This window comes from Cololabis saira, chromosome 14 (assembly GCF_033807715.1).
Source record: "Cololabis saira isolate AMF1-May2022 chromosome 14, fColSai1.1, whole genome shotgun sequence".
Taxonomy (NCBI): Eukaryota; Metazoa; Chordata; class Actinopteri; order Beloniformes; family Belonidae; genus Cololabis; species Cololabis saira.
Window position 1 is genome coordinate 23,921,593 of NC_084600.1, and position 115,093 is coordinate 24,036,685.

Here is a 115,093-nt window from a genome sequence, read left to right on the forward strand (position 1 = left end):
CTTTTTTGTTTCTCTCTCTGCTTCACTATAGTCATCACCATTTTTCTTTAAGTTTGCAGTCACGCCAGACAAACATGCTCTCAAGTATATCACCATTTATTTCACAACTAATTTCAGTTAAAATGGGGCGGCAGTGGCTCAGGCGGTAGAGAGGGTCGTCCAAAATTGAAGGTTTGAACCCCAGTCCCCCCCAGTCATCTGTCGTTGTGTCCTTGGGCGAGACACCTCACCGTCCTTGCCTCCAGTGAGGGCATCGCTGGTGTGTGAATGTGTATGAACGTTCCGGTCGGAGAGCTGGTTAGGCGGAGATCGGCTGCCAGTCTTCCGTCAGTCTGCCCCAGGGCAGCTGTGGCTACACATGTAGTTTACCATCATGAGGTGTGAATGGATAATGGAACCATTGTGAGCACTTTGAGTGTCCAGAAAAGCACGATATAAATGTAATCCATTAGTAAAAATATGTTCAAACATGTGTACCATAAAAGGCATCTCTGGCATGCTTTGGTCTCTCCTGCAATAGCAGCAACGGAAATTAAAACAAGCTAAATGTCGCCATCTAGTGGACAATAATCGAACTGTATCACCCACACCAAAATAAGTTTCACCTTTAACCCACACCGACAGGTGACAAGACAGTTTTCATGAAAAACTATTTATTCAACCACATCAAGTTAAATATTAATATTTTTTTCTATCAAAGAAAGGAGTGTATGGTACACAGCATTCAAGTCAGAAAAGTTGAGGAGTTGCCTGAAAACAGGCTGGAGAGTTAAGGACCGCTGGCAGAAGTGGCAACATTCATTCGCTATAGTTATGAGTGTACAGAAGTCTTAACTATTTAGAACAGAGTCTGTCACAGCAAAATGTAACAAAGAGTGCATCAGAGAACAAGTGTGCTTCTCTCTGCTTTGCTTAAAACTTCTGGATCAGGATAGAGGAGGCTCCACCGCCTCCGTTGCAGATGCCTGCCAGCCCGTACTGACCTGCCTTCAGGTTGTGAACCATGTGACCCACAATTCTCGCCCCAGACATCCTGAAAAAAGAAATATATTTCAACATAATTTTCTGAAAATATATTTTTTGTGAATTCTTCACATGTAGAGAAAAAACATTGTTTGGTTCAGAACCCAAAAGCTGAACAATTTGGTCGTCAGTTACCCAAAAATCAATTTCTTCACTTTAACAGACATGTGTGATTTCAATGACAATCCTTATATAATTAATTGACGTGATTTACAGAATGAATGTGTTGAAACTTCCTACTCTTCTGTCAAAAATGAAAACTCTTGTACGAGCCAAGAAAAAAAGTCCTGACCCTGTCACAGAAACCCAGTATGCATATTCATGACCACTTCAAAGACCTACAAAGCAGTCACATCTGGAAAATAATCAAACTAAGGTGAACTATCAAACGGCAGACCAACTATGTCCCCATAATTGTGATAGAAATGTGGAGTTCTGACAATGAACTGTATTTAATATAAACTATACATACAGTTTAATCCTATTATATCTTCAGAGTCTTAGCTCTGTCATTTTTGGTTCTCTATCCAGCTGTAAGACAATGTACAGATGTCTGCTGCTTACCCAATAGGGTGTCCCAGAGACACAGCCCCCCCGTTGACGTTGACCTTCGCAGGGTCAATATGGAGCATCTTGATGTTGGCCAGCACGACCACGCTGAAGGCCTCGTTGATCTCCCACATATCAATATCTTCCTTCTTCAAGCCCGCTGCACTCAGCACCTGACACACACACACACACACTCTTAGGACCTTGTGATAGACCTTCAGCCATATGCAGTTTTATGTAGCAGAGCTAAATAATTCTCAATCTTTGCATTAGAAGATGAGACAAAAATTCCACCTAACTACGCCCTCATCCCCACCTTTGGCACAGCATATGCAGGAGCGATGGGGAAATCAATGGGTGCAACCGCAGCATCAGCAAAAGCTGTGTGAGAGGGGAGAATAAAAAAAAGTCACAGTACTGAGAAAAACCCATAATTGATAATATGCAGTGTATTCTGACAAAGACAGGGAAAGGGGTATTTTGGCTAAATGTTACAAATAAGCAGTGGGTTTATGTGACGCTTACAGACAACCCTGGCCAGTGGAGTGACGTTGAGTCTCTTCGCAGCATCTGCTGTCATTAAAACGACAGCTGCAGCTCCGTCGTTCAGAGTGCTGGCGTTGGCCGCCGTCACCGTGCCTTCAGAGAGGACGGGGGTAAATTACAGTAAAGAAAGTAGCAGCAGCATCACATGATGGCTTTCTTAAATCAGTTACTAGTGTTTAGAATGCAGAGAAGAAGTTAATGATTTACAGAGAACTAAACACAGACATCTCATAAAACGTAGTGTATTTCTGCAAATGTAGAATCAAATCACTTTTAAACAGAAACAAGGACAGAAAAACTGAACTATTGCATTTCTTGTAGGGGTGTGCAAACAAGGGTACCTCACGATTCGATTTCGATTATTGGAGCTTCGATTCTTCGATTCTTCGATTATAACGATTGTCGATTCGATTATTGGTGCCACGATTCTTCGATTATTGTGATTTTTAATGCTTTTTTCCATACAAGATTGATTTTGTCTTCATCTGTGGCTACATTTGTAAATAAATAGCCAATCAATTAACTCAGTTCCTCTAACAACACTCATTAAGTAAATAACAAGGTTGTTTGAACATTTGACATGTATTTTTCAAAGACACAAAATAATGTATTTTATGACTATGTAAACATTTGCTCTTTGACTTACTTAACTTTGACCAGGGAAAGCTGCACTTGCATGAGAGCGCCCTCTATTGGCGGAAAACACTGAAAACGGTCAAGCCCTGGATTTAATAAGTTCATTAATTCAAGTAAACAAGATATGTACTTCCATCAAATGTATTTAGTGTAAACATATCTGCCATATTTTAAGTGAATAATAAGAAATGTGCATTCTTGAAAATGAAATGATTCCACAGCTTATTCAGTCTGGAATCTGGATAGGATAAAAAAAAAAAAAAAATTTTTTTTTTTTTACTGGACCATAATCGATTACAAATCGTCAGATGACGCATCGCGATGCATCGACACATCGATGAATTGCACCCACCTCTAATTTCTTGCATTCTGTTTTGATTCACACACAAAAAAAAGGGGTTATGAAGTTACTCGTGAGTTCATTGTCTCTTTACCGTTCTCTTTCTGGAAGACGGCCTTCAGTTTCGGGACTTTGCTGAAGTCGACCCGCCTCCACTCCTCATCCTCAGACACCACAACATCAGGTTTGCCTTCAAAACAAACACCAGTGATGCAGTCACATGGTCAGTTGCCATTAAAACAGGACACTTGGAGCTCCTCGTACCTCTCTGGGGAATGGAAACGGGTACGATCTCCTTGGCCAGCAGGCCGGCCTCGAACGCTGCTTTGCTGCGGGTGTATGAGCTGATGGCGTAGGCATCCTGCTCTTCTCTGCTGATACTGCAGGTCTTTGCAGTGTTCTCTGCACAGTTGCCCTGTCAAAGACAAAAACAAAGTATGAGGTGTAACATGCAAGAAATTGTAATTAATATTCTACACACAAAGTTGATATTCACCATGTGGAATTTGTTGTAGACATCAGTGAGTCCATCCTTGACGATGAGGTCTTCCATCTTCACTCCTCCATAGGATGGGGTGTCTCTGGTCATCACATAAGGAACGTTGGACATGCTCTCCATGCCTCCTGCCACCATTACATCCTAAAAGAAAAGACACTTGGTGTAAACAGCCACATTTTCCAAGTTAGAAGGAAAAAAAGAAAAGTAATCTCAGCTCCGGAGATGTCCAGGAGCTGATTTCAGAAAGCAGGTTCCGGTAAACTGAGCATGTTGAGCCTAAAACGAGGTAAACTCTGGGTTTTCCGGTTCAGATAGCGAGGCCGTTTGACCCTGAGAAGGAACATTAACTCAAGCCATTTCCAGAAACTCAGATAACCTATACTCAGAGCCTGTTACCAAGGTAACGTACTCTGGACATAACTTGATTGAGAGAAGGTTTTGTTCCCCAAACCCAGAATTGTTTCTCTGTCTCTTCATCAAGCAATAAAGTTATAACAAACATGTGGGGATGTCTGAACAACATCACGCCCTTTCTTGAGAAAAGTATGGAGCTAGAACATTCTCATAATTCACAAATGCACACGCCGATCTACAAATGCACAGAACAATTCACACGTGCGTAGAACAAGATACACAAATTTATTTTTGATGCACAAAAAAATATAACCTGATTTACAAACAAAGTTTTTTTGTCTGTGAGCTGCGCTGGATTTGCGTGACTTTTGAGACTCCCCTGACGTGACTCGATCCACAAATACTTTTTTTTTTTTTTAAAACACGGAAGGATCTGCAACCAATCAGATATCTTTCTTTGTTTCAGCTAATGAAATGAGCGCACCGCACGTGGGGGACGAAACCCAATCAGATTAAAGGGGCGGATACACCTGCTGTTTGAACTGCGTTCGCGTCATTCGCTTAGAAAAGTGATTCAATATTTCGAGTTGGTGGAGTAAAGATAAATAACAAGACAGCAACACAGGATGGAGAGGAGATCACTGCTCTACTTTTCTTGTGATCTCGGTAAAGAAAAGAGGTTAGAATGGAGATGTGTGTGTCAGGGAAGTATATTAAGTATCTCAATAAAAGCATTACAGTTCAGCTATTTAGACATGTCATCTGTCTTTGCAGCAGAAATATCACCCACTATACTGAACACCAAATACTTTGGGTTGTTGGTTTTGTTTTAAACTATGTATTTATTTTCTTAGATGATTTTTCTTCACAAATGGGATGTGCATTCATGTGCTGTGCAGTTTCTCCCGCATTAACCCTCTTCCCTTCACCGCTGCAGACATGTTACTCTTAAAACACAAAGATGTGCTCAGATTCCCTTTATACTGTAATTGAAGCTCTTATTCTAAGGACGAAAGGTCAGATAATCTCTTCTGTTTACTTAGCGTTGCCATGGTAGTTATGGAGATCCACTGATGATGTCTCTTGTTATCGTAGTGGTGCATGTGCTTAACTCAGTTTGTTGAATCTCCTTCCTGAATCAGACCTCAGCGTCGAGGGATCAGTTTGTGTGATGTTTTCACAACAATATCACTATTTGTATCATAAACAATGTTCATGATGACGGTGTGAAACCTTCTCTTAAGACTACACGTGGAGTGTGGCGTCTAGAGAGGAGGAAAAATGTCTCTGTAATTTCTCAAAATGTGTGTTTAGTCACCAGACATCATCTAATCATCTCAAATCTTAAGTGTCACAGAGAGAGATGTTACATGTGGGAAGAATCTGCTCTCCTCGTTTTTAATTACTTGAGGCCTGAGTAATTAAAAACTAATTAGCATTACCTGATGTCCACACATTAGACTCTGAGCTGCCAGCATGATGGACTTCATCCCAGAAGCACACACTTTGTTGACGGTTGTTGCTGGAGTGCTGAGGGTCAAACCTGGTAGTGCGATCAAAAAGGTACAAAAAGTTTATTAAAGGAAACAAAACAAAACTGCAATGATATGACGTGTTTTACTACTTTAGAGCTTTTCAGTGACTGTAACATGGGTAAAATGCAACACATGTCCATACCTGCTCCAAGCAAGGCCTGCCGCGTGGGAGCCTGTCCTTCTCCTGCCTGAAGCACGTTGCCCATGTAAACTTCCTTCACCTCCTCAGGACTAATTCCTAAACTCAAATATTGATTTAAGGACAAAACCCATCAGGTCTTAGCTTATCCATGTTTGCACACATCACCTGACAGTAGTGACCTGCTGATATCAGACCAAACTCAGGAAAACACATGAGAAGTGTCGGTCTGAACACACCTGCTCTCTCGATGGCTCCTTTGATGGCGATGGAGCCCAGTTTGGTTGCTGGAACGGCTGCCAGGCTGCTTCTGAAGGAGCCCATTGGCGTGCGGACTGCACTGACAATGACGACTTCCTGCAAGCACGACCAAACTTTAATCCTAATGCGTAAACATCCTGACTATGATGACAGTCTGCACTTCCAGCTGGTGTACTTACATTAAGTGAAGGGCGAGATGTGTAGGTTCTTGAAAGGCACTTGTGAGCCTACAATGGCAGGCGAAAAATTGGAAAAAAAAAAAGGATAATGTAAACTGATGTGTCTTTCAGCTGCAGAAATTCTTACTGACGTCTGTCAAAGCTCGAGTTGTAACAAGCTCTGGGACAGTTTTCAAAAAAGTGAATCATGGTATTAGATTGGGCTAAAAGCATACCCTTTTTTTTCTTGTGTAAAAAAAACAACCAAACTTTTAAGGATCATAACATAACAAAAACAGTTTAAAAATGCATATTATATTAGCAGGTCATAAAATTAAACATAATGTACCTTAGATGAAGAACATCATTACAATTTACACTGCATCCTTGTTTATTTAATGAAACTGTGACAAAAATGCAAAAACACACACACACCAGGTCAACAGTGTGCCTTGTTGCTCATTTAATACTAAAAACTGGTGAGGACCAAATGATGTTTATGTCCCGATGTGTACAACCCCACTGAAATGGGATTTAAAAAGTTCTTAATTCATGACTGTTAATATTAGTTATGTTTATTGTGGAGGAAAGGACAATGCTCAGACTTTCGATATGTTCAAGTCAAAGTTAAAAACAGTTTTATTTTCCTTGCCTTTAAATTCAGAGTGGAGTACATGCAGACAGATATAAGACTGTACTGCTATTTTGATTGTATTGTTTCTTAAATGCTTTTAATTATATTTTCCTACTTTTAAATTATTTTTGTTTTATTGTTGTCCGATTGATTGTTAAGCATTTTGGTCGACCTTGTTGTTTTTAAAAGAGCTATAATTAATACATTTGACCTTGAGACAATAGCAGCGACTTAAAGGTAAAGGAAACTTAAAAAAAAACAACTACTTTTGGGGTTTTTAATGTTGATGGCAAATTCGAAGGCGGTGAAGTTAGTTTTAGGTTGGACATTCGAAGGACATTCACGACGGAGCCGAAACGGTTTCTATTAGGGACCATCAACAAATGACCGACAGTGAAATAAAATACAATTTATTTTCAATATCTTTCATACCAACTGTTCAATTCACATCAAAACTAAACCAAATTACTGTACTAAAGGAGTTTAATAAACACACTTCTTTATATCATATTTAAAGTCTTTTAATCTGGTGATTTTTGTTTTGAGGAAAAAAAAATCTTGTAGTTTTCCTGTTGTTTTTATTTTTAAATACATTGTACAAACTGTGATATCAGGACTCCAAATCTATCCCGAATTATGGCACCCAAATACCAACATGATACACACTTCTTTATTTTGCATTTATAAACGATATATATATATATATATATATATATATATATATATATATACACACACATTTTATATCCAAAAAGTCACTGCTTGCATTGGTAGTCGTTTTTCCCCCCAAATATTTGTCAAACCACGTGACCTAAAGACTCCAAATCTATCCGGATTGTGATCAAATACCAATATGAGACACACCTCTTAACTTTGCATTTGTACATTTTAATATACATTTTTATGTGTATAAATGCAAAATAAAGAGAGGTCCCATGTTGCTATTTGAGTGCAACAATTTGGGATAGATTTGGGATAGAAAACTTGAAAAAAAAATTAAATGTGTACAGTGACTTCAGATATTTAAAAAAAATGATATAAGACATATAAATGCATTATGAGTGCCATAATTTTGAATAGATTTGGAGTCCTTAGATCGCATTTTTGTAAAGGCTATTGAAAAGAAGGAAAAACCTAATGTCGTTTTCCTGGACTTTTTCTCATAAAATACTAAATTGTAAAAAAATGACTCGTTAAACATGATGTGAAGAAGTGTGTTTATTAAAATCCTTTGGTATAATAATTTGGTTTAGTTTTGAAGTGAATTTGGACAGATGGTAGGAAGGACATTGAAAATCTTCAAACCTTATTGTTTATATATAAAGCACATCATAATCTCCCAAGATGTTCTCAGAGGCCGTTCCAAATCCAAAAGAGTAAATATAAACTAAGGCACACAGGTATGTTTAAAACGGCATGGGGAAGAACCAAAAGTAAAGAAAACTGTGTTTCCGTGAAAGGTGTGCAATTGTGGAATTGCTGTGATAAGGATTTAAGAATGTGTACCTCAATTTATGTTTTCAAAAAAATGTTTAAATATAAAACGATAAACAGTTATAAAGAAATGTGTTAATTATGTTGGTATAGCCTATTATAGATTAACATGAAAATAGCACCACTATATACCCCTTTTTGCATTATTGGTTTTACTATTTTTATATAATATAATGCAATGACAGTTTCTCTTTGTTTTCTTTTTATATATTTTTTTTCTTATTTGTGTATTATCATCCACCGAATGATATACACTGCACAGGATAGGCTATAATAAGCCCTTGGCTTCAGCCTACTCCTTTTTCGGACATTTCTATTTACCTGTTATTTTATTTGTGAAACGAACATGTAAATGTTTCAATGTATTCTGTCCGAAATAAACCATTCATTCATTCATAAAATTAAAACGTGCTTTATTTCTTTGTCGGAAATTTATTGACGGTCCCTAAAGGCAGTTTCTCTCCTTTGCTAGTGAATGTCGAACAACCAACCTATAATTAACTTCACCGCTGCTTTTGTTGGGGTTTTGTTGTTAACGGCAAGGTTGTGCTACGTGACCTGGAAAAACATAGCGAGTTTTTAAATGTATTAGTATATGAAGCAAGCTTCACCACAGCAAACAGTTCCAGCTGCTCAGCTTTCTGGCTGTTTTCAGGTTGTTGCACGAGTTTAGTCAAGGACGCTGCAGAGACAGAGCAGTTAGCAGAGCCTGGCCCGGGGACCGCAGCAAAAAGGACTGGTTTATCAAACAATGTATCTCATACACCGAAACGTTTAATTTATACACTATCACTTACCAGGCGTTTACAGATTTGAGCGTGCATAGTTAAACGTCCACAGGATGACATTTTGGACTGGACGACGGGGCTCACGGCCACACTAGCTTCTCCTTCAAGCAGCTGGTGAATCCAGCAGCCAATCACAGGGAAGGGTTATTGTGACGTCACCATTAACCGAGCATTATGGTTGTTGTAGTTTCATCTATTAAACCTGGCAGCGCCACAAAAAAAGTTAGGAAAATCAATCTACACTTGCTTCTCCATTGTTATTCGGTTCAGGATTTTGCTCCCATTATCACTGAGTGAGAGGTAGAGAAAAGTTATTTATTTTTTCAAACTTCAAATATGATTACAATCTTTTTAAATGCAAATTCCCTTATAGGCTAGTGACAAACTGTCAAAAAGGGCTTTAGTTTTCGAGATACCCCTACCGGGGGTAGAACAAAACCTAACAATGTTTTTCCTCATCTCTAAGGTGTCCCATATATGAAATGGATTCTTAGGTTAAAATATTTTACTGCAAACATTGTTAAATTGATACATATTGTTATGCATCCCAAACCTAAAAAAGAACCAAAATACAGTCTGGCCGTATGGGAGTTAAGATATATAAACTCATGTAGATTAATAACAGAAGCTCTGACAGCTTTGAAACTTGGCATAATTGTGGTCAGGAAGTTGCTTTACCTATTAGAAAAACCTGGATGTGAATATATTGATGTGTGTTACATATAAAGACCTTTGAACACTTTTCCAAAATAAGCGGACATGCAAAAAAAGAATATCTATGCAGAATGTTCTCATTTACTTTTTAGTTGCCTGGCCAGGAATTGTCATAGAAACACATATCATGGCTTGTTGGAAAGACGGGGTTGTGCTGAATCCAGTGATACCAAATATGTAAAGATACCATGCATAGGCAATGTGGTACATCAATAAATGTATGAGGTGTCCCAAATTAAAGAAAGTGAAAGATTGAAATAATCAAGCCTCCACAGCTGACCAATTCAATATTGCTGCAAACTAAGCAGGTAACTTGCAGATATATATATGATGCATTAAATTAATTATACACTCATATGACACCTTTTTATCCATACTTGAGATAACACTTTAATTATGGATACATGTACTGTCATATATGATGGAATATGTGGTTATGCTGAATCCAGTAATACCAAATATGTAAATAGCATGCATAATCATCAATCACTAAATATAAAACTGTCCCAAATAAAGGAATATGTTGCATTAAATAGCAATGCAACATATTCTGTACTGTACTGTACTACACTGTACTGTACTGTGTGACATCACCGGGGGATGAGTCTAGCTAAGACTTACGGCTCAGCAATAACACACACAGGAGACAAGGTGACAGGATTGTAGTTTGGCCTTGATGATCATTTTAATAAAACTAATAAAACTAATTATATATAATTAATAAAACTAAACTTCACACAGTACAAATAAAATTACTGTCTCAAATTAAACAAATGTTCATCAAACAAAACACTCTGAGGAGGAATGAGCCCTCTCCTCACGCTGAACTCCCCAGCTCTTTGGCTGGTGTTTTTCATGGGCTGCTTTTGGTAGCCATCACTGTCACTCATCCACATTATCATCAGTGACAAAGTGGGTCTTATTTGGGCAGTCTTGGAAAGAGCAAGAGCAAAACTCAGTGCAAGTCAAGCCCACTGAAAGACACTGGCATTTGCTGGTATTATTGCAGTTTCCATCTTTACACTACAGGTGGGTGATGTCTCAAACCTCTTTAGGTGCTGGTGCATTCTGGCACATGACGGGTTCAATGGACCCATCTTGTCTGAGCCTCCATTCTCTACCAACTGGGTTCCAGAGACGAGGCTTGGCCAGGTGGTTGTTACGCCACACTGCTGTTTGATATAAGGCTCTTAATACATGTTGCTGGAAGGCATCTTCTGTTGGGGGTAGATTTGCTGCTGAAGAATCTGTGGTAGATGCCAGTATGTACCTCAGCTCATCTAGGTTGGTGCAAGGACGGCCATTCTCCTTTTTTCTTTTGGCCATACAGTAGGAGGGCATACTTTCTTGCCAAAGGCAAAGCTTCCTCTAGGCTTCCAGACAGTCCAAACTTGGCCATTTCCTTTAATTCAGTCAGATGGGTCTTCAGTCTTGTGAAGGCAGTGGTCTTTCCAATTCTGTACAAGCTGCTTGTGGTATCACACAACCTCCTGGTCAATGTAAAGATATGTCAAGCAGTCAACACCTGATTTGCTAACCCTCTTGACCTCCTCACCATTTTCAAAGCCACCTACCAATATGACTGTGTTCTCTGAAAAGATTATCTGTTGCCCAGTACGAGTGATGTAATTGCTGACAAATCTACATAGAGCAGCCTTGTTCCCACTGATCCTCAGGTATGTGAAACACTAAGGGCCTGATTTACTAAGATCCTAAATAAAGAGTACTAAATTGCGTGTGCACTGAAAAAGTTTGCACGTGCTGTTGTTGTGTGTTTTGCGGGTGATCAACTAAGAATGCTTGCGCAATTGATAACAGGCGCAAACCGCAGTATTTAAATGAGGTGTTGCGTGTCTTACGGTTTGCGCCATGGAGAGTTTGGATGGAAAGCAGGATATTTGCAAACGCAAAATGAAATTAGACGAGTTGGAGTTAGAGATATTAGTGGTGTTGTGCCGTATTCAGCACTCCTGCCGTGAAAAGCACCCCCTCGTCGACATATATTACCCACAGATCTCTTATTCACGAGTAAATGTAAAAAAGGACTAAATGCTCATGTTTCATTTACTACAAATGACAACGTACACACAATGACAAAAATTATATTCTCATTCCGTGTCACGTTCTGTTTAGCGTCCAGTTTTGTGTTAATGATTCATGTTTAAATGCGCTCATGGATTCCACAATAGTCATACTTTCCCACAATCACAGTCACACAACAAAAATCGGGTAAATGGTTATTGATGTAATTAATTAATAGCCTGCTTACTGTGTTGTCTTCCATAATATTTGTGTAAATATATTATATAAACTCCTAAGTATGTGTTTGTGTGAGTGTGTATGAGGGGGTGCTTTTCACGGCAGGGGGGCTGAATACGGCACAACAGCACAATAACAGCAGCCATCGGTGCGTAATGCTGGGCAGATTAGCACCTTCCTTTCGAACGTATTAAATACAGACGCAATCACAATCCCCGCAAAAACTTTCAGGCTTGGTAAATCTCATTGCGCGTGGTAAATGAACCTATTTGCATTTTCCCCTCCCAGTATTTAGGATTTCTGGGGGGTACGCCCCATATTGATTATTCATCAGGGCAAAAGTACTAAATGAATAGCGTGTGCTATTTTGCTCATTTGAGAGGCGCAGTCCTCTTTGCACGCTGTTAGTAGATCAGCTTGCACATTGGTTTGCGGGTGATGTCAAGTTTGCACACGTTTTTACGCACGCAAACCTTTAGTAAATCCGGCCCTAAAACAACACAGCTGATTCCTTCCTTTCCCATTAACATTGTGATCTTATTCCAGATACACTCACCCACGTCATTGAATTTCTGAAAGCCTGAATCATGGAGACTCTGCAGAAGAGCCATACCATTGATGAGATATCCTGAAGGTTCTTTAACACTGGGCAGTTGTTGCGTCTCTCCAACAACTGACTCCAGTTTCTTAGTAAGGTCAGCTTTTGTTGTCTTCCTCATGCTTCCATCATCATAAAACAAAGAGGGTGGGACAGCAGCGAGTTCATGAGACATCACAGTCTCCATGGACACCTCTCTTTGGAGACAGCGAGTAACCCTCGAAAGAGCACATCTGAATCCATGTGAATCTGTCTAGATACACTAACTCCTGCTGATGTTTTCATATCCTTGAAGGTTGCAAACTGGTGCCTTTTCTCTGGATACATGAAGACAATGATGTAGATAGCTATAGCTGGATCCACCAAGTAGCCTAACTAGCTAGCTAGCTCACTACAGACTACAACACTTTAATCAAAGATCACACTCAGGGGAGTTAAGTAAGCAGTACAGGCTTTACTGCCCTCTGCTAGTTTAGAGAAAAGACATAATTATTTTCCATTATGCAGTAATGACTTGACCAAAAATAAATTCAAGTGGATTTAAATATTTTAATAAAGGTGTTCTATTTCAATTTAACCTAAGTCTACTGGATATTTGTTTCCATAATGAAATATACAATTTTTTTATGTATCATAAATAAAGAGTAGTGCTTACCTCAGGTGACTTATGTTGCAGTAACATTGAATTGGTCCGCATTCTCACCATTGATTATGGGCTTGGGACTGGACACTGAATATGTCAATGTTTCGGTATTCTTTCATTTTGGACACTTCATACATTTATTGATGTACCACATTGCCTATGCATGGTATCTTTACATATTTGGTATCACTGGATTCAGCACAACCCCATCTTTCCAACAAGCCATGATATGTGTTTCTATGATAATTCCTGGCCAGGCAACTATAATGTAAATGAGAACATTCTGCATAGATATTCTTTTTTTGCATTAGCTAGACTCATCCCCCGGTGATGTCACACAGTACAGTACAGTGTAGTACAGTACAGTACAGAATATGTTGCATTGCTATTTAATGCAACATATTCCTTTATTTGGGACAGTTTTATATTTAGTGATTGATGATTATGCATGCTATTTACATATTTGGTATTGCTGGATTCAGCATAACCACATATTCCATCATATATGACAGTACATGTATCCATAATTAAAGTGTTATCTCAAGTATGGATAAAAAGGTGTCATATGAGTGTATAATTAATTTAATGCATCATATATATATCTGCAAGTTACCTGCTTAGTTTGCAGCAATATTGAATTGGTCAGCTGTGGAGGCTTGATTATTTCAATCTTTCACTTTCTTTAATTTGGGACACCTCATACATTTATTGATGTACCACATTGCCTATGCATGGTATCTTTACATATTTGGTATCACTGGATTCAGCACAACCCCGTCTTTCCAACAAGCCATGATATGTGTTTCTATGACAATTCCTGGCCAGGCAACTAAAAAGTAAATGAGAACATTCTGCATAGATATTCTTTTTTTGCATGTCCGCTTATTTTGGAAAAGTGTTCAAAGGTCTTTATATGTAACACACATCAATATATTCACATCCAGGTTTTTCTAATAGGTAAAGTAACTTCCTGACCACAATTATGCCAAGTTTCAAAGCTGTCAGAGCTTCTGTTATTAATCTACATGAGTTTATATATCTTAACTCCCATACGGCCAGACTGTATTTTGGTTCTTTTTTAGGTTTGGGATGCATAACAATATGTATCAATTTAACAATGTTTGCAGTAAAATATTTTAACCTAAGAATCCATTTCATATATGGGACACCTTAGAGATGAGGAAAAACATTGTTAGGTTTTGTTCTACCCCCGGTAGGGGTATGTCAAATTTTTTGGGGCATTGTCACTAGCCTATTAGAAGTTTACAGTGTTTCAGCTTTGTTTTCCTGAGATGCAAGAAGGACATTTTGGACAACCATCAAGAGTCTGCTAAAATGTTTCAGGTTATATTTAACCATGAACTATGTGAGAACCTGTTCAATTTGACCTTGATTCATATATTTTGGGTCCTCTATCCATCCACAAGAGAACTTACTTTTTAACATGTGATTTTGAAAGCATCAACCTATTTTTGTAAAAACCCATTTCAGATCATACTGCTAAGATGAATAGCATCTTTGATCTATTTTAAAATGCAGCTAAAAATGCATATTTTTAAACATGCTTTTGCTTAGTTTTTATATTTAACGATTTGTCCTGTGTTTTATTGTGAAGCACTTTGGGATTTTTATCTTGAAATGTGCTATATACTGTAAATAACATTTTACATACTTACTTGTTTCATCTTTCTCCACGTGTTGGGAGTCAAATTAGATCCAAATGAACAGTGTTCCATTAGCAAGCCAGAAACCCAGCAGCATTTTTTCACTGCCCAGAGTAGCATTAATAGCAAAAACAAGCAGATGAAAATACATTACCTGTTGTCATTTTTTTATTACATGCAAACAGTATAGCAATATATTCTCTGACAGAAATTGGGCAAAGAACTGGATTGCTTACAATATTTACAAGTGGGGCAGCCATGTCGGGTTTTGAAGTCAGGTGACGTAAAGTTCCTCTGACATTTGGAGTCAGAAATCCATCTTTATGGGGAAATCTAAAAATGATGGCCACGCCATGCATATGAAATGATTATTGCTACAATAATAAGATGTTTTGTCAGCACTTAAATCAGTGTAACACACATCACATAAAGAATATATATTTTACTGTGTTTTTATTTATTTCCGTGTTTTCACGACCATACGGCGCACCGTACGAAAAGGCGCAGTCTCAGTTATGTGTGCCATTACTGTATTTAACACACACATACGGCTCACCGTACAAAAAGGTGCAGTCTACACAGACATATGGCGCACCGCCTTACAACAACACATACACAAGCATACAAGTGTGCGTATTTAAAAATAGAGCGGGAGCAAAACTGAGTTTGATTGTGCTTTATTTAAGTCTTTATTACACAGTACTAACATTTTGTAAATCACCAATGAATAATCAAAAATTAAAACAAGCGTCATTAATCAAACCCATCGAAGTCCTCAGCCTCCGTTTCTGAATTAAACAGCTGCGCTAAATCAAATATGCCAGTTCCACTTTCTTCGCTGTCAGAGTCACTTTCCGTGCCGTGCGGCCCGTCGTAATTGATGCTTTTGCAAAAGTTCGAACAACAATGCCAGCAGACACGTTAGCCCACGCATCTACAATCCATCCGCAAACTGTGGCGTAACTTGCCCGGCGCTGCCTTCCACTCTTTGTGAAACTTTGGTCTCCATCCATCGCTCCCACGCTGCTCGCAGCCTCACTTTGAACAGCCGGTTCACACCGATGTCCAGCGGTTGGAGTTCCTTTGTCAGACCTCCCGGAATAACAGCAAGTGCAGCGTTCATTTGTTTCACTTCTTTTTTCACATCGGCTGTGAGATGGGCACGCATAGAGTCACAGATCAACAATGATGGTGATGCGTGGAAAAAATCACCTGGTCGCCTTACATACACCTGCTTCAGCCACTCTTTCATCATCTCTTCATCCATCCAGCCTTTTTCATTTGCCTTAATAATAACACACACAGGGCGCACTACGCTATTGGGCCCGCCGCACACAATAACACCCATAATGGTCAGGGCGGCACTGAACCTGTTGATTCATTTAAAAAAGGTTGTATCTTAATTCAAGTCAGTGATTTTCAACCACCGTGCCCTGCCATGCTAGTGTGCTGTGGGAGATCAAGTGTACCACGAAAAATACTCCTACTCACTGACTCCTGCATGTGCCTCAAGTTTAGTGCTGAGCAGAGTAATGACATTTGATCTATTTCAATATGAGCCAATAGTGCATAAAATACTGCAAGAGCTGGGGGTAAAAAAAACAAAACATGAATCTTTTGGAAATGGTGATCTGCAGGATTTTTTTATCCTACAAAAAGTTCCATCCCTCTAAAAAGGTTGAGAAACACTGATGCAAGAAACATAGTCAGGTATGATAAAGTAATTAAGCTTGTTACCAAATTAAAATGTATAAATATTGTGAAACTAGAACACTATGGTGTTTACTTATACAATTTCAAACAATTCAAACAATTGTAATCTACAGCATATATATAAAAGTTATTCTAACGAATCTAAGAGAATTTCCTTTGGTCTCCTTTGAGAGGCAAATGGCAAAATTATATTTACTACTGCTGCATGACGTGTATATTGCTGTGTGTATGACACTAGAACACGATGGGTAAAGTGTCCCCTTTTTACAATAGAATAAAAGGAAAAGAGCACATTTTAGCATTTACATGGATGTTACTTGGACAGTGGCCACCCAACTAAACAATTTAAAGACCGGTCCAAGGTTTTAAACTGCACTCTAAACTGCTGTAACCATCCGATTGAATCTGAGTGCATCTGCTTGAAGCGCTGCTGTGAAAGACCCCACCCATAACCCACAGGACCCAAAGCATCTATTATGAACATCTCGGTACCAGACGTTCCAAGACATGTTCAGATGTTCTTCATCCACACTCTGACCCGTCAGAGCTCTTTTAGAGGCACAGGAAGGACCTACGCTGTGAGTATAGGTCCGCAAACATACTTTTGTCATTTATTTTCTTTAGCAATCCATCCACGCGTAGTTCCACAGACTATGCAGCGCTCGTCTGCGTGGGTAGGAGTACTCTGTCTGTCTGGATCCATATGAAAAGTACAGATAGCCTATAAAGGACAGATGTCACATTGATTTGTCAAACAGAAGCATGATTGAACTGCTGATGGACTAACCTTTGACTTAGCCCTCACCTCTGTTCTCAAAAGCAGCATCCACTCTGTAACCAATCCCAGGGAATTCTCTGTGAATGAATTTTGGGTACCCACCATCCATTCTGCCCCTTCTTTCATCATAGCTATAAGGATGATATTAGGAGATATAGTAATCACAGTGAAATGTCTATTTTTATATCTGTTTTCAGTCTGTATATTCAATGTGTCTGTATAACGCACCTCCAGACTTTGTAGTTGATGAAGAAGAGGGTTCTGTGTGTACGTGACACATGAACAGCAGCATCTACCTTGATGACTGATGGAGGGAAACCGAGGTGACTGAGAGGCCTTGGATAACCAGGCAGGACAGTGTTACCTCTCAGTTTCCAGTAACGGTTCCCTGTGATACATCAGAGTTACTGTAAGTTTCTTATAGGTTTATGAAAAAGTGTTTTTGATTATGGACAAAGCTAAGTTCTTACCTTCAAAGAAAATCACAGCATTCTGGCTCTTATACTCATAGGCTGCATCGACTTTGCTGATTCCAGGCCAGAAAGACTGAATTTTGTACGTACTGATGCCATCCCAGGAGCTTCTCCTCCTCCAGAAATGTCTTACAAAGAAAAAAATGCAATAAGTGGTTAAAAAACAGAAAATAAATATTGCTCATGTTTAACTTTCCTTTGTTATTTAATAATACGATAAATATGGTGGCACAGTGGCTTCGTGGTTAGCACTGCTGCCTCACACCAAGTAGGTTCCTGGTTTGAATACTGGTAAGGGTTTTTCTGTGTGGAGTGTGCATGTTCTCCCTGTCCTTGTGTTGGTTTTATCCAGGTACTTATGCTCCCTCACACAGTCCAGACTTAGGTCAGGTTACCTGGGATCATAAAGTGTGCATAGGCCTGAATGTGAGAGCATGTGGTTGTTTGTCTGTGGTCCTGTGAGGGACTGGCAACCTGTCTTGGGTTTACCCCTGCCTTTTACCAGAAGAGAGCTGGGATAGGCTCAGGCAGACCTCTGTAACCCTGAATTATAATAAGTAAATGGAGGGGTGGATGGATGTGTTAAATAAAATAGTGCAAAAGACACACCCGTCTTTGAAGAAATAAAGAGTTCCTCTAATCGAGGTCACAGCATCAAAGATCAGGTTCCTGCTGCACCTCTCAGGTATGGGTTCAGGTCGGGGCCTTTCGGTTGGCTGTGGATTTAGGTCAGGTTTAGTTGCTCTGACGCCTTCAAGAGACAAAAACAGAAATGCCAGGAGAGCCTAGTCATTGGAGTTTTTCACTGCATCTATTTCTGAAATCCAACAGTAACGTTATCAGGGCCTTCAGTGGTAAAGTTCTCACCATAAAGAGCTTGCACTCCCTCTCTATCGTCATCCGGAAGCTGGTACCCTGCTGTGTTCACATACTTGTAGGTGGGATGCATTAGAGCCGTCTGGACCTGTGAGTGACCTAAGCCCAGTGCGTGGCCAAACTCATGGGCTGCTACCAAAAACAGGTTGGCTCCTGCATGGACCGGGGGATAAAGTGAGTTTGGGTGCACAACCAGGTAATACAGTAACATTACGTTAAGAACTTGTTTTTAATTAACTCTTATAATTTCTTAAAGACTAAAATTCCCCCATGTTCATAAAAAAAGATTTTTCATTAAATAATCACTTCATGCCAAGGCTCATAGTTGTGTAACCCTGGTTTGAGGCAGATGTGGCCTATGTGGTGATGTTGTACTGATAGCTACCAGGTGGTGCCTCCAAAACACTGCCAACTCAGTCAGAGTCACCTCCAGCAATAAGTGATAGTGTATTTTGTTAAAAATCCACTCATTTTTTAAAATCAAAGTCATGTATTTAATATAGTTACATCACTGAAAGATATTACAAAGATATTTCACTTCTCACTGGATGAAGTATTTCCTACCTGTGGAAGTGAGAGTCCAGTTTTCATCTTCATCAAAGTGTGTGTCTCCTCCATGGCCTTCTCCGGGGGAAAATGCATGTGCCAAGACGCCATTCTCTCCATCAAATGGAGCAAAATCCCCATGTTCTGTTTTTGAAAGTCAGAGAGTTAGCTGAACGCTAGAGCCCACACACACGTACACTTACAGTTGAAGAGCAGCGTCACCTCCAGTCTTGAACAGAATCATGATGTCAGCTGTGCCACTCTCAATCTGTTTGAAATCCAGAGGAATGACGTCACTGTAGAGTTTGAAAGCGTTGGCCACGGTGGCATCTACCTCGCTTCGACTCAAATCTGGTGTATAATCTGTTATCCTGTCGCAGGATGAGAGTGCAAAGGGTTTACAAATATTCCAACAACTGCTGTGTTGTGTTTTACATTTAATTATAATAAAGTTATAGTCATGTGCAGAAATGTGTAACCTGTGTACAATTAAACTAATCTATTGTTATCATAGGTGGTAATGGGTTTGTGTTAGGCAAGTACAGCCTCAGATGAGCAACAATTTGTACCTCAGAGGCATTATTTTATTTTATGTTTTAACAAAGGAGTAATTTGAAGAACCCCCATGTTTCATAACTAGTAGATCTGCTTTTAACAGCAATGACTTGAAGTAGTTTCTGGTAGGATGTCACCAGACTCTCCCACTAGTGTGGATACATTATGGCTCAGACTTTTTTTGTAATGTTGCTTCAGTTCATTTATTTTTTTGTATATAATTTGTTCATCTACAACTCTCTTAAGGTCCTACGCAGCAATTCATAAACCTTTCATTGGCGTTTTTCCAGCCATGCTGATGTGGATTTGCCCTGGACCGTTGTCCTGTAATGTGGCTAAATCTTGACCAAGGTTTAGCTGGTTGACAAATTTATTCAGATTTGTCTCCAGAGTACAATGATGTACAGAGGAGTTGGAATCAATGACTGCCAGGTGCCCAGGTCCTATGACTGCAAAACTAGCCGAATTCAGCACCCACCCCCCAACCGCAGCCGTGCTTGATAGTCGGCAAGAGGTGTTTGCACTCAAATGTTGTGTCTGGTTTCTGCCAAACATGACATTTAAGGCTTTACAATTCCACTTAAGATTTTATCCAAGAAAATGTGTGATTTGTTCAGATGTAGTTTTACAAATCACAAATTTGTTGAGAAATCTGAATTAAAATGTGTCCTAAACCAAAACTAGCTGTCCATCACCTCATGACGACATACAGTACCATCCTTGCAGCTTTTATTACAACATAACTGTGAATATCTGTCTCACTGACGCTTCGCTGCATTCATATAGTGTCAGAAATGCCTCAGCGGTAGTCTGTCCTGCATGATGCAGGGAACACTATATAGTGAGTGACTGAGTGAGAGAACAAGTGATCAGCCGGATCAGCCGTGTGTAACCTGTATGTCACGACAGTCTTGTCCCATTTCGGTCTCCCGTCAAAGTGACCGTATCTAGTCACATCTGTGAAACCACAGCGGGGGCGAGCCATCACGTCCAGGGTGTTGGAGTCCAACTGTCCCGTCACTTCCAGCCCAAAAAACTCCTGCATGTTTCTCAGAGTGTCTTCAAAGGAGTCCAGAGAGCTTCGCTGGATGGAGGTGGGAGCACTGACCCCCACTTCAGAGAAAAACTGAGACAGGTAGTTCTGGACACAGGAGACAAGTTCAAACCTGGATTTGATTTGACACATGAGTAATTTAGCTGTTTCTCTTTAATTGCAAAAGATTGATAAGACAAATGTTTACTTTCAGTATACAGTAGTGGTTTTTACACTCCTTCCCACTGAGGACATTGGGGGTCAATGTGGGGTGTATTGTCCTGCCCACAGACACTTGAATGCCTAAACCACCGTTGCCCCTCAAGCTATGCACATCGAACAAAATAGCAGCATTGTTTATCTTCTTTATGAAAACGGTATGAAGCAGTTCACACGTTATCGGCTCATGTGCTTCTGACATAAATATTCAACCGTTCTTCCTTTTGTTGCCTCTCGAATTCGGGAACGTGGACAGTTTTAGACAAGTTCGTTGTTACACCACAGGTATCGACATATCTGAATCTGGGCTCCGGGATCCCCTTAGTAAGTAATAAAATCCCCCTACAGTGTACATGTTATTTGAACTGCTTTCCTTGCAATCAGTCTTTTCAATGTAAGGCCAGCATATACAAGAACAAATCTTCAGGATTTCAAGAATATTCCATATTTTATTTTGAAAAATGCAATTGAATGTTAAGGCTTAGAAAAATATGTCATCTGTTCCATTAACCCTTTACAGACATATCAAGAGAGATTATTTAAGATGTCCCTTAGTTAGTTTCGACCACAGTCTCAGCTGTTTAGCGCAGCCCTGCCAGGCAAACCTCCACACTAGCTACTGATGTTACGCACAGGAGGATACCTTTAGTAATTTACTAATATTATAGACTAATAGTATATACAATATACTGATAACATGTAATATTAGTATATATATTATGTTGCATGCTTTTTGAAGCAAAACTGAACTTTATAAAGCTGATTCGAATGATAGTAGAGCTATAACTCCAAATAGGAAAAGACATGTTAGATTATGTCTATTATAAGTAGGGAAAGTCATAATGTTTATTGCTCCTTAAATATATGCAGCTAAAAAGCATAAACAATATCCATATTTACCTGGGCCTTTGAGAGGTCCTCTTGGCTGGGGGAAGTAGTGGGAAAAGCTCCACAGCGTGTGATAATCACCAGCATCACTGCTGTTTTGACAGCCAGCACAGAGTCCATTATTCGTTTTCTCAAAAAAAGTTTACGTACTTCATTTATCAGATGCTCAGCTAAGGAACTACAGTGATCTTGTTGGTCGTTTCCTGAAGATGTTTTGATTGTGAGGAATAAAACATTCCTGTAAGTGTTTGAACAGGCCCGTTTAGATCAGCGGGAAAGACTGAGAGGGCTCATGGGTGGTGTCAGAGCCATGATGAAATAAATCCTGCCACATATATGGGCATACGGACATATTTCAATAGGCATCTAATAGACATTGTTTAAAGGGAAATGGAAAAAAAGTCAACAGATTTAACATCTGTAGAAAAGGCTGAGCTCATATACATTTTACCTATGTTGCTTTTTCTCTTCACATATTACAATTCTGCTAAATAGCTTTCTCCGCTTCATTTATGCAGATTATACTGCAGCAAATCTCACTGGGGCGGTGCTGTGGGCTGGCAAGCTGTCCGATGCACACAGTCTCCCACTTAGTGATCGCTGGGAACGGCTCCATCAGGCCCTCATCGCCCTGAGTTTAGATTTTAGATTTTAGATGGAAGCATATCATTTGTTTCATTATTTGGCAACGCTCACCTGTGGAGTGAAATTAAGTACTTGTTTATTTTCTGAAATTCTTGTATTAATTATCTGGGTGTTGGATGTGACCCAGAACAAAGATGCATGACTGGGCAATGCAACATTCCTGTAAGTGTTTGAACAGGCTCGTTTGAACGATGGGAGACATAACTGAAGTGGGGAGGGGCTGAGTGGGTCAGGGCTGGGAGCTAAGGGGTGAAATGAAGGCTATAGTGGCTGGAACTGAGGGGTTTTGTACAGATCGGTGAAGTACAACAACATTGCAATAGCAAGGAGGAGCCTTGACAACTGGTCAGGAGGATCAGTCATCACTTGCTGCCATTCAAGGATGGGCCCCGATAACCTGACCAAAAGGGCAGCCAACCTTAGATGGGAGATCATCACAAAGTGGAAACCTTTAGCCTCTGGGATGCCTGAGCAATACTAGGAGACAAAGTACTAAGGGTATCTTTTAAATGTACGGCCCTGAGCAACAGCAACATCAACAGGGAGGTGAATAGTTTGCGGGAATACGCAGAATGCAAATAAAGAATGCACGGTTCGTTACACTTAGATGAACACAGGTAACCAACATAGTTATTATTTTTTTTAATTTAAAGTTCATTGTTTTATAAATACATCAGAGCGTGCCACAAACACAGTCGCTCTGTGGGACAAATGATCGGCGGACTGGAGCTGATGTCATCAGACAGTGCCAAGTCTTCATTGGCTGTTTCGACTCCTAACTTCCACTTCGATCCAGCTGGTTCATCCGCAGTGGAAACCAGATCCCTGCCCATCAGCTTCAGGCCTCAAGTGCTCTTCCTGCCTTTTATGTCAAAGTCAAGAAGACATTCTTTCTATTTCTTCTACAATCCTCCGCACTGCTCTTCCACTTTTTACCATTAACCCCAGCACAGAGTAGAGTCTTTTATCCTCCTTATCACCAAATTCTGTGAAAGAATAAGGAAAACAAATTCTGGACCCTGTTAAACCTTCAGAGTTATCGTTTCTATCTTCATTGACCTTTAGTGTCAACGCTACAAAAATGCCTTTTTCCATCGACAAAACCAGCAGTTTTTAAGAAGATTTATCCCATACACATCTCTTTTATAATGTTTACTGTCGTCTAAGAGAACAAGTGTCTATATTTCAGGTGCAGATGGCCACAGTGTCGTTTGAATGACCTGTCAGTTCCTGTCTTTCATCTAAGCAGCTTCCGATGCAGCATGTTGACTATCCTGTTGCGCTTCAGATAAAATAAACTTTGTTAATCTTGAGCTCAATGATGTATATTTTTTTAACGATCTGTAACTTTACTCTGTGCAATTTATAAAAATTGCTTCTACTTGGAAACACTTTCTGCCTAGTAGGATGACCAGCTATCCTTCTCTAGCCGGTTTGGCTCTGTCACGCAGTTATGTCAATTTGCATTGTACAGCATGAGGAAAATCAGACCATACCTAACTAACTATGCTACCCAGGTCCTTGGTTACAGGCCATGGTTATCAGCTAACTCAACTACTGTAATGCCCTCCTGGCTGGTCCTTGGGCTTGTTTTCTGATTGTCTTTCCAGCATCACCAATCAATCCATCTTTATCTATATAACACTTTCAAACAACCACTGTTGACCAAAGTGCTTTACAGATAAATTAAAAATGAAAACATGGACTACAAAAATATTCATAAAACACGTAGAGACTTAGAACAATAAAAACCTTCCAGAAAAGAAATCCCATGAGAATGAAATAAAAGAATAAAATAAATAAATATATATAAAAAATGCTATTATGAGCCAAATGCCAATCAGAAACAATACAATACCAATCATCCTTGGTTGCCAATGAACCTTTTGTGGATATTATTGGTTATCCAGGATATACTTATTTAATACAACTGAAGATGCCACAAACGGAGTCTCTCCCTGGAGCAACTGTAGTCATTTGACTTCAGCTGATGTCGCCTGATGGTGCGAAACCTTCACTGGGGATTCTGACACGTATCCACAACACGGTCTATTTAGTGGATCAGCAGTTGCCAAATCACGGCCCATTAGTTCCAGGACTTTGGTGCTCCTCCTTCCTTTATGCCAAAGTTAACAAGACGCTCTTTCTATTTCTCCAATTTCATGCACATTTTTCTGCTCTATTACTTTGCCAATGTTAATGTTTATATATGTACTTTTTTTATTTCAAGCCTGCAAATTTTATATTTTATAAAACGAAAAGATGTTGAACATATGAATTTCAAATAGTTATTGTGAGCAGATGGTTGTCATAATAGCTTAGTACTAAAATATTTTAAATATTTTTTATTGAGAGGAGCAAGTGAGGAGTATGCCATTTTTATATGTACTGGATGCATTTAAGTATGAAAACCTGCCAAGTAAAACAATCTTTAAGGGTGCAGTTTATGAATCAGACAGGAGAGGGAAGAAGACGCACTGTTGACAAGATGCACTGGCAACATATCTGTAGCTTCACCCTGTTCTCCTTTCTGCTAAATACTATTAATATGTGATTTACAAAATGTTTATCATTTAATGGAGAGTACTAAATCCTTTTGCCCTGACATAACATAACTATTTATTGTGCTTACTTACATACATATCTCTTAATTCCCTCATAGGTTTATTGTATATTTAAAAAAATATCATATAGTTGGATGTTCATCCTTTTTGTACAGGGTATATTGTATATTTTGCTTTTCTTAAATCTTTTGACTGGTGTAACAAGGAAATGTCGGGGGATTAATACACTCTAATCTAATATGTTCACATCAGTCTTTGATCAAAATAAAATGTATACAAGTGTAAAATATGTAGTTCTTTATTCATACATACATTACAATAATAATGTGTGCACTTTAATATGTACACACACACGCACGTATGCACGCACGCACGCACGCACGCACGCACGCACGCACGCACGCACGCACGCACGCACGCACATATGCCAGGGAGAAGACATAATGATATTAAAATGATTATAATCAGATCAACAGAAACATTTATCATTTATGCAGAAAATAATTTCCTTTTTCAACTAGAATGTTTTATGTATTAGGACATAAAAAAAGAAAAGATCCTCACCAGGTCTTAAAATTAATTAACGCCTCTGATGTAAAATAACACATGACATATACAATGTCATTACGATTGAACAAAACCTAGAACAACCTGTAAAAGTAAAGTAAACGAAGTAAGAAAGTAAAAGTACCTTCTTTCTGCTAACTCAGAAAGGTACGTTGCAACCAGGTGCTGCTGATCAAGTGCACTTGATTGATTAATTCTTAAAAGGAACCCTGGCTATTAAGACATGTAGTCCCTAATTAGCCACAATTGTTCTCTTATACTAAAATATGTTGTTAGAAACACATAAAATAATCTAATTGCTTTAAAAATCTACAATGTTTATCACATATTTTGACCTGCGGGAGGCGCCATGTTTTACCTGCGCAATGCATTCTGGGGGCGATGACGTAGAGCGGGAAAGATAAGCCGCGTTAGTTTAACTGGGACAGGTATCCAAAACATAGATGAGCAGCACTCTCCCGGCCGTGGAGGCTGACGAGGGAGCCCATAAGACGTCTCGGTTCAGGCAAACTGGATCAAAGTTCTGTGATGCACGGGAGATCTGCAAAAATGATCAATGTCGTGCGCATCTTACCAGTGCATTAGGCTCCTGCGTAGACGGCGTGGCCTACGGCGTAGACGGCGTAGCCGGGGCTTTAGAGCCTGCAGCGCACCGCCATCCGCTCTCCGCTCTCGCCGCCGGGATGGAGAAGCCGGTGGGCAATATGCACGTTTGGGTGGGCCTAGCCCACCCCTCTCCCCCCCTAAAACCGGCCTCGGTTCTGGGTGATGACAGACCAGAGGCTGAGGGGACTGGCCCGGGACTTTGACGAAACGGGAGGCGCAGACTTCGCTATCAAATAGGCAAGAACATCTTTATTTAATTTAATGACACCAGATCTGGCTGGGGTTTTTATTGTAGCATTGGCTATCTGCTGGTTGAAACGTGTGGTCGGTTAGTCTATCTGAGTTTTATGGTGTTTTTATAGTTCATGCTTTATGCTGCAGCACTTTTTTTTTTTTTTTTTTTTACTTTTTTGTAGGTGCTTCGTCACCTTAATGTTTGGCTGTGTTTTGATCTGTGTTTCTGGTGCGCCGTCACCTGTTTAGCTGTGTTTTCATCTGTTTCTGGGTGTCAAAACAGTGGACGGGGGTTAGCAGGTGCCACCGTCTGACGTCACTACCCAGAATGTAAACAACAATGGCGACCTACGAGTTAAATTATATTTTCAAATTTTATAAAAACGAAGACATCAACAAGGTTTTTTATATCACATTGTTATAATTGATACCATTTATCTTTTAAGACCTACATGTCTTAATAGCCAGGGTTCCTTTTAAAGGTTGGTGTTTTATAAATACAGAAATGTTGACTGTTTGACAATAGCATTAAATATAAAGTTGGACTTGTGTATTTGATAGTTCATAATTCATATAAGATGATTTGATTGTATTTTGGAGGACGAAAGGACTGGAAATGTATTTTAAAATAGGGGTATTATTTTAAAATCAACCACCAATTTGAAGTTAGAAGATTAATTTCCACATTTAAACATCTTAAAACTACAATCCTCAACAGAGCAACAGTATGAGATAAATTGGCCTAGAAGTTATTGCAAGGCAAGAAGTAGCTGTTCCTCAGCACACGGTACAGCCTCCCGGTCCTGAGGTCGTACTCAAACATGTGAGATCCACTGTAAATGTAAGTCACACCTGAAACACAGACAAGTCAGGTTAGTGTCTGTGCTACTTATAAAATACAAGTATTAACAAATAAACAAACAAATTCAATAAAAAAATGCTTTATTAATCCCTGGAAAAAAAAAAAAAAAACTAAATAATTAATGTAATAAAGACTTAGGCTGATGTGAAACAAAGACGATAAGATGATAATATTAGCTCAGCATAAAGACAATAGATCTGTCAAACAGAAACCATCCGCTTATTTTTCTAATCAAATTATAAGAGTTGTATGTGGGACTATTTAAATGCTGTGATTTGTCAGTATTTTAAACGTCAAGAGGTCCCAGAGGACCTTGTACATGCCCTTAAACTTTTAATCCTGTCACACTTGAGCATCGTCTATTGTGCGATTTCAAGGAGGATGTAGATTCATTTTTGGTCTTAAATTACTGTTAAAAATAAAAGTAAATAACTGCATTTGCCAAAATGTATACTGTATACTGTATACTAACAAATAAAGATGACTTACTTTACTTTACAAAAGTACGTTTCAAATGGGATGAATCCTTTATTAAGAGGTTTAAAATGTTCATGACAATCCTCTCACTTTGTTGGTTTGTCATGGAGACTTGGATCAGTGCTCGTTACCACTCACCTCTATACTGGAAGGCTGCCGTCACCTTGCTGGAAATGTTGGGAAATGTCTGATCCACCCTTCTAAAACCCCAGTCCATAGTCTTCCTGGCCTCATCATAACTGAAGATGACAAATGATATTAAATATAGGCTCACACTGAGGAATAAAAAGTGCAATTAGAAATGAATTGGACCCACCTGAAGAAATACTTCCCAACAAAGAAGAGCGTTTTGCCAGATGCCACATCATGCAGAGCAGCGTCGATCTTCTTCACCATTCTCGGAAGGCCGAAATGTGAAAGCTTTTTTGGATAGCCCTGTACAGGCTGATAACCAGAGAAAGCCCACACGCTATGTCCTGTTGCCAGATGATTGAAATACAAGCTTAGGGTAACTCTAAAATGGATTTCATTCTACGCAAATTAAGAGAGGTTATTGACCTTTGAAGAGAAAGACTCTGTCCAACTGTGGGCTTTCATAAGCAGCATCGATGTTGACGGGGGCGCTGGGCCAGACGTTTGTGATGACACTTTGCTGAGGGGTCCTGCTCTGAGGTAAGCTGCGCCAGAAGAAGCTGGGAATAAACAGGAACACAACTATTCATTACATGTGCTAAGAAACAGTCCTTTTACGAAATTGGATTTAGATTTTCCCGCTTAGTAGTAATATGCCTGATACCTGTCCTTGAAGAAAAGCATTTCTCCTCGCAAGGTGGTGACAGCATCCAGCACCATTGTTGAATCACAAGCATCGGGAGTAGTAGGTGGCTGAGGTTCACCAATAGAGGGATCTTTAGTAGGGTTTGAGCCTAAAAGGTGAAGCATAATCCACATCAGGAACACCCTGGATTACAGATTAACAAAGCCCCAAACAGCTGAGTGCAATGCCACAAATTTTGCAAGAGAGTTCATCAAGAAACAGATGCTTGCTCCTTACCATACAGGGACTGGATGCCTTTGACATCGTCCCGGGGCAGAACGAAGGAGTCAGGGCTCCTGTATGAGTACAGAGGATACATGAGGGCACCAGGGTCATCGGAGTGAGACAAGCCCAGAGAGTGGCCGAACTCATGGGCAGCGACCATGAAGAGGACGTAGCCTGAAGCAGAAACACACATCAGTTACACGATTTTGGTGCCAAAATATGCAGGAAATATTTGTAATTAATTCAATATAATTCTTTCAAAGCGTCAATTTCAAACTCACCTCTGCTTGAATGCAAGGTGAAAGTTTCATCATCATCAAAATGAGCGTCTCCTCCAATGCCAGAGGAAGGAGCAAAGGCATGGGCTAGTGTGCCATCAGGGCCGTCGAAGGGATAATAATCACCATGTGCTGCGTGGAAAATCATCTTAATGTCACGTTTTTATACTGTAAATGGTCTTTCCATATTGTTCTTGTATTTTTTAAACACTAAATCAGAGCAAGGATTTTAGAGCGCATCACTTAACCGTTTCTACGTCATCACAGTAAGAGGCAAGTTTTGTTGTCACTTGCACAAAGTGACAGGAGGAAACAGCCAGAGACGCAAGCACAGGCTTGCCATCAGTGAAAAATGTCTCTGTAGGGAGGCCTTACTTATTATGTAACTTCACAACAACAAATGGTCTATTGTTACTAAGAGATAACTGACACTCAGATATGCACCGAGGGACATGTATGTAGGTAAGATGACAAGAAGCTGTCATGAAGGAAATACAGCACTTACATAAAGTTAAGCCTGGATTTAGGATGTCAACAGAAAGAATCCAACTTTTACAAAGTACTCCTATCCTATCATTTTGTGTTCTATGTACTGCATAGAACAGTACTTAAAACTTTGTCCTTTTGCATGATGGGCACATGAAGCATTTACCAGTAAATACATGTAAGGTTAGCTGAGTCATTGAGACTGCAGTACAATTAGAGATTCCTGAGTATTTCAAGGACGTGTTCCATCCAGCTCTAATTATTACTTTCTACTCACCCCGACGACCAAAGGAGACCATGATGTCAGCTGTGCCGCTGTATATTCTTGTGAATCTTAGAGGAGTGACCCTGGCCCAAACCTGGAGAGCTTTATCCATGGACCAGTCCACCTCAGACACAGACATGTCGGGTGTGTAGTTCTCTATCCTGTATGACAGAGGGATGATGTGATTTATCATTCAATGGACTTACTACAATAACCTGTTTCCCTCATATATATTGTCTTTAGTTGATCTACCTGTATGTGAGGTCATTTTTCTGCCATTTCAAATTGTTTCCAAAAGTTGAGAAACGAGCAATGTTTTCATCTGGAACCCCACAGCGAGGCTTCTTCATCAGCTCCAGGGTTTCAGCATCCAGATTCCCAGTAATCTGGAGACCAAAGAACCTCTGCATCTCCCCCAGCTTCCTGCTCACAGGGCTGATTCCCCTGCGGGTCGACAGACCTCGCTCCTCTGTCAGGTTGAAGAATTTCTTTAGGTAGCTCTGTGGAAGAAGACAAGGAGCGACACTAAGTCATAAGCTTTTGGAGTTAAATAGCAGGACAAAGTTTAAGAAAACAAAACAAAAACTTGTTACCTCTGCAAAACTTTCATCTTGCAGTGTAATCTGTGATACAGGCACACCGCAAACTACAAGTGCCAGGTTTAGTAAAATGCACACGTTCAGAGATCTCATCCTTCTCGCTGAATTGGACTTGTGCATGTGCCTCGGAGTCAGCTGTTATATAGGCTGCGGGGTGGCTGTGTGGATGTGTTGAGGAATGGGCGTATTGAGCAATTTTCTTGAACTAGTGCCTCAAGGGCTTAGATAGGGTTGCCACCTTTCAGAAATAGAAATAAGGGACGCCCTGATTTCAGCAGCGCAGGAGCCAAAAAAAAAGCCCCAAAACTAAACTGAATAAAAATGTGTTTATTTTATATGAAAAAACAAAATGCTTTGATTTAAAGTTTAAAGTGCTTTAATAGCATTGAACTTGCATGACTGTAGAGATAGACAACCATACTAGCAACTGAAATAGCCTCCTATGCTATGTATGTCCACATCAGCCCAGATGTAGAATATAGTTACAGGTGAAGAATATGGTGTAAAAGTTAATTTATTTCAATAATTCAACTAGAATATGGTGTAAAAGTTAATTTATTTCAATAATTCAACTAGAATATGGTGTAAAAGTTAATTTATTTCAATAATTCAACTAGAATATGGTGTAAAAGTTAATTTATTTCAATAATTCAACTAGAATATGGTGTAAAAGTTAATTTATTTCAATAATTCAACTAGAATATGGTGTAAAAGTTAACTTATTTCAATAATTCAACTAGAATATGGTCTAAAAGTTAACTTATTTCAATAATTCAACTAGAATATGGTGTAAAAGTTAATGAAAATACGGTACAAATCGTGTCCCGTATTAGTTAAATACGGGACGCAACATTTTTTTCTCAAATAAAGGACAATTCCGTATTTTACGGGACGGGTGGCAACCCTAGGCTTAGATGAGAGAAGACCAGTGGGGAAAAAATGTATATATCATACTATGTCTCTAGTTTTGATGATGTACCACATGATGTTTCATCATGGGAAGTACAGATTTTTGAAATCATGCTTTTGCTAAGATACTAGATCAATTAAATAATGATAATAATTAAATTAAAAAAAAACAGCAATAAGATGTCTGTGCTTCTTATTGCTGCATAATTGCCATAATTTTCTTTTTTCATTTGACACAGATTTCTTTGTACTGTCCTAGCATCTTTACAAAAGAAGTGGAAATCTGTGTTACTTTGGTTATGTTTTCTGATCCTTTACCTATTAGTTAAGGTATATACTACGATAAATGGCATTTTTTCCCTCCTAAAACACTAATCCAGTTTGGGGAATCCCGGCATGTTTACTCATAGATTGTCTGCTCCCGCCCTGTGGCCACTGGCTTTACTGATAAAACACCAATGTAGTTTGTGAGGTCATCCGAACAAGCTGAGTCACGCTCGAAACAAAGGTCTTACCTCTCATTTTGGACCAGCGATCAGCTAATCTTCCGTAAGATTTACACACAGATTTACTAACCAAAACCTACAGCAGACTGTTTCTGTCAAATCACATTTCTACGTTATACTTGTTTATTTAAAGCACCTGCACACCTCAATGGAAAGGACTTGCTGATGAAGTCATCCTTAATTACTTCCTCGTGTCAGCAGAAGACAGTAATTGAGTTTTAATAAAGTATGTGCATCCATAACAGTTGTTGTGTATTTTTTCTGGTAAACAAAAATGTTTCCTAAAGCTGGATGCTGGGAGGAGCACGACTGTCTTCATTGTGCAACAGATGTCTCAGGTAAATTGATCAACACAAGGTAACACAAGCACAGACGTTTTGAAATTAAATCTCTATCTATTTCCAAGCCAGTTAATGTTCAAGTGTAAAGTTGTGTTTTTCACTTTTGGCACATCTTTAATAATTTTATGAAACCATGTTTTGATTGAAAATATTGACATTTCTGTGGTGTGTCAGCCCGATGACATGTGTGTATATCTATTTTAGGTAGAATAATTAAGAGGAAGTCATTTAGATCATTGTCACAACACTATATTACGCAATACTAAATACTCATGTTAACCCTCTGATATTTTATGTAACACAGTTTTTTTGTCATTTTTTCTTTTTAGTCATCTTCGATTACTAAACATGTGATCAAAATGCCAGACAATGAGAGCACACAAAAGGAAAATGCCGCGCTATCATGACAATTATTGTTCCATACTAAATATACAGAAATGTATACAATCATTTCATCAAGTCAAATTGTTTTGTGATAATGTTTAAGTAAAAAGAAAAAAATCCAATACTACTGCTTTACATCACATTTTAACTTCTATATAAAGACCTTAAACTGAAAAACATTGAGTGATTCTGAAAAATAGTTGTTCTGTAAGAAATAATTTATATTCTGCTATATTTTATTTGGAAAAAAGAATGAGAGCCACAAGCCTAAAAATGCAGTTATGGACAAGTAGGTTTTGTATTTAAGAAGCTTTATTCCAACACAATTTTCTACAAAAAAGATATAAAATGAACTGTTGTTTATGAAAGCAAACGCCTTTTAATCCAGAACAACTTAGAAAAATAGGAACATGATCAAACCAAAACGTAGTATGCCAAAGCACAATTTCTAAAAGGAAAAAGGTAATGCCAAGGTGCGAGCAGAAAACACAATCAAAAATCCACATAGACTGAGGCCTGACCTGTGGCTTTAGCTGCTCTCAAGGACTCTGTCACAGACAGCTCAGCCATTTCATTGGACTGACCGCTGTTGAAGCCCAATTGGTAAGGATGTACTGTAGCAGGTTGTTCAGAGACAGGAACGCAGACCTCTTTGGAAACAACTCTTTCAATGACCTCAGACAGGAAAGGAATAACAGGGCTGGCTAGTAGGTCTCAACCTGGGCTGGATTGAGTAGAGGCTTTACCCATGTCTGTTTGAAGGCACTGGGAACGGTCCCCGAACCCAAAGAAGCATTAAATATATACTGTACATTCCAGAAAATTCAGATAATGCAGTAAATCCCAGATGACAGAAATGCAAAATATGACATCATCACAACACCATTAAAGTTAGTCAGACAGAAGCTACACATGTTTTCATGACTTCAGCCCACTTCCCTCTGACACAAAGATAAATCAATCACCAGTGTTATTTTGTGTGCCACAGCTTGATGAGTCACCATTGCTGGAAATCCCCAAACACCTCAGCAACTCAAACACCTACTTGATTTGGGAGTTAAAATAACATAAAAACCTGCTTCAGACCGTCTCTAAAGCTTTAAAACCTGAAATATCACCCAAAAATATCTCAACTGTTAATTAGGGCCCAAGCACTTACAGTGCGAAGGCCCTATTATATCGGTAGGAATTCTTTCTTTCTTTCTTCTGACGAAAGAAGGGCCTTTTTGCCTCCCTAAACGTGTCCCAAAAGTCACCAAATTTTGCACGCAAGCAAAATTTGATATTTAATGGTTTGCATTAATGGGCGTGGCAAAATGGCTCAACACCGCCCCCTAGAAAACTTTGTGCCTCAAGCCCCACAATACAGTTTGACGTACATGCACGAAAATCGCTACATACCTGTATCATGTCGCAACTTAAAGAAAAGTCTCTCAAAACCGAACAGGAAGTTGGCCATTTTGACTTAATCATATAATGCTGCAGTTGCTGCAATTTATGCCATTCCTTGCGTCTCAATCCTGCGCCGACACGCATTACTTTTCTCTTTCAAAAGCGTTACCGTAGTGACGCTAGACGCCAAAAAGCGCGCCCCCCCTTCATCTCATTGGTCCATATTTGATAGTTCCCCAAAAGTCACCAAATTTTGCCTGCAAGCCAGGCCTGGTGATAAATTTGATATTTCATGGTTTGCATTAATGGGCGTGGCAAGATGGCTCAACAGTGCCCCCTTGAATACTTTTCTCTGCCATAACTTTTGAATGGTTTGACATAAAGACTCGTGGGTGGTGTCATGGGACTCGGTATTGAGTACTTGACCTTCATTGGCCTGAATTAGCCCCACCCCTTCTTCTGATTGCTCAATATTTGATAGTCCCTATTTTCTGGCATAACTTTTGAATGGTTTGACATAGAGAGTCGTGGGTGGTGTCATCTGACCCGGTTTTGAGTACTTGACCGTCATTGGCACGTATTAGCCCCACCCCTTCTTCTGATTGATCGATATTTCATAGTTCCTATTTTCTGCCATAACTTTTGAATGGTTTGACATAGAAAGTCGTGAGTGGTGTCATTTCTGATATCTTTATGGGGGGCGGTGGCCATGAGTGCAAGGGCCCGTTTATCGCTGCTTGCAGCTTTAATTATATATTGGAATCAAAAACCCTTCAATTATTGCCTTAAAATAATAATAATAATAATAATAAACTTTATTTATATAGCACCTTTCCTGTCATAGAATGCAACTCAAAGTGCTTTACATGTCAAGAGAAGATAAGCAAGCAAGCAAAATAAAAACAAAGCAGTTTTAAGACAGTGAAAAAAACAATATCGCAAACAGAATAAAACCAGCAATAAAAGCAATAGCAAAGAGCAAAAAGAGTAAAAGAGTAAAACAGGCACGGCAGTAAGCATAAATGGGGTCACACACAGGTAAGAACAAACCTTTAAAATTCAGCTAAAAGCAAGAGTAAAAAGGTGGGTCTTGAGCTGTGCTTTAAATATGTCAACTGAGGATGCCTGTCTAAGGTGCACTGGAAGTTTATTCCAGGCTGTCGGGCCGTAGAAGCAGAAAGCTGCCTCGCCATGTCTTTTAGTTGCCATCCTCTTAGGCACTTGGAGCAAACCAGCGGTTGTGGACCTGAGATGGCGGCCTGGGACATATCTAGGTAGGCAGTCGAGGAGGTAGGAAGGTGCTAGTCCATTTAAGGCTTTATAAACCAGTAAGAGAATTTTAAAATCAATCCTAAAAACTACTGGAAGCCAATGTAGTGAGGCTAAAACAGGGGTAATGTGTTCTCTCATTTTGGTTCTGGTTAAAATTCTTGCTGCTGCATTCTGGACTATTTGAAGCCGGTTTGACGTTTTTTTTGGTAAGCCACAAAATAGTGCATTGCAGTAATCAATGCGGGAGAAAACAAATGCATGGACCAGTGTTTTTGCATCAACCAGAGACAGATATGATCTAATGCGTGCAATATTTCTAAGGTGAAAGAATGCGGTTTTGGTAATGAAATTCATATGCGCATTGAAATTTAGGTCAGAGTCAATGATAACCCCCAGGTTCCTTACTGTATGGTTATTTGCTACAGTAAGGTTATCAAGTCTGTTTTTAATTAATTCTTTCTGCTCATTGGAGCCAACTATGAGAACTTCAGTTTTGTCCTCATTTAATTTGAGGAAATTTTCACTCATCCAGCATTTAATGGTAGAGAGACAGGTCAACAATGGATCAAGGGCAGAGGGGTCATCCGGAGCTACGGAGAGATAAAGCTGAGTATCGTCAGCATAAAAATGAAAGTTCACTCCATGAGCACTAACAAGCTCTCCCAGGGGCAGTATATACAGAGAGAACAAAAGAGGGCCCAGAATTGAGCCCTGTGGAATACCACAGCTAATTATGTGAGTGTCTGAGACAGAGTCAGCTAGATTGACAAAATATCTTCTTCCCGACAGGTATGAGGAGAACCAGGATAGGGCTGTGCCTGATAGACCTACCCAGTAGTTCAGACGTTGTATGAGAATTGAGTGGTCAATAGTATCAAACGCAGCTGTTAGGTCTAGGAGTAGAAGAACAGACACATGTTTCTTATCTGCGGATACTCTAAGGTCATTGAGTACTTTTAGAAGCGCCGTTTCGGTGCTATGTCCCTTCCTAAATCCAGATTGCAGTTTGTTATGAACCATATTTTCCTGAAGGAAGACATCAAGTTGATGGTAGATTATTTTTTCCAGAACCTTGCCTAAGAAGGGCAAATTAGAAATGGGTCTGTAATTGCCAAGCACAGTGGGATCAAGGTTGTGTTTTTTGAGGAGGGGTTTAACCACAGCTGTTTTCAGAGAATCTGGAAAAACACCTGAATGAATGGAACTGTTTACAATTCTGAGGATGTCACCAATAATACTGTCTAAAACTGTTTTGAGAAAGTGTGTTGGAATAGTATCGAGTGAACATGAGGATGATGTCATCTGTGAAATTGTATTTCGAACTTCCTCCTCATCAACTGCAGAAAAAGATGCAAGGCTTCCCCTTGGGGGATCAGTAGGCCTGCTTGCACTCATGGCAGCGTGAGCTCCATTCACAATGCCAGCTCTGATGTTAATAATTTTGTTATCAAAGAATGATGCAAACTCATTGCATTTGGCTACAGAGGCAGGTAGTGACTGTTTGTAGGACTGAGGTGGGTTGAGAATATGTTCAATGGTGGAGAATAGGACCCTGGGATTGTTCTTGTTCTCATTGATAATGGCAGAGAAGTGTGCCTGTCTTGCCGAGCGCCGGGCTTTGTTATATGCAGCTGTTGATGACCTGAGAATTTCTAAGTTAACAGTGAGTTTGTTTTTTCTCCAAGCCACACTCTTTCTTGAGTGAGCACGTATGCTCATTTACCCAGGGTGTTACTCTGGAGTGATGTTTCTTTTTAGTTTTTAGAGGAGCCACTATGTTGATAGCAGATTCTATTTTTAGATTAAAATGTTGTACCAAAACGTTCACTAAGGGGGTAGAGGGCAGGGGAGTGGCGCATGCGAGATGACGAGAAAAGTCATCAGCAGCAGATGGACTAAAATAGCGTTTTTTGATAGTAATTTCTGTGTTATTTTTCTCTAAAGCAGTGGCAGTCATGTTAAAACACACCAAGTAGTGGTCTGATAGCTCTGGCCTATAGATGGTTTGGTCAATGCAAATATTCAGACCTCTAGAAATGATCACATCCAGTGTGTGGCCGTGGTTATGAGTCGGACCCACAGTGTGCTGAATAAAATCGAAAGAGTGCAGGAGCTGAATAAAATCGATAGCCATGGTATCTGTGGCATTGTCCAAATGCAGATTAGCATCACCTGTGATCAAAGTTCTGTCATAATCCATGCAGCAGGTTGATAAAAGTTCTGACATTTCTGTTAAAAATAGTGCTTTACTTGAGTTTGGAGGACGATAAATATTAATCATTGGCACAGAGTTTTGTGAAGCCAGTATGGTGGCCTGGTACTCAAATGATGTGAAATTTCTAAACAACAGAGGCTTGAATTTTAAACTGTCCGAAAAGATGTTGGCTAGGCCTCCTCCTTTCTTGACCTTGCGTTCTTTATGGATAAAATTAAAGTTTGGGGGACAGGCTGCGGCTAATATAACAGCACTGTCCGAGCTAAGCCATGTCTCTGTCAAGAAAATTATGTCTAGCTTCTCTTTAATAATTAAATCATTTACAGAGGAAACCTTGTTGGTCAGTGATCTTATGTTAAATAAGGCAAGGTTTAGCTTGACAGGTGATGGGTTAATTGTGGTGGGTGGGATCAAGATGTGTGTTAAATTAGTGGCTACAACAGAGCGTTTTGAGTGCTGGGTGTGTCTGGCAGAGATTATAGTGGGAATATGGTGGGTGGCTGTAGTGTCCGTTTTTTGGTAAAATAACATAGTGATGGTGGAGGGGATATTGTTCCACAAGGGGGCAGCAGTAGCACTGAGGGGAGTTTGTTGACTTTCGCTGGGCTGGGGGGAAGGGGGGCACATTAACTGTCACTTCTCTGAAAGTGAGATCACCGTTTCCTTTCTGGATGTGAGAGTGGAGGGGGGCGGTGCCGTTGTTTTCATTCGGCTGTGTTGTACTGCGTGACGAATGTTGTTTGCCAACATGTGGCTGCCCAGTTGACTGGGATGTAAACCATCACGGGAGTAGAAGGTTGGGCGATTCCAAAATAGATTAAAATTATCAATGAAATTTACATTGTTTGCAGCACAGAAGGCGGGGAGCCATGAATTGAGGGAAAGAAGTTTGCTAAAACTACCCATCCCACGTCCCAGCGTGGGAATTGGACCGGACAAGTGGATGGATTTACCGCAGCTGCTGGCCATATCAATCAACTTTTTGAAGTGGACTTTCAGACGCTCCGAGTGGTTCCGTGCAGTGTCGTTTGTGCCGACATGGAAAATGATTTTATCGATCGTCGTTGGGAGAGAAGAGAGTATGTTTGGGAATTTGTTGATGATGTCGGGGACTGTGGATCCGGGAAACGATTTTGTCAGCGTGTTTGCGAACCTGACATTTTTTAAGATCGAGTCCGCAATGATCACCGCAGTCAAGGGGATTAAAGGAGGCACCGGAGACGTTTGGGGAGTGCGGGTGCTAACGGTGGTGGGAGGAGGTGGTTTAAGAACTGACCGCTGGCGGGGGTCACCCCTCGATCGTCTAGCCACCGCCGCGTGTTAAAAACATTTCTAAACAATTATTTTCCTTACCATCATGAATAGGTAAATTAACATATTTTTTATTTTGTTATTTTATTCATTTTTTACTTTTTCACTCACTCACTCATTTTCTTCTGCTTATCCGTTCCCGGGTCGCGGGGGCAGCAGCCTCAGCAGGGATGCCCAGACTTCCTTCACCCCAGACACTTCCTCCAGCTCTTCCGAGGGGAGTCCGAGGCGTTCCCAGGCCAGCCGAGAGACATAGTCTCTCCAGCGTGTTCTGGGTCTTCCCCGGGGTCTCCTCCTGGTGGGACATGCCTGGAACACCTCCCTAGGGAGGCGTCCAGGAGGATCCGGTACAGATGCCCAAGCCACCTCAGCTGACTCCTCTCAATGTGAAGGAGCAGCGGCTCGACTCCGAGCTCCTCCCGGGTGACCGAACTCCTCACCCTATCTCTAAGGGAGCGTCCAGCCACCCTGCAGAGGAAACTCATCTCGGCCGAGTGTATCCGCGATCTTGTCCTTTCGGTCACTACCCAAAGTTCATGACCATAGGTGAGGGTAGGGGCGTAGATTGACCGGTAAATCGAGAGCTTCGCCTTTCGACTCAGCTCCTTCTTCACCACGACGGTCCGGTACATCGACTGCATAACTGCGGACGCTGCACCGATCCGTCTGTCAATCTCACGCTCCATCGTCAACCCACTCGTGAACAAGATCCCGAGATACTTGAACTCCTTCACCTGAGGAAGGACTTCTCCACCCACCCTGAGAAGGCATGCCACCCTTTCCCGGTGGGGAACCAGGGCCTCGGTTTTGGAGGTGCTGATTCTCATCCCTGCCGCGTCGCACTCGTCCTCAAACCGCCCCAGCACATGCTGAAGGTCCTGGTCCGATGAAGCCAACAGGACAACATCATCTGCAAAAAGCAGAGATGAAATCCTGAGGTTCCCAAACCGGATCCCCTCCAGCCCCTAGCTGCACCTAGAAATCCTGTCCATAAAAATTATGAACAGGTCCGGTGACAAAGGGCAGCCCTGCCAGAGTCCAACATGCACCGGGAACAAGTCTGATCTACGGCCGACAAACTCCTGCTCCGATCATACAGAGACCGGACAGCCCTTAGTAGAGGGCCCCGGACTCCATACTCACTGAGCACCCCCCACAGAATGGCACGAGGGACACGGTCAAATGCCTTCTCCAGATCCACAAAGCACATGTAGACTGGTTGGGCAAATTCCCATGAGCCCTTTTTACTTTTTGGTTTACATAAAACCTTTGTTTTCCTTTTTTTTTGATTAAGGGGATGCTACTAAGGTCTCAGAAATTCATGTATATGATACATCTGTCATTATAGGGTTAAGTAGAACTACACAGATGGAGGGGGGCATCATGGATAAGACAAGTCATGAAATTAGGTGCAACTAATGTCACAACACACACAAACAAACACACCCTGTAGAATCAAATCCGTGGGTGATCCTCGGCTGATCCTTGATAAACCATTCGTAAGCTTTTTTATTGTTATGTCTTTTCTCAACACTGTGATGTTATGAGCTCTGGGCTCATGCAGGCTGAACTTAAAAAGCAACGCTTAAACAAACACGGTGTACCCACACACACACATACACTTGCACACGCATATTTATTTTTCCTCTTCAGCTTCAATTATACTCTCTTCATGATATTTAACTAAGGTCTGTAAGTCATGCGCTCTAAAATCCTTGCTCTGATTTATTGTTACAAAAATACAAGAACTATATGGAAAGACCATTTACACTTTTACACATTAATTGACAAAATAAAGGACGCTTCTAAATATATGAATGTACTGTCAAACTTGTGGGTACCGATATCCACCGAAAACTCAGTAGTTCCCATCCAAGACAAACTGGAAAAACGATTTATCAGTTACAAGTGATACAGAATTCTGGCAGCAAATCTGCAGATTCACCTTCACTAGGACTATGGACACCAGCCTCGAGCTAATACAGTAGAAGGTAATTCACAGAACCCGCCTGCCAGCCATTGGCCATAATATAAACCCTATACTCACTGCATTAAATCAAGCCAAGGAACCAGGTTTTACTGGAAAACAAGATCAACTCTGAGCATCCAACAACGATTAAGTCTCTTACAAAAGAACATAAGCTGGTGTACTACTGTGGTGAAGCCTCTGACTGAAGACTGAAGAAGCTGCTGAATCCCTGTGTTGGGATGAGGATGTCCTTGAGGTTGTCAATGCTTCTGTTGGACTCATGGAGTTTCATGAAGCATTGTCCATTACACAATCAGCTGCAGAAGCCCCAGAACAGAGCCAGCCACCTTGATCAGTTTGTTTGGTGTTTTTTTTTTTTTTCCCCCATTTTATCACCCAGTGCTCCTACCTAAGTAAGATTCCTGGGCATTGCCATCCTCTACCAACCCAGGGAGGGCCCCGCACTGAGGTCTCCTCCTTAACCTGAGGAGTGAGCAGGCCGCATCTTTTCACCAGACAGGGTGGGGTTTCTCCGGCCGGACGTAGCGCGTGGAAGGATCACGTTATTCCAGCCAGATCCTCCCCACCCCATCTGGCGCCCCGGTTGGCCAGAGGGGGCAGTGTACAGCCCAGGGGCCTCATCTATAAAGTTTGCTTGCGCAGAAAAAGCGCCTGAAAGTTGCGGAAGCCGCCATCTACGCAAAGCCTCGGATCTAAAAAGAAAAAACTAACCGAAAAATCTGCTTATCTTTACGGCAACTCGGACCCTCCCGTAAGAATTTACTTAAGACACGGGGAACTGGCGACGCAGGGTTTGAGGTGGTGAAATGAAGCCAGATTCATGTCATACTCTTAATAATGTCATCACATATCACAACATATATCAGACTTATAATAAAATAGCTCCGCTCCGAGCCCACTACTCAACGCCGAAGAGGAAAAAAGAAAGTGTTCTGATTAAAATAAGGAAAGTTGGACTATATAACAATTGCGTTCATAAGGATAAAGTTTAAAAAAAAATAAAAATTAAAGAAATAGTCCCTTCTCCCCGTGTGTGTCTGCCTGTCATGCACGGGTACGTGCGCTCATGTTGTTTACTTTTAAGCCGGAATTATGGTTCTGCGTCACACCAACGCAGAGCCTACGCCGTAGGGTCCGGCGTAGGTTGCGCGTCGCCGCGTACCCTACGCCGTAGGCTCTGCGTTGGTATAATGCGGAACCATAAAACAGCCTAGAGCAGCTCTGAGGGGAGACGGGAGGGGGAGGGGGAGCGGGGGCTGCCGGGCCGCCGGGCCGCCGTCTTGATGATTTGCTGAGCCTACCGTTAGTTTTTAAACTGTAAAAAGTGGGGGGGACAAATACATCATTTTGAAAAGTGGGGGGGACATGTCCCCCCTGCCCCCAGTGGAAATTGCGTTGTGCGATCGTGGCACTAACGGGCAGCAACGACGTGCTGCCACTCACTCGCTTTATTTTATACTATTTATATACTTTTTCTACTTTTACTGTGACCACCAAATAATGTAGTTTCACTGTCCTCTCTCCACATCATCCACAACTTCTAGATCTCAGATCTCAGCGAAATTCAGTGGCACGGTGGCTCGACACGTTCATTCATTCTGACGCATTCATCATTAACAGGCTGCAGGAAGCCACTGCGCATGCTCAGTAGGCTCATCCATATGGATTTATGGGCGTGTTGAGGGCGGGATATGGCGCAGCTTTCCAGGTGGACTGTGATTCATAAAGGGAACATTGCGTGGAAGTCTGCGTGCACGCGGTTTTATAGATCCAGATTTTTTTTTGCGCCCGCCATTTTCGGCTTTTGGGCGTACGTGCACTTTTAGTATGAATCCTACGCACTCCATTTTAAATGAGGCCCCAGGACTGTTGCATGTTTTTGTGAGGGTAGCTCACATTAGCTACCCAAGGGAACACGGGGAGAACATGCAAACTCCACACAGAAAGGCCCTTTCGCCAACCCCACCCATGGGTGTGGGCGCTGAAGTCATGGGGGAACTAACATGCACTTCAGCGCCAACAGCGTCCCCGGCGGGAATCGAACCCAGGACCTTCTTGCTATGGGACGGCTGCACTGTTTGGTGTTTTTAAGTCACTGATTCTCCAACTCATTTTCTTCAGTTAAATGAAGAAAAAAACAGAAATAATAGTTTTTGGAGCCAAGGAAGAAAGATTAAACATCAGCACTCAGCTTTATACTGGCTTCCTTTCTGTCACAGAATAACTTTAAAATCCTGCTGCTGGTTTATAAATCTCTGAATTGTCTCAGGCCAAAAAACATACAAATCTTTGATCTCCTGCTCCAATATTAACCAACCAGAACCCTCAGGTTGAGGAAGCGTTCAGCTTTTATGATCCTCACCTGTGGAACAAACTCCCAGAATGCATCAGGGCTGCTGAAACACTGAGTTGATTGAAGTCAAGGTTGAAAACCTTTTTATTTACTGCTGCATTTCAGTTATCTCCCACAATGCACTACAACCTTTATTTCTTGCATGTAATTTGTTTAATTCTTTTTAACGTATGTCTGTCTGTCTTTAATTTCTGCTTTTAAACTCTTTTACTCTTTAAAGCATTTTTTGAAATATTTTTATGTAAAGCACTTTGAATTGTCACGTACAAAATGCGCTTCACAACTTGCCAACAGATGACTGCAGATGTGATGTCACTGTCCATGACAGACTTATGGAAAATATTCAACATCTTGTTGCAAACGTTGAACCATTAAGCCTCCTCAAGAAATAAAGTGTGCTTTGTCTTTTTTTATAAACACCATCAGTGCTGCATCTCCAGTCCAGTCTGTTGTCCAGCTGAACACCCAGGTATTTATACTCCTCCACCACCTCCTCTTCTTCTCCCAAAATGGAAAAACTATCTGACCTAACCCTGGATCTCCTGAAATCCGGAATCATCTCCTTTGTCTTGTTCACATTCAAGATGAGAAGAAGCATGTGTATGATGGCATCTTGAGCTCCAACCCCACAATGATAAGCAAACTGCAGCGAGTCCTGGAAGATGCTTGTTTGCTTGTTTAGGTGGGCAAATAAAAGTCTCTTCTGGACTTTCTGAGGTTAGAAAGAGTGAGTGCCTGCAGAGGTTGCTTTATGGCCCTTTACCCCCCCCAACTGCTTCCTGGATGCCAGAAAAATGGCAGCTCACTGCTCCTAGGGTACCTAGTGATGGGTTAAAAGCTGGCGACTAATTTCCCCAAGGGGATTAATAAAAGTATTCTTAAAAAAATAAACAAATAAAATAAAAAAAGGTTTTTGTCCTAAAACAGGGGTATGTAATTCTGGTCCTCAAAGGCTGCTCTCCTGCATGTCATTGATGCTTCTCTGCTTCAACATACCTCTTTGAGGCCATGGATATGGACACCGTCTTTAAGGTTAAAGGTTCATAAAAGGCTTTTTTTTCTGTGCAATAAAATCTTTTTTTTGAATGCAGCTTTGTCGCTCTGCTTGACAAAGGTTTCCCAATGTAATATGTTGTCCATGTGCTTATATCACCACTTGATGAATGATGTTTCTAGTGTAGTGTCGTATCAGCGATCAGAGAGTGCTCATGTCCGGTGTAGGCTTGCGACTTTGCCCTTTCAGCACTGAGGCTTCTTGAATCTCCATCAGACTGTTATGCACTGGAGAAGGAGAAATACTACACAAATATATGAATCACCTCCAGTCCTTCAGAGGAAGACTGTTGCTAAACATTTCAATGATTTTGTCCTATATTGGTGACAAAGTGGAAGTCCTTCTCTCATCTTTGCTGACTCAGCCTTCAGTGCATGCTGCTTCAAATCATATTTACAACAACTACATGTACCTGTTCACATTAAATGTTTGATATCTCTTTATAATCTTTTTCTTTTACCTCCTTGCCAGCACAAAGTGTTTTTTTATTGTACTGTAGTTCTGGAATTTGAAAAAGAAAAATGTAAAAATGAGATGGAGAGAAAAAAATCACTTTGCTGTACATTGCGAAGGCAGAGTGGAATACAATGTTTTACCATCATCTTGTAAAGTACAATAAAATCAGTTACCCCACCTAGTGGTGTTTAACGGTACATTGCACTTTGGTTCAGCTGGGGGACAGGTTGTTTCAGAGCAACGCTGCATCAGTTTCTCAAGGTGACGAGACGACTGAGATATGTCCAATCACAACTGTCATCATCACATCTCGGAGTCCTGAGGGGATCAGTTTCTTCATGAGATTGTCTGGCTGAATGGTATTTAAGGCAGAGCTGCTATCGAGTATCCAAACATACAGTACTGTATGTCTCTCTGTGTTTTAGGAGCTCTAGTACCTCGTGGAGCATAGGCTTCTTCTTTTACTGGGTGTTGTTCTTGTAGAGTTCCAAAAACAAAAATGATGATGCAGTCGCAGAGAAGGTGATATATATATATATATATATATATATATATATATATATATATATATATATATATATATATGTATATATATATATATATATATATATATATATGTATATATATATATATATATATATATATATATATATGTATATATATATATATATATATATATATATATATATATATATATATATATATATATATATGTATATATATATACTTATATATATATATATACAGAGCCGCCTGGGAGATTTGTGAGGCCCTGTGCGAAATGGTAGGGGGGCCCTCGCGCGTGAGCGTAGCGAGCGTGAGCGAAATTTTTGGGTTTTTCGGGTCGGATCAGGTGTCTATATGCGCAATTTTAACTCTCCAATTAGCAAAATACTGGATACCTTCCCCTGCCTCATCATCATCTCGTCTTGCCTCGACGCGGGGCCCCACGGCTGCTTAAGACCCGGTCGGATCGGTGATTTTTGTAACAAATTTATCAAACGAGCCTTTCAGAGAGGCAATAAACTCTTCCATTTTCTTTAGTTTTTTTATTTTTTCATCCCCTGATGGAAATTTCCTGAATCTGTCTCGTTCTCTCGACATTGTGTGACAGTTTGTTCCACACTCCACCCGTCTGGATCAGAGCAGCTTGTGTCTGCGCTTGGTCTGATCAGTTGGATTGAACAACAGACACGCGCATCATTGCACATATATTTATTGATATGCACAGACTAGTACACATTTAGGTCTGTAATGGAACGTGACTGTTGATATTTATAAGGGAAAAAACGAAAAAAAAAAAAAAAAAAACGGCCCATAGCGCGAGGCCCCTGGGGCGCGAGGCCCCGCACGGTCGCACGGTTCGCACACGGTACACCCCTTGCGGCGGCCCTGTATATATATATATATATATATATATATAAGTGTGTATATAAGTGTGTATATGTATACATATATTGCAAATGTATTATAGTGTGGATCAGAGCTGGGAAAGAGTCTGGTTTTAATAAAAAGTACTAGACTCTACTAGGCGCTTTGTGTTAATTGGAGTGAGAGCAACAGGATGCAGATACAGCTGGGGCAGGGAAACATGCCAGGCCCCCAGGGCTCTCAAGAAAATCCAAGACAAACCACTGCCCATTTGATTTTTCTAGTAACAAAAAATAAATAAATAAAAAACAGTGAACGGTGTCTTTCATGATGCCAGTCACCTTTTATTTCTTTTGATTCACACACACATCATTTGCTGAATCACAGTCTGTTTACAATAACTTAAGCAATGTTAAGTCATTTTTTCTTTCCCTTCAATTTAAGCATAATAAAATAAATAATTGAAAAACAAGCAAGAATATTTAAACTGTTAATATTACATAAATAAAATACATACAAAATTAAATTAGAAATTCATTTCAAATAGCAGTGCCTGACGTCACAAATATTTTACTCTCAGAAAGTACTTCAAAACAAAAAGGGACATATATCCAGTATATGCCTATAATCTGAAACAAAATAATATGATTGGTTATACGTGTTGCTACAAAACTGTGGGCTCTTTTAACTTTGCCTTCAATGCACAACAGTTAGCTACACAAACGCGTCCGTTGTTTGGTCTAATAATTGTTGCAGGGCAGGAAGTAGGTGTTTCTCAGCACACGGAACAACCTCCCAGTCCTCAGACTGTACTCAAACATGTATGGTCCGCTGTAAAGGTAAGCAAAACCTGCAGAACAGAGATGCTGCGTGTTAGTTCTACGCAAAGCCTTAAATCAGGCACAGTAAAACCCATGATTGTGTAATTTTAGTAGTTTTGAAGGCTTGACCGCTACTCACCTCTGTACTGCAATGCTGCTGTCACTTTGCTGGTCATGCCAGGGAAGGTCTCATCCACTGCTTTAGGGGCTTTCTTATCCATAGTCTTCTTGGTCTCATCATAACTGCAGACAAAGTCAATAATTAGACCAGCTTTTGCACACGTCAGACTCTATGTCAAAGTCGTACAACAATCCGCCTCCTGAATTCCTTTTATATCTCATTAGGACATACCTGTAGTAATGACGATCCACAAAGAAGAACGTCTTGCCAGTTTTGGAATCATAGAGGGCTCCCTGCAACCTTTTGACACTTTTGGGCAGACCAAAGCTGGAAATTGATTTGGGATAGCCTTTCACGAGGTCATAGCCTCTGAATGCCCAGACTTGACGGCCTGTTGAGAAAGGAAGAACATACTTTGTAGGGGATCTCTCAAGGTAAAATATGAATATTATGTCATTACATGGATACAGAAAACACACACACACCTTTAAACATGAAGACCTGGTCTGATTGTGGGTTTTCATAAGCAGCATCAATGTCAGTTGGAGCTTCAGGCCAGAAGTTTTGAATGAGAGATTGTTGAGGTCTATTGCTCTGGGGGTAGCTACGCCAGAAGAATCTGAGAATAAGCACACACAAAAGATTTCAAATAAAGAGCCATGTGTTATCAGGGGGAAAATAAATTCCCCATGGACTTCTGAATAATAAAGCTCTGCATTTAGACACTTGAAATGTCAGCTTCTATGGTACCTGTCCTTGAAGAAGAACAACTCTCCGCGCAGGCTGGCAACGGCATCCAAGACCATGGTTGAATCACACGCATCGGGAGTGGAGGGGGCTGTAGGTCCAGGCTCAACCGTATCCTCGTTTGGTCCTAGAAGTTAAAAGAAGAAAAAGTAAGTAAGTAAGCCAAGTAAGCCTACTGTTTATGCACATTGGGCATGACGATCCAGATACTAACCATAGAGGGACTGGATGCCGTTGACATCGTCCTTGGGAAGAACATAGGTCTCGGGGTTTCTGTATGAGTACAGAGGGTACATGAGGGCACCAGGGTCATCGGAGTGAGACAAGCCCAGAGAGTGGCCGAACTCATGGGCAGCGACCATGAAGAGGACGTAGCCTGAAGCAGAAGACACAGAATGATGGGTAAGTGATCGCTCTCTGAGGGCAGTCTGACTGTGGGAAAACTTTTTTTTTCTAAATCACCTGTGTTTGAGCGGAAAGTAAAGGTCTCATCATCATCGAAATGAGCATCTCCACCAATCCCAGGTGATGGGGCGAAGGCGTGGGCAAGAGTGCCGTCAGGGCCATCAAAGGGGTAAAAATCCCCGTGTTCTGTTAGAAAAACAGATTCATGTTACGTTCTGTGAAAGTTTTGATTAAATGAATCCCCAACAAACTCAAATGAGGACTACTTTAACCAAATATCATTCACTGCTGTTACACATAAACCTCATTCTCTGTGGATAAGTATAACTAAACATGCAGGGGGAACAGATGTGAGTTTTGTTTTTTTCTTTTAGCAACTCACCCCGACGACCAAAGGAGACCATGATGTCAGCCGTGCCGCTGTAGATTCTCGTAAATCTCAGAGGAGTGACCCTGGCCCAAACCTGCAGGGCTTTGTCGATGGAGTCGTCCACCTCAGCCTGGGACATGTCAGGGGTGTAGTTCTCTATCCTGTAGAGCAGAAAAATAGCATCCATATATAAACTCCCGACAGTGCCAAGTTATTCTTGCTCATTGTCTCTCCAGATAACTCACCTGTATGTGAGGCTGTTCTTCTGCCATTTGAGATTGTTTCCGAAAATTGAATAATCAGCGACTTTTTCATCTGGAACGCCACATCGAGGTTTCTTCATCATGGCCAGGGTGCCAGCATCCAGAGTTCCAGTAATCTGGAGGCCAAAGAACCTCTGCATCTCAATCAGCTTCTCCCTTCTGGGGCTCCAGGCGCGTCTGAAAGCTGGACCGGTTTCCTCCGTGAGGTTGTAAAACTTTTTCAGGTAGTTCTGGTGAAAATAACATATAGTAATAACAGTTAAATACTTAACGTGTCATGAACTGAAGTGTCTATGAAGTAAATGAGAAGATTTTATCTTCCCAACACTGTGGACATATGTATGAGAATAAAAATCAAGCGCACATACCTCTGCAAATCTTTCATCTTCCGCAGAATCCTGCGCTAAGGGCATGCAGTAAACTGCAGCCGCCAGGCTCAGCAGAATGCTCGTGGTGAATGTCTTCATGTTTTCTCGTTGAACACAACTTGTGTCTCAGTGCTGGAGGCAGCTGCTATAAATACTGGGTTCTGGGTGTGTTGAGAAACTACCTGCTTGAGTCAGTGACTCAAGCAACGATCCTTTTATGGTCAAGAGAGGAAGTTGGACATTGATTGCTCACCCACCAAAAAAGTTTCCCAAAATAAGATATTGTAACTGCGATGACATGACACCTTTAGGGCTATTACATGCAGGATGGAAAAGTTTCTTTTTTTTTTTTTTAAATAAATAAAATAAATAAAAGAATCTGAAATTTGTGAAAGCAAGTAAAACTAAATTCTTTTTTGTTCTATCTATCTATGTTTTTATAGTTGAACTTGTTACATCTCCTGAAGGTGATTATGAGACAAATTTATAAACACATGATTGTTTACATTTTGACAACCTGACCTGACAAAAAAATTAATAAGCAAAAATACAAATCGGTCCATATGTGTTGGAGTGAGTGCGGGTCTCTTAAACCAAAATAATTGGTTCTTTTTAAATAAAATGCCCAGTAGAGTATCTCTTTACCGCAACACAGCATGTATCTACTTTGCCAGTCTACTTAAGGCCTGTACGTGCATGGCGCTCAGTTTGAAAACAAAAGATCTGCCACTCAAAGGAGGACTTTGACTCCGGGATCAGTCATCGAAGGGCGCTGTACTGTATGTCTGCAGATCTCCTTTACTGGAACACACTAATGATTTAGTCTGCATCATCGCCTCCTCTGTGATGCTGATTAATTTCGATACAACTTTAAATCCATTGGCGTTTTAATCTTTTACAAATCATTTCTCATTTGACTGAAAAGTTGTGACTCAGCTGCAGGTGTGTATGTTTTCCATGTTTGCGTCTGTATTATCCCGTTGCCACTTTGTTTAATGTTGTGAGTGGAAAACTACATTTTTGTCATTGTTGCTCAACACTGGACACCAAGAGGAACAGTAATGACTTTTTTGAGTAATGTTAGATTACTGGTTAATTGATCAACAACAGTGAACGGACACTGTTGCATAAAATTAAAGTGTAAGAATGACAAAAGAAAAGGGATGAAAAAATCAAGTTTTTATTCAAAGAAAATAAAAATACAAACTGTTTGGTCCTCATCAAAGGCTAACAGATCACAGTGAGGGAAAGACTGGAGCACAAGCTGCATTTTTAATTTGACCATCAACTGTAGAAACAGATACCATGTCACATATTGCATTTTTCAAAAGCGTGATGCTTAGGAGCTACATTAAACACTATCATAATATACATTGTTTGATACAAGGTGCAGACATCACTATTACATCAAACAAAAAAACCCCTGAGCAACACTTTAAACCACTTCCATGCATTATTCACCGGTTCCCAGTTTTGTTGCTGTAACTGTCCACAGTCCAGTCCAGTCCAGTCCAGTGGACAGTGTGTGTGTCGTCACAATCACAGAACTGTGATCATCCGTCATCCATCTTGATTTAAATCTTTCAGCTACATCCTCGGTCTCACAGTGTCATTATTCTCCTCCATTTTGCATTCCAGCAGGTCGTTGGCTTCGCTGACAGAAACAGCTTTCCTCAGGTCAACATCATATTTGTAAAGGAGGTTTCCTTTGAAGAGGTGGACAAATCCTGTGGAGAATTAAGATTTGATATTAAGGATAAAGTGTAAGATTTTTAGGGTTAGGGTTAGAAAAAAATGCATCACATTGATACGTAAGTGACTAAAATCAATTACATTAAAAGCTATTTTCTTGTTTGTAGCAGCCATGCTTTTAGAATGTTAGAAAGTAAAGCATTAAAAAATACATGAAAAAGGACTCATGGTTTATTTTACATGGACATTAAAAAATAACATGGACAGATTTGTTAGTACCTTTACAAATAGTCTGAAAAATGATGCTATAATAATGTAACCCTAACTTGACCAGAACACTTGTGGTTGGTAGATGAGTAAGCAACCGAAACATCCCAAGGTCAAGGTACCTGGATGTCTGATCACACTATCCGTTGAGTTTGAGTAACAACACGCTAAAAGAAAAGAAACCCAGAAGAACTCCACTTTTAGAAGAAAAACATAAAAAGCCAGACTTGAGTTAAAATCTTAATTTATAAATCTGGGAGAATGTTCTCTAGACTGATGGAACAAAGCTGGAGCATTTTGGTGAGCTACATCAGCTCTAAGTTTGCAGATTAAGAAAATAAAAGCGTTATAAGGAAAGAACAGCGTAAAGAAACACAGAGGAGGCTTGGTTATGTTTTGGAGCTACTTTGCTGCATCTAGTTTGTGGGTTTGAAGGACAAGATGAAGAGTCAAGGTTATCACAGCATCTTGGGATGAAACATTGTTCAGTGTCCTGAAACTCGAGCCTTAGGCAGCAGACGAGAGTCCTCCAACAGCATGATGACCCAGAACGCACAGCTACAGCTACAGCTACAGGTACAGGTACAGCAAGAGCTACAGCTACAGCTACAGGTACAGCTAGAGCTAGAGCTAGAGCTACAGCTACAGCTACAGGTACAGCTACAGGTGCAGCTACAGCTACAGGTACAGCTACAGGTACAGGTACAGCTACAGCTACAGCTACAGCTACAGGCTGGTAACAAACATTTGACCTTTTTAAATTGCTTTGATCTGAAAACGATGATGACCATCGATGGAAAAATGTGAAAAATGTAGATTTAAAAATGTACCCTTTAAACCTGAGACAGATGGAGCTGTGTTCTCAGGAAGTAAGAACAAAATACATGTCGAGAGGAGCAGAAGTCTCTTTGATAGCTATGATATTGATTGGCAGCAGTAACTTCTGCTTAAAGTTATCAAATTAATAAATAACTCACTGGTTCCATCATTTACGTCTTTGTTGTTATTTGCTTCATTATGCAAAATATCCCATTGATTCGACAAACAAAGAACAAAGACTGACTTGTGTTAAGTGTGGAGTAAACAATGATGAATGTCAAAAACTTTGATCAGTTTCAAGATATATCATAGATTATTGCTTCTCTTTCTCAGGGAGATGGTGCCAACAAATTAGTCATTGTCTTTGAATGAGTCAGATAGACAGAGGTTAACACAGATTTAATTTTTTAAAATAGATTGTTCACTATGATTAACATGAAGTCATAACATACTGGTGGCAAGGATGGCTCATGATATTCTCCAGAAAAACTGCGGGGGAAGCGTGGTTGCATACACTGTACAGATACAGTGTGGCTAAGGCCCAAAACATAAGGGACATCCATCATCCCAGCCATAGCCTGTTCCAGCCATAGCCTGTTCCAGCCATAGCCTGATCCAGCCACTTCCACACCAACGGCCGGGCAAACGGTACCGGTGCATAAAGAGCAGCACCACCAGATTCCTGAACAGTTTCTATCTGTCAGCAAATAGACAAGACCTAGTTCTGGTGACAGACTGAACTGAACGTGTCTCTTGTTAATAGAGATTCTTATATTATACACATAGGTCCAAGCCTATTTATTTATTTTTCTATTTCTATTTCTTATTTTTTATTTCACATACTGTATCATGTAGATTATTCATGCACTATGCACTTTGTTTTTTGTCTCTCTATCTTTTTAACTGCAATGATGAGCCTGCGCAACAAAGATTTTCACCCATGTTACTTGTAATATGATGTGACAATAAAGATTGATTCTTCTGATTCTGAGTCAGTTGCATGTTTGTGAAAGCCTTTCAAGTCCATCCTGTTGCTGAATGTTTACCAGTTTCCCTCATAATGTGGCAAGAAATTGTTTCTTGCTACATTTAGAGTGGATTCTTCCATTTAAATGTATTCTTTCATTTAGGTATATTTTTTGTTTATTTGATTTATTTGCTTCCCCATAAATAAACAGAGGAGTGATGTAATGACATGTACCCTCATAGAAGACAGCTGCATCTATGGGAGCTGGAATTCCTGGCCACTGCTGGCTGATCAGCATCGGGGGTCCCATCGTATTCAGATGCTCATTGTACCTAGACATGGGAGAAATTTAAACATAGGAGATCTTTATCACTGTTTTCCTGTTACAGAGGCTCCCGCTGTAGGCTTATGGGGAAGATGATTAATGAGGTTGACCCACCTCTCAGATGGGAAACAGCTAACTTAATTGTGCAATCCATTCTGCTGAATTCACACGGGGAACTTTTTAGACTCAATTGCATTAAAATCTTTAAAAAAAGGAAGTAATCTAGTCTGGTTGTCTGTATTAACAATAGTATACAGTAGTTAGTCATCCTGCAAATCTATATTATGAGAAAATTACCATTAAAATTACATATAATATTCATTTAAATCAATGCCTCATTATATAAATGCAATGGTGACTTTACACATCTGAGATGGGCTGACATGATATGGTTGCCTGGGCCACATCACTGTGTGTGTTTACAAATTCAGCAAACATTTCAGAATTAGCTAAATGACAACAGCATAGTTGGTGAAGACATTCATGGTTTCAATGAATCGATCGGGCCTTTGCAGGTGTTAATGTAGGTCTTCTCATGGTACAAAACCAAATCCGACATAGCAGGGAAGATATGGAAAGTTTATTTTATGTTTTCTTATCACCTTCATTACATTTTTTCTATTCTACAGCTTTTTTGTTGTTACTTTTTGTTCTTCTTTTGCATATCTGGCATTTAGACTTGATGCTGATAACAGTGTAGATGGTCCTTCCCCAATTTAACCAGGAGCTCACTCTTTGTTTTATTTATTTTTTTGTTGTTGGTCCATATTCATTCATTGTCAGAAAGCTTTATTATGATTATGATTATTATTATGATTATTAATAATCATAATAATAATCAAAATAATCGAAATAATTAATTCATTTTTGTTGTGGGGCTGAATATAGCCATCATTAGAAGATGAACCCAGTGGATCTTCACAGATGACAACATTCTCACAAAACAGCAGAATCCACAGTTTGGCCCATACATGATCTGCTAGGCCATGCCATCTCATACATAATGCAACACTAATATCCGATTTTTGAGGAGTAACAGGTGTATGTGTGTGTGTTCTATGAAGACCATTTTCAGGTGGAAAGGAAAAATGAAATGTTGCATAGAGAAGAAAAGGATGGTCGGGGGAACAAAATAAAGTTGTAAGTATCTTATTGTTGTCGTTATGGCTGCAGACATTGTATGTTGCAGACTGACGTCATGACACTGGACTCCATGTCAACTGGAGGCCAGAGCCTCATACCTTCCCTTATACACTACACCTTATATAACAACCCTGCCATAAAGCCCACTAAATATTCTTTTTGACTACTGCTTATAGTTCCAGATATCTGCAGTGAATCCAATATAACCCCCTTTTCCACCTCTGTGGTTACAAATGGGAGTCAGTGCAAATTTGCTGCAAATTTGCATGCATTTTGACCAGCCCTGTTTGGTCCATGCCTCTAGTCATTAAAGGAGCAATGTGTAAGATTGTAGGTTACCTAGGAACATCAACAGAATGAGAAGAAATTAGTGCCGTCATGCCACAAAAATGATGACTTTGTATTTGGCTGCAGCGGTATCTTCTGAGTTAGCATGCTAAATAAACTCCAGGCTACCCAGTCTCGCAGTACCGGTTTCTGCCAGTATGCCAGTAGTGAGCAAGACAGCAGTACAATACGTTGACACGGAGAAGTCGCACAGTTTGTGGCGTACTTGAACGTGTCAGTCATGTAGGTCAACAAGTCAACTTGTTGGGATAGGTAAACAGAAACAAAGATGGGTAGCGTCCTCGGGAAGAGAACTTTGCCGCCACCACAACCACCTGGTTCAAGGCGAGGCGAACGCGAGTTTATTTGTACAGCACACTTCACCAACAGGCCAACTCAAGGTGCTTTACATCAAAAAATGAAAAGTAAAGAGGAAAAGAAAAAGGGCAGGACCAGAGGGAATAGAAATGGTTGGGATGTTATTGACAAAATGTTTCCACTTTTTCTTTTATATTTTAAAATGTTATATTGTGTGCGCATATTTATTGTTCTTTGTTTTTATTAACAACTGTCTGTATATATATATACAGGGTTAGTGCCGAGTTTGGCAAAATGTGTGTATGTATATATATATATATATATATATATATATATATATATATATATATATATATATATATATAGGCAGATTCATGTGTATATGTGTATATGTGCGTGTGTGTTTTGGGTTTCATTTTGATCCGGTTTTATTTTGAAGGCCTATATCCTTGTGTGACGTACTGTACCTGACTTTCATTTTACTCTGATTGCTTGCAACTGTGTCTCATCAGCTCCTTGTGTCTATTTAGTCTCGTCCTTCATTTCCTCTCTGCTGCTCAGTACTATTTAATTCATCCTGTTGTTCTCTGCGTGCATGCATTTTTGCATATTACATATAAATCTAAAGTTTGAGCATCTAATCCCGTTTGAAGCTTTCAGTGAATGCTTACACATTGTAAGATGTCTTAGACGACAAGCTCAACATTCCTTGTCCTACTGATTGCTCCAAGGTAAAAGCCAGAAGAGAATGAAGACAAATCTAGGCCAAACTCAAACTGTCGTACCTCCAACACTCCTGGCCAGTGAAAAACATTGTATAGTGTTCTTTTCTGGAATGTAGAGCAGCATCCACAGATTTTATTCGAGAGGGGAAGCCAAAGTCTGAGATGTTCCTAGGAAAACCTTCAAAAAGTTTGTCGTGCCTCAGCTTCCAGTACTGATTACCTGAAACAAAAACACAAATGTCATCAGATTTATGTCATACCCACTTCTTCTTCTAGGCATCGCAGGGGGATTCCATTACCTTTGAAAAACGAAACAGTGTTGTCTTCCATGTTCTCATATGCAGCATGTATATGGGATGGTACAGTGTCTGGCCACAGGCTGCTGATCGTGGCGATGCGTACCTCACTGAAGTTGGGATGTTTGCGCCACATAAATCTGGAAATGCAGAGAGCATATCGGAGAAACCCTTTCAATGCCTCCATCAACACTGATCGAGGAGAGAACCCTTGTGTGAGTCTTTTGTTAAGGAGATAAAGCAGCAGAAGTGACGTACTTGTCTTTGAAGAACACCACTTCTTGTTGTAATTTTGTGACTGCATCAAAGGACAGATCGCGATCACATCTGTCAGGGGTTCTTGGAGGAGGTTTTTTTAAGAGTACTGAGCTAAATTTGGGATTGATACCTGCAAAAAAACAAAAATAAATCATTTGTTCAAGACAGTTTTCAAGCAGACTTAATTTCAATTCTGATACTTAATTATTCAATGGATAATACCTGTCGAGTGCAGGTAAGGAGTTTCTCCTTTGTAAGTAAATGTCAAGTCCTTACATGAAATGTAAAATATTGGTATCACCCAATGATAAACAATGATATATATATATATATATATATATATATATATATATATATATATATATATATATATATATATATATATATATATATATATATATATATATACAGTACTGTATATATATATTCAAAACTGAGATTATGTGTTTGTTTTTTTTGTGATACACTGTTTATTTTGATGCTACTGCCTCCAAATGTCTCTCTTATTAATGCTTTACTTTAACCAGATATTCACACTAAATTTTAAAAGTCTTGACATTTTGTATTTGATAATAGACAATTGATGCATCTAAGACAACTGAAGACATATTTTAACCATGTTGACATTTAGATGATGAAATCCCCTAAATTTTGTAACTTGATATTATGAAACATTTAGTTGTGTTTTTTTTTCTTAAATCATTTTTTTCTTCCTGAGAAAAACCTGTTGATCATCTTTCCTTAAGAGAGCTGACATAAGATTTATTTATTCATTTATTTTTAAATTGCGCAACTATTTTTGGGAAAGATACATTATTTAGATTTACAGTAGTTTTTTACCTGTTGTAATAATATAATACAAAAATAACTGTAAATAAATATTGTTATTTCAAGTTATTTGCAGATATTACATTATGTCTAAATGTTTCCCAAAAACGAAGTTCTGCTTTTGAACCGTTGCTTACCGTAAACACGTTGGATGTCTTTGACATCATGAAAGGACAGCAGTCCCTCATCACCGGGGTTGAAGTTGTACGCTGGGAACATGAGGGCCCCTGGGTCAGAGGTGTGGAACAGACCAAGTGCATGACCAAATTCATGCGCTGCCACAGCAAGCAGGTTGATGCCTTAACAATGAAGACGTGTCAGATATGGGCATTAGCAACACTACTGGGTTTTAAAGCAGTTAACACTAGTAATTTGGTCATTTGGGAAATCAATGAAACTGGTCTAATTTGGACACGTTATCATGTTAAGGGAGGAAGACAATCAGCAGTCACACGCCTCAGAACAGGGAAGTTGTGCTTCTCCAAAACAGTTTACAATTGCAACATTACCACATTACGGCAATGCTGCGAACCTCAACTTAGGATAGTGCAGGCAGACCGTGGAAAAACTACTCTGAGGGGCTTCTCAACCTGGCTCATTTGCTTTCTGTCACTAAGGCAGAAGCCCAAGAGACCTGTAACTGCAAGGCCTACTGGTGGACGAGATTTGCCTTGAGATACTTTAAGCACAGGATGCTGTTGGGCTGTCTTGGCTGACACACATTTGCACAATCACAGTGAAGTTGGGACCAGTGCCTTTGGATCGGTACAACTGCACCCACACAGGTGCCTGTTGGCAGGTGTTTCAGGACTAACAGGCACTAGGCCTTTTGGGCCCTTTGACTCCTGTCCAACAACAATGTCAGCTTGGCTTGGCCCACTCTAACTTAAGAATGAGATGCTACAGTACCTCAAATGAATGCAGGTGAGCAATATGAGAGGAGCTGGAAATGTGGACATTTTTAAACGTAGACTAAAAACTCATCTCTTTGGTCTGGCTTTTATGTAGCATCACATTTTATAGTTTTAGTTTTATTCCGTTTAAAATGTTTTAAAGGTATCTGTTTTATTTATTTATCTATCTCTTATAATGTTTTTATTATTTTTATTGTTATGGACTGATTATTTTTTTTTTATCCTTAATCCTTGAACCTTTATCTTTTTATAAATTTTATATATTTTATATTGTATGTCAGCATTGGTCTCCCAGTTTTTATCTTTTTGGTCTCCCAGTTTTTATTTGTTTATTATGCTTATTTTTCAATCAAAATGTCAAAGCACCTTGTATTTCATGTACCTGGACGAAAGGTGCTATATAAATAAAATTTGATTGATTGATATGCAGGCTGGTGCAGAGACCTACTGTAGTGAGGAGAGAGCTGGGCTGAGAGAAAATAGCTGTTGATCCACAAGTTCATTAATGTTCCAACCTGGAAACCCTGCTCACAAACTGGTGACCCAAATCATGAGAATGTGAATCCAAGCAGATGAGCTTCCAGGGGATGGTGGCTATGCTCGCCTTGATGGAGCGTGGAGCTCAGGATTGAGAAATAAAACAACGTCCTTCCCCAGCTAAGTTCCTTTTGGCCATGCGGCCATGATGCCTTCTGAACACCTCCCAGGGAAGCTGTTTCAGACGTCTCCCACAGGGAGGAGACTTTGAGGCAGGGCTGCTACCATGTTACTGTTCCTAAGAGAACACATGCCAACATATTCTGCCTGTTTTTTTCTTTTCTTTTCTTTTGCTTTGTTTTTTTAAGCAAATGCCAGTGTGCACATTATATGTAAAACCTATTCTGCTATTTTTCTTTATCTTATCTTAAGTACCAGTAGAGTTAAATGTCCACTCTTCATCAGCATCAAAGTGCACATCTCCACCAATGCCAGACCCGGGCAGAAAGGCGTGGGCCAGGATTCCTCCTTTGTTGTCAAAAGGTGAGGCATCCTGGTGATCTGCAACAGATGATGAGTATTAGTACCGTACATCAAAAATGTGAGCACACATTACATAAAGCTGTATGACAGTGCCCAAATTACCACGATCAAACTTGACTAAAGTTATTTTATATATGATATCAGTCTTATCAGAAAAAAATGTAATAGTTATGTTTGTCCACATATGCAAATCAAAGGACTGTTACAATGCTGGACTAAAAAATGTGAACTGCAATTGATAAATAAAAAACATGGGCAAACCATGACTTCATATTGAATAACTTTCTAACCGTGGCCAGACATTTTGTAAAACGTAAACTTAAGCATGAATGTCAGCTCTAACTCTAACTCGTAACCCTGCCTAGCCTGTGGTACTTCTTCACTTGTCAGGCCATGTGTTTACCTCACCTGTCCTCTTCCTGTGCTCATTTCTTTTATTTTACTGGAATTCTTGCTTAAACTTGCTTTCATTGGACTTTTTGTATCACCCTGCTTCTGCAGATCATTCTGTTCCAGTGCGCTTCCTCATTAACCTCTCTTGTTTGCCACATCTGCATCTGAGCCCAATCCTCCACAGGAAGTCATTAAGAACATTTTGTCTTTGTACTCCTTTTTAACCTTATTGTGAAACAGCCTTTCGCTCTGTTGACCAACTCAGCTATTAAATGCTACCTCATCAGATCAGGTTGGACCTCTGGCCTCTTTAGAGCTCACCACCACTATAGAAGGAGATTTCAATGTCAGCCTCCGCTTTGTTCCGCCTGTGAAATTTCAGCGGTACGACACTGGACCAGATCTTCCATGCTTTCTTGAAGACTTCTTGAACCTCCGGTAGTGGAGCTGGGAGCTTGCTTTCAGTTATCCTGGTGACAAAATTAAACTGTCACATATTTATTATGTTTTTTTTTTTTTTTTACCAACCAGCATGAAATTATCATGCATGTCTGACTCTTTGATCAAGAATACATTTTGAACAACTATTTAACATTCACATTCCATTGATGAACAAGCTGGTCCCATTGCAGCGTGCCAGTCTCCTCACAACTCACGTTGTCTTGAGTATTTACTCATGAAGTTATCTTAAGAAGGTTAGAGAGGGAATAAAAGCGTAAGATCTGAATAATGACGTCCAAATTTCAAAAGCTGTTCTTGCCACTCATTTGTTTTTTGTTTGTTTGGTTCGGTTTAGCCATCGCAACCATTTGCTAGAATTTAAGCAAAACCGTTTCCTAGTTAGGATTAGTAACTGATTTCTTGATTAGGTTCTGGGCAGTATTATGGAAGGGTTTAAAATGTAATACTATGTTAAATTGATTTGGCATATTTGGATATTGTTGTGGAAAAACAACATTTTTTTGTTTGTTTTCATGGCTAGCAGTTGGTTTACATTTTGAGGAAACCTAAATGATGATTTATGCTTCTACGTAACAACTGTAAACACAGCCTGTGATTAGGACCTGTCACAGTTGGCATTTATACTTGCTTGCTGTCATGTTTGCGTCACTCTGTGATTACCTCCAAACGATACGTAGGGAAGGCATCTTCCCTACGCAATGGATGCGCATGTGCGCTACCGTGAGGCGGAGGAGAGAAAAGAGGCCTCTAATCTGACCACGCAATGATTGACGGCACTCAACATCTGACCAATCAGAGGGGTGCGCGTACAGGCAGGCTCTTGCAGAGCTGCAGAAGGTGAGATTTCAACATCTCGTCCAAAAGACATCACGAATCAGGAGCGAGCAAGAGAGGAAAAAAGAGCAAAACATGAAGAAACTCGTGCTATACTTGAAGGTAGGTTTGTTGTTGAAATAAAACTTTGTAGCACAAACACCTAAACTGTCACTCATTAGACAGGAATCTGTTTCCAGTCTCTGTCTAGACTGGAGAATTGTGTATTTTCAGCGGTCCTGATGAACATTTATTGAATGCCTGGTTAACGACTTATGCATTCACCTCTGTTAAAAATGAGTGGTTCAATGACCGGTTGGTGGTCGTATATAAGCTATAAACGTTAGCCAATATATAACATATTGGCTGTAGTTTTATGTCAATTTATGTTGTTAAGAAGTGTTTTACCTAACTGATGACTTGCATCCAGAAAATAGAGAAATGTGCATCAGTAAAAGGCACACATGCGTGTTTAGTTCTTCAGACCTGCTCAACCTGCTTTGAGGTTTTTTGTGGGGGGTTGAGGTGGTGGAAGTAACTTTCTTTTGATGAGTAATGGATGGCTATTTGTGACTCAGATTTGTTCATTTATTTCAGTTTGAAGTCTTTTATCCAATATTTATTATTTCAGTTATAAGCTTTTTATTCAATATTTTTTTATTTCAGGTTGAAGTTTATTTAATTGTATTTGACTCTTACAGTCAAACTATTGTATCTATACTTACAGTACATTTGTTATTATTAATAAAGGTTATCAAGTTAAATACCATGTTGTTTTATGGTCATTTTGTACATATGACACATTTGGAATGGGGAGAGGTGTGAGGGTGTCGGGCGGGGGGCCTCCAAATAACATTTCGCTTAGGGCCCCAATTCGATCAGGGGCTGGCCCTGATAACAACAGTCTATCAGGTTTGAAACAAACAAAAGAGAAATCCCATTTGCCGGGCTCTGCAGCTGTGAGATGTGCTGTTACATGTCTGAGAAGGATTCATTAGGAAAAGTTGTGGCACAGGTTCCGTGGGAGTAATACCTTACTTTGAAAAGGATGGAGAATGTCTGTCTGCAGGATCACATTCCTAACAACATTGACTCTATGTATTTTAAACAATAAAAATAAAGAGACTTTAGACAGAGACGCAAGAGGAAAGCAGGAGGGACTGCAGTAACTGGATCATTGGATTCTATTGATTAGCATTTGGATATTGTAGGAATGTTCCTTGTGTTATTTTAGCATTTCATTTCACTCAAAGCACCACAGTGTTTTTACAGCACTGGTCTGTGATCCGATTTCTAACCTGTAGGTGATTCTGCTCTCCTTCCAGCGAAATGTTTCCCCAAATGGTTCCACATCTGACAAACCACAGCGGGGCTTCTTCATAACCGCAAGCGTCTCACTATTGAGCTCTCCACTTGGAAGCAACCCAAAGTTGCGCTGCATCTCCTTAACTTTATCACATAGGTCCCGCTTCCAGCCAACATCTTTTCCAGAGGCTTCATTCCTCTTTATTCTTTCTGACTTCGGCTTGTAGTCATAGAAGCGCTGCAGATAGTCCTGCAGAAGAAAGCTCACATCACTTAAGAAGAATAAAAAGAATTTCCTGGAAATAACACTTCAGTAGCCTATATTGTTTTTCACGTCACGTTATTTGAAAGAAACACTTGAAAACTCGTGAAATGGCTTTAGGCCGCGTTCAGACTGCAAGCAAATCTGATTCATATCTGATTCCTTCTCATATCCGATTTTCAGGGCTGACTGTCCACACTGTTTTTAGCAAGTGTCCATATCGGATCTGGCTCTGTTCAGACTGGGCCACATCATTGACTGATCTGACGGGTTGCCGTAGCAACGACGTCAGAGCAGAGGCGTCACCCAGCGCGTGTATTGTGTGAAGTCATGTAATTGCGACATCAAAAACAATAACAATATGGAGCCAGCTCACATGCTGTTCCATACCTGTAAAGCTGGGCATACACTGTGCAATATTTTAAATCGTTTGAGACTGCCCCATCTCATTCTAATCCTCGTCGGACCTCTGTTACTGGAACTCGAGGCTGGTTTTGGGGCAAAACGTGCGTCCTGCCCACCCGGTCAAAGGTTATGGGGATCCTTTATTTTTTTATAATTTAATTTTTTTATATATATATATAAAAATATATATATATCTGTACCGTTTCTGATTGGGTCGGCACTGCGCATCATTTTTAGACATAACAATGAACGCATACCGCAAAAGTTGTGTCTCGGCGGAGGGACCCGACGTCCCAGCAAAATGAGAAACAGAGAAAGGTGTTCAGAACAAAACCATCAGCTAACTAACAAACCAACCAACAAAGCTCAGAGTTAACAAAACGAACCAGCAATGAACAACAAATGAGCTGAGGGGCTGCAGGTTCAGGCTCACAGCGCGACTGAAGGCTGATTTATGGTTCCGCGTTACACCAACGCAGAGCCTACGGCGTAAGGGCACGCGGCGACCCGCACCGTACGTGGAAATGCAGTCTTTTTTCTGCTATTAAAACATGATTTGTAATGTGAATTTGCAACACTTAAACTACAAATAATAGTTTTTGACGTGACATCAGAGATTGTAGGCTACATGCTCTCTGTGAAAGGATGAGTAGCTCCACAACTGGAAATGGGTGGGTGGTTTGGAGCGTCTGGGACAGTCATATCCGATCTGAGTGTTTGGAGCTGTTCAGACTGACACGCATCTGCCCAAATGCGATATGGATCGGATATGAAACTACCTCCCGGAGGTGGTTTCCATCTGGTTTGCAAAAATCGGATCTCATGCGGTTTGGGACTGTTCAGACTTCAAAAGAGTCATCCAGTTTCAATCTGGATGGGCTAAAAATCGGATATTTGCATGCAGTCTGAACGCGGCCTTAGTCATAGCAGTAAACATTCCAGACATTCCTTTTTAGAGGCTAATGATAGCTTTCAGGGGACGTTGTTGCACTCATGTAATTGAACTTGTAAACATCATCGGCTGCCAATGCTCCCTCAGAGACTTAAGGATTACTGATTGCTGCCGCTCTAGGGGCATTTCTACAACCGTCTTTATGGTCACTTTTAGGGTTGTAACAACTGCATTTTGAGTGAGACGAATGTCTTCAATTTATCTAAAAGCATAAAGGTCTCTGGAAACACAATACAAATATACATTTTAACAGCATTCCATCATGTGGGGACAACGTCAATTAAAACATTTTTTGGGCTACTTTTCAAAATTAAATTAAAATTAGTTCTATAATTGACTGATTTCCAATTATATTTACCTAATTATGTATATATATATATATATATATATATATATATATATATATATATATATATATATATATATATATATATATATATATATATAATATTATTATATATGTCAATTATACATCAGCTTGAGCTCTACTCAAATTCAAGTTGAGTTGCATTTTTAAAGAACAATATTTGAGTGTGAATATCAACGCTTAAATAATACATTTCTCAGTAAAGGAGAGCCAGGATTTTAAAAACCAAATTCAATTTATAATACTTAAAGGAACTGACCCAGGAACTGACCCAGGAGCTGAACCAGAAGCAACGGCGCTAACCACCAAGCCACAATAAAGCTGTACGTATAAAGTATAAATATTAAATTTTTAAATTTTTAAATTTAAAAAATGTATACATTTTGAACATCCTATCACGAAAAATAAGCATAATTCTTTGTCTTTAAACTGAATGCATTGACATTTACTAACTTACTAACTTCATTTTAAATATTACAATATTAAAAAGTTTGTACATTGCTGTTATCTCAAGCTTAGTTAATGATTTAAAAAAAAAAGCATTTATGTATTTTTCTGGTTAAATGTTGTGGTCTACAGGAACAGTGTGTGCTCCTGCCTGTGTATGTTGACTACCTCCTGATTTAATGATGTTATCGGAAGATAAGTGTTTTCTTGTTGCTTTTTTTTCTTTTCTTTTTATTTCTCAATGTTACTTCAAGCCATCTGGCAATCATCCACAGGGAAAATGTTTGATTTAGTGTCAACACATCAAATTTTGCTTCAGGGGAAGTTTTGTAAGATTGTAAATAGATAAATTGTTCCCTAGTTGCAACATTATGATTTAAAAAACAATTAAATAATTAAAGGTATGTATTTAAAACCAACAAAAATAATAAGGGAAAATTTTACTTACAATAAAGTCATTTATTATACTCTTCAAATTTTAGTTCATATAACCAGATTGTTACTCCACAAAGTGAATATTTAAACTTCTCTTTATTTCCATAGAAAGAAAAAAAAAAAGAAAGAAAGATTTCTTCTCAGCAAAAAGTTTACACAAGATTGCCACAACAATATTCTTGTTTGTTTTTTTTCTGGGAAAGAAAATGAGTTTTGGGGGGTCAAAAATTAAAAAGTTTTTTTTTTTTCCAGTTCAGCAACTTGTAGAAGCAGAAAAACATTATAAACAAGAAGGATGAAAAAAGAACCTTGCAGTTGAAAGAGCTGCAGATAAAACAGTTTCACACATTTTTTCTCAACTCACATTTCTTAACAAATTGTAATGTAATGATTACCTGTGCATACTCCTGCTCAGCTTCAGATAGCTCAGTGGGATGTTGTGGAGGCTGGTCAGTGGCACGGAGCCGGTCAGGGGTGTGGAGAGGTAAGGCCACCACACCAATCTGACTGGGCATCACAAAAGTTAAAACACACATCCAGAGCATTTTCATCCTCACCCGTCCTCGTGAGCGGATCTTGTGAGTCTGTTCAGCTGCTGAAAAAACGTGCTGTATGCCAAGCAGCAGTCAGGACCACCTGTTAATTTAGTGAAAGTGCTCTTGTCCCAACAAGAACAGCAAGGTGGCTTCACGCATAGCAGGTTTCTTTAATGTCTCTCCAAAGAAACACGAGACCCTTTCTTTATAGGTTGGCAAATTGTAGGAAATCAGTGTTAACTGTCCTAACTACATTCCAAGCCAAACTCCCCCTACCTCAGACGGGATTCCGGGGAAACTCAGAGCTGCAGGTGGATAATCGACAGTGAAGCATCAGATGCTACAGTAAGATGCTACAAAGAAAAACATCAAGATCTGGGATGATGTTCACATGCATTCTGCAGAAATATGTCTTCTCCAGTAAACAACATATGTTTGTTACAATGACTTCTGTTTTGATCTGACATGGATATACAGCTGGTCTTTTTATTCCACTCTGGTACCACACAATGAGGTCTGAATCTTAACCTTAGTCTCAAGATAAATTTTCCCGATATTTAGTTTACAAATGAAAGATACATTTAACTCAGATGTTCCCAAAAAGCCAGTTTGTGTTGTGAATAAGAGTGGATCAAAGCAGTATGAAGAAGCAAATGTGTCTGAAATAAAAAGAAAAAAAACATCCATAACAATACAACAACGAATGTTTAATTTATCTAAGACTGCCCAACCGAAAGAATGTGAAAGCTTTTTTTCGTGGTGACTCGTAGCTGATGGGATAATACATCAGGTTCTCTGGAATACACCCCCAGATATACGTCAGGTTTCGCCCTGACTAAACTGTCTGCATCCTCAACACGCAGTCAAAAAAATTAGAATCTGGCACTAAATCCTTCCATGGATTCTTGTGCACAGTTTTTTTTTTCTTTTTGCTCGTTTGTTTTCATTCCACTAACATGAAATCCATTTCTTAAAAGAAAAAAAGTCTCAATGCATTTCAAAGGCGAACTGCCACGTTTGGAAGTTAAAGGAGTTCGGTGGCAGCCCTGCATACAACTATTACGTTAAGAGCTGAGTTTGAATCATGTTCGATTAGACTGGGTGCTTACTAAACAACAACCCTACATCATCTGAGAAGAACAAAATTGGTACAGTAATTTTCAAATAGAAATTTCTAACAATCTTCATAAACCTCTCAGGTTTTGGAAAAATTATATATTTTTTAGTTGCAAATGATAATATGCAGATCTTTATTGGTGCATTTTATTGCAAGTGAGCGAGCATCTCAGATCTGCTCTGGAGGTCCACTAGTGTCTTCTTGGATATGTTCAAGTGTGACTGTCTGCTTTGTTCTAATTGCAGCCTGAATCCAATTTTTAGGCATATCTGATCAGATCTGATCTATTCTTGCTGACCCTTTCTAATCCACAAGCTTTCTATGGCACTGTACAGGCATGCTAATGACCGCCAGAGACGGGGAAGACTACTGATGCTTTACGCATGCGTTATTTCAGCATCTATCCAAAGACTGCTGCTGTCATCAATTCTGTCACTTGACCACTTGTTGTGACACCCTATCTTCTGTCACTCTGGTCACATTGTAATTGATGCTAAAGACTGTTTGCATTTTTGGAGCAAGGCAGTTCAGACTGAGATGCATCTGAGAAAATTCCATTGGAATAAGATTCCACCTCTTAATGTGGTTTGAATCAGATTGACATTTCATTGTAGATTTGGATAGTCATCCAGTCAACTCAGTCTATGGAAATATGTTCTTGATATGCTAAAAACAGATTTGGGGTGACATCCTGATCATAGCTTAGTTTTGACCAAGTCACACCTTCCCTATGAAATTCTCAAATTTGTAGACTTGTAAATCAGAAGGTATGGATAATTTGACGCCATACCGCAGATTATAATTCATTTAATTTGTCTTGTTTTTTTGTGCTCAAATTAAACTATTTTATTGTTTGGAAATCTGCCTTTTTCTTCCCTTATTTACAAGAACTGACCATGCAGACTTAAGCGATTACATGCTCATCTCCGAATGATCTGTTCCTTTAAGGTTCTTTAACTCATGTGAGTTAATAATTAAGAGTTTCTATCTACAAATAAAACCAGCACTCCTTTACAAAAGGTTACAGTACGACTACAGCAGCCTAGGAAATAGTCTATGTTGTTATTGGATCTTTAGACAGCATGACTGTGGGATGGTTTGAAAATCACCCTACTGATCTCAGTACAGTAATTACAAGGAGCAGGTTTTACTCTGTAGTTACTGCACTTTATAGCCAAAGGTGTTCCTCAGGGACCGGTTCTGGGGACATTCCTTTTTCATTTTATATATAATTTTCATTGAAATGCATCAAATAAATTCCATTTTTATGCTGATGATATAGCTAACTGTACCTAACTGTGCTGAGTGCTCTGCAGGTACTGTGGCTTCCTCACACAGTCCAAAAACATTCATTTTAGGCTACAGTAATTGGTGATTCAAATTTGAACTTGGGTATGTGAGTATGTGGTTGTTTGTTGCATTGTGAGGGAATAGCACCATTTCCAGATGTATCCTCACCTTTAGCTGGGACAGACTCCACCAGACCCCTGTGATCCTGAATAGGATGAAGCAAGTAATGAATGGGTGGTCAATCTTGATGACAAGACTGAGTAAAAGCTGTTTAAACATATGGATGCTTCAATGCACCAAAAAAAAAAACAATTTTAGATGTAGTAAATACATACAAGATAGCCTTGATTAAAAGTTCATGCTTTCTACTTTTTTAAAATGCAACAAAAAAATCTGAAAAACTCAGGCATCCTTTATAAAAGATAAACTGGTGGTTAGACTGCTGATTACAGTGTCAGACGAAGGTACACTTGCGGTCTATTTTTCAGTAAAGCAGTTGAACGTGGGATGTGTTTTGGAATGGGAATGCTTGTTGACATGCCACAAATAGGCAGGAATCCTTTTCTCGGTCATATTTACTGCTCACTTACATGAACTGGTTTTAAAGGGCTCAGAAAGAAATGTTGGACTTTAAGCTCTATTAAAACCACACACCGTATATGAAGGTGTGACACAGACACATGTGCAAAGCAGAGCAGATAGACAACAGGCCAGGGGCCTCATTTATAAAGCTTGCTTGCGCACAAAACAGGGATTGAAAGATGCGCAAGCCACCTTCTACGCAAAGGTTGGGATTTAAAAAGAAAAACCTAACCGAAAAATGTGTGTATCTCTACGCCAACCCTGACCCTCGCGCACGAACATTTTGAAGATATGGGGAACTGGCGACGCAGGCGGTGAGGTGAAGCCAGATTCATGTCATACTTTTAATGTCATCACATACCAGACTTACAGATCCATGTACACCCAAGCCGGTGTATACTACCATACGATCCCCGTTTCTTTTATCTCAGTTTCTTTTTTTTCAAAGACTTTTTCATGCAAATAGACGATTTAACAGCAGGAAGTCAGAAAGTGCTTCACATAGATCTATGTGCACGACGCTTTGGCGGAAGAAAAAAAAACATCAAATCATGCTTCCACATAGATATTGGCAGGTAGGATGATTTGACAGATGAAAATACCCTGTCAGATCACGCTTCCACATATATAAATGTTGATGTCTATGTGGAAGCGTGGTCTATGTGGAAGCGTGATCTGACGGGGTATTTTCATCCGTCAAATCATCCTACCGACACGGTGTGTCCGCGGTGCAGGACACGCCGTGCCGGTGTCGTGCCAAGAGAGATTGCCTGCCAGAATCTGTTTTCTCCCCTAAAAATGGGTCTTTTTACCTGCCAAAAATTGATTGAAGGCCAAATACAGTTAATAAAAGTTGTTTCTATCTAGATATGATTTGATCTCATTCTTGAGCTTCATAATCTGAAAATCTAACGTTTCAGCGCTATCGCTCAACAGGCTGCTGTGCGCGCTCCTGCAGCCAGAAATCAGATTCTGGCAGGCAACTCACTCGCTTTATTTTTGTTAGTGATGCCATTACTGTGACCACCAAATAATGTCGTTTTCTTGGCCTCCACCTCATCCACAACATCTTGATCTCAGTCTCTGTGAAATTTAGTGGCATCGGCACGGTTGACCGGCTCGACACGTCTCATTCATCCTGACGCGCAGCAGAAACAGACTGCAGGAAGCCGCTGCATGCTCAGCAGGCTCATTCATATGCAAATACAGTCATCATGTAGTTTGCATTGACCATTTATGGTAGAAAGTGGGCGTGTAGAGGGCGGGAGATGAGGCGAATTCACCTGCGCAACCTTCCAGCTGGAATGTGATTTATAAAGCGAACATTGCGTGCAAGTGTGCGTGCACACGGTTTTATAAATCCGGATTTTTTTTTGCGTCCGCCATTTTCGGCTTTTGTGTTTACGTGCACTTTTAGTATGAATCCTACACACTCTTTTATAAATGAGGCCCCAGGACACAATAAAAAGCTCACTCAAGCCAATCACTACTTGTCCTGTCGCTGTGGGAGTAATATGACCTGTCAACCCAGTTTTACTGTGTTTGTTGATTAGTAGCATCATAAGTTACAAAGATGATGGTTTGTAAAAAGTTTCTGACACATATGGACAAATTTTTTGGTATCCTTCCATTAAAGAAAGAAAAACCCACAATGCTCTCCTAATAACTTGAACTGGCACAAGTGATCATAAATAAAATGTATTAAAAAAAAGAGAAATTAAAATCAGACATCACTTTTGAACCGTTGCTCAACAGAACCAGTGAAAAAACAACTAATGAAATTGGCCTGAAAAAAAAACTGGTCGGTACCCCTGGAAAAAAAGGATGAAGATGATTTGACAATAGGGAAATGTTAAACTAAAGTCAAAAGTGGGAGATGACTGATGAAGTCTCCACTGTTCAAAGCTCATCATAAAAAAGCCAGACTAAAACTTCTCAACATGAATATCGACAAGCCTCAAGTTTCTGGGGGAATGTCTTTTGGATGGATGAAACCAGAATCAGAATCAGAATCAGAATCATCTTTATTGGCCAAGTTTGAACATTGTCCAACAGGGAATTTGACTCTGGTTATTTCGCTCGCTGTACCCAGATTTAAAAATAGCAAACAGTAAAGTAAATAAACAAATGTAGTAAATAAACAAATGTAGGCACTTATTAACATATATACAATTAGAGAACTGAAAGGTGCAGCAGTATGAGGTAGAAAAATGACGTCTCTAAATAAAATAATATATGTACAATTTGTTTTTAAAAGTGAAAGGTGCAGCAGAATGAGGCACCCATGATTGTTGCTGGAAGGTGCATTGTTACAGCATGTGATAGTTATTATAATTAACACTATTATTGTTATTGCACGGTGATTGGTTTCTCTGAGACTATTAATTGTGAGAGTTCATCAGAGCAACAGCTTGGGGGAAGAAACTGGCAGTGAGTTTTTCCTGAAGTCCACCGTCATCTCCACGGTCTTGAGCGGGTTCAGCTCCAGGTGGTTCCGACTGCACCAGTGGACCAGCTGTTCCACCTCCTGTCTGTACACGGACTCGTCACCCTCCCGGATCAGGCCGATGACGGTGGTGTCGTCCGCGTACTTCAGGAGCTTCACAGACGAGTCCCCTGAGGTGCAGTCGTTAGTGTAGAGGGAGAAGAGCAGTGGTGAGAGGACGCACCCCTGGGGGGCGCCAGTGTTGATGGTCCGGGTGCTGGACGTGATGCTCCCCAGCCTCACCTGCTGCCTCCTGTCGCTCAGGAAGCTGGTGATCCACTGACAGGTGGAGGCAGGCACTGTGAGCTGGGTGAGCTTCTGGTGGAGGATTTCAGGAGCGATGGTGTTGAACACCGAGCTGAAGTCCACAAACAGGATCCTCGCGTACGTCCCTGGGGTGTCGAGGTGATGCAGGATGTGGTGCAGTCTGATGGTGACTGCGTCATCCACCGACCTGTTTGCTGGTAAGCAAACTGCAGGGGGTCGAGCAGGGAGCCTGGGATGTCCTTCAGGTGGCTCAACACCAGCTGCTCAAAGGATTTCATGACCCCAGATGTCAGGGCGACAGGCCTGTAGTCATTTAGTCCTGTGATGGTGGGTTTCTTGGGGACTGGGATGATGGTGGAGCGTTTGAGGCATGAGGGCACCTCACACAGCTCCAGGGACCCAGCTGGGAACCAGCTGCTCGGCGCAGGCTCTCAGGCAGGAGGGGGACACGCCGTCTGGGCCTGGAGCCTTCCTGACGGGAGCTTTTTAATGAGTCGCACCGGCGCTGTGTTCACACACGCAGAAATAAAGAAGAAAAAGAAAAGAAGACTTCAGCTACTGTGAAACATGGAGGAGGCTTGGCTATGTGCTGGAGTTGCTTCGCTGGTATAGAGTGTCTTGTAAGTGTCTTGAATCTATCGAGGGGTACGATAAAATCTGAAAACTTACGATGTTCTGGAGCCAAATGGGCAGCCCAATGTCAGATAGCTGGAGCAGGCGTTATCAAGTAGCACTACGTAACATTAAGGCCATGCTGTCTGTTCGGGTGGCATCGCTGGATTCTCCATCTGAAGAGCTGGCCGATGCAGTGCCGGGTGCAGGAGATGGGGCATTTGCAGAGTAACCCCATCAAATTGTGTAGCACAAGTCAAAATATGACCAGTTCAGTCTTCCTCTGACACTCCTGCTGTTGTGGTCGTTAACTGGAAATAACTTCTCTAAAGCACTTCAATTCTTGCAAAGCTGAGGTCTGTTGTTTTTCATAGAGAGGTGCATATATTGGTTCCATACGTTGTCAATTTAATGGGTCCTTGGCTCTGAGGATGAGGAGCACATGGAAACCTTGTCTTGTCATCAATAAATCCCACCCAGGTCCCACAATCCCGTGTCATTTTGTCCTACGATTAAGCATACTTTTGGAGGCGGGCCACTGATGGGCCCAGCTCAACACCAGGCCTGTGTCAATTCATGTCGAAAAAACAGGCTGTACTTTAAACTGGGGTAATAAATGCAGGGTAATAAACATGGGGGAATCCTGAAATAGAAAAAGGGCTATTAAGAGTTACAGAACTAAAGATTGTATGGAAAAAAAGGGTCAACTTGACATTTTTAGTTTTCAGTTTCAAATAAGTTATTGTACATTACTACTTTTGTTTGAAGTAATTTCAGGGATTTTTTTTCTTCTTAATGAAAGGGTAAAAAAGAAAAAGAAAAGTCCATGTGTGTATGCACTCCCAGCTTTCAGGAAACAGGTGAAGCGAGTAGGTGAGGGCAAGGTGACAAGTCAACAGTACTACAGAGTGATGTTAACTTAAACCAAACCTGCATTAGACTATCCGCTAGTAAAAGACAACCCACGTCTAAAAGAATTAAAAGTACATTTTCCCTGTAATTAATTAAAATCCAACCCTGAATAAAAAAACACTAAACCTTTCCTGCATTTACAGGTTTAAAAACAAACCATCTGGAACAAAAACATTATCCCAACTGTAGCAAGGATATCATTACAGCCTTATATTAGATGCTCCATCTGTTTTTTTCCAAACCTTTCAGTAACTCTGACATTTCCAACATGAGTCATTTCTATGACAAGGCCTCACCCAGTGTAATCTGGCTGTCTATCTTTCACACTCATGTTTGCCAGTGTGACATTCCTGAGAACTCCTAAGTGGATGTAAGTAACCCTGAGTCAAAGGAAGTAGCTCCTGCAAAAAAAACAGAACAACTTCAAATGACTCCCTGACCCTGACTCATACAGTTAGTGTTGTCAATGAAAGCATTTGATTTGTTTTGTTTTTATTGAAAACATTCATTAGAATAATAGTTAGTTTAGTTAGTTTCCTTTATTTAACCAGGTAAAGACTCATTGAGATTAAAATCTATTTTCCAAGAGTGACCTGACCAAGAGGGCAGCAGAAACAGTGTTAAAAAAACAACAACAAACAGCAGTCACACACTATAGTCAGGGACACAAATAACATACAACATAAACTCAGGAACACAACAGGTCTGTATAATGTAAAACTTTTCAGTACTATTCGATTAAAAACAATCGCATTGGCCAAGAGAACTAGTTTCTCGATCCTTTAAAATGGAAGTAAATTCCCCCAGAGTGATCAGTTCAGGAACCTCAGATCATTCTGAAGGTCATTCTGAAGGTCATTCCAGGACCAGGGAGCAGCAGATCTGAGGGCTTTTTTTCCAAGTTCAGTGTTGGCTCGAGGAACCAACATGCGGAGGAAATCCTGTGAGCTTAGATTGTAAGGATTAGCGTCTCTACACATGTATGAACATAGATAAGTAGGAACCAGCCCAAGAAGAGATTTATATATAAAAACTAACCATGGAGAAAGTCTGCGGGCAGATAAAGATGGACGATTTTCAGTTGCATACAAGGTGCAGTGGTGAACAAGATTGCCACATCCTGTAATAAAACGTAAGGCACAATGATATACTGTACAGTGTCCAGCTTTTTCAAATAAGTGGCAGGTGCGTTCATAAACAACAAGTCTCCATAATCCAGTAAAGGAACGAAAGTGGTTGATACCAAATAATTTCAAATAATCACTTGCAAGGAAAAACAAGATTTGTTTCTAAAGAAGAAACCCAATTTCATCTTAAGTTTGGATACAAGTTTTTCTATGTGTGGTTTAAAAGACAAGTTCTCATCAATGATAATCCCTAAGTACTTATTTGTTGTTAACAATTCAAGTTCAATTCCATGAGCAGTTAATACTTTAGGAATGTTCATTGGTAACCGTTTGCCATTTAAAAATAACATCACTTTTGATTTAGTACCAGTCTAAGCTGAGTCAGATGGGACTGAACAACATCAAAAGCAGACAATATGCACTGTTGTACTCCAATGTCAACATTATGGTTTCAGAGAATTCAAGGTATGTTCCATACCTTTAATTGTTTTTGGTTTTTTTCATCATACATGTGGTTGAATGGAATTTTTCTGTTTGAGGCTCAGCACATCTGTCAGTGTTGGCAGATGTTTGGTTGACAGTTTGTTTGAAATCCACTTTTTAATAAGGTGTGTTGTTAGTAAGACAACAAAATATAATTTCATCTGAATCAGTGGATAAACTCTGAAATTGTCTTCATGGTGGAAGGATGCGCTTTTGTTCCCGAATGTAAATAATATCTGAACACACTGGCTGCTCTCCACTATGTTGCACAAGCGTGTTTACGTCTAATACCTATGGAGGAATGTGTTGTGGCCCATGGGTGTAATTATCCTTTGTCTAAACTTGCTGTTCTGACACGAAAGATGCAAAGAGGACCCAACAACTGCAGAGAAAACAGTTTACTCCGCATGCGATACCTTCCTGACGTCTGTTTTCTCGTGCTGGAAAATGTCTGTCTGCTTGTACCCACATCACATCAGGACAGACAGCCACAGGACAACTGTCTCAGGCAGATTTGGTGGACACCAAGTTGCTTATGATAGAAATTACATATTTACTGAAATGTAGAACCAGGAGTCGGTCTTTTCTGTCTTTTGTATCAGCAAGTAACAAGTTACAAGCACAAGTTTTACTGTTCAAATGAGCCACATCTCTGACTGCATAACTTTGACTTTGAGAGCTGAACTCATTCTGGGCTTCTACCTGAATACAGAAACATCCACGGAGTAACTCCACTGAATACTGATGTATGGAAAGGAAATTATTTGGAACAATTAAATTCACAATAAATAAATTAGGACTACAAATGAGGTTAGTTAGCTGAGTTAGTTCAGGGATTTATATATTTGTTTAATGCCTGCTTTCACCCCTCTGCATGGTTACCCCAGTTTTGTTCATAGCTTTATTTCAAGGAGCAAGAGGTGCTTGTCTCTCATGTTTTTTTTTCTCTTTCGCTGCTCTCAAGATCTCACAATTAATAGAAAAGACTACAACAGCTGAGTGAATTGAGCATGACGAATAATACAGCATTAGAAATCCAGAAAGAGTAACAAGGGAACATAAAACTGACCCTAATGTGACATATTTTAAAATGCTTTAACATAAAGTGCAACAGACTGAATAAAATAAATAATAAACAGACATAATGAAATAAAAGGAACTTATATAAATAAGTAATTAAAATGGCCGACCATTCATTTCAATGCAATTTGCTCAGCCAGCGCATACCTGAACAGGCCGGTCCACTGGAGACAACACCCCTGGTGCCAGGTATCAATATGCTATAGGGTAATGGCAATAGCAAGCAGCAAGCAAGGCTCAGAACAGTCCCTCTGACACCGACAGCAAAACAAGCTTTCAGGCTAACTGGAAGATGGAAAATAAGGGCAGCAGTGAGGAGACAGACTTTTCAAGAAGGGCAGAAATTTGTGACAAATTATTGCCTTATTTGTACTGAAAAATAAAGAAGAGTGAAGGTACAGATCTATAAAAGAGGGAACCCCAAACCCATCCAGAGCTCAACTCTGTGCAATTATTCTGCCGTTTGCTTGTTCATTGTTCCTTTCTGATTGTTTTCCTTTTTACTCGTTTAATTTTTGGTACCTTTTTGACCAGTTTTTGAAGCTGAACCACAGGAGGCAGCGTTTGTCGTCTTTCTACAGCACTTTTCAGCTTCTACATGTGGGATCTGATTATGTGGATGGGGATTAAAATGTGTTCATTACCCTTTATCTTTCTGTATGCCTAGTAAATGGGTATTGATTTGATTGGAGCCTGTAGACACCAGAACCCAGGATGGTTTTATCGCTGGTGAAGAATCTGAAGCCTTCATTGGATGAGTTGACTGATTAACTTTAAAGTTATCATGTTAGACTGTTAATATGGACAGGAACAAATACTCCTTCTTATTGCAGCAGGCCTGAAGAATCTTCTGATGAAATGAATGTTGTTTTATCTGTATTTTGTGAGGATGTGTATTATCACGTCTTGTTTATAGCCTCTGCAATATTTGTTTTTCCAATAACAGCTCCATGAGCTTCAGAGCAGTTTTCAGCACCGAGCTAGTATTTCTTTTTCTTTAATCTTTGAACGCCCAGGTATCTGTAGTCCCCCACCACCTCCACCTCTTCTGCCAGGGTGGAAAGTGTTGGCTTATTCCTGATCCCTCCAAAATTCACAATCCTTTATTTTGTTCACGTTTTACAAGATGGGATAGCAAGTATCCTGACATAGCGTAGTTTATACTGTATAAATATATTTAACTGAACTGGATGTATTCTACTGTCTGAGGGAAGTTACTTGTTCTGGTTTCATACAGTGACCCAAACAGTATATTAGTGACGTATATTTTGAGCTGTGTCTAACACAAACAATCAATGACGCATTATCTGTCTGTTGTGTGGTTTTTATGGCCGACGCTCGGATGCAATATTGAAACAGAAACTTCCGCAGAATGGGTTGCACAATAATATACAAGTTAAAGTTTAGCAAAGGAAGGTTTTGACCGCATATTTCAAATCCTTGCTTTGCACATGTTGGCTGGAGTATGCATCGCCTGTGATGCTGTAGCAGGTAGCGCTTTACCTCACCCTCAGACTGTGCTTCAGTTCAGACATCCACACAAAACCTTGAAAGCTGCACAATACTCCAGTTAAATGACTGCGCCATGGTAACGTCAAACGTTTCATTTATTTGACAACAGAGGACATCATAGAAGACTAAGACATGATCACAGTTCAACTGAAACGTTGGCAGAATGTTTTTCACACATTAGACACACATTAGAATTAACCTTTATATAGTTAACGTCTTAAGAACATTGTGTACATTGTTATACACATGAAATAAACAAACGGCCCAAAAATCAGACACAGCCTTTGAAGAAGCTGTTTTTCCTGTCATTGCATTAGCTGCTAATAGTCAGAGGAAGGGCACACAGCAAAACAGAAGGAACAAATTGACAGATTTATCACAAACATCAAGGCAACTTGGATTACACTGCAAGGATAACGATAAGGCACCCTCTTTGACGACTGCTCATCTTTACTGAGCAGCAATCTCGAGTTCACATACAGTAATGATTCCACAAAGACAATGCTAATACTCATCTTCCACAAATTGTGCTTATGAATGTTTGTAACACTGGGTGTATGCATGAATGAATCCTGAGTATATTTATGCATCGTGAAAAACATGTCAAATGTGTTTTCGCAGGAAATAATCCAGCATACAGCAGTTGAGGAGGCCACACAAAAGTTTCTCCAGTGTCTCTTCCAACCTACCAGTTACTTCAAGCTCGTGTTTTTGTTACAGAACCACTGTTTCACAGCAGCAAGACAAACACTGTAGGAGAGAAGCCTTTCATGCCACATCAATCCAGTACATGAATACTGAGACAAAGACACGGGAGCTCTACAGTAGGTAGGTTGCTTAGCTGTCCAACGCACAAAAGCGCTTGCAGATTTATGACGCCCCGTGGCAATACCAGGAACTGTCTCTCAGAGGTATTTCTTGATGTAATGTGTACTTTATGAGCCATTTCACATTCCAACAAATGAAAAAAAAAAAAAAAAGCCAAAAAAAAGGCTATTAAATAAGTGTAATCAATATAAAGTACTGTAAATTGTTAATTCCTCTGTTCATTTAGGTAAAGGGATTTCCTAAATTAACAGAAACCACATTTTAATCCTGTTGCTTGATGAAGGTTGGTGAGATGTATAATGACCAGGAGAGAAAAAGGAGCCAGGAAATAACAGCTCCTATTACTCCATTTCCTTCACTTTGTCCACTCAGTTCTTTGATTCAATTCTAAAAACCCCAGGTATCATATGTTGCTCTTGAAACATGGTAAATAATGCCTAACTCACTTTTTCTAGAGTAGGATTATAATATCAGCCACAAACATACTACTTCCTGCATGACGTTCACAAAAAGTGATCAGACCCTCCAGGAGCTACTAAAACACCAATTGAGTGGTTTATTAAAAATAACAGATTCTGATTCTGATATACCTCCACCCCCTGTGGCCCTCCACCTCACACAGATTTATTGTGTATTTTAAAGCACTGGGGGTTCAACTTGATCTGTGTACCCAAGAAAAATACAAAGTTGTGAAATAAAAGGAAAATGACTACATCGTATCTCTTTGAATTTCTTGCAGTTTTGGCAACTAAAATAATTACGATTAAAGAAAAGGCATCATTCCAGTTTTGGCATGTTGTGTACTAATTAAGCCCATGGCCAAGGAAATGAGTGAGGGTTTTCAAAACAACTGAATACCGATACGCAGCTTGACCGTGATTAAACATGATTAAACATATAAATAACAACCCATTCATCCATTTTTTATATCCATATTATTATCTTCAGGGTCATGGGGAGTGGGTGAGAGGCAGTCACCCAGGACAGGTTTCAAGTCAATCACAGGGCAATACAGATTGAAACGATAAAGACTATTTAAAATCACATGAAACTATATGTCAATTTTGATTTAACAACAGTTCTTCTGTCTATTTCCAAACTCCAGTTTAATATCTACTGCCCCTCCAGTACTAGACACTGCAGTGGATTACACCATCTACTCACTGCACTGGCAATGGATGAGCAAATAAAACAACTGCACTTTAATAAAATTGTAAAAAGCTAGTCTAATAAATTACGACTAATGAAAAACTATGTTCCATTTCTCACAAAAAAAACTCAGTGCTACACTGTACTTATTAAAACCCCATGGTAGCGAACCAAAGGGTTCCCAGGGTAGCACCCTGGGGTTCTCCTGCCACCAGGAGCTGGCTGGGTTCTCAGCAGGTACAGGGCAGGACTAGCAGATCCCCAAGCCAATGCTGTCTGGATTTGGCAGTCACCATCCTACGGTTGGTCCCGTAGTTTCAGCTCGTTCTCTGTGGTTCAATGTGCAATGTTGGCCAGACACCACACAGAAACTGATGACAGGAAAGATCCAGGAAAAGATTAGGACTTAAGGCTGAAATATTGCAAACTCCAAATATAGCATCCCTACTAAAAGACAGAATGATCAAGTTTAATTCGATAGTTACTATTTTGATAGGGGGCCATACACACCTTAACCTTTGGTCTATACTTGAGGTAGGTTGATCTAATCTGCAAACTGTAAAACAATAATATTGCCAATTAACAGATTTAGACATAATCAAATGTACTGTAGCTTTAATACCCGGAGTCAGCTATATGAGCTTACCTGAGCAGTATGTGCAGGTAGGATCCCAGACCTGTGAAGATGTGCCACCAGGCGTGGAACTGTGTCACAACTCCAGCACCAGGAGGCAGCATTTTTCTACCTGCTCTGAGATTAGGAAAAAAAAGACAAGAAAGTTATTGCACACAAAACACAAAAAACAAATGATTTATGTCAAACATAAATATGACTCCACAAGTAGATGATAACTATCATTATCTTTGTTGTGTTGACAACATATTTGTATTTTTATAGTTTAAATGAAACTCATTTGTTTCCAGCCAATGACATGACTGACCAACGGAAAGGAAAAAAAATCATATCAGTGACGGTTAACATTAAATGTTACTGATTCTTGATGTGATGAGGATTAAATGCTCTTGCAATTGTATTAATTGTGTTAACAAATATGTAACACTTTACTTAACTTAATTTAGTTAAGTTAATTTTGAGCAAATCAATACATAATTGCGGACCATTTCTTTTCCCCATTTCTTTAGTTTTCATGTGCACCACTACTTACCTTAATGAGTCACAGAAGATATTGTCAATATTCCACAGTAGGAATCCCAACATAAAGATGCCTAGGGACGTGTAAGCCAGTGGCCTGAGCCATGGGTACACCCTGAAAATGTAAGAGAAACACCAGAAGAACATCCTTTAGCACCATGTTTCTTCAGTGAATATTAATGAACCTGTCTCTTTGGAATGTCAATTATTCTAATTTTATACCTGTAGGTCCTTTTGACAAACTTACCATGTAACAATGAAGATAGATCGCAACACTAGGCAAGCCACTAGAGCACCATACATGACCTGGTAAAGAGAAGGGAATTGGGGAGAAAAGGAAGAGAACAAAATAAATCCTTCTTTAGAACAAACTATTACTGAATGAAACCAAAAGAAGTTGTCTATACAGTTTTCCATCAAACTGACTTTCTTGCAGAAGCTTTCATTTATCACATGGTTATGATTTTGAAAGGAGCTATTTTAACTCCAGTCAGGTGGCTTATAGTCCTGAGCTGATCCCTTCCTCTACATGTCAGATGTGTCTTTTTAACACCCCTGTTGTGGAAAACCCTATTAAATGCTCTTTAATATGTTCTTTCCCAGTAGGTGGATATCTGAACTGAAACTGAGTGTGTTTAGGTTACCAAGAATAAGACTTGAGAGATAAGCAGTTTTCAGTAGATTTAATTAAACAGTTGCATGCAATAGGGTCACATACATACATCAGGCGTCCAGATGCAGAATGACAACGAACAAAGGAAGCATAATGATTTTAAGGCATAAATGATGATTCATCCTTACGATGCTCATAGACAAATCATTGTAACGTCAGAGCTAATCTTTTGGGTATCAGGAGTATCAGTCTGCACACTATTCAGGCCAAGGCTAAGTTTGCTACTCACAGCAGTTTTGGTTTAATCAAGTGGCCAAGGCTACATTTTCCATCACAACCCCTCATAACAATTATAAACAATAATTAAAGCTGCAAGCAGCGATGAACGGGCCCTCGCACTCACGGCCGCCGCCCCCCATAAGCATATCAGAAACGACACCACCCACGACTTCCTATGTCAAACCATTCAAAAGTTATAGCAGAAAAAAGGGACAACCAATCACAAGAAGGGGCGGGGCTAATTCAGGCCAATGAAGGTCAAGGACTCCATACAGAGTCTGATGACACCACCTACGACTCTCCATGTCAAACCATTCAAAAGTTATAGCAGGAAATAGGGACAACCAATCAGAAGAAGGGGCGGGGCTAATTTTCACCAATTATGGTCAAGGACTCAATACCGAGTCCCATGACACCACCCATGACTCTTTATGTCAAACCATTCAAAAGTTATGGCAGAGAAAAGTTTTCCGGGGGGTGCTGTTGAGCCATTTTGCCACGCCCATTAATGCAAACCATGAAATATCAAATTTATCACCAGGCCTGGCTTGCATGCAAAATTTGGTGACTTTTGGAGAACTATCAAATATGGACCAATCAGATTAAGGGGGCACGCTTTTTGGCGTCTAGCATCGCCACGGTAACACTTTTGAAAGAGAAAAGTAATGCGCGTAGTCGCAAGATGGAGACGCACATTTTGAGGTATAAGTCACCTGGATGCACGTTACGGTTCGGGCCGTATTAATTGCCGAAGGAATGGCATTAATTGCGCCAAAATTACACAATTAATTCAAAATGGCCGACTTCCTGTTCAATTTCGGCCATGGCGCCAAGAGACTTTTCTTTAAGTTGCGACATGATACAGGTGTGTACCGATTTTCGTTCATGTACGTCAAACCGTATTATGGGGCTTGAGGCTCAAAGTTTTTTCCCTCTGAACCAATCAGATGAAGGGTGGGCGCACTTTTTGGTGTCTAGCGTTGCCGCGGTAACGCTTTTAAATGATTAAAGTAATGTGCGTCGTTGCAGGACAGGGACGCACATATTGATGTAGAAAAAAAAAAATTGCTGACAAAAAAGTCTGGATACTGCGGGAATCGAACTCTGATCTCTGACTCCAAAGACGGGAACGCTCTGGCTGAGCTAAGACTCAGCTTCTCATGTCTATTTGACCTACTGACTTAGGAGAGACCAACATATCGATATTTAGTAATGTAAGTCTGGAGCTGTTTTTTCTAATTTTTTTAAATATTTGTAAGTTATAAATATTAGTAAAATCCTACTATTTTAATTATTACTTTTTCTGTAACCATTCTGCCAAGGTTGTAACCGGGCTGAGCTGGGAATATTTCTGACGTCACCACATTACAGGGAGCTGATTGGTCGGGGGGCGGGGCCGTCATCACCCTACTCGCCACCGATTGGTAGGGGGGCGGGGCCGTCATCACCCTACTCGCCACCGATTGGTCGGGGGGCGGGGCCGTCATCACCCTACTCGCCACTGATTGGTCGGGGGGCGGGGCCGTCATCACCCTACTCGCCACTGATTGGTCGGGGGGCGGGGCCGTCATCACCTTACTCGCCACTGATTGGTCAGGGGGCGGGGCCGGCAGACGTTTGAATCAGGAAGCGGGACTCAACGCGAGAGCGACTGGCGACTGGCGGCTCGCGGCGATTTTATTATAAAAAAAGGACAACCAATCAGAAGAAGGGGCGGGGCTAATTCAGGCCAAAGAAGCTCAAGGACTCATTGCAGAGTCCCTTGACACCACCTACGACTTCCTATGTCAAACCATTCAAAGTTTATAGCAGAAAAACGGGACAACCAATCAGAAGAAGGGGCGGGGCTAATTCAGGCCAATGAAGGTCAAGGACTCCATACAGAATCTGATGACACCACCCACGACTCTCTATGTCAAACCATTCAAAAGTTATGGCAGAGAAAAGTATTCAAGGTGGCGCTGTTGAGCCGTTAGGCCACGCCCATTAATGCAAACCATGAAATATAAAATTTATCACCAGGCCTGGCTTGCATGCAAAATTTGGTGACTTTTGGAGAACTATCAAATATGGACCAATCACATGAAGGGGGGGCGCGCCTTTTGGCGTCTAGCGTCGCCACGGTAACACTTTTGAAAGAGAAAAGTAATGCGTGGTGTCGCAGGATGTAGACGCACATTTTGATGTATAACACACCTGGGTGCACGATACGGTTCGGGCTGAATTAACTCTCGAAGGAATGGCATAAATTTCGCCAAAATGACACAATTTATTCAAAATGGCCGACATCCTGTTCGGTTTTGGCCATGGCTCCAAGAGACTTTTCTTTAAGTTGTGCCATGATACAGGTGTGTAGTGATTTTCGTGCATGTACGTCAAACCGTATTGTGGGGCTTGAGGCACAAAGTTTTCCGGGGGGCGCTGTTGAGCCATTTTGCCACGCCCATTAATGCAAACCATGAAATATCAAATTTATCGCCAGGCCTGGCTTGCATGCCAAATTTGGTGCCTTTTGGGGAACTATCAAATATGGACCAATCAGATGAAGGGGGGGTGCGCTTGTTGGCGTCTAGCGTCGCCACGGTAACACTTTCGAAAGAGAAAAGTAATGCGTGTAGTCGCAGGATGGAGACGCACATTTTGATGTATAACACATCTGGGTTCACGATACGGTTCGGGCTGAATTAACTCTCGAAGAATGGCATATATTGCTCCAAAATTACGCAATTAATTCAGAATGTTCAAAATGGCCGACTTCCTGTTCGGTTTCGGCCATGGCGCCAAGAGACTTTTCTTTTAGTTGCAACATGATACAGGAGTGTACCAATTTTCGTTCATGTACGTCAAACCGTATTATGGGGCTTGAGGCGCAAAGTTTTTTCTGTCTGAACCAACCAGATGAAGGGTGGGCGCGCTTTTTGGCGTCTAGCGTCGCCACGGTAACGCTTTTGAAAGAGAAAAGTAATGCGTGTGGTCGCAGGAGGGAGACGCACATTTTGATGTATAATACACCTGGGTGCACGTTACGGTTCGGGCTGAATTAACTGCCGAAGGAATGGCATAAATTGCGCCAAAGTGACACGATTAATTCAAAATGGCCGACTTCCTGTTCGGTTTCGGGCATGACGGCTAGAGACTTTTCTTTAAGTTGTCCCATGATACAGGTGTGTACCGATTTTCGTGCATGTACGTCAAACCGTATCGTGGGGCTTGAGGCACAAAGTTTTCAAGGGGGCGCTGTTGAGCCATTTTGCCACGCCCATTAATGCAAACCATTAAATATCAAATTTTTCGCCAGGCCTGACTTGGGTGCAAAATTTGGTGACTTTTTGGGCATGTTAAGGGGGGCAAAAAGGCCATCACTTTGTCAGAAGAAAAATAATAATAATATTAATAATAAAAATTCCTGCAAATACAATAGGGCCTTCGCACTGCAAGTGCTCGGGCCCTAACTAGCCAATAAGACCTTCTGCCAACCTCCTCCGACAACTGTTGACCACAGGATTAGCTGATTAGGTCAGAGAAAATGGCTACTAAAAATCTTTAATGATATGAATTTTATAATTTTTTTTAAAACAAAATGTTATGCCAGCAGATGGTGGACAGGAATATATCCTAGAAGCCTAACTGACTTGATGTTATACTGGGACATACTGTTGATGGTTTTTGAGAAAAGTGTACATATGAGAAAATAGGTGTTTATTGATTCTGTTATTGTTGTGATTTCTAAATTGCGTCTGAAATTCCAGCTCCATAACCCACCACGGTATAATGGAGGAGAAAAAGCTGACTCGACAATGCGATTTGTCTGGACTAGTCTCTGGTGCCATCTAGCTGTGTACCTGACGACCAGCATAACTGCTTCACACAATGTCAATTACTTGTAAAAAAAAAAAAAAAAAAAAAAATGTAATATTGACTACGCCCATGAACATCTGAGCTCAGAAAAGTCGACAATCCGTCAGAAAAATTGTATGGGCTAGCGATGAGGGGGCAAACATTAAATTAGCTCTGTGGCCATACCGGAGATTGGACTGCATTGATCATGTCATTAATACGGTACTGCGCCGTGGACTCAACATTGCTGAGTCATCCAAAGCCGACGGTGCTCCGGACAGAGGAGATACCATTTCTTCTGCTAAATCATGAGTGAGGTACGTTAAACAGTCAAGGCTGGCTGCGCACATGTCAACAACATAGCTGCAAATGGGAGACACATGCCTCAGTACGGTGTACCTCACACTGACTTCCACACAATGTACAGCAAGCTGACTGGGACGATGACAAGGTCCCTCGCTACACTGAAACGGCTGTTGTGGAAAAGGAAATGGATGCTCTTAGCTGGTGGAACATCAACACACCATGCTACCCAAAACTTGCAAATTTAGCCAGATCACTACTATGCATCCTGGCCAGTAGCAGCAGCAATGAAAGGTTGTTCAGTGCTGCTGGACGCAGGACCACGCTCAAGACATCTACAGTGGATTCAATCATTTTCCTCCACAAAAACATGTAGCCTAAACTTGGTGAGTAAAGGTTTTTCAGATTGTAACTAAATATAAATTGAGTCTTAAATGCATAATCTAGACAGAGTATATAGTCTAATGCTTGCTTTATTATTTTATTATATTTGAGCAGCTGTCCAGCATTAAGTTATGGCCAGATTGCAGAGAGAATTGGTGAAGCAAGTCCCACACAGCCTCTATTTTAATTTCTTCATCGCCACATAGCCATCTTAATTAAGAATTTATCTAAATTTAATTTGTTTAGAAAGACTGGCGCGTTGGCCTATTTATAGGCTAAGTGTATGCCTCTGCCTATTAAGAGTGCTGAGATGTTCCGATGTTAACAGAGGACTTATATTATATCTTTCATAACATTTATTCATAGCCTAGGTTAGTCATGAATAAAGTCAAAAGAGCTGTGTGTGTGCATGCATTTTAATAATGTCGGGCTGTTAACGGGTGCAGGCTTTTGAAAAAGTGTCAATCAAAGTGTACTAGTCGGGCCCAGGCCTCGTCAGGCCCAACCGACTCCATCTCCAAACAGAATTCACCACACTGAGGCCCCGTTTACACAGGGGCAAAAACGGAGGCGTTTTCATGCGTTTTGGCCATTCGTTTACACGAAAACGGAGGTCAAAGCCCCCTAAAACGATAATTTCTGAAAACTCCGGCCAAAGTGGAGATTTTCAAAAACTCAGTTTTCATGTTTGCGTCTAAACAGAGAAAAAGGAGGAAAACGGAGATTTACGTCACATTATGCGACAGAAACGTCACCAGCATACGTCATGAGTGCGACCTGTGTTTACAATTTGTTTGGCCACAGTCAATATTTCCTTTTATTTTACCTGTTTTAAATTCTCTCAGACTCTCGTTCCGTCTTTGAAGTAAAGCCTGAATTATGGTCCCGCGTTAAATCGACGCAGAGCCTACGGCGTAAGGTACGCGGCGATGCACGCCGTACGGCGTGCGTCGCCGCGTACCCTACGTCGTAGGCTCTGCGTTGGTGTAACGCGGAACCATAAATCAGCCTTAACTGGAAGTTACACGTGTCATTTGTTGATGTTTTTTCCAGGATTCTGATTGGCTGGCATGACGTTACCAGCGTTTTCATGCGGGTCCGTGTAAACGAGGATATTTTTGAAAACGTAGAGGGGAAAATATCCGTTTTTGTAAATACCCGGCTACGTGTAAACGTGGCCTGAGTGTGCAGGCTGTGTTGCCAAACCTTTTGTTTACACAAGTTAAAAGTGACCTAAGGCACACTGAGCCCTAATGGCAAACAATATGCAGTATGAGAACCACCACTCCCTTACCTGGTGAAACACTGGCTCCTTCCAATGTAGGTAAACCTGCACACACATAAAGAAACGCAGCTCAAGACGATATCACGGTTGTTATGCCTCGTTTACAATATGGTTTGAAGTACATGTTTGCTACACAGTGTGGGTACTCACCAAAGTAACTAAAACGCTGAACATTAACAATAATGCAATAGGGAATAAACTGATGCTTTTCTCTTGCTTGAAGCAATCATATCTGAAAAAGAACGTGTGTGTAAATATGCATATATAAGTGTGTTATGTCCAGCTTTAACAGCAAATATCAAGGTGAGCTAAAATGAAAAAGGTACACACAAAAAAATTATTTGTAGGGAATGTACCGACTCATTTAAAGCTTACGTCACATTACATTTGTTCTCATGTATCAGTCTCCGGCACTTCAACAGCAAAAAAATCCAAAAGTTTGAACTACTTACAGACAGTATACAAAGACGCATGTGCTGTAAATCATTGGCAACTCATCCAATAGCTGAAAACGACAGCACAGAGAAAACACACATCAATACAACACGGAAGAACTGCTCTGTTTCCGCATGATTTAGCGCTACACTAAGCAGCAAATGTTTGTAGTACTATGTCAACATTAAGTCCAATGCAGGCGTATTCTATGCCAATATTTAGTCATGCACTGCAGCAATCTACTCACCTGCATCTCATAAAGCAACGTCATATGGAAGCACCAGGAACCAACACCTACAGCTGGATGACAATAATGCAAAATAATATAAAAGATAGCAGCCGCAGCAGCACAAAGGCGAAACTGTTGTCAATAAGTGGTATTTAACAGCATTTGATTCAGCACTGTGATTAAAATAAAGAAACACACCAACCTGCCAGTCCAAGGAATGAACAGACGTAACGAAACTCAAGGCCATCCTGAAAAGTCTGGAAGGCCCCATAGATGGGAGGAAGAATCATAATCAGGTTGCTGACAGTGTTCCCTGTTCAAAAAGAAAATACAGACAACTGACTGTCACATGACTTTTGAAGTTCAAGTAATGCAAAAGTAAACATCCACCCCGAGAACTAACAACTATTTTTGAAGCAGATTAATCTATCAATTATTGAAATTACTAATCAACTAATTGGATTATGAATTGTGCAATAACTTTAACCATTTTGTTCACCTATTATTAGGGGTGGGTTAAAAATATCGATATATCGATATTTTATCGATATGCATTAGGGCTGAACGATATACCGTTATCGTATCTATATCGAGATATGAACATTCAAGACATTAATAACGGAAAAGCAACGATATAAACGATATATTTCCGCTCGCCCTGCTTGTACAGCGCGAGCAGTCTCCATAAACATTACTTTTAAGATTGCTCTTGAACGCACCACTACGGCCAGCCAACCACAAAGCTTATTTCATGCTTGCTGTTGATCGACAGCTGAAGCCAACCAATGACAAACATAGGAGGGTGGGATGGAGGGACACGTGACTGAGACGCACACAGCCACACACAGGAGAGCGGAGAAGAGCGGAGAAATCCAAACGGAAGAGAAGAGACATGATTGCGGAGGATAATGCGGCCGGTGGCGGTGCTGAATCTAATTTTGTGCCAAAACATAAATAATCCTCCATTACTTGGAGGTATTTTGGATTTAGAAAGGATGATGTCGACCAGAGCGAGGTGTTGTGCAAGTCGTGCTTGGTGAAAATTGCGACGTCGGCCATCCCTTTTTAGTTTTGAAATTACAAAATAAAAATAGAGAAATAAACCAAAATAATCCGTTCCCCATCTTTTGTTTTGATAATAAAAAATTCATTGATGTGTTTGAAAATCGAAATTGGGAATTAAAACAGCGAGTGGAAAACTCTTTTCTCTATTTCCTATTCGTTTACTGAAAACAAGGATTGGACAAATGGGGGGATTGCACATGCGCAGTAATAAATTAAGAAAGTTGTTTCTGGTTCTTTTGTTCATCAGATTGAAAGTTAACATTTTTAGATATTTAATTGTTGAAACAGAAAATAAATCAAATATGAAACCTGGGAGTGAAACATGAGTTTAATCTGTAATCTGTCTTCACGCCGTCATGAAACTGCAGTGATGTTGTGACAGTCCGTTCAGCTGCAGCGTCCAATCAATAATCAATAACATGTACTGAACTCTAACTCTAACTGCATTGGTTATTTATCGTTAAAGCGGAGCTACAGTAAAATATTTTGATTATTATTTATTATTGAGTGACTTTATGTTAATGTTGATGACTGGCAGTGAGTTCTAATCAATAAAACTGCACTCTTTTGATTTCTGATGTTTTTATTTTTCTGAAAAATGCTTGGTTTTCACCGAACCGAAGTCATATCGTATCGTATCGATATCGAGATATCTGGCATGAATATCGAGATATGAAATTTTGTCCATATCGTTCAGCCCTAATATGCATGTGTAGGAACGATTATCGATACATAAATCCAAGAATCGATTTAAAAAAAAAATATATATATATATATATTTTTTTAATTTTTTTTTTAATCCCGATTTTTTCCCCCATTTTATCACCCAGTGCTCCTACCTAAGTCAGTCCTGGGTATTGCTCCATCTACCAACCCCGGAGGCCCTGCACTGAGCTCAAGTCTCCTCCTTAACCTGAGGAGTGAGCAGGCTGCTTCTTTTCACCAGGCAGGGTGGGGCTTCTCTGGCCGGACGTGGCACATGGACGGATCATGTTATTCCCTTATTGTAACTAGAATATCGATATCGAATCGTATCGTATCGAATCGTATCGTAAATCGTATCGTCTTGGGACCTAGTGTATCGGAATCGTATCGTATCGGGAGGTCAGTGATGATACCCAGCTCTACCTATTATGCATTAAAATTAGCCAAGGATAATTTAATAATAATAATAATAATAATAATAACAGAAAATAAGCATTAATAAAAATAACAATGATCAAAAATAATGATTATTTATAGGCACGTTTCGATGTACCCAAGGTCAGCGTTCAAGAAGACACAACAACAGTAACGTAGGACAATGCAACATAAAACAGTAAAACAATAAAATTAAGACAATAAACTACAAATAAGCAATTTTAAAAAGATGTGTCTTCAGTAGGAATTTAACAGTCATAAAAGAGTCGATATGCATATGTGATGTCGGAGAGAATTATAGAATTATAGATATAGAAACCATAGATGAGGAACAGAGCAGCTAAAGGATGTGGAGCCCATGGTGACCATACATACGGGTGGAACTGTGAACTGGATGGACAATGACCTGAGACTCCGAGATGCTGTGTTCACACCAAGATGATGTAAAAGTTCAGATAGGTGGTGGGGCGTGGGGCGATGGATAGTCTTGAAAGTTAATAGCAGAATCTGATATTCAATGTTTGATTTGATGTAAACCTAGTGAAGTGGCTGCAAGACAGGAGTGATATGGTCGATGGAGGGGGTCTTTGTGATAATGCAGGCAGCTGAGTTTTGGACTAGATGATGACTTGATAGATTTAAGACATGTGCCAAATGACAAGAAAACATTGAAAATTACTTGTCCAGTCAAAAATATGTGATTTATTTAAGTTGTGTGATACAGAAACTTTGCTGCTCATACGACTATAAAAAATAAACGAAGGATGAGTAAAGTTATTATATAGAAGGTGAAGTTAGATGGAGGCAGATGTTTTGTTGTGGTTCCCCTGAAGGGAACAGCTGAAAGGAAAAGAAGAGCTGAAAGCAGAGAAACAAACCTTTGCACCCAATATACAAGTCTTTAAGGCGCTCCCATGATGTCTAAAGTATGACCACAAACAGTTACAGACAAGATTCACCAGTGTGTCACAGTGTCTGTGGTCACACATTTGTAAAGTTAGTTTCTCACTACCATTACTCTTGTGTGTGACTTGTGCAAAATTAAAAAATGTAAACGGGTCCTAGACACTAGACAGTAAAATATGCTGCGTGTCCAGCTCCAGTTTTGAGTACTAAGAGTTATGGAGAGTTTTATTGAGTTTTGGAGCTGTTTCTGAGATATTTGGGCCTCGATCTCAGAAAAGAAAATGCCTCAAGCTTGTTTTTGGTGGTGCGTTTACACTTTTCTCTGCCCTCTGTATCGCTAACAGAGAAGTTCTGCCATCACAAAGACGCATGCGTGCACTCACAGGTGAGACACTCCCACCAACAGACAGAGTATGTCGGAAAATAATGTCAACTTATTGAAACAGACGAAAAAAAATCTGTTTTTTTTTTTTTTTACTTTTTCAAGCTGTTATATTGACTATATAAACTATAAGTACCCACAACCGGTGCTGTGGACATTTTCAACTACATCCATGACCATGATATTATCAATAAAGGTTTACTGAGGTGAGGTTAATCTATGACAAACCTGGGTTTGTGTTAGTAAAACTCCACTCATGTACTGTGAAAGACAAGAGCACGTGTGTTTAACCCAGCTGTTTTTTATTTTTTTGATGACTATGAAAAATGTTTGCAGATAGAAAATTGGACCATCCCCTGCTTCTTTCACAAGACACGTTCAGATTTCTCCCAGATAAAGACTCTTAGCAGACAGAACGTACCTGAAGCAGAGACTGATATTGATGCTATATTGATGTCATGAGAGAGTAGCAGAGAGCAGTTTTGATTTTTTTTATTTAATGTTTGTTCTTCAATTGCTCCAAAGACCATTGACTACAAAAGCTGAACTAGAAAAAGGAATACAAAACGTATCTTATGACCCATCAGGATACTTATGATCACTAATTTAATGAATCAAACAACTGTATTTAGCCGGGTCAAGTCATGTCTTAATGATAAAACCCGGATCAGTCATTTCTCTAATGGATTCACAAGAGCTTTCACGCAGCATTTCCAAAAAGCAAGAAGTGTGCGACTCAAGTCTTAATGTTTTTGAGAGCTCATCTGGTGCCTCATAGTGTCAGTTTATTTTGAACAGTCTCATAGTTGTTGAGTTTGGAAAGAAGTGGCCATCCTGAGTCAACTCAACAAGACTGCTTTAATCAGGCTTTCGCTAGTCAGATAAAAAAGTGATATCCGGGTGCGATGAACTTCCGTTGCAGTACAGGTCTCACCGGGACAAAGGGTGCGTTTGAGTCTCGTGTAGCACGTGTGGGGGGTGGACTGGAAATCAGAGCTAATATTTGCCTGAGATCTGGTAGTAAGTTGTGAAATTAATTATTAATGATATATTTCGTGGTTCTATTGGGGAAGTTGTTTTACAGCCAGCATTGCTCGACAACTATTATATAAACTATAATAGATAAAAAGTAAATTAAAAGTACTAAGAATTTAAGTCACATCAAATTACAACCCTTTTGAATCAATTAAAAGACAAAAGCAGCTGAAGCAAATGTGTTCCTTTGTATTTGTCCTGCATACTAGCAGACTGTGTCTGTAGCCAGCTGGAACATCAACACGAACTCTTTGAACTAGGGGAGGCTGCAATCAGCACACTGGTTCTAAAATGAATAAAATAATATCAAACAGGTAAAATTAACATTACATTTGCAAAGGTTATGAGATTATCAGGTGCAGTGATATGCGTTTCAGCACACAGTGTCCACCTGAAGCTCAAAGGTCAGCTTGCTGGTAAAAATAATACATTACCAAGATATTTATACTGCCGCACCTGCTCGCAGGTCTAGTGATTAATCACGACTGGAGAGATAACACTGCCTTTCTACTGCTATCTACAATGTTATCCTTTAACTTGGATACATTATTGTCTAAGAAAGATGACTGACACCAGTATGTGAAAGCCTTTAATAGAAGCCCATGATGAGGGCTGGTACTGCTGACAATCATCAGCAAATATGATAACATCACACCTCTCATACTGTCTTTGTCCCTCGTTTGTGTACAGAACAAATAAAAGAGATGAGATGACACAGGTCTGGGGTCATCATACTAAACCCAGCTCACCCTCACATGTTATAGCCTTCCAGTTCAGTAAATGAGCCAACATAACAAACCAGGATCAATGTTTGGGGATCGGTCTACCTTTACTGCTACAACGGAATAAAATTCAAAGATGAATAAAAAGTCATCAAAACTAATGCTGGAGATATACTTGCAGTTCAGAACGCGTACGCATCATGGCCGCCACACGTATCCTGCGTTCATTTGACACGTCGACGTGCACGTTCTCAAAAAGACCCTGAACGCGTACGCGACCTGCAGTTCTCGCTGTGGCCGCGAGTGGCGCCGCCCTGGTCCCGGTCTGATACCAGCTGGCCACAAGTGACGACGCGGAGGTCGCTGGCGCCGTTTCCTTTGCCGAGATCGCAACCAAAGCAATGTTATAATCTCCTACATCATCCAATATTGTCATGTTAATGTGTTTGTTGTTCTAATTTGCTACTGCTACTACTGCTACTACTAACTATTTGATCACTTTTCCAACTGTTACTCTTCTTACTGCCCCCTATTGGTCACCGCCAGTGTGACCAATAGTAAATCTCCAAGTATATCTCAGCTTTAACAGCACAAATATTTATCAGTCAGTCATGTTCTGTGCCTGATGCGACATCAGCACCCGAACTAGATCTGCATGTAAACTGGGGTCCAAATCTTTCGAGTTTCCTCGAGTCCACTAGAAAATAACAAGTGAAATGAGTTCAGGAGGCTGACATTGATTTTTGTTTTCTTTTTGTACAAAACCAATTATGGAATCTTATAGATATTGAAGTGACAAGTTGAAAATAAAACAGATTACATCTGCCAAACGTACCCTGAATTATTACATTGGGGAAATGGAAAATGTGTTTTTGGAGAATACCCTCACAAAAGGTGGTATTTGGATAGACACAGTCTCTGTGAATTTATCTTTGTCAGCGCATGCATTTTTAAAGGAATATTAGTCTCCCCAGCTAAACTAACTCCAAATACTAATAGATTCAGCTCTCAAAACTAGTCTATGTTCTGGCTTGGTCTTCAGAACAGGTTTGGAAAGCGGAGCAACATTTATTGACTTATGGTCAACATATCCATATTGAATATTGCACAATGTGTTGTATGACCACAAACCCAACAGCGGAGCTTCACTGTAAGAACAGAATTGTGAATCCATACTAGGGCTGCAGCTATCGAATATTTTAGTAATCGAGTATTCTACTGAAAATTCCATCGATTAATCGAGTAATCGGATAAAACATATTTGTTTAGTTAAAGAGCAATTATAAATATACATAAGATGTTAGATGTTAATTGACATTACTAAGACTAAATTATATAATACAGTAGGTTCATGGCTGTGCATTTAAAAACCCTGAACTTACACCAGTCGACCAAATTCACTGATTCACTCAAAAAACTAAGGATCTTACCAAGAAATGTTCTTATTTCTAACCTAAAAATGCCATTACACCTGATAACACACATCACTTAAAAGATTAGGTGTTTTTCCCACGTGTTTCAATTGAACTTTCATTTGTGTCAAGCAAATTTTAAGTTGTAGTTAAGTTTTAAGTTAGAGTTTTGGCAGTGTTCAAAATAAAATTATGAGACCTGCTGTATTGGAGCACATTAGACACCAGTGCTGCTTGTTTTATCCATCAATGACTACAGAGATAAAATGAAATGAAAACTACCCAGTTAGCTTTATTACGTTTTTATTTTTCTGACATTTTCTGCCTTTTCTTTTAGTTAAAACTGTAGCGGGAACAGAGGTTTATGTACCGGGTAAAGGCTGATTTATGGTTCCGCGTTACAACAACGCAGAATGGTGCGCGTCGCTGCGTACCCTACGCCGTAGGCTACGGCGTAGCCGTGGCAACGCCAGCCGGACCGCCGCTCTCCGCCCTCGCCGGAGAGCACCGGAACAATAATTTTGGCTTTAGAGGGGGAACATAGAGAACGGACCAGAAGAATATAGCGTGGATTAAAAATAAAAGTTAAGCACTGAACTACATTAGTCTCCCGTCTGGGCCATTGCAGACTGCCTGAGCATGATGTTACTAAAACCAAACATACCCGCCGCCTCTTTCTCCCCCCTTTAACGGCGCAGCGTCAGCGTGTTGTGTCGCATTAAATGTGGTCCGGGCGTAATACGAGGATTTGAGCTGGTGAAATTAAACGAAAATAAAAAAAATAAATTAAACGATTCCTCGAGGCAGAGAAAATTCCTCGATCATTTTTTGTAATCGAATTACTCGAATTATTCGAGGAATCGTTTCAGCCCTAATCCATACCGTAGAGGCTCTGAGTGTCAGTGGCCCACTTGGATTCATTACTGTTGTTTCTTTTATTTGCAAAAGAGTCAAATTAACTTGTTGCATGTTAAAAACAGGTTAAGAACCACACCAAAGCTCACACCAATGGCTGTGGCTTGTCACAATATTCAATACCAGATAGTTCAAACGTTATTTTGTCTCAAGAGAAACATCAAAGCTTTACGTTATAGATTGGGCCAATAAGAGTTTTTATAATTAATCCCCTTTCCCCTTGGTGATTAATTGCTGCACTTATTGTACGTCATCAGGGCCTTGGGGACCTGACAAAACTCCACTTATTATTAATTATGGTTTTCTCTTTGTCAATGCATCATCTACAGATTCAAGCAATAAAAAAGTCAGGCTAACTGAGTTGTTCAGTAATTTGTAGACAGCAATTTTCTTTGCCGAATCCAATTTGCTGGGGCGTCAGACATGCTTGACTTCCCTGATCGTCTGCACCTGTGTCTCGTCAACCCTTCTGTGTATATCTTGTCTTGTCTTTCCCTTACTCCCTGCTGGTCTGTACTGTTTGATCCTCCATGTGTCCTGTCAGGTTTTTGGTAAGCTCTTGTGGTTTTTGTTAACCCAGCTCTGCAGCGCTTTTTGTTTGTTTTTCGTGACAGATACTGAGGTTGTCCAATCCTGATTTTCTTTAACAATGGAAAGATAGCTAAGGCTGAAGAGTGCATGCTCTACTGCCTTTATCCCTAGCTGGTTAGTGTTTGTTACCTTCCTACCACTGAGCATGCTCGGCATACAATACTTCTGTTAATTACAAATGAATAAGTACAATTTCTTTTCATGCCATTTTCTGTACGCGCAGTAGAAAATTTCAACATCAGTCTCAGTGACTGTTATCCTGATATGCTTATTGTGGAAATTAAAAAAAACAAACATATAATGCCAGTACTGAACAAAGAATTATAAGCCAATATTGGGAGTTTTTAGCAAAACACTGACTGATGCCAATCAGACAAGAATTGTCTGGTTTGAATCTGGAATCCAGATTCCAATTACCAGACAGCCAATTGGTCCAAACTAATACTACTTACAACTTAGTATCCAAACTAACTTGACACTGTCCACTATCAGCAGGTGTCTGATAAGTCCTTGAAGTTGATATCTTTAAATGTAGACTTTGGTTCACTGATGATAAATGGACACACATTGAAAATACAACAGCATATTCTGAAGGTTGTTTAGCTTTAGAAAATCACTGTCAGCTGCAATTATCTGCTATGTGTCCTGATAACCTCACTCTGTCCCCATATGCTGATGTTGTAGAGATAATAGGCGAACTTCCCCTTGAAATGAATACAAAAGTTGTGGCATTGTTGCTTTAGTGCAAGAACAAGGTCGCATTCCAGCCATTGTAATCGATATAACAGAGCCAATGCAAGAGTTCGTCTGTTGCTGAAAACAAAAAGCTAGCTTGGCCAGCATGTGTTATTTGTGGGGGAAAAAAGGGGGGGGGGGGGGCTGTCAGCATACTAAATTGGGGCATTTATTCAAGCATCAACATTTCGATAAATACGTCGGGCAACAAAAGTTGAAAAAGCCACAGTCTGATCTATGACCCACTTGGCTCGCTTTCCTTTTTAGATAAACAATTGCATATTTCAGGTATTTGATCACAACTAAACCGTAGAGATAACTATTCAACTTGGGGGCGGTATATGCATCACCTACATTAAAAGCAATGATTGAATTTAGTGAATTGACATTTTTTCATGGACTGGAGCACTGACCAGAGTATTCTGAGTATTTGAAAATAGATATCACAATAATGCCTAAACACAAGTCGAAATATTTGTTGAGGTGTTTGACAAAAATGAGTTTGAAGTGCTTTTAGCCTGTTTCTAAAAGCTGAAGCTCTTGTACATATCACAGCATCATCCTGCTGACACACAGCAGCTGCTGAAACGGTGGAGACACAATGGTTCCCGAGAAACCAGTTTTTTATCGTTAAACAAAACGCCGAGCTGTCTGTTCTTATGAGGGAAATGTTTTATCAAGTTTCAGTTGCATACAGTGAAGACTGTTGCGGAAGCACTTTCAAAAGGGAAGCTCGCAGTCGAGCTAAAATGAGGAAATGTGGGATAATGTGGAAAATGTTTTCACAGTACGACCAACAACCTCCTCATTGATGTCTGAGAAACGCGAGATGATAGTTCCCCATAGAAAAGCAGGTTTCTTTTCCTCCAATGTGCGGTAATAGCAGGTTAGATGCCGTAGTTTGTGTACAGAAGTTGGTTTACGAAATAATATAAAATGACTGATAATGGTTGTAACCGGTGCGCGTATCCAGCTGTCTCTCCCTCATGTTTACGTTAGTAATGCTGCGTTCCATTTACCTCGGAAGTCGGAACTGGGAACTGGGAATGACGTCACAGCCGAGTTATCAGCGTTCCAGTTACAAAGTAGGAAAACAAGTTTGTAGTTCGCATATACCACATGAAAAATGTAAATTACACTATAGCAGCATATATATGCCGAACAATACTTGTATACGACTGATTTAGTGTGACCAAAACTAGAATGAAGTGCTACGAATTTTTACAGAGCTCTCTTCTACTGTTTACAACCGGGGCAGCCATCTTGGAACGTGAACTCGGGGGTGGTGAAGACTCTCCCACTTTCCCAGTGGGAAATCCCACTTCGAGGGGCGTTCCAGTTGAAAATTCCGACTCGGAACTGGGAAATCCCCACTTCCGAGGACAAATGGAACGCGGCATAAGGGTGATGCCTGATTTATGGTTCCGCGTTAAATCGACGCAGAACCTACGCCGTAGGGTACGGCGTTGGTGTAACGCGGTACCATAAATCAGCCTTACGGGTGACTGAGCGTACCGAGTGTGACTTTCCTGCCAGTATTGCTCCTTCACTGAACCTGCAACGCGGCTCATTTAGAAATGAAGGAAGAAAGGATATTTAACTCACAGAATTCCGCCATGTAAAAAGACACGACATAGTTCTCCTCGCACCAGTCCAGCGTGGAGGTGGGCCGCCCCCAGTGTCCCTGCCTGTCCGCAGAGGGAGCCATGATGGAAGAAGGGAAGGAGGCGCGTGCTAACGGATTTGTAGTCCCATCACCGCGCGCGCGCTCCGCCAGCCCTCCTCCTCCTCACGTGCGCTGGAGGGCATTCAAAAAGGTTGCTAGGCAACAAATATCACAACATACACTCAAACATACTGGCTAACCCGACATATTTGCAAATGATAAATAAATGACCTGTCAAGCATTGCGAAATGTTATAATTTTAGTTTAATTTCTTTAATATAGTGAATTTAATTTGATATTTATTTATTTATTTATTTATTTGCACAGTGATAACACAATAATTATTTTTTATCATACAAGGACAAATAATTTGTGCAGGAGAGGAAAAGAAGCCCGAAGGGCTTATAAAAAATCCTCCCCTCAATACAAAATCACCAAAACAAAACAGTCAATAGCAAAAGAATAGAAAAGAAAAAGAAAAGGTAAAAGAAACAAAGAAAAATACAATAAGTACACAAACAAAAATATCCATGAAATGGCAATTTCATTTCAGTAAGAATAGCCTGTTAATTTTGTCTAAATAAATGATACCCCACCAAGCTGGTCCTAAACATTTTTAAGGATGACGCTAACTTAAGAGATCTATCTAAACAGTTCCAGAGTTGAGGGCCATGGAATTTGATAAAGGATTGGTATTGGTATTGATAATGCTTTACATCAACATTAAAAGCAAGACACAAACGGTAAATAACTAATAATAATAAACTTTATTTATATAGCACCTTTCCCGTCATAGAATACAACTCAAAGTGCTTTACATGTCAAAAGAAGATAAGCAAGCGAACAAAAACAAAGCAGTGAAAAACAATATAGCAAACAGAATAAAACCAACAATAAAAGTGATTGCAAAGAGCAAAAAGAGTAAAACAGGCATGGCATTAAGCATAAATAGGGTCACACACAGGTAAGAACAAACCTTTAAAATTCAACTAAAAGCAAGAGTAAAAAGGTGGGTCTTGAGCTGTGCTTTAAATATGTCAACTGAGGATGCCTGTCTAAGGTACACTGGAAGTTTATTCCAGGCTGTGGGACCGTAGAAGCAGAAAGCTGCGTCGCCATGTCTTTTAGTTGCCATCCTCTTAGGCACTTGGAGCAAGCCAGCAGTTGTGGACCTGAGATGGCGGCCTGGGACATATCTAGGTAGGCAGTCGAGGAGGTAGGAAGGTGCTAGTCCATTTAAGGCTTTATAAACCAGTAAGAGAATTTTAAAATCAATCCTAAAAACTACTGGAAGCCAATGTAGTGAGGCTAAAACAGTCGTAATGTGTTCTCTCATTTTGGTTCTGGTTAAAATTCTTGCTGCTGCAAATAAAATCATAAGAAAAGAGGTAATATAATAAAAAGGTGATTGGCTGCAATCTTCCATCTCTCCAGGACCTGCAGCCTCCCGGACCCTGAAGCGTGCAGGAAAGATTGCAGCAGACCCCTCTCACCCCGGACACAAACTGTTTCTGACTCTTCCCTCTGGCAGGAGGCTACAGTCCATCAGGACCAAAACCTCACGCCACAAAAACAGTTTTTTCCCGTCTGCAGCCGTCCTCATCAACAAGGCCCCGGTCCCCCCTCTCCCCCGTCTACCACGGACTGCCCCCCCATCCCACACTACGTTACATTAACGTAAATATTCCAATCCTGTAACTTTTGTACAGACTCATATCCGGCACTTTAAAAACCTCATTTGTACATTTCTGTTTATACATTTTATTTTATCTCTTATATATTTGTTTTTATATTTGTATTGTATTGCACCAATCACCACAACAAATTCCTTGTGTGTGTGTTAACAAACTTGGCAATAAACCTTTTTCTGATTCTGATTCTGATTCTGAAAAGCACAAGTTGTTGAAAAGTAAGGGCAGTAGAGTACAGCAGGTAAGTATTTAATTTAAGAGTATCAGTAAACAGTAATGTTTTAGCCCTGATTTAAAGGAGCTGAAAGTTGGAGCAGACCTCAGGTCTACAGGAAGTTTGTTCCACCGATGAGGAGCAGAATAACTGAACGCTGCCTCACCTTGCTTGGTTCTTGTTCTTGGGACACAAACAAACCAGATCCAGATGAACCTCAGGGGTCTGGGAGCTTCATAGGAACTAACAGATCAACCATGTATTTTGGTCCAAGACCATTCAGTGCTTTGTAGACCAGCAGTAAGATTTTAAAATCCTTTGACTCACTGGAAGCCAGTGTAGTGATTTCATGTATTATTCATGTATTTCATGTAATGTGGTCCAGTTTCCTGGTGTTTGTAAGGACTCTGGCGGCAGCGTTCTGGATCAGCTGCAGCTGCCTGATTGATTTCTACTAAAGGCCTGTAAAGATGCCATTGCAATAATCCAACCTACAGAAAATTAATGCATGAATGAGCTTTTCCTTGTTTAGACAGAAACCCCTTAATTCTAGCAATGATTTTCAGGTGGTATAACAGAACAAAAGGTAACTGAAATGGCCATTTGCCACAGTAGGCCTATTACAGGGCAGTTCTGGTGTAATAACATTATGGTTTGAAAGGATTCGTTCCTTAGGTATCAAGTGCCACATAGTCAAACCTCACTATAGACGGGAAAAAAGAAATAATAATAATTGAAAGTAAATTGAAGCTTTCATTTAAACCATACAAATGAGCTTTTATTCTACAGCATGCCAACAATTTTTATTCAACAGAAACATTTTTAACATAGCTGCAAGTGAAATGTTACAAGCTTTTTGTCTTTTATTTATCAATTTTATTTGTATGAGTATTTTAAATGAAAAGAAAGAACAGGAGTCCCTGTCCAGGGTGTAGAAAGCTATAGCCTACTCTCCAGAAAATCCTGAGTGATGCTAGGAATAGGTGCCTATGTATAGATGAATGGATGATTGAAGATCACATACTGTATATGTAAGCTGCGCGCATCACTTATTTCTAAGAGAAAATAATTGAAAGTAAATTGAAGCTTTCACTTTAACCATAAAAATAAGCTTTTATTCTACAGCATGCCAACAATTTTTATTCAACAAACATTTTTAGCATAGCTGCAAGTGAAATGTTGCTAGATCTTTGTCTTTATTTATCAATTTTATTTGTATGACTATTTTCCAGGGAAAGAAAGGCCAGTAGTCCAGGGTGTTCCCCTGCCTTTCCCCTAAACAAAGTTATAGCTTAGTCTCCAGCAAATCCTGAGTGATCCTAAGTAGGAATAGGTGCCTATGGATGATTGAAGATCACATATATGTAAGCTGCACATGCATAATTTATTTCTAAATCTTCAATTTTTTAAGGAATATATTTGTGTAAAATCAATAGGATGTATAATCATTATCATTATTATCGATATTTTTGTCGTGACTATACTAATTTATTGTGTAAATTATTCTTCCATTAGCTATATACCGTCATTGGTATGTAGTGAACAGAGATGTCCTCTAGGTGGTGCTACACACTATCACAATGTCCAAGAATGCACTAAAACACTGGCAAGTTCTTGCATACTGTTTAAGTAAATTAAACATTTCATTATATGTTTATTGTTCATACTTTTTGAAGCTGTAGCCTCGTGCAAACACATAGTAGTTAGATGCATTTGGAGTCTGCCTGACCCAAATGCAGTTCTTGATATTACAATCTGACCTTGACAGAGCGGCTTGGCAGGCCGGTCTAGTCACAATTTCCCTGGATGACTGAAAACAAGATGCTCCCACTAGCCCTCCCTTTCCCCACATGACACCTGTGTACCTGAATCAGAACTATACCGAGCTGGCTGATAACATCAATGACGATGGCTGGGTAGATCTGGGGCATAGTTCAGACTTACCACTCATACAAACACGCATACATACATGCACATAATGATAAATACACCTCCCTCATTATTCAACGCCTCCCGTGGCCCCCTCCTATCACCCCTCCCAACAAAATAAACCAAGTTAAAATGTGGCGCCAGGAGGCAGTGGCGATCACCCAGGTGACCAGGACACATATGCTTGTTTGATGTTAATTGATGAGTACGTTGCTTCTCTGTGAGGTGTTTTTTTGGCACATTCATACTGTGTCTTTACACAGTGGGAAGATGTATTTTTTTCCCCCTCCTCTTTCCAGTGTTTCTCAGCTAATGATAAAGGCGGCGCCTACTGGCTGCGGCCTCAGCACCTGTTCTACCCATGTCCTCTGTTGTCATATGTCGTGTCTCTTTTTTTTTTCTCTTGGACAGGCTGTATTGGAACAAATTTCGCCGTGACAATATGACAATAACATTAATCTGAATCTGAAGTGTGTTTTAGCAGCCTCACCAGTCTGGAAACATGCAAATATTTAGTTGGTGTTTAATTATTTGACATTTTATGGATAGGGATATACTATTTCTTTATGTTTTCCCTCAGTGAAAAGGAGCCTGGTTGGCATAAGGTAATCCTCAGATCTAAACAAGAGAAAGAGTCTGTGTCTGACTTAAACTTCTCTTTTAAATAGTTTTTTTTTTTACTTTTTTTTTTTCAAAACAGAATATTTCTTGAAGATTATTCTTTTTCTTTATTTACCTGTTTTGTGAAACCACAAATGCACCTATAGTCCAACAGTTGGATCTGATTAAATCAGACAAATTTACAAAAGATCCATTAGCTGTTGTGAATCAATGTATTCAACATGAGCAGCATTACCAGTGAAACATTCTTCGGTAGTGTAGGGGATGGATGCAAAAAGGTGAAGGTCCAGAAACATAAAAGACATCTTGCAAAATAAAATCTCTTCCATTTTAGAAAAAATTCTCCCAAAAATCTCATACTACTCTATTAAAACCAAGGAATTTGGGCATTGCATACAAAAATGATAACAATACTAGTTGATGTTAGATTATTTGAGGTCATTTAAAAACGTAAAACTGTTAAATATCCAAAAGGCTTTGTTTTCTAAAGCTAAGGGAAAAAGTGCTCAGACATGTTATGGAATGCTGCGACATAAATGAATCCACTTATCAAACATTAATTTCATTTCCTGTGTTTCTGAGCATATGGCAGTAAAAAAAAATAATCTACAGTCACACAAACATTCAACTTTGATGTTGAGGTCAAAATCTGGTTACAATTCATCTCTCATTTTTTCACCCTTTGGTCTAACCATCCTGCCAATGAACAGGATAGAGTTTGTCTTCTGGTCCTGCACAAGGAAAATGAAAGGGTGGTCCACGTAGAATAGTTTGGGGTTTTTGAGTTTGTCTGTGCCAAAGACGCTGATATCAGGTTCATTTCCGTGAGTGTCCCATTCTATGGCAGATGCATGAAATACACCAGACAAGTAAAGGTCTTTCTTCCCAGAAATGTTGGAAAAGTCAGCCTTGGATTTGTCCACAGCATCAGTCAGTCCCAACTCCTGGAGGTGTTTCTAAAGATGTACAGAAAGATGAGATGTATTTCAAAAATAGGACAAAAAACTGAGAGGATTCTGAGTCAGAGCACTAAAATCTACTCATAGCCAGCCTAAAAAAACTAAAACCTACCTGCAGATCGTGACTGACTTCCATGCCACCTTTAGGCAGAGAAACAGCCACGGCTGTCGGCTGCAACTTCTTGCTCCACGCGTCCAGCTGCTTTTTGTTCAGGATCTTCTCCAGCCTCTCCAGAGGCTCTACGTGGTGGGGCATGAGCATCACCAAGGTGGACTTCTTCAGAGCCAACGGCATGCTCAGAATGGACACCTTGTTAGCGTTGTCATTATAGTAGCCATAGAGACCTGATGCAAATAGAAATATGTGACAATACACTTTAAAGGTATTGTGACATGAAAAACAAATTTTTCTGGATTTTTTTTGTGTTTTGTTGGGTGTCTTGACATCAATTACACCCAAAAAAAACGAACTTTTAACATTCAGTGTATTGTGTGCTTTCTGGGATTTTCCGCACAATTATGCAAAAACGGCGCATCTGGTTTGGTGGCGGATCGTTACGTAACGACCCGCTAAATCACCGCCCCCTCCACCCAGCTCCCTGTCTCCTCTCCTCTCCAGCGCACCATAAAGGCTGATTTATGGTTCCGCGTTACACCGACGCAGAGCCTACGGCGTAGGGTTACGCGGCGACGCGCACCGTACGCTGAACCCTACGGCGTAGGATCTGCGTCGATTTAACGCGGAACCATAAATCAGGCTTAACACGGAGCTGTTTAGAGCCTCTTTTGTTCTAATCACCGGAGGACAACTGCTAAAAAGACCCGCGGCCACTGACTGGACTTAAGACAAGGGGACACTGCTGCTTCGCATGCCTTTATTTTTGTGATTGTTTGCTGTGGACTGCTTCGCCGAGCTGCTTTTCCGTGCATGCCCCGCCTGTCGCTCCCGGCTTAACTCTCCGACGCCACTGTTAGCGTATTGCTTGCGGGGAGCTACGGTGCTGCCTTCCAGTCCTCTGGTCACGGACATCCCCGGGCTGTAGTCGCCCTGTCTGGGCTGTGTGTGTGGGTGTTTGTGGTTCGGTGTGCGCGCGTGTGTGTGGAGACGGCAGAAGTGTGTAGCAGTTGGGTTGGAGGAGGTTTGGAGGAGGAGCGGGGCAATGATTGACAGGAAAGGGGGAAAAGGAAGCATTTTTCACTGCGCAAAAAAACACCGTCATAAAAAGCCAGGCATGGAGTACTGGAGTGAAGTTTTTCTTGTTATACCTTTTTAGACACATTTGAGGGATATTGGCCAAGACTTTTAATAGTGTTAAAAGCATGTTAAAAATTATGTCACAATACCTTTAAGGAACTTATTAAACTTTATATTGCATTCGTACATCTTCATTCATTGTGATATGAAAAATATGAAAAACATTTTAAAAGAAGAAAACTTGCCACCATTGAAAAAAGCATTTGATGATATCTGAGGGGGGAACAAAGTGCTGCCACAAAGTGTTTCAAAGCTCCAACCCAAATATAAAATTACTCCATATACATTTATCAAAAAGGCAAACAAATGTTTCAAGTGTTTCATATGTTAAATAGGCAAACACTATAATAATACTTCTATCTGTTTGGAGTTTAATTAAATGTAATGGAACTAATAGGACAGTATCCACCTACCTGTGCGGTGCATCATCTCCAACGAAATGGTGTAACCACGGGATACCAGGAATCCACGGTTGTCCACCATCTCATGATGAAACTTCTCATCCCAGTGAGCTGTGAGAAAAGCTCATTAAGACGCGGTAATAGAATACTACCAATAGACAGGTTTATATACTTACGTTTGAAAAACATAGTATTGAAGATCATTGCCCCGTCAGTCTTTTCCACATTTTTAATGACCTCGGGCAGCTTGCCATCAGTGGACTTGGCCGCCCACTCGTTGATGGAGTTGACCGCGCTCTTCTTATCTTTGAAGTTTAACTTGGAGTGGTCACATTTATAATACTTTTTGCTGCTTTTGACGAACTCATCCACAAAAGTGACAGAGCTGGGTCCATACAGGCGATTCCCGATCTTCCAGGTGACATTGCGCGTCTTGGGGTCACTCACCTCAGTCAGGAGCTCCGCCAGGCCAGAGTGCAGCTGCTCATCTTTAACTTTATCTGCATTCAGGATGCTTTTTACCTGCGAGGCAGTGGAGGCCTTCCCCCCGAGAGCCACCAGCCCCAGAGACGAAGCCACGACCACAGGGGAAATGAGGATGTTTTCCACATCCTTCTCCTTTGCCATGGTCTGGTAAAGACTGAAAGCCAGGTTGGCACTCTTGTCAGCCAGGGTGGTGGCAGGACTACTCAAGGCCTTCTTTGCTGATGGAGACGTGGCTGCTTTGGCTGCTGAGGCTGCCGTGGCTGGTTTGGCTGCTGTGGCTGGTTTGGCTGCTGTGGCTGGTTTGGCTGCCGTGGCTGCTGTGGCTGGTTTGGCTGCCGTGGCTGGTTTGGCTGCTGAGGCTGCTGTGGCTGGTTTGGCTGCTGAGGCTGCTGAGGCCTCTGTGGCTGCTGTGGCCACCAGAACCAGTAATACCAAGTTTTTTTCCCACATGGTGTAACCTCAATCAGAAAAAAAACTGTAAAAAAAAACATAAAATAAACATAAATTTAATTTGCTGAACAATCTTGTCTTATTATTTGATGTAATGACATTTAGTGCTCAAATATCACAAAGACGTAAGCTCATATGATACATCATGTACCGGTTATTTGAACAATGAAAAGCATCAGGACTAGGGCTGGGGATCGATTCAAATATCAAGAATCGATTCGATTCCGATTCTTAAGATTCAGAATCGATTATCACGATCCGATTCGATCCGATTCGATCCGATTCGATTCGATCCGATATTGATTTGGGTTACTGTTAATAAAACAGTTTTTTCAGCTGTTGCATGAATTATATGACTGTGTAGTTATGCAACATATTAATACTAGTATTATATTGAGATTCAACAGCAAGTATTGCAGCTAATGATGCTGTAAGGACCAATCAGCTCCCAGAATGCTGATAGAACTGCTTTCAGAAACATCGTGGGTCAGAATTATCAAACAGATCCAGGGCAGCAAACAGAGGACGAAAGAAATTGCTTTTATTTTTTCCCCATTTATGACAATTTGGTTTTTAACATTTATGCAAATGTAACCCCAAGACAGTATATAAAGCAAAGAAATATAGACAATGTATGCAATTATAACTGAAAACTTTAATGTTTTCATACCTTTAAACATATTTAAAGGCAAAAACATGACACCAGTTATTCTCGTGTCCAACAAAATATTCCTTTTTTGGGCATAAACAAAAAAGTACCAAAAGTTGTAAGTAATTATGGAAAAAAAAAAAAATTTAAATCGATCTTTAGACATATGAATCGATTTGTAGGAATTAATATGAGAATCGATTTAAAATCGGAGAATCGATTTTTTCAACACAGGCCTAATCAGGACTGCGTATCTAATGCCATCTAAAGCAGATCTCCCCAAGTAGAGCGGCAGTACTTGCATAATATCCATGTAGGCGACTGCTGGATGCGTCTGAGCCAAGACAGCGGTCAGATTAATATAAGTTGCTCATGATTTGGCTACGCAACAGAAGGCAGGTTTCAGAAATTGTCTCAGGGGAATCATCCCGGTTGATTCTGATTGGTTCTTGGTTGTGTGGGAAAAATTTTCACGTGCTGATGCATGTGCTACCAGTGTAAGGTTTTCACTTCTGTACACGTGGAAAGAGTGAGTTTTTTGCTTAAAAAGAGCAGTCCTTGTGCCTACAGGCAATTGCAGACATGGCAAAGATCTACAGCACAATAGAGTGCATGCCATGCATCTTCCCAGACATGCTTTCACATGCTCCTTTAAGCGATTAGGCTGACAGAGAAATCGTGATACCTCTCTTCAGGGGGATCATTTTAGTTAGTTTTTAAAACATTACAGAGTCTGTGGTGGCTTAAATAACAGAACAAATAAAGACAGATGCACTATTAACTGCTGAAGCTTTAGAGTCTAGCCTGTCTCTGACTAACAACAGGGACACTTTAAAATTATAGTTTCCTCCCTTTCGCAGATGAGCCAATGGCCATTCATTTGAGAACAAATTTCCGTACCACTAACATAGAATAAGATCTCTCTGAGAAGTTGTCAGTGACAAACACTTCATCTTACTCCTCTTAAGACTTTGTTTACATGAATTACAAGGAAAACTCATGTAAAAGTAATAGTTAGAGCATTCTCATGTTTTTTTCCAGATCAGTGCTAATGTTATTGGCATTGGAATGCGATATCCAGACAAAAGAGAGGAAGACATGTCCTCTCACAGAGGAAATCTGATCTAAAGTTGCAGCCAGCTCACATGACTTGACCCTCTTTCATTCATTGTAGCAAACTTTGACATCCACTTTTTTCCTGTTTCTTAAAGCTTGCCATCTACACTGCCTAAATCCACAACAAAGTCTACAAAAACTTTCCATAGATGGAAAGATTTGTTGCTTCTTTTCACATGCCTGGCCTTTCTTTTTTCCCACCCATAATCCTCCCTCCCCCATATTCCCAACACAATTATCTTACCTTTTTAGGACCTTTGGAAAATGTTGTAAGTTTTTGGTCTAATTATCTACAAACATATCCTTCAGCACTGGTCTGCTGTTCATGAAGTTAGTTTTTCTTTGTGTAAAGAGGAGAGCTTTCTGTCACAGCTTCCCTGCATGAAAACTTCTCCCATGGAATCTTGTTTCTGGGCAGTCCGAGCTGACGCAGAAGAATCTGGACCCCCGGGTCCTAAAGCCCGACGAAGTGGCTCAGAGGGAGGCTCAACCCAGTTTGCCATTGCAGCCCCCGACAGATCGTTTTTGTGTATTTGTATAAAATGTCTTAATATTGCATTTCCACAAAGCTGGGGGTTTGCAAGTGACATGATCTTATAAAAAGTGCCAAAATGAATCTGAATATGTTCTGCTAATGTGAGTCGGGCTTCAGAAACCCTGGGTCCAGATGTTCCAGTTGGGAATGCTGAGTATTTCATCATCATCTTGCAATTTAAGGGTAGGCGTATATAAGTTGTATAGGTTTGTAAAATGGTTTCCATGAAAATCTTATTCAGTATTTCCGCTTGATTCTTTCTATGTGTGTGGGCTTATTGTAATTTGAAAAATGTATGTTATTTTACTCTTTTCATTTCTTTCCATCTCACTGATGTCATGTGCGTCCTCCCGATTCTTTTAAAGCGGATCATGTGGAAGTTGACCTGGCAGCAGGAAGTTGCAGAAGCAGCGGATGCATGTCCGGTGCGACACTGCAACCATTCTTCAGTGTGTGCGATATTTCTAAGCATCTGCTATTTACAGGTCTGTTGGGAAAACCTCTGTTTCGCTGTAAGATGAGGAAAGTATGCCATATACTGTTACTTAAAAGAAAAAAAAGAGGTATGCATTGTTTTGTGTCTTTGGTATGATGTCACTGGCAAATGCTATTTGAACAGCTTCATTGGTGTAAATATAATACATATATTTATTCAGATTGTCTATCTGCTTCCCCCCCTCCCCTGGAAACATGTATGCTGGTACCAGCACATGCAGCTGTTATGTCTGCAGAGCACCGTATGTGGTGACAGCAATGCAGATAAAGTTGCATTCCAGTATTTAGTTGAGCAAACTTGAATGTTTTGCAATGCAGCCATAGTTGATGTGCTCATTTGTATTTTTATAGGAAATTCACAAGTTTTTGAATTTACCATTTAACATGTAATGGTAAAACGATAAAAGGGATGAAGTTTTCTTGAAACGTTAATTGTGAAATAAATACAGAAACACTGTGTGTGAAAAGCTTTATTTAATGAAGAGTTTAATAAAAAGTACTGTGGAATATTGGGACAGATCTAATATGGACACAGAGGACAGACCTTTCTTTCTTTCTTTCTTTCTTTCTTTCTTTCTTTCTTTCTTTCTTTCTTTCTTTCTTTCTTTCTTTCTTTCTTTCTTTCTTTCTTTCTTTCTTTCTTTCTTTCTTTCTTTCTTTCTTTCTTTCTTTCTTTCTGAGATTATTCTGTGCTGGATACAAGCGTGAGGCTTTCAAAGAAACACAGAGATGCATTATTAGGGCCCGAGCACTTACAGTGCGAAGGCCCTATTGTATCTGTAGGAATTTTTTTTTTCTTTATTCTTTCTTCTGACGAAAGGAAGGCCTTTTTGCCCCGCTAAACGTGCCCCAAAAGACACCAAATTTTGCACGCAAGCCAGGCCTGGCGAAAAATTTGATATTTAATGGTTTGCATTAATGGGTGTGGCAAAATGGCTCAACAGCGCCCCCAAGAAAACTTTGTGCCTCAAGCTCCACAATACGGCAAAATGTATGTCATTTCTTCAGCCGCTTCAGAGCCCGAACCGTAATGTGCACCCAGGTGTGTTATACAACAAAATGTGCGTCTCCATCTGGCGACAATGCGCATTACTTTTCTCAGTTTAAAAGCGTTACCGTGGCGACGCTAGATGCCAAAAAGTGCGCCTACCCTTCATCTGATTGGTTCAGACAGAAAAAACTTTGTGCCTCAAGCCCCATAATACGGTTTGACATACATCTCTTGGGGCCATGGCCGAAACCGAACAGGAAGTCGGCCATTTTCAACATTTTGAATTAATCGTTGTGATTTTGGCGACATTTATGCCATTTCTTCAGCCGCTTCAGAGCCCGAACTGTAACGTTCACCCATCAAAATATGCATCTCCATCCTGCGACGACGCGCATTACTTTTCTCTTTCAAAAGCGTTACCGTGGCGACGCTAGACGCCAAAAAGCGCTCCCCCCCTTCATCTGATTGGTCCATATTTGATAGTTCCCCAAAAGTCACCAAATTTTGCACGCAAGCCAGGCCTGGTAAATTTGATATTTCATGGTTTGCTTTAATGGGCGTGGCAATATGGCTCAACAGCGCCCCCTAGAATACTTTTCTCTGCCATAACTTTTGAATGGTTTGACATAGTAATAGTAATGGTGCCTGATAGCAGAAGGCCCGCCCTCCAAATCTACATTTCGATACTCTAGGAACTACGAGTAAACCTGCACTCCAAGAACGGAGAGCTCTGCCAGGAACATAAGGCACTATCAGGTCTTGCAAATAATGCAGAGCTAAGCTGTTTTGGGCTTTATACGCAAGTAATACAATTTTAAATTGGATTCTGAATTTTACGGGTAGCCAATGGAGCGACGCTAACACTGGAGAGACGTGGTCTCTCCTGCTGATTCCTGTTAGAACTCGTGCTGCTGCATTTTGGATCAGCTGGAGCCTATTCAGCAAATTACTTGGACATCCTGCTAATAACACATTACAGTAATCTAGTCTAGAAGATACAAATGCATGAACTAGTTTTTCTTCATCATTCTGCGAGAGGATTTTCCTAATCTTTGCAATATTACGGAGATGGAAAAATGCTATTTTACAAACCTGTTTAACATATGGTTTAAACGACAAATCCTGATCGAAAACAACACCAAGGTTTCTCACAGTTGCACTGGAAGCCATCGCAACACCATCTAATCCCTTCCTAAGATGCTCTGGACCAAGAATGACAACCTCTGTTTTATCTGAATTTAGAAGCAAGAAATTTCTGGACATCCACTCCTTGATGTCCCTAAGACATGCCTGAAGTTTAACTAACGGTTCTGTTTCATCCGGCTTCATAGACAAATACAGCTGTGTATCTTCAGCATAACAATGAAAGTGTATGCCGTGATTCTGGATCATACTTCCCAACGGCTGCATGTATAAACTGAACAAGATTGGCCCTAGCACTGAACCCTGTGGAACACCATAACAGACCCTCATCTGTTCTGATGAGCCTCATGTACATGAACAAACTGGAACCTGTCAGATAGATATGATTTAAACCAACGTAGAGCTGTCCCTTCAATCCCAACAACATGCTCTAACCTGTGCAGTAAAATGCTGTGATCTACAGTGTCAAAAGCAGCACTGAAGTCCAGTAGAACCAGTATGGACACTAATCCCTTATCTGAGGCCATAAGAAGGTTATTCGTGACTCGAACCAGTGCTGTCTCTGTGCTATGATGCATTCTGAACCCTGACTGAAAGACTTCAAACAGATCAATTCTATACAAATAGTCACATAACTGGCTTGAAACTGCCTTTTTCCAGAATTTTAGATACAAATGGAAGGTTGGAAATTGGTCTATAATTAGCTAAGATGTTTGGGTCAAGAGAAGGTTTTTTAAGTAAAGATTTAATTACTGCAACTTTGAAAACCTGCGGTACATATCCTAAGTTTAGAGATAGGTTGATCTGGTCCAGTATTGTCGCACCAATAAGAGAAAAAACATTTTTGAATAGTTGAGTCGGGGTGGGGTCTAACATACATGTGGTCGATTTAGCTCTATTGATGAGTGAGGTCAGCTCAGGGAGGTCTATAGGATCGAAACAATCTAGAGTCAAGTCAGAGCCTAGCGAAGTCGCTAAAGCTGAAGAAACGCCCACAACCGGCTGGTTGATTTCTTCTCTAATTATCATGATTTTACTGTTAAAGAAGCTCATAAAGTCTTCACTACTGAAAGCTGCAGGAATGCATGGCTCAACAGAGTTATCACTCTTTGTCAGCCTTGCTACAGTGCTGAACAGAAAACGTGGGTTACTTTTGTTATCCTCTATCAACGATGAATAATAAGCTGTTCTGGCTTTGCGAATGGCTTTTTTATGTACTATTAGAATATCTTTCCATTCACGATAGGAGTCTACAGACTTACAAGAGTACCACTTCCTTTCCATTTTACGCACGTTTTGTTTCAACATGCGGATATCTGAATTATACCAGGGAGTTAAGCTTCTGTGGTTAGAAACCCTCCTTTTCAAAGGAGCAACTTCATCTAAAGCTGAATGCAGCAAATCAGCAGTGTTACGAGCAAGGAAATCAACATCTGCAGAGGTAGAACCCAGGTCACTGGCCTCGACTATTTCACTATTTTCAACTGTTGTAAGATGAGCAATGGCCTCCCTAAATTTAGCAATAGCTTCATCAGACAAACATATGCTAAAATAATACCTCCTATTTTCCACTTCAACATCGACAATATTAAATTCAAACGTTATTAAATATTTGGTCGGATAAAAGGGAGCTTACAGGTGACACCAACAAAAGCTTTTGCTTTTGCTGCATGTCATCAACTAAAGAGAAGATGAAAGACAAAGGGAAATAAAACTTCAAATAAACATCCGAATGATGCATGGCCATTATTTCAATGGACGTGGTGTGCAGCTACAGTATATGCAATGCAGTCATTAAAAAAAAAAAAAAAACAACAAATCCCAGCATTATGCTCTACACAGAATTGAGGTAAATTCCATTTTTGAGTGCCCGTTTTAGTTTAAAGTGTATGATCTCAGTGATTTTGAAGCTTGATTACTGATGGAAGACAAGCAGGATTGAGTATTGTTGAAACTACATATCTTCTGGAGTGCCGCCACAGCAATTTTGTGAATGTCCTCAGAACAAAGGAAAGCACCCAGTGAGCAGCACTGGATGGAGATTCCTTATTAATGAGAGAGATCAGATGGAGACAAAACAGAGGGGTGTACCAGTATTATTGCCAGAGCTAAATGTACATTTACTTGATATTGCTTTGTAATGATATTTAAAGACACATTCAGTTGCTCCCACTGGCATATCTCAGGAAAGCACTTTAGTTCATTACCAACTAATTAAAATCTGAAGCCTGCCAAACTGAGGCATTGATCACTCATCTGTGTTTTAGTGCAGCCAGGAATGCCACAGTTGAGCTTTTGACTCACTTCTATACACCATGTGGAGGATCAAAATGATGTGCTGTTTGTGTCAACTACTCACTCCAGTATAGATTTTGGTCATTGATGATGGGTTGCTGCCCTCATTTAATACCATTAATCCAACAAATTAATAATTCCCTGCATGTCACTGACAGTTTACTCTTTAACAGATGCATTTCATGTTGTCCATGATTAAACGTTTTCCTTTTCTTCCTGCCATTTCATCATTTTGGGGAGTTGCCCCCATAACGGTGGCTTAGACGCCCTCCAGTGGTACAAATAGTGAACGTGAGCTAGAAGTACTCGCCATGGCCACTAGAGGTCGATATTTAAATGTCTAGAAATACAGAGAGAGTTTACATTCTCTGCGGTGCTGTTACTGCCACCACCACAACCTGAATAAAATAATTGTAGCCTAAGTGCAATGGGACCAGTAGAATATGTGTACAAATTAAAAATGTTAATCATCTTTTGGAAAGGCGTTTTTGTTCCCTCTGAATTGGTCTCTGGGTCTGTACACCCATTTCAACAACGTATTTCATGTGTGCCAGGGAGCTTGCACATGCATGCCATCTGTTGGAGAACTTTGAGTAGAGGGACCTTCACTGCCACTGCTAAATTGTTTGGGATTAAAGGGATCTGACGTAATTATCCCAAGCTAACAGTTAATCTGTGACTGCTGGGCCTGGAATAGATCTCTTACAAGACGCTACTAACCTGCTCTGTCACTTCTTTTTTTCTGCGGCTACAGTGCAAAAGCATTCAAAGGTGTGAAGCTTTTGCCTCCCTCATTGCGTGGCACTTCCATTGCCCCTATTGTTGGGAAATTCCAGGAGATACACACACATGTATATAGACACCCACAGTGAAGTTTGAATGTTTTTCCACCTTGTCTCCCTTTGATTTCTCTGCCCCTGCGTACAACAACTCTTTAAACCTGCAACATACCTGATATAGCCCTGGAGTTTATTCCTAAGAAACCAAACTGGTTACAGACTCATGCATCTGAAATGCTGAAATGAAATTAACAAGGCTGGAACAAGCTGAGCTTCACATGCAGATTACTTCTCTTAAGTATTTTAATTTGTATTATGAGTAATTTGAGTCACTTTTGATGTTTTTTTTTTGAGAAATGTAAAATTTGTTTCTGCAAACTGAAAGGACCTTTAAATAGATTCCATTTTGATGCTCCAAAACGATGATTTGTTGCCCTGCAAACATGTTTGCAAAAGTGTATTAAACAACAGTCAGTTTTCATGTTGTTAAACTATATGACTACCAGGAAAAAAAAAATATTGTCCCATTACATTTTTTTTTAATTACCCAATCTTTGTAAGGTAATCAGAATGCTGAAAACATAAAAAAAAAAAAAAACTTTTTATTTTTAAGATATCATGTGTCCACTACAGTGGACATCGGAACGCCATACATGTCGGAACCTTGATGGCAACTAGTTAGTCCCAATGAAAATTTCAAGTCATCATAAGAATGAGTTTGACATCCACATAACTGTCCATCATCACTTTTGTTTTGCTTTTTTGTGCTTTTAAGATATCATGTTTCCACAGTGAACATTGGAACGCCGTATGTGAAACTCAACCTTGATGGCAACCAGTTAGTCCCAAAGAAAATACCTGGGTTTAACATCCACATAACTGTCCGTCATCACTTTTGTTTTGTTTTGCTTTGTTGTGCTTATTTGGTATGATACTTCAAAAAGCAATTACCCTTCTTGGAAGCACAATGGAATACCTTGCACTTTGTGCACATCATGTATGTTTTGCTCTTGCAGCTGGATCTGCGACACCTTGATGCATGTGTTTTGTCCACCATCTCTGGGAGATGGATGGCTCCATACTGTCTC

General features: G+C 40.2%; 5 protein-coding genes across 6 annotated transcripts; all 5 read right to left on the reverse strand.

Annotated features, from left to right (window-relative positions):
- Positions 1-636: 636 nt before the first annotated feature.
- On the reverse strand, positions 637-9,087 carry acat1 (acetyl-CoA acetyltransferase 1). The gene is made up of 12 exons (XM_061740214.1): positions 8,966-9,087; positions 6,062-6,109; positions 5,861-5,978; positions 5,625-5,720; positions 5,390-5,490; positions 3,591-3,734; positions 3,359-3,509; positions 3,189-3,284; positions 2,098-2,211; positions 1,889-1,953; positions 1,588-1,745; positions 637-1,033 (listed from the first exon to the last, which is right to left on the reverse strand). Exons 1-12 carry the CDS (start codon positions 9,014-9,016, stop codon positions 913-915), a joined length of 1,263 nt encoding a protein of 420 aa, XP_061596198.1. The 5' UTR covers positions 9,017-9,087; the 3' UTR covers positions 637-912.
- A 6,455-nt stretch (positions 9,088-15,542) lies between these two features.
- On the reverse strand, positions 15,543-65,480 carry LOC133459348 (uncharacterized). Its single transcript, XM_061739237.1, has 37 exons — positions 65,325-65,480; positions 62,055-62,311; positions 59,803-59,951; positions 58,981-59,106; positions 57,292-57,453; positions 56,327-56,456; positions 56,072-56,208; positions 55,833-55,992; positions 49,190-49,256; positions 48,804-49,051; positions 48,571-48,719; positions 48,246-48,374; positions 47,998-48,159; positions 47,787-47,910; positions 47,522-47,655; positions 47,268-47,427; positions 47,055-47,158; positions 46,838-46,944; positions 30,194-30,441; positions 29,954-30,102; positions 29,194-29,322; positions 28,925-29,086; positions 28,667-28,796; positions 28,429-28,562; positions 28,187-28,346; positions 28,009-28,109; positions 27,323-27,383; positions 21,928-22,045; positions 20,669-20,916; positions 19,443-19,591; positions 19,239-19,364; positions 18,666-18,827; positions 18,408-18,549; positions 17,796-17,926; positions 17,554-17,713; positions 17,353-17,456; positions 15,543-17,268 (listed from the first exon to the last, which is right to left on the reverse strand). The coding sequence occupies exons 1-37, from the start codon at positions 65,478-65,480 to the stop codon at positions 17,168-17,170; spliced, it is 5,376 nt and encodes a 1,791-aa protein (XP_061595221.1). The 3' UTR covers positions 15,543-17,167.
- mmp13a (matrix metallopeptidase 13a) lies at positions 25,484-30,639 on the reverse strand. Its single transcript, XM_061740216.1, has 10 exons — positions 30,535-30,639; positions 30,194-30,441; positions 29,954-30,102; positions 29,194-29,322; positions 28,925-29,086; positions 28,667-28,796; positions 28,429-28,562; positions 28,187-28,346; positions 28,009-28,109; positions 25,484-27,383 (listed from the first exon to the last, which is right to left on the reverse strand). Exons 1-10 carry the CDS (start codon positions 30,631-30,633, stop codon positions 27,274-27,276), a joined length of 1,422 nt encoding a protein of 473 aa, XP_061596200.1. The 5' UTR covers positions 30,634-30,639; the 3' UTR covers positions 25,484-27,273.
- Positions 65,481-77,006: 11,526 nt separating the features above from the next.
- acer3 (alkaline ceramidase 3) lies at positions 77,007-98,058 on the reverse strand. The gene is made up of 11 exons (XM_061740217.1): positions 97,936-98,058; positions 87,630-87,740; positions 87,446-87,498; positions 87,216-87,268; positions 86,914-86,995; positions 86,773-86,808; positions 80,310-80,368; positions 80,076-80,177; positions 79,556-79,660; positions 79,420-79,465; positions 77,007-79,280 (listed from the first exon to the last, which is right to left on the reverse strand). Exons 1-11 carry the CDS (start codon positions 98,036-98,038, stop codon positions 79,227-79,229), a joined length of 804 nt encoding a protein of 267 aa, XP_061596201.1. The 5' UTR covers positions 98,039-98,058; the 3' UTR covers positions 77,007-79,226.
- A 3,462-nt stretch (positions 98,059-101,520) lies between these two features.
- serpinh1a (serpin peptidase inhibitor, clade H (heat shock protein 47), member 1a) lies at positions 101,521-108,178 on the reverse strand. Of its 2 annotated transcripts, none has more exons than XM_061740219.1 (5): positions 108,012-108,178; positions 105,243-106,010; positions 105,079-105,177; positions 103,523-103,755; positions 101,521-103,407 (listed from the first exon to the last, which is right to left on the reverse strand). In XM_061740219.1, exons 2-5 carry the CDS (start codon positions 106,000-106,002, stop codon positions 103,105-103,107), a joined length of 1,395 nt encoding a protein of 464 aa, XP_061596203.1. In that variant the 5' UTR covers positions 106,003-106,010; positions 108,012-108,178; the 3' UTR covers positions 101,521-103,104. The 2 variants fall into 2 exon arrangements, with proteins under 2 accessions (XP_061596203.1, XP_061596202.1); XM_061740218.1 differs by having other exon boundaries at positions 105,243-106,027.
- Between the last annotated feature and the right edge of the window lie 6,915 nt (positions 108,179-115,093).

What these genes read in the sequence shown, in the direction of transcription:
- acat1 (XM_061740214.1), bottom strand. Translation starts at nt 9,016, where the DNA reads ATGTCATCCTGTGGACGTTTAACTATGCACGCTCAAATCTGTAAACGC. An exon ending in CATCTCGCCCTTCACTTAAT is followed by an intron (nt 5,979 to 6,061) that starts GTAAGTACACCA and finishes TCGTGCTTGCAG; the next exon opens with GAAGTCGTCATTGTCAGTGC. An exon ending in CTGCATATGCTGTGCCAAAG is followed by an intron (nt 1,746 to 1,888) that starts GTGGGGATGAGG and finishes TGTGTGTGTCAG; the next exon opens with GTGCTGAGTGCAGCGGGCTT.
- mmp13a (XM_061740216.1), bottom strand. Translation starts at nt 30,633, where the DNA reads ATGAGATCTCTGAACGTGTGCATTTTACTAAACCTGGCACTTGTAGTT. An exon ending in GGTCTCCTTTGGTCGTCGGG is followed by an intron (nt 29,323 to 29,953) that starts GTGAGTAGAAAG and finishes TTTTCCACGCAG; the next exon opens with CACATGGTGATTATTATCCC. An exon ending in ATGCTTTTCTTCAAGGACAG is followed by an intron (nt 28,563 to 28,666) that starts GTATCAGGCATA and finishes GTTTATTCCCAG; the next exon opens with CTTCTTCTGGCGCAGCTTAC.
- acer3 (XM_061740217.1), bottom strand. Translation starts at nt 98,038, where the DNA reads ATGGCTCCCTCTGCGGACAGGCAGGGACACTGGGGGCGGCCCACCTCC. An exon ending in TCTATCTTCATTGTTACATG is followed by an intron (nt 80,178 to 80,309) that starts GTAAGTTTGTCA and finishes TTACATTTTCAG; the next exon opens with GGTGTACCCATGGCTCAGGC. An exon ending in AGTATAGACCAAAGGTTAAG is followed by an intron (nt 79,281 to 79,419) that starts GTGTGTATGGCC and finishes TCCTGTCATCAG; the next exon opens with TTTCTGTGTGGTGTCTGGCC.
- serpinh1a (XM_061740219.1), bottom strand. Translation starts at nt 106,002, where the DNA reads ATGTGGGAAAAAAACTTGGTATTACTGGTTCTGGTGGCCACAGCAGCC. An exon ending in CAATACTATGTTTTTCAAAC is followed by an intron (nt 105,178 to 105,242) that starts GTAAGTATATAA and finishes CTTTTCTCACAG; the next exon opens with CTCACTGGGATGAGAAGTTT. An exon ending in AAGTCAGTCACGATCTGCAG is followed by an intron (nt 103,408 to 103,522) that starts GTAGGTTTTAGT and finishes GTACATCTTTAG; the next exon opens with AAACACCTCCAGGAGTTGGG.
- LOC133459348 (XM_061739237.1), bottom strand. Translation starts at nt 65,480, where the DNA reads ATGAAAATGCTCTGGATGTGTGTTTTAACTTTTGTGATGCCCAGTCAG. An exon ending in GTGGATCGTCATTACTACAG is followed by an intron (nt 47,159 to 47,267) that starts GTATGTCCTAAT and finishes CTTTGTCTGCAG; the next exon opens with TTATGATGAGACCAAGAAGA. An exon ending in GGGAGTGCAAGCTCTTTATG is followed by an intron (nt 18,550 to 18,665) that starts GTGAGAACTTTA and finishes TGTCTCTTGAAG; the next exon opens with GCGTCAGAGCAACTAAACCT.